The sequence below is a fragment of the Nannobrachium achirus genome (assembly GCF_963921795.1).
Source record: "Nannobrachium achirus genome assembly, chromosome: 18".
Classification (NCBI taxonomy): domain Eukaryota; kingdom Metazoa; phylum Chordata; class Actinopteri; order Myctophiformes; family Myctophidae; genus Nannobrachium; species Nannobrachium achirus.
This window is the reverse complement of record NC_137825.1, coordinates 20,422,239-20,566,417: the sequence shown is the minus strand read 5'-3', so window position 1 is coordinate 20,566,417 and position 144,179 is coordinate 20,422,239. Positions and strand designations below refer to the sequence as shown.

The window sequence follows — 144,179 nt, the reverse complement described above, 5'->3', positions numbered from 1 at the left end:
GTGAGCTTGTATATCTGCTATTTTTCAATAGTTAAAGCACAAAATGTGAGTGAATCCTTGTAACCCAGGGCCCAGAATTTGGTGCGACACCCCCGGTGGACTTGCTCTCTCACATGGGTGGCAGAGGCCAGATAAGAACTGGTTTTCCAGTGCTTACCCTTTTACATTAGGGGGGTCGGGAGTTCAAACCCCACACTTCAACTCTTCAGGGCTGCTCTTTGAACTCCTGACCCGCTGATGGAGAGGCCCTCCGCACACAGTAGCTGCATTTACAAATGCATGCTGACTCCACGCCAGCAAAGCAGATTCTAGAGGGGTGTGATAACATCTCCCTTTAGGAGGAGCTGTTCAGCCGGCCCTTTGTATTTATGGGCAAGTCTCATGCTTCCCCCAACCATAAATCATGTTAATTGGTTTACTGATAAAATGTCTGTCAGGGCCCATTCACATTGTGCTTTGGCACCCCCGTTACTGTTTAATCTTAAGCCTGCAATAGTTCATCTGTTTAACTGACTGGAGGTGAGGAGGAGTGTAAAAAGAGAATTCTCCGTCGCAGTCAGCACATTGCACGGTGTGATGCAAATGTTAGCCATTGCTTGGTTGACTTGAATAATAAATGATGCGATTTTTGGTTATAAAGAGGACCCGGTGACAATCCACTGACTCAGAAGGTTGAATTAGTAATCTTTCTTTTCAGTCTTTTGCTAGACAGTTACACATTAGCAGACTTTTCTGGGTCACACAATTTTTTGCAGTGAAAAGCCGTTTTTTCACAACTGTGTAATAACTAGTCTTCTGTGTTTAGAAAGGTTACTCTATCATTAGGACAAAGATGACAACACCTATTATACACACATTCAACTTCTGCAGGGAGGTGGTGACAAATAGAAATTGGCTGAAAAGATTGTTTTCTCCCAGGATAAACCATAGCCTGGGTTAAGACTTCTCAGTAAATTGTATTGACTTTCTGGCAAGGACATTGAAGCCCACAGGTCTAAACTGTCTCTCATCAACAGATAGACCACACACAGCCTTTCATTTACCTGTCAAATTAAGGAGTGACTCTGCTGCAGGCCATATGGCAAGACACTAGGAATTGTACTTTTCTATTTTCTCTGTTACTTATCTACTGTATTAAATGCAGGCACGGCATATTTACAACCAGCTATGCAGTTTTGAACAACACAGCCACTAATAGATAGAAGCTATTCACACTAAAGTTAGTTTCCGGCGGTCCCATGCACATACCCTTAAGGAGCTTAGGCAAAGCAAAGGAATTTGTCTGTCAGTGAGTTTCAAATGATTAATGGTATAAAAGGATCCAGAAAAAAGGTCAAATTCAGAGTTGGAGATGGAGCGGCTACACAGGCTAATTAAGACAAGCGTGATTAATAACCCCAAGCTGCCACTGTGTTCTGTAAACAAGATGCAGCCAGATGGGGATGCATATTTCGCACATGACTATTGTACATTTCTTTACTAGAAGTGGGGGTGGGCGCGCAATTACTCAAACAAAATCAAATAGGCCTAATAGTAGTTTTATTAAAACACTGTAAGAGTCTGTGATATACGATGAAAGGGCGTAAGGCACTCAGCAAACTTTCCCATTACCTCACTGAGACAGCAGCATCCATTTGAGAGATACGAATACAGCCCTGAGTAGCAAGCACACTGCGGGAATAGGAAAGTTTGAATCAATAGTTCCTAATCTGAATTCTCTTTGCAACGAGGGCAGAGACCACATCAGTGCAGTGTAACATCTACATTATTGAGAACTTCATAAACATCAGTGGGCGATGGCCTTGTTCGAAAGGGAGAAGTCTCCCACTGTTCTTCGATCTGCTGCAAGTCCTACACCAACACCTCCCCTCTCTCTCTCCCTCTCTCTCCCTCTCTCTCTCTCAAGTGCTGTGACTGACAGTACAGAGGGATCAGGTCCAGTTTGCAGGGAAAGCAGGGAGACAGGTGTCAAAATGGTCCAGCAAGCAAATCTAACCCTCCCTAATGGACCCTGTTGTTCCTCTACAATCCAATGTCTAGTCCGCCACACTCATTCTGAATGAAAAACAATTAGGCTGGTTTGAAGTTGAGCATGCACTAACTCACCTGTCTCTTCTGATAAGTGTAGCAACTGAACAAGAGTTGAGGGGAGGTGGGGGGGGCTCAAGAGAGACAGAGAGTGAGACACAGAGAGAGAGAGAGAGAGAGAAATAGAGAGAGAGAGAGAGAGAGAGAGAGAGAGAGAGAGAGAGAGAGAGAGAGAGAGAGAGAGAGAGAGAGAGAGAGATATGGGTGTAGGGTTGACTATGCATCAGATGTAAGGGAAATAATTGGGGTGCCACTGGCTTCACCCGAGTGTAAATGGGACTACTAGCTACTTTGTCAAGCAAACAAGTTAACGACAAAAAGAGAACATTATTTTACTTTACTAATCATTATTATTTGTAATGAAAACCAGAGTTGAGCTAGCAACCGGCTAACATGCCAATATCAATATCCGAGATGGCTTACCATCTCTTCAAAAGGCAGCAGTATACCAAGGGGGGGCTGTGCCGGCCGGGGCGAGGATATGTGGGCTTCAAATGAAACCGGGACAGACAAGGCACCACACAGTCATGTATTGAAATAATAGCTGACAAAGATCCTCAGCATTTGTGTCAGTATAATGCTCAGTGGCACCAAAAGCAGCGCCACTACCAAACCCTCCCGTTTAATTCGCGGTGATGGGCCTGGGACTCTCCGCCGGGCCGAGGAGGCCCACTGATGCGGTCGGCAGTCGGCCCTAATGCGCTGGCTTGAAGGGAGATGAGCAAGAGGGAGCGGTCTCAGCCAATGGGCGCTTGCTGAAGTAAGACCACAGTGACAGTTAGCAGCTGTGTGAACTTTCATTCTCACTCAGCAGGAGTCAGCGCTAAGTAGGGACATTTGAGGGGTTTGACAGAGGGGTGTCGCAATGCTGTGACGAAATGGCAACTACGTGCAGGCCTCTCTAGTTGCGGCTAGAACTTCCTCACCAACTGACCACGAGCATTAGTGAAGATGACCTCATTATTTCTTCATCTCGCCATTCATATCTTTGGTTCAGAAGCTTCAAAGTTTCATGAAAATACATTTAATAAATATAATCCGTTATCACTATTTAACTTTTATGGCAGCTCGGGTGCCCTCTGGCCAACTGGTAGAGGCGCATACCACATAGGCATTGATGCCTGACGGCGTCGCTGGTTTGATTCCCGATCCGGGCGACCTTTGCCGCATGTCACTCCCCATCTCTCCCCCCATTTCCTGTCAGTCTACTGTCCTATCAAATAAAGGCATAAAAGCCCAAAACAAATCTTAAAAAAAAACTTTTGTAGCAGCTCGACAAAGTTATATGTAGCCTAATCAAACTCCAAATGATAATTGGACATGAAAGGACAGCACTTAAACCAAAAAAACGATGCTCTCACTAGAAAGTCAAAGAACTTTAGTGCTGCCTCTGCCTTTACTTAAGTACAGTGCCTCATTGATCCCCTCCCCCGGTGCTTATCATATTAGAAAGCTGTAACAAATTGCAAATCACTGCACTTTAATGTGCGTAACCCTACAGGAAACGGGGGAAAAAAAGATTTGAATTAAAAAAAAAACGTCCGCAGCTCCCTGCATGGGATGACTTCACTTTCAGGGTCAGTAGACTTTCCAAAGTAACAAGCTGAGCATATGCCGCAGTGGTTCCCCTTATGTCCCAAGAAAGACCCAATTAATTCATCAATCTGCACTCCTCTGTCACTGCCTAGTGCATTTTAGCCCCTTGCCAGCAGAGCTCCATCCATTACCGGGCCAGGTTGTTCAGCACTCGCCCCGCCAGCCTGCCAAACAGCCAGCCAGGATGGCTGCTGGGTAATTACACATCGCCTTGACAACGCACATGATTGTTTTCCTAGCAGTATATTACTTCATTAGTACTTCCCAATATGCCATATTTTTTAAATGTCACTTTTCGCCCAGACTCCATCCAATCCACACTCGTCTGTATATCATAACAATCATTAATAACTGTCAGTCGCCAGCATCAGTTCAACACTGCGGCTGCCTCATTAGCATGGCCCAGCATTTGTTCTGTGGAGAGGCTGATTATTTTCTACAACAGGCCAGGCCAATTACTTTAGTGAAATGGTATCACATAAATCAAAACTTAACAAGGTGGCAAATTTGAAGTTATCTGATTCCAAGAGACACCGTAACTAATATGTCACTGTCACAAGTGCTCTCTGCAGGTATGCCTCAGCCATACCAAATATATCATCCCCCAGGATCTCTGTGGCTTTCTCTGGGAAAATTACCATATTCAGGAAAGTGTCGGTGCAAGTGGTATGAAAATGTAAATGGCATAGCTCAAACAGGCTCACTTCGGAGCGGCGAGTGGGGTGAAATGGATGGGAAGAGACTGATCCGACTGTAATGTCTTATCAGGCCAGCGTGGGCAATATAACATGTCTCTGCCTCCTCCAAGAACTGAGACCTTTGCTTTTACTCTTTACATGATGATGCTCATCCATCACGCCGAGACAGCTACATCAAACCAACAACAAACATGCAAACCCAGCAGTCTAAAATATGCTGACGCCACGCACACAGACACATAAATACAGAGTACTTTAGCTTTGACCTGACTGGATTTTTTTTTCTTTTTCTTTCTCTGTTTAAACTAGATTTTCCATCTACTGGGAATTCCCACAACCCAGAACGTGTGATAAAGTACACTTGTGTCAGTTAGCCAGTCACATGAGAGGAATTGCAGAAGTCCCACAAATGGGTTTCTGTTTGGTTGCCCTTGTTTCTTCCCTTTCTCCTCGCACGGAAGCTATGAACGATGAGCGTTTTATTTCATTTTTACTCGCAGCTAGTTAAGAGAGGGATTACCTTCGACTAAAAACGTTCCCCTCATCCTGACATTATTTGTTCCGTTTGTTTTCCCGCTGTCCCATCCGGGCCCGTTGCTCATTTTTAAGCGAGGTTTCCGAGCAGATGGATGCGGACTCAAAGTTTCTGATGTTTAGCAGAAGTTATGGAGGGTTATCTTTGGCTGTATATCTCTGCTCTGGCAGCGCTCCCCTGGTGATGAAGGATTAACCACCGCAGCTGTCTCTTCCCCCGGATGATGCAGTGCACTGCTCCCCGACACGACAGCATCACTTAATCTTAATGTCCGCTCCTCCAGAGCGGCCGCACAGGACAAAGCCAATCAGCATCACATGCCACGGGAATGGACCTACAGCTTGGCCCTGGAGTTTCTCACCCTTGCAGGCCTATTCATCAACTTCAGCCACACCAATCCCCGAGTTCACTTCTCGCAAACCACAGCTGAGCCGGCCAGTGATGTATAGGACAGGGGGGCCTGGCGCGCGCGCGAGAACACTTATCAGATTGCACATTATGCACAGCTTTGTGTAGCTGAGGGGAGGGGGGAGAAGTAATGAATGCACTCAGCCTTCCTTCAGCTCAGACCACCTATTCGCTGTGTTTAAAGAGATATCTGCTCAATAGTGCTCGGGCATTAAGGATGGGCTAGATCTGGAATAATGATCACTGTTCATTTAGATAAATTGCACTCAGGGAATCCATTTGTAAAGATCTGAATTCAGCTAGAAGCAGAGGAGGATACTTCATTTGTTCAGCATCCTCACAGTGAACACATTACCCCTGTGTAAGTGCTTTCAGGGCTATGCATGGGAAAGGTATATGGGCCATAATCCCATACAGGCGGCTGTCTTTATGATATGAAAACACACACAAAGGCCCTGCACCAGACACATGTTTCTGATTTACTTGAAAGGGAAAATGCACTTCTATTCTCGTCACATGATGTAAGACATACAATACTATTAAAAAGTCGTATGTAAATCAAACCAATGGGCTGCGTGAGGCGATGCACGTGAAGCGAGGCAGAGGTAAAACATTCAAAATGGAACATTGAGAAGAAATATTTATCTAATATCAAACGACTGAGCTTACGTTAAAGCCGAAATGAATAGCGCCATACCTAATCCAACTGGCAGGTTAAAGAACGCAGATCAAAGAGGCTATAATGTAAAAGAACTAGGGTATAGCTGGGGTGCATTCTGACCCAATGTAATAGACTCACCAACATGACGCCATAGCCGTCCCACAGCAACGCAAGCACCTCGCTAACACCCGCCATCAACCCCATTCTGAAACCGATAATAAAGAGATGACAGTTTTATGATACCATAATTAACAGCGCTCTAGGATGAAATTAAATCAATATGCCCATCTAATATCATTTTCTCTAGTTATGCAAATCAAACATTCAAAGCCCTGGAAAAGTGATATGAATTGCTTTCACATTTCAGTTCACACATATTATCATATCAGACCTCTTGGGTTTGATGACATGGAGGATGGGGCGAAGAGAGCGGGAGAGACTTAACGATGCAAGGACTCTGGTGAGGAGGCGAGAGTGGGTCGACTGCTGATTAGCTAGTACCACCCAGTGCACGCAGAGCAAAGCCCCAGACAACCTGATCATAATGTGCAAATTGAATCCTTAAGGCTAATTTAGGAGACTTTGTCTTGCGACCCTTTGACGAGTGCTGTGCGTATAGATGAGCCTTTACAATAAGACTATCCCCGTCCATTGTAATAATACATCTAACCATGAAAAAAAGAGTTATAGACAATTCTGTGTGGACGCTTAGAGTCCCACAATGTACCGGAAATAACAAGGCTGTTTTCCAGCATAATAGGATAAATTATTATGACTTTTAATTCCCCCAAAACACACGATAGCAACCCTTTTTAGCGTCCCTCTATTTCTGCAGCGGGAGTTGAAGTGAGAGTATTAGGCTTCTCCCTTTATGTATATGAGACAAAAGGGAGGCTGTGTGTGATGGCTGGGCCCAGACATGGCGAGTTGGAGGGGGGGGGGGGGGGGGTTGAGCTTAATGGCTGTGATTAATGACAACAGGCCAAAGGAGAGCCGGGACACGGACGCTACATATATCATCCCTTCTCATCAGTCTATGCACCTCCCTGGCCTCAGCCTGCAAACCAGCACACTACAGTACAGGGGAGGGGTGGGGGCTCATCTGCTAGCAGTCAGCATAGCACTGAGAAGCCTCCCTTAGCATTCTTTATGGGCCTCCTGGATGATAGGTGAGCGAGGAAATGGCATATAGAATAAGATATAATGAATAAAGGGGAGATCGCCATGTGCGATCACTCACGTTTTTCATGAACTGAATACTTCCCATACTTAAGTCACATTTGCAAGGCCTAATCTTCCGTACAGTGAGAGAGATGAGTTATTGGCTATTTATGAATAGAAGTAATGATGAATGGGGCCGCATTTATCTGCATAAGTAACTCCGGAGGGCTGGCATGGGATGTTCAGGCACCCGCAATAAACACAGTTTGCACCAAGGGGCGACTCTTTTATTTATGAGTCCTGTAAATATTATGTGGCTATCATCAGTTCTTCCCACTGCCTTAAAAAGAAGACATGTAAGTAGGTCCAGTACACATAAAGAGAGATTAAAGTTTAGACTCTAAACTGTTCTTAGGCTCACAACCGTCACGGGTAAACAACTCCTAACAGAAGTTTAGTTATGACCAATTAATGCACAAAATTCATCGGAGAATAACAACATTCTCCGGGGACTGCCATTTTAATTGGGAGGTGCTGGGTTGTTCATCCTAGTTAACACATCGGCCTTAATGAAAACAGAGCAAATTAATGCCTGATTAAAGGAATGGACAGATTTAGTCATTAACCAACCAGACTTCCACGTGAATGCATGAAAATAACCTATTCGGAATGTGATTAGTCTTCATGTCGTGAACATTGTCACCCTTCTCCCTAGAGGACAAGACCAGCCCCCATCTGACCTCTGCCTCTCCCTGCCCTTAGAGCTGCCGACAGAGCCACGGTAGCAGCTTTATGTTGCAAATTTATAATAAGGTGGTTCTTTTACAGCAAAGCTCTACGTCAACTTTACACCCTGCGCAGCCAAACAGCTTTTGTCAATTAAATCTTAACTGGCACTTTTTATTTTTGCATCCCAGCTATCTCTCACGACAGTCCGAATGGCAAATAACACCAGAGGAATTAACAGCCAGGAAACAATCAATACCTGACAGACTGACCATTAGGAAGGAAACCGTAAATCTCCCCCAGCGGCCTGACTCTTTGTTACCTGGTATTGCATAATCAGGTTGGGTTACTCATGTCTAATGCGTCATTTATGTACTCCATCTTACGATGGTGCCGCATGTTAATATGGTATAGACTCACAACGCGTCGCCGTCGCATCGCAAGCTTGTAGATCAGATATTTTTGGCGAGCGACACATGACGTACCTTATAAATAATTCTGCTCAATCCTCTGTACATTTGAGAAGATTGAAACTATCGCCAAAGAGAGAATAATGTGTTAGAAATAAGCAACCAGGTCTATGAAAACAAGCCCAAAAGAAGAGACTATAGTATAGTTGTATAGCGTTGTGAGCTTGTAGCTTGTAGGAAAGAAATGCAGGGTGTGCCCTGCAGCATCGCCACTATCACCTATGAACAGCATGGGTCTGACTAGCTCTGGTCCATAGCGTTAGTGGAGTTCTCCCTAACGCTATGTTCCTCTACCTCCGTATTCCTTGGCAAAACCGGAACACCCCGCCGTCTGGTCCAAAAATAACAACAACTGTTTCGCCCCTCATCAAACCAAAGGTATCAGTGGACAGTTGAAAGCTTACTCTACTTAGTGGACGAGGTCTGAGCCCCCCACCACACGATTAAAATACATTTCTAGGGCAAAATGAAAAATATTCCACCGGATGGAGACGCTCTTCCAGGTTTTTACGAAACAGCGCTTCCAACGTCGCAGAGTTGAATAACACCCAGTGAGACAATGCTCAGTGTAATTCGGTCCTCTGACCTGCGCGGCAGTAGTGAGTTGGCACCTTGATGGCGACGACAAATAGTGAAAAACGAGAAGAAATGGAGTCTCCATCCGGTAGAATATTTTTCATTTTGCCCTAGAAATGTATTTTAATCGTGTGGTGGGGGGCTCAACCCGCGTCCACTAAGTAGAGTAAGCTTTCAACTGTCCACTGATACCTTTGGTTTGATGAGGGGCGAAACAGTTTTTGTTATTTTCGGACCAGACGGCGGGGTTTTCCGGTTTTGCCAAGGAATACGGATGTAGAGGAACATAGCGTTAGGGAGAACTCCACTAACGCTATGGACCAGAGCTAGGGTCTGACAGATACTGACACGCACGGACGCAAGTCTGGGGTCTCACAGGCAGCACACGGTTGGTTCTACAGACAGGGATCTCCATATATGGGTATAAAAGGGATTGTATGTATGATGTCAGACGTCATAGACGTGACTTTCACATAACGAGTAACCAAGTAAGCATGTCTGGGGTCTCACAGCACACGATTGACTCTACAGACTCCAACTTTAGCACAATGATAGCTTAGATTTTTGTCCATGTTCTTATCTGCTTCCCCTGCTGTTACTGTACTTGCACAATGTACAGTTGTATGAAACAACATGTTTTTGTAGAATCGCCGATCCAACCAATATGCCAATATCTCCATATACATGGATCTCCATATATGGGTATTAGGGATCTCCATATATACTGTATGGTCCGATATACAGTATATTAATAATGAATTCCGTCCTGCGCTACCTCGCTCTTTAGGGCAAGGTCGCTTTTCGCCCTTAGGCGTCTTACTGGTATATATCAGTGGTTCTTAAAGTGGGGTCCAGGGACCCCCAGGGGTCCTTGAGGGAGTTCCAGGGGGTCAGCACCAAATGGAACCTTATATGGGTCTGTAACTCAGATTTGATTTTACAATATAAATTGGGGTCCCAGAGATAGAAATGCCATTAAATGGGGTTTCGTAGCCTAATGCATGTCAAACTGGGAGTCCTTGAAATTAAAATGGTTGAATCACTGCTATAGACGTAAAAATCCTCTTACTGGGGTCCCTGGTATATCTTTTCAAATGGGGGCTAATAAGTGTCCGTTTGGGGGTCCTTGACATGAAAAAGTTTGAGAACCACTGATATATATCATACACCTTATGTACTGTATATTTTACATTGTTCATAGCCTCATATTTACATATTTTTGTTTTTCTTTCTCCATTTCTTACCTCTCTTCTTGAACTGCAAATGATGGGAGCTTGTCTTGTAGGTCTCTACGACAGCGATATTCACCCACGTTCTTTTATACCTGCAAACCATGACAATAAAGTTTAGTTTGTTAGTGCTACGTAAGAAAAAGTAGGATAAGTGCTACAAATTAGTAGCTAACTACAGTAGGATAGCAAGTAGACATGAAACCTAATATATAAATAATATGTAATGTCATTCTACAACTTTGGGTAGCCTGCATGTATGACTGTTACATTTTTTCTGAATGTCTTCACTTAACTTAATGCTTAATATGCCACATAGTCATAGTAGAGGCTATATTTTGTAGCCTGAAAAGGTTGAGAACTACCGTAGTAGGCTATAGGCCTATGTGTATTGTATCTGCTGCTATCACCATGCACCTTATCGGTGGTTCTCAAAGTGGGGTCCGGGGACCCCCAGGGGTCCTTGAGGGAGTTCCAGGGGGTCCCACCAAATGGACCCTTATGGGTCTGTAACTCAGAGTGTACAAATGGAACTAAAAGGACATTTGTTCCATTTTTACACTCTCAGAGTTAAATGAACATTGATTTTACAATATAAATTGGGGTCCCAGATATAGAAATGCCATTAAATGGGGGTTTGTAGCCTATAAATTATAATGCATGTCAAACTGGAGGTCCTTGAAATTAAAATGGTTGTCCTTGGCATATCTTTTCAAATGGGGGTCCGCGGGCTAATAAGTTTGTCCATTTGGCAGTCCTTGACATTAAAAAGTCTGAGAACCAATGATATATATCATAGGCTACCTTATGTACTATATAGGCCTATTTTACATTGCCTGATAATGGCATATTTTTCTATTTTTCTTTCTCCATTTCTTACCTCTCTTCTTGGAACTGCAACTGACAATGCGCAGCTTGTAGGTCCACAAAGATATTCACCCACGTTTTTTTCTTCTTTTCATACCTGTAAACCCATGACAATAATGTTTAGTTGAGTACAGTGCTAAACACAAGTAGGCTAATTGCTACAAAGTAGCTAACTACTGTAGGATAGCAAGTAGACATGAAACTTTGTAGCCAGCATATGACAGACTGCATTTTTGCTGAGTGTTTTCACTTAACTTACTTAATGCTTAAGCCACATACTGTAGTCATAGTAGAGGCAACATTTTCGGTTTTGTTGTTGTTGTTGTTGTTGTTGTTGTTGCTAGCCTAATTTAGGTTGTCCAAGCATGCTAACACAAGTCTCAGATCTAGCTATGCTAAAATTAGAAATGAAATAATTCGTTTTTCAATAATGTTGCTTGTTTGGAATCACAGACAATAAAAAAATATTGACATTGCAGGCAATTTAATACCTTAATGTTGTGTTAGTTCTACTCTACTACACACGTGGACAAACAGCAATCACCTCAAATAACATGCTGGACTGCAACTCTTTGTTAAGGTGATTTCAAAATAAAAGCACCTCGAAAAAAAATATAGCAGTTAGCCTACTGAGAAGATGATTAAGCTAAAGAGTAAAGACAAAGAGGCATGTTTTAGTTTTTAGTTTTTTTCAACAGTAAACAAACCACGTACAGTAGGCCTATACAGTAAGTGTATAGAGGGCATCTGCACATTTCTAAAGTGACAATTTAAGGACTTTTAATACCCTTTAAGTAGCTCTAAAATAAAGACATTCATTGTTCAAATTGTCAAATATTAGTGGCAGAAATTGTGAAAATAGCAGATCTACATGCTCACAACGCCTCGCAACACGAGGCATTGTGAGCATGTAGATCTGCTATTTAGTACCGTGATAATAGAACCGTGTTAAACAAAATGTAATGCCTCAAGTCTTAGAACTCCAAGAGCTCCTAAGGGTGGGGGGTGACGGGGTCCCCAGTTCAAATATGATTATTTTGGGGGTCCCCAGTTCAAATATGTTTATGTTGGGGGTCACGGCCTGAAAAGGTTGATAACCTGGTTTAATAGACAGAACCACACAAGCAGGCCTTTAGGAGTTTGAAGAGCTGAGTAGACTGTGGCAGATGATGGCAGTTGAGTCCTGACCGATGGTCGATGGAGAGGCATAAATATTATCAAAATTATCAATTATCATTTATCATCTGAACAACTCAGAATGTCATCTAAGAAAATGTGTTCATTGTTTAGTTATGTTTTTCTTTTTTTTTTACAGATCAAACCCTAATCATACATGACAATGGCACTAAAATACAGTTATAAATATGTCTAACTGACTATCTTTATTTCTATTTGTTCTTCTCTCAACAGTCAACATTCCATTCAGAGGCCCAAGCCCACATCAGATCCACGATACATGACCAAGATGTTTTTTGAATCCTTATTTTTAATGCGTGTACCATAAAGGTAATTAACCATAACTCTGAACATCCATCTTTCAAGAACCGTTGATGTTGGCAACACACAGACCCACATTTTTCTTCGTTTCTTTCTTTTTGGTTATTTCTGCATGCTAAATTATGTTGCAACAACAAGGCATCCTTTGTCTTCCCAACCGTTTTCACTTATTTTCCATGGGTGCTGCTGCATATAATTAATATCTCACCAGTGCCGGGGGTTGTCATTTTTCAAATGGTTTCCCTGGAAATGTTCTACACCTCTTAATGGCCCTGCTAATGCTGTAGCTGTCATGTTTTGGACAGCTGCACTTTTACAAGACAAACTCAGCTGTGCCACGGGTGTCTCTACGGACTTCCTCACTCGACGGCTTAGAGGCTTGTGCTGCCAGCTGGTGATGGCACACATAACATTTGATTAATCTTTACCTTGTGCCCGTGACTGGCGAGTCACCTTCCAACGGTGTCCCCAGAGTGCATAATATTTTTCCTCTTTTCTGATGGATGACGGATCAGCCAAATGGCCCCCAAAACAAATGAAACCATATGACTATTTACAGGTGGCCTCCAAGGTCCCGAGGCATCGAGGTGAGGAGAATTTGGTCAGCAGCCAAGAGAATGTATTTGGCTTTGGCTGGCATCTCAGGGGTAAAGTGCTCTGACACAATTAATACGGTGGTGTATATGTATATTATTGCGCTGCTGTATAATTTCCTTCCCTTTCATAATTGTTTGAACAGTTTTACATTTCTGTTCATATATGATATACTTAAAGTGTCGACATTGACATATACCGGTAGACATCAGCTTTGTAGAAATAAACCAAGCAAAACTAATTTACAACATTATTATGGATAAATAAGTCCAATCCATTTACTGCCCACGTTTAGCTGTAGGCCTACTGTGTACTGTTTCTGATGGTGAAGAATACTCAGTCAATCAATTGCATTAAAGACTGTCTTGAGTTCATCGAAGCTAGTAAACAAAGAACTTAATGAGAAACCCTCTTTTATAAGGGCACTCTGTTTAGATCCTATAATAACAGCTCACAGCTCACATACAAAACACTTTCAAGAAAGCTAGCACTATTGTAGAGTAGACATAATAGACAAAGAATGGCTAAACGTAACTTTACTCACTTTAAATTGTCACTTAGAATTTTGCATACATCCAATGCATACTTTTAAAACAGTTTGATATGCATTAGGTCACTGTTTCCCAAACAGTGGGTCGGGACCCACTTGTGAGACCGATTTCCTACAATTAGGGACGCTCATTTCATACAATTTTAACTCTGGGATTCTACACTGTACAATGCTGAGTGTTAATTTAACTGAGAGAGTGTACAAATGGAACCAGATGGATCAATGAGGGTCCATTTGGTCCCATTTGTTCACCCTCTGAGTTACAGACACACAAGGGACTATTTAGTTCCTATGAATCATTTAGCTGGGGTCCCCCTGGAACACCATGAAGGACCCCTGGGGGTCCCGGGCCCCATGTTGAGAGCCTGTGATTTAAAAGGTTAAAGAAAAAGAGAAATATGTCTTCATGACACGTTCACAAGTTCACAGACATATTGTAAGTAACTCTGCTCACAACTTATGTCAGCACATTTGTGACAAAAATGGAATGATTCATGGCTATAATTTCTATAATGTCCTTTCTCAGCCAACTAGTTTCCACAGCCCCGCTCTGTGAATTAGTACTAATTGAAGCATGTTCTGTATATATCCCACTAAGAACGATTGGCCTAAATTCCTCCACCACCAAATAATATAACAAACGATCTACTGACGTTAAGATGGTATGACAGCCCTGAGAAAGTAAATCACCGCAATCTGAGATATAATCTCTAAGGAAGCCCAAGCGATGCTATTTTCTTCATTCCAAACACTATCTCTCTGTTTTTCTTCCTTCCCTGAAAGCAGATATTGTTGAGATGGTTATCGTAATTCATGGGAGTTCAACTGGAGTTCAGGACTGCTGTTTGCATTACACAACAAACATTTTGAGATGCGTGTTGTTTTCAAATCACAAAATGCAGCGCAGGGTAAATTATTGCTAAGATGTTTGGTTTAGTATAGAGGATGTATGGACAACGACTATATATAATGTCATTTTAAAGAGAAAAATATACAAGCACATCTAATAAAGACTTACACCAGTCAACACAACTGGTGGCAATTTACTGGTGGCTCCAGAAGATCAAGAAATATTAAATTAGAGAGCAGACACAAATATCTGAAAGGTAACAATATAGTATATTATATTATATTATTAGAGTATAGTACCGGTATATGTTAGTACAATGTAGCTTTAAACCCTGTATACTTCATTGACCATGTCACCCAGGGGTCTATACTTGATCCCTTCCTCTTTTACCTCTCCAAAAAATATAGACACAGGTAGCATACCAGTTTCCGGTTCTGTATCATTTTCCCATTTCGTTTGACTGGTTTCGGCTGCATATTTGAACCGGAAACATTATGAAGGCGTCATATCCAGTTCAAATCTGCTGCAGAGAGGTTTAGGTGTTTGCTTTCAAAATATCCCTTTCGACAGCTATAGGAGTAGGAGAGTAAGCATAGCGCCATGTTTAAGCCTATGTTGGTTTACAACTCCATCTTTGTTTGAAGCCACAGCGTGATGGTGGCCCTTCAACCCCCATTTTCTAGGAGCTTAGACCTCGTTGTTTGATGACGGCTTATCCCCCAGCTGACATATTATCATTGGACAGGCCTCTGGCTGTGCCAAAAGAACAAGCTACGCTAAGGATTAGCCTGCAGACTTGTGCTAATGCAGTCAAACTGTCAGAGAGATCAAAGCCGCTCACTCCAGATTAAGACCAATTAAAGCAGGTGGCCCTACACAAATTAATAGCCGGAGCACTCACCTGTTTAAAGGGAGAGACATGGGAAGTGTCTTGGTTCATTCGATATGAAGTGCTGAAGGTGAAAATGCCTGGCTCACTTTCATTTCTTCTGATAACGCTGCCATTGCGTCTGTCACTCGGTTATCTATTCTAAGATGCTCACATACTGTAGTTCACACTAGTCAGACAACAAACAGTAGCAATCAGATTGTTATCGTTTGTCATACATTGCAACGTTGTGTATGACTATATTGGTATAATGTAGACACCCCCAAGTGAATCCCAAGTATCACAAATGTACTGTTAAACCCAAATGATGGAAAAGCTAACATACTACCATTATGTTATTGCTGTCTTTATTGCAGCAATTTAATATAAATGTCACTTTGCTTAGAGGCAACCTTCCCTTTATTAGCCTTTGATGTAGCTTTTACAGGGTAGCACTTTCTGTTAAATAATGTTCATACCCTGTAGAGTTTTGAAAGCTTGCCAAATCCATTATATTTTAGGCTACATTGAGCACATCTCATTCCCTCTTTAACATTTACTCCAAAGTGTAGAGTTATTAGGGCCATATCTCGTGGTCAGACCCAATTTGTGTCGGCACTAGAAAAAGACACTGACAGAGAAAGGAAGTCTTGTTGAGTCTCAGAGCCGAAGGGGTTAATGGTCTCAGTTATTACAGTAATGCGAATGTCTCTGACTGAGGCATCTGAACCACAGCTGGTCAGATAGACTGCAGGTCATGTGAGGGCCAACGGAGGCTCTGCTGATCAAGGCCTTAGCTCACGACAGGGGGATGAATGATGACTGCAGAGTAAATGCCAAAACTATAAATTTCATCCCACGCTGACCCAAAGCTCCTCTAAAGTTTATTTACATTTTCACATAGCATCCACCCTTGAACGTTGATGTCAAAGTATTTCAAGGCAGGATGAATTAGTGACCCGTTGCATGCTCCTCTAAAACACACATTGCTGGGAAAGTTCATTTTGCTGTGACATGTCCGTTGTGTGCGCGCCCTGCCGAAGAGTAGACTGAAAGGATCTTTCATTAACTTGTCTTTTCGCGTTACTCGCCCCGAATCCGGCTTTCGACTTGATCCAGCAAAGCTGAGTAGAACCGGGTGCAGTGTCAAGCGGCTCTTGAAATACAGCCTGGGCCCATAAATTATGACACTAATGAGTGAATGTCTGTAAAAAGAAATGAAAGGGGAGGGGAAAAAAATGTGCTGCACCCTGACACATTTTTATATGTGGAAAATAAATAAATAAGCTCAACACCCTGTGGTTAACTTTCCAATGGACTTTGCAGAGTGCCCCCGTTTGATGTGGACGCATAGAGTCAACCGTGTTTGGACAGTCGTGGGGCGGAGCTGCCAGGCTTTTAACTGCTCCAGAGAACATAGACCACCACAGAGCTGCACACAGGGTTCCCTCTATCCCGAGGCGGGACACATTCTATCACCTGAGAGAATGAGAGAGCGCCACAGTGGGACTGCTTCCTGCAGAGGCCCAGAGTCTACTTTAGCAAAGCTCCTAAAATGGCGGCTCTGTTCAAACATTCAGACGCTACGAGGAGGCTTTCCAAAAGTGGTTCTCTAAAAAAAGAAAAACACTTCTACCGTCTACAGTAAAAGTTAGGAAGACGTGAATATTTACGTCTTTTATTCAAAACATCTAATTTCTCAATACCAATAAGTCCGCGGTGGGTTAAAGCCGTCCAAGCCCAGGACAGCAGGTGTTATGAAATAAAAATGATTTCAACAGAGATCTGTCAAAGTTGGAAAATATATACTGTAATATATTTTGCAAGGGATGGAAAGAAATCATCACTCCCCATTTTGTGGTGTGGGAGGGGATGCACGGACTCATTTGAAAGGGGGAACATGCTTAAGTTATTACTGCAGGAAGGCAATCTGTCAAAGGCGGACGGTTTTGGCATGGCGCATACCGCTGCTGAGATCAGAGAGTCAGATTCTGCTTGCAATTACTGCTGAAGGACCTTGGATGCAGGCGGCCGGCCATTAATTCTGTGTCTGGCCCTGGACACTCTGACATGTCGGAATTCTCACTGTCCTCGATGCCACAGCACTGGGGAAATGGGTCTGCACTGGCCAAAACCCTCACCACCAATGTAATTGATACCATCATTAATGTAATTAGTTTCACCAAGTCAGCAGTTTATTATGACTTACTTTGTGCCTTGCTGCATGGGGGAATTTATAAGGGAAGGCGGCGAACACTGAAATTTGTGTCCTGACTGGAATTTTTATGTACTGGGGTACCAGCACATTAAAAAAAAAGAAATCTATATATTGAAATGCAGCTTAATTAGTAACAGTAACTGTAGCCGAGGATGAAAAATGTTTAGCTCCAGCTACTGCAGTGGCCAGCAATGCACTTTAAAGAATTATGGGGTTTCTCAGTGTATCCTGTATCCTTTCAATTGATATCTATCAAAAGAAGGCTCTTGTAGCCCCCATTCTCTCTTTGTCCCCGTCACAAAGACATGTTGTTTACTGTACAAAGGTTGTGGCTTCATCCAAGTAATAGCAACTCGGTAGCGCTGAAAAGGATCACCCTTCAAAGGAAGGGAAACATCATCGTGTGTTGCCACGCCCACCTGCACAAACACCTACACATGACTTTGATCAGCTCATTTAACTGTTTAATGTGGTATGGCGTTTTATCCTCACCTTAAGCATCTTAAAGCAGCGTGTTATGAGCAGAGTCATTTGCGTGTCATCAAAATGCCTTAAAGATTATTTAACCTTCTGACGGTTTAGACACGAATAAAGAAAGTAATCCTTCCAGAAGAAGGTATAAAATATCAGGATGGCATTCCGACCTATATAGCAATAAATTGCTTAGCATCAAACGTTTAAAGCTTCTTAGACCTAAGTTTGTTAGACACATAGCAACGGTGAGAAGTTAACCATCGGTGGCAAAATGTGCAAACTCAAATACTTAATGAGTCCATGTTGAAAATGTGGAATATGCTAGCAATTGAAAAGGCACTTGACATGCCATAAACTGTGGCAATAAACATTCTGTGTTGCATCCAAATATTCTGCACAGAGGCTCATGTTATGCCCCGGCATCTGTGTCCGATGCGAATAACTAGCATGACTCCCGTGCAGATGGTCACAGGATGCGACCATCTCATATCGCCTGTTCCCATCAATCTACCAGTAAATAGCTCCTTTGACACCCTGTGCTTGCTTTCTTGTCCTGGGAGTCTCACATGACCAACGGCCATCTCGAAAATACCACAAAGAAGTGCAAACCAGTTGAAGGGCCCTTTTTCTTCCTGCCCCCGCCGTTCGTTGCAAAACATCACACCACAAATACCTCCCAACCAGAACTTTTGACCCATTTCTGGCAGGCTGTGAGTCATGAGTTCGTCCTCTTGATATCGTTCCTTTGAAATCTTAATGTCCACCTGCCCTTCTGCCTGGCCCCTGCTCAGCAGCTAAATCAGATTTATAACTACTGTCAAAGGCGGGGATGACAGACAAATTAATCTTCCCTTCATGAGTTTACATCTTGGGCAGCTGGACTGCTGATCTGGCCCCCTAACAAGCGCAGGGGTCTCAGCGAGCTGTCTTTTAAAGTTGATGTGTTCATGGCTGGAGATGAATGGCTCTGTCATAGGAATCTATTTATACAGCAGTTATAAGACAGTGCCACCAGATCCAGGACATTGCGCTTCCATGAGGCCAGCGCCAGTATCTGTGCCCTGTGCCGGATTTATACTCGGTTGCACGCCATGTCGCGCACCGAAAATAGCAGATCTACAAGCTCGCAACACGTTGCAACGCAACACTCTCTGAGCTTGTAGATTCGCTATTTTTCGGTGAGCGACACACAACCAAGTATAAATCATTAGAGAAAGTCTGCCTCTGACAGTTCTCATGCTGTGGTGTAGCGGCCATTCAGCATACGACATGTCACTTACTGTATGATAAAACATTCCCTGAGAAAGAGGGGGGAAACATAACATGATCTCCTCATTCATCACTGTTGGGCGTTGTACACACACACACGCACACGCAAGCACGCACGCACACGCACACACACACACACACACACACACACGCACATGCACACATGCACTCACAAACACACACAAACCTCTACTATTACAATGTGTTCTAAAAAGATAGTCTACACACAAGATGAACTTGTGGGCATCAAACTCATTGTGAAGCGCGCCAGTGGAGAAGAAGACCACCATGACGGCAGTATTGAAGCGTGTCGTTGTCGGACCACCCCCACTCCACCCCCACCACCTACCACACCGCCCTATTCCCCATCACATGCATCCTCGCCACCACCACCACCACCCTCCACTGCCTGCTCAACAAAAGATGCTTTGAGTGCACACTGCTCTTCATGCTCACAGAGAGAGAGAACAGCGCCACTCAAGAGGAGAGGCGCTCAACACATGATGAAAAGATGCATGTCATGAAAGAGACGACGGACAATTATGTACGGGCCAGAGTTTCAATTGACATTATTCATGTTTTTAAATATAGCTTTTTTGTGAGGTATGTTCAAGATCAGGGGTATTCAACGTTTTCAATCCATGGACCCCTTAGTTGAGAGAGAGATGAAGCAAGGACCCCCCACTACCTGTTAATAGATTCCATATACTGTAGTTTAATCTTTTGACAGTACAATGACAGCACAATCATCAGTGTATTTTGGATTCCTGAGCCGTCAATACTTAATAAACTTGACCTTTACATTGTCTGTTCTTTTCCCCCTCTACACCAAAGCACTTTGCCAAAAATAGCCGATCTACAAGCTCACAGCGCCTCGCAGCGCGAAGTGTTGGGAGCTTGTAGATCTGCTATTTTTGGCTAAAGTTCTCAGAATATGGACGCTAGGGTTCAAGTGGTTAATATAAAAAAGGAGAAAAAAAGTTTATATTGCAGATTTGGAGGACCCCCTGTAGTAACTCTGAGGACCTCCTAGGGTTCCCGGACCCCCTGTTGAAGACCCCTGTTCAAGATCATTGCAAAACATCTTATGGTGCTACGCATTTGTAATAAATTTACACAGTGATAATGTAAAATGAACAGTAGCACCCACTGTTCCTAATACTTAGGTAAATGCAGAGGACAGATTTCGTGACAAATACAAAAACACTGGTGTCATTTGAATGATGACAGTCTCCATTGGTGACAGTGAGTTTCAAGGTGTACACCTCTTTATAGTCATCGGCCCAAGAATCCTCCATAGGGCTTTAAAACTTCAAACAGTGCCTCATGAAAAAGTCAGGAGGTGTCAGACATGTGTTTCCCCACCGCACCCAGGGGCGTCACAAGGGGGGGAAAAGTGGGAATGAGTTACTTACTAGGGCCCAAGGTGGAGGGGCCTGGAATTATTTTATACTTTAGCTATTGAAAAATAGCATATCTACAAGCTCACAGCGCGGCACCAAGTGCCATGCTGCGAGCTTGTAGATCTGCTATTTGTGAAAAGTCGTGAAAATGTGTGCAAATCTTCGAATATATGTATTTTTTAAGCAAACATTTGTAACTATATATTTTGAGATGGGGGTCCGTGGGCCAAATAAATATAATTTTGGGGGTCCTTCACATGAAAAGGTTTGAGCACCACTGACATAGAAATATATTTCTTCAAAAAACCTTAGAAGGATTTGAAATATTCAGAAAAAATAGCAGATCTCGCAGCGCGCTGTGAGCTTGAATATCTGCTATTTTTCAATAGTTAAAGCACAAAATAAAGCATAATAATGCGTTCCCAGTCTAAATGGTTTAAACCCCCTCCCCCTATGAAGAACATTCATGGGGGGCCCGCAGTGAATCCTCGTACCCAGGGCCCAGAATTTGGTGCGACACCCCTGACTGTCGGCAAACACAAAAGGCCAGAATTGATTTTGTGTGAAGCAGGATGGGGCTCCTCCTTCAGGGAGCACCTGCCTGAAGCCAGATGTATAGTTCATCGTACGTACACGCCAGTGTCGTGAGCCAAAAATAGCCTCACAATGTGTCGCGGATCTGACACGTTGTGAGCTTATAGATCTGTTATTTTCAGCATAAATATAGGCATAACCCCTGCTTGTGGCTGTGATACAGTGATAATATAACATACTATAAGCTGTCAGAAACGGAAAGACAGACAAGACAGTGAGAACAGCAAAATATTGACTGGACAACTATGGTTTTCTTATTGTCTTTGCATGCGTAGAAAATGATGAAAATGAGTAGAAAATAAAGTGGATGTCCCGCCTTAAGAGTCCAGTAAGGAGCCCGCCTGGGGAACCAGAGCCCCTCGTTGTCCCAGGTTTGATTCCAGGCCAGGGTAGCAATGTCAATGTGTGTCCATCAGCAAGACTCTTAAGCCTGTATCATAGTCGGGTCCGCGGTGGAAGGCTTTACACCGCGGTGTAGTCTTTTCGAGTCTTTTTGAGTCATGAAACTACAACGTTACATCATTCCTCACGGTGGAGAGCTTTCCACCGTGAGTCCCAACACATCTCTCTGTTTTTACTATCAGACAGACAGGCTCTACACCCCGTTCACTGATTGGTCAATCTAGACTAGTCAGTCACGGTGAATAGGACTCCACCGTGGCGTACTATGATGGCCTGCACTTATTTTCTGAGGTGGAAAGCTTTCCACCTCAAATTTGCGGTGGATAGGTCTCCACCGTAGACTCTGATACGGGCTTTAAAACCTAATTGTCTCCACCAGCCGAAGGCTGAGGGAGAGTATGTTTTCCCCTCCGTCCGTCCGTCCGTCCGTCCGTGCGTCCGTCCGTGCGTCCGTCCGTCCGTCCGTCCGTCCGTTTGTCCGTTACCAGCTAATCTCCGGCGCCGTTGGCCCGGTCGCTGCCAAACTGTGCACACACACTCCCTCGACACCAATTCAGAACCTCTGCCCCAAATATTTCACATGGGCCTGTTCTAGCGCCACCAGGAGGCCGACTTTTGCAAAACTAACTTTTGCCAGTACTCCTACAGATTTTGTCCAAAAATCACGTAAATCAGTAGACAGTATCTCTACAGTCATGTGATCGACATGGATGTGTCAGATTTTCCATATTCCATCCTGATTGGCTAAAACTGGCTTTCAAAGTTTGCAGGATTGGTCAGTTTTGAATAAAATGCCTGAAATCCTGAACGCAGTGTGCGATTTTGGTGAAATTGTGCATGCACATTCCCAATAGGCAGAGGAATATATGCCACTTAAGAAAAATCAAATCAGCCTCATGGTGGCGCTATAACAGGCCGATTCATGTTTTCACCTATAACTCCACCGATTAGTGTCAAACTTTGTATGCGCACTCCTTAGAGGCCAAGGTAAAACCTTTTCCCTGCATTTTTTACATCAGCCTTTTATAGCGCCATCAGGAGGCCGACTTATGTAAAACACATTACATGCCTGACCTGGTGGAGACCTGTGCTCGTAAGAGCACTGCTTCTAGTTGCTCATGCGCTCCTTGTGGGCAGCAAATCAGCTGGGTTAGGCTGAAGGTACTGAATTTCCCTCGCGGGAGGAAATAGGTATCTAAGTCCTGCTGGAAATTGAATTACTCTAAGCCAGAAATGAGAGTTCAAAAATACATCTTAAAATATATTTTCGTGACCGGAAATGATGAACAGATGACAGCTTCCTGTCTCTAGGTGGAGTTATAGACTCTCGTTCAAAGTTAGTGGAAGAGTTTGTTTTATGGCTTGAGAGACTGAGGAGTTGAAATTGTTGAGCAAAGTTAACCTCACTCTTAACTCTATGAAGATGATCCTCATGTATGAGCTAATAAAGTATGGTTTATGGAAGAATCACAACACAGATTACCTGAGGTACGGCCATTGGCCTGCAGCTGAACAGGCTTTAAAGTTAGTCCAGCTGTATGTTTCAAAAACACAGTGCACGAGGTCAAACAGGAGTCAACTGAGATAAAGGTCTGAGGTAGCCATCTTGTAGCCTGATCCAGTTACGATCCCAGTTAAATTAAACATTCTTTCCTAGTTGTGTTCATGTGCTTATTTTGCTTTGTAAAAGAGCACAGATAGTGCTTCTTATTTTCATGCCTAGATCGCCACGTCTAGTATACTAGCAGTTGACTTATTGATGGGGTTCAAATATTGATTGCAATACAGCCATTCTATTATCAAGGAAAGCATTACGTACTCATGCAATTATAAAACATAGTGCTGGCTAAAGAGACTGTATATAGAACGAATGGTGGGTATTATTTCCATCCCAATTTAGGTGTTAAAAAGAGAGAGCTTGCCAGGTATGACTATGTTCCTCACCTGAAGCCAACACCACAAATCTAATCTTTGTGTCAGTAATTCACACCTTAATAATTGGGGAAACACCCACGTCATAAACACATGACAAAATAAAATCTGAAAATAATAAAACACAAATTCAAAACAACATAATGAGGAACTAATATTTAATTACGCGTTTATTCGCTGGGCCACAATTTACTCAACATAATAAAGAGACTGTTAAAACATAGCTTAATGGACCTGTGCTGTTTCCAGACTTAAAGCTACGGGAGTTAACGTCGGTTAATGGATTCTACAGGCTTCCATTTTCCATGTAATTGGAAATGTGTCAATTCTGTCAATAATTCCCCCTGAGAATGCTGTGATATTTGTGTAAATGACTTATTAAACCACCCATGAAGCAAAAAGGACAGCACATGAAAAGAAATACAAAATGTCAGGAAAATGAGTGGCCGTAAACACGTCTTAGAACAGGGAGGTTTTAAGAGACATATTGTACGCTGTAATGCTGTATGAGACTTTACTTCCTGTTTTCTTTTGTTGAACAGCGGGGCACTTCAGCCACTGGCTTGGTGTCAAACATCCTTTCTAATGGACAGCAACAAAGCTGACAGGCACTAAATCACTGCGAGTATAGAAACCCATTAGTCCGGGAATACGCAATAAAAAGAGGTAATGGTCCCATAAAGCCAGCAACACCACGCCAGACATTCTGATTCTATGTATTAAGGGTTGGGTAGAAGCTTTGTTTGACTGAGAATAAGGAAACTGCATTTTCCATCACTTGCACTGTTGTTGTTGTGTGTTTCTGGGCCTGTGATCAATGCACAGTAGCCTGTTGCCTTGAGAGATTATTTAATTACACTGTAATCTAGCTGAGTGAATGTAATGAGGGAACATTGTGATTATGACGTGTTTCTATTTCTATTCAGCTACGTGTTACAGATGGCCCATTGATATAGTGACTGAATATTTGTCATGAATGCCAGATGTGCTGGACATGGTATATGACCGACAATCTAGACTGGGGTTTGCAACCAATAAAAGTTAAACAATCTAAACCTAAGCTATTTACATGACCTGTTCTCAACACAACAACAGGAGAGCAGGCCTTGAGAATGGAATTGGACGAGAACTACGATAAGATTTATTGCTGCAAAGTGGAGGCAACAAATGTGCTGAATCACAAGAATTAAAGCTCACGCCATGGCTCCCTATGGAAAATAAATCTAATTTGCCTGAAAGAACATTAATCTCTCTGAATCTATGCCAAATGGTTGTAAGCTATTCAAAAAGGGATGACAAATGTCTGAAGGATTCGAGCCGAGGTGATCACATGACCAAATCAAACCTATTCCCTCTCAAAGGATTAGCAGTCTTATCAAAATCACTTCAACAGGCTTCTTCTCCATAGTTACAGCATATAGTGCAGCAGCTGGAACTTGCCTGAAGACAATGACAAGCTACTCTGTCTGTTGTCACTTCCCATTTCCAGGCAGACCGCTATCTTCTACTGGCTTCTGCCAATAATAGCTCATCAAAACAACACAACACTTCTTGGCACCAAAATAAAGGCAGCGGTCCACGTCTGTGCCACTCAGTTGTCAATTAAGAGTCCCCTCAACACCAGCACTTGTGACTTAAAAGAAACAGTCAGGAATGTGATGAATGTGAGCCGACAGTTGGGTAGGTTACAAGCTGCATTGCAGAGCCATAATGCGCTTCGGATGCGGATAACAACTGACACTGCTGGCAGGTCGTATGAGGTTTTGATTTCAGTTGTCACTCCTGTCAGGACGCTTCTACTTTGTCTTTTAGTTCTCCCTCTCTCTCTGTCTCTCTGTCTGTACTTCCTCCATCATAATCAGAATACCTAATTGGCTCGTCTGGCGACATTGCTAACATCCATTTAAATGCAAAACCAATGGATCTCTTTCATCATCAGTATGGACATTATAAGAGAACCTCTGCTTTATCAAATACAATATCAGATGGTCAAATATATCTGTAGAGATTATCACCTAGGCAATCATCACTGGTATAGTAATGAGGACAACGATGATTGCGGGGACGATTGTTTATCCCATACCCTTATTTATTCAGAAAGACAATGAGATAATAAAATTTGATCAACCCCTTAAGTTAATGAGATAACATAATGTCAACAGGGAACTGCCCAGGCAAACAAATGGTACTAGCACCTCTGCTGCCAGCCAGTCCGGAGAGAGACATGGGTGAAAATATGGCAGGTGCTGCTGACTGCCTCGCCATTGCATAGCCATTCTGACTGAACTGTCGTAGGCCTCGCAGGTCAAGGTTTCCCGCTCTGTATTGGTTCCTTTATGACAGAATAAACTTGGGTCTCCTCGGCTGAGACTTTTACCACAACATAAGGTATGCAGCAACCGCATTTCGCGTTTGACACGGGTGAGTTCATTCAGCAGTTAAGTTGCTTTTGGTAGTTCACTTTGCAGTGGTACTTTAGTTTGTGTTGACTGGTCAACTGACATATCAGACCTTGACATATCAGGGTTTATGTCTTTAGCTTAAAGGCTGATTGGTTAGCTGCTGGTATACCACCTGACCAATCGAGCTTATCACTCTCTTGGTCCTTTCATCAACACATCATCCAGGGAAAATAAAGGCTGGGTAAATGATTTAAAAATATATATAACCACAAGAAGCTTCAGAAATACATTCTTTCACAGCGTTTCACAGTATGGAACAATAGTAGACAAATGCATGTCTTCATCATAAGCCAAATTCAAACAAACAACAACCACAACCATCAAGCTACTAGGTGTGATTAGTAAGAAGGGATATACAGCCGCAAGTGGCCAAGTCTGTCTTCCTGAATGCCGTGCATGCTTGTCTCCAGCTGACTACGTGACAGTAATTCCTGACTGAAACGCTCCTCCTGTATACCCCTAATCCTCACTGTGAAATGTGACAAGATCATTCTTTAGGGCTACTTTAGCCTGAATAATCTGCCCATCACCGGCGCTCATCCCGACCTGCATAGGCCCTGCACAGTCATAACATGCTACCTGTGTACATTTTCACCCTGGCTTAGCTCCATAAATTAAATCTAGTTGATACCTGAATGAAGGATCAGCAAACCGTACAATGTACGTACTTACGTACGTACATACATATGGTATGTGCTAAATATTGATTTTATACTTTATACTAGTAGAATCAATTCAAAAAGGGGCTGTGTATATTGTATGTACTCATTCTATAGGGTAACATAGGCGATAAGCCAACAGTACATCTTAAAATATATCAGGAAAGCTAGTCTAGTCAGGTCTGGATCAAAAAGACAGGACTGCCTTCAAACCATATGCCATGCTTTGATGTCATTAAAAGAGGAATTGATTCCATTTCCTTATTTCCTAAGGCTATTAGACAAGGAGATGGGTCTTAAAGCAGATTTGTGAAGTTTCCACAAAGTTCTGAGGCCAGTAATATGGCAGCTGTCACGTTGAATCGTGGCGGCTGTGATAGCCATTGGTTCCGGTGCTAACAGGGAGGGAAGGTGAAGTTAACTCCACACAGCAGCATGACTACATCACGCCAAGATCCTCACCCACCTGGCGGAGAGTGGACGACAGCATAATCTCCATAGACTTTACTCCCTAGCAGCTTTAACTAATTGAGGAGACAAAGTGCAAAAGAGCCTTCACTGACACGATCTTGGCTGCAACTCAACTTTTCTACTGCCTGATTTATGCTCCGTCGTACAAAAGTGTTCATGCGCACCTCGCTGACAATAGCAGATCGACAAGCTCGCAACATGTAGCATACGCAAAGCATTGTGAGCTTGTAGATCTGCTATTGTCGGCATGTGGCACTGTTATATGACAAAGTATAAATCAGGCTTTACTCTTCCTGTCAGGCTGCTCTTCACTAGTCTGACTTCCGGCAAGATCGTGTAAGTATTTCATGTCAAGTTGAAGTTAAGGGGTTTCTTTTTTTAAATGACATCAATGCAGCAGTATTTGGAAGAGAGGCATAAATACCTAAGGTGCAGTCAAGGGGAATGGGGTATGACTTCTAAGTATCTGAAATGTCCTGTCCTAAGCACACAATATCTGTAATACTTCCTGACACATTCTCTGAACCTCTTCTACTGTGACAGCTTCAGTGGGGCTGTTTTCCTCTCCGGGCGCAGAAGAAAGCGGCCTGGTTTCTTGTCAGTTCGGCTGAAAGGCATCTCTCAACTCAGAGTCTAATTTCCTCCACTTAGAGACACAGTCCACATGCAAGGTGCATTACCATGCTATCAAGGCTATTGGAGCAATTTCAAGCTGTCAGTCAGTCACATAGATATTTCAGAGGGACTTAACGTCTAACTGTGCCCTGGAAAAAGCAATTGTATAGAGCCACGGAGAGCACAATCTGAATCCTATTCACTCACACCACCATGTACTAGTAAAAGTATAAGTATCCTGTTTTACTGGATGTGTAATGACCCATGGTGTGATGGCATTCATATGAAATCATGTGTGTATTGCCAAGTGAAACATTATCTCAATAATTAATCACAAAGAAGTCATACAACAATGTTGAGTGTTAAGAATGTCAGTATAAACAAGAGCAGCACTAACCTGTTCTACATACAGCTGCACATCGCAATACACACAGTTATATCATAAAAGCACATGACCAAGAACATGTGATGTTTTTATGTTTTAGTTTTTTACCTCAGATCAACATACAATTCTCCCCCATACACACTAGTTACTTAGGGTCTGTTCATTTCCTGATAAGCGCGCCACTCTAGCTGACACAACGGGTCACATTAACAATTATTAATGTGACAAGCCTCAGTGCAAAGCAAATCAATTAAACGGACAATCACTGTAGTCTGGATTGGAATAGCTGGGCTGTTTTCATGTGACAAGGAGACTCCATGGTTTTAGGCCTCTATATGCTGGGACCTGACAGGTCACGAAAGAGATATGGAACAATAGAAGCTTTTAACCATCATCTCCCCTTTTCACCTGTCAGATCAACTTGGCCTGTCTCCCCGCTGAGCTGGCACACCCTGTGCTGCCGGGAAGGTGAATTTTCATGTCAAGTCTGGGGTGGTGGTGGTGGTGGTGGTGGTGGGGCGGGGAGCTTACTCCATTTGCTCTACACTACAGTACAATGCCACATTGCCACATTAGCCATCGGACCATTTCTTTAAGCCCGGCATGCAGTGGCAGCATGTTTAGGGCTTCTACTAATCACTTATACCAGTGGTTCTCAACCTTTTCAGGCTGCGACCCCCAAAATAATCATATTTTAATTGGGGACCCACCACCCTGATGAGCACTAAGAGTTGAGGTATTACATTTTGTATAACAATGTTCTATTGTGAAAATAACAGATCTACATGCTCACATGAGCATGTAGATCGGCTATTTTCACAATTTCTGCCTCTAATATTTGATAATTTGGCCAATGTTTAATTTGTCATTTTAGAGGTATTAAAAAGTCCTTAAATTGACACTTTAGAAATGTGCAGATACCCTCTATAGTATACACTTATACTGTATGTTGGTTTGTTTACTGTTGAGTGAGAAAACAATGTTTCATATTTAGCTAAACATCTGGGGACCCCTTAAAAAAATTTGGGGGCCGACCCACAGGTTGAGAACCACTGCCTTATACACTTAAACTGGGCACCAACTACTAGGAGCATGTCAATAGGTGAACACAACAATGCGTTGCAACCCGCTGTGAGCTTGTAGATCGGCTATTTTTGGCCAAGAGTTATGGTGTTGAGGGGGAAAAGGGAGGGGTCCAAGTATAGACATAGTGCAGGACCCGATCAACAAACTTTATTAGATTAGTGAAACACTCAACTATAAATTACCTGGGTAGATATTTAACCATAACGGCCATTTACTGTAGATGTTAAAGAAGACCTTCAGAAGACATGAGGAAGATTTCAGGAAAATACAAATATGCATTTCCAAATTTGATGCAATGTGAAAATTGTATAACACTAGTATGGGAGTATTATATTATTCTGTGCATGTTTGTATTATCTACGATGCAAGCAAAGCAATGCATCAAGTTAACTATTAGACTGTAAAACTGAATTACATGTGGCACTCCTTTGCCTGTACACTGTAAGGTCATGTACAATGCATGAATATAGCCATAATAATAGCAGCACCTGCCATTGTAAGTTTGATCACAATATTATAAATTTTTAATGAATGAATATGTTCCAAATAATCTCAATAGTGTTGCTGTCGGGCAGAAACTCTTATCTCCATGTACTATTTACGTTATTTTCAATCAATGCCCTACTTACAAGAGTGTCACACAAAAGCAGTGAAAATATCATCTACAAGCTCACTTGTAGCAAGTTTTTAAAGCAAGCTTTTTTTGCTATTTAAAAATAAATAGTTAAAATTAAACCTTTTGACATAATATGAGGTTTCCACCTGACAGAGACTTATATTATATAAATATAATATAAGTCAAAGAAGGATAGCCTAGCCTGCCAGCTCAATCAAAGTCTATGCCCACAACACTATATAATCATCATCATCATCATCATCATCAATACAAATAATAATATAATAAATGTCTACAAACTGTTTACAGCCTTATTGCTGTGTAGGTCCATTGTATTTTGTAAAAGAAAGATCTATGCAAAAACTAAGCATGATAGGCTACAAGTTTGGGAATTACTTATACCATTTGTTGCTAAAAACAACAAAATTAATTAATTAAAAAATGTAGGCTATTCACATTAAAAATGTGCAGTGTGAATTAGGCCTAGCTGGAAAATAGGTTATAGTCTAGCAGAGAATGACAAAGTAAGTTGTAGTCAGACAGCCACTATGCCTAGGCCACAAACATGGTGAAATATGTCATTTATGTAGTAAGAGGACTTGCATGTTGTAAATAATTATATTTGCGCGGAATGGGTGATTCATAAACATGTCACCGGGGGGTGAAATATTGATATTTCTAACTTTCTGTTTAAACGTAATGAATTATGGCAACGAAAAAATGTGCACCCATTTAAGGATAATGCGCAGTATTTGGTGTCTGGTGCAATGGGCCATCCATCACGTGGACAATAAAGGAGTTTTTGCCTGACGTTAGAGAATTTATGGCCGCCCTTCTCTGCCCTAATAACTCACACACTGTGTCACCGGCTGACAGCCGTTGCCGAAAACAGCACCACTGTTATCAATCAAAAAAACAGTTGCATATGTTTAACTTTTGCCTGATCAGCAAGACATTTATAGGCTATTGAGTAAGAGGATAAGTGGGCGCATTTGATTGTGTTTGTGCGGGGAAAGTGATGATTAACAACGGCAGGCAAAAGTGGCTGACTCCTCCTGTGACACATAGGTTAGGAGACATTTTTTGAGGAAAAATACTGACCCCCTAGAAAAAGATATAGCCCAGAGTGGCTGGCAGCCTATATTCTCCACCACAATCAATTCTCCCGTTTTGCACTGGCTTCCCTTTACAGTAGCTGACCCGAATCTGACTGCAGAGAGAGAGAGAGAGGAGCCTTGACAGCTGACAGATAACTGGCACGCAGAACAGAACCGACAGATGACAGGGAGTGTGATTGAGAGGGGAACGGGCCTAGTTATTCAAAATGTGGAACATGCACGATTATAGCCGAGCCCCAGTCCTCATGATAGCCTGTGAGAACCCGAATGACCCCATCATCGCTTTATTATTTGTTGTTTGGTGTGTCGAAACAGTGAGTTTAGGCTACGTAGCCTATATAACGATGAATCTTTGAATCCAAAGGTTAAGTTATTAGCTACTCACATTAAGGGCACGTCTTGGCAAAAACATATTCAATAACAGCCTAAGGGTCCATTTGGTATTGGCATTATGTAGGCCTCTATACACTCTCGGAGTTAGATTTAACAACTGTCTTACTGAGGCTTTAACTGTGTATGTTATAAATGAGTGTCAATAACCACCTCTCAACTAGGGCTATCATAAACCAGCACGCATGCGTAAAGGCTCAACTAATGCATAAACGCGCACGTAAAAACAGATAAGTTAACGCGCTCAGAGTGGGTGAAACATTACATACGCCCGTCCGTCTGAGTGCATGAGGAGGGGGGCAAGTAACGTCACATTCCCTTGACCCTCCAATCACCTCGGGGTCTCATTTGATTGGAAGGCGGCAAAGGCTTTAATCTCAGGACTAATTCAGATGCTGCTGAAGGGAGTGTGTGTTTTTTTCTGCTTCTCCCCCCTGCCTGCCGGCGCGCAGTATTACCGAGGACGCGCTCGGACCCGCTGCCACACTGCACAGCGACACTGACGATGAAGCCACAGTACGGTCCCAGCTGCTGCGGATGTTGTTGCTGCTGCTGCTGCTGCTGAGACCCATGCATCGCCGAATCTTTCTTTTTAAGGATTTATTAACCAAAGCTTAAAATCTGCTTCCACTGCCTGATAATAAGAAAAGGAGAGGATTGAGGAGGAAAAGGGTGGCTTTATTTCTGTGTGATGCGTTGGCTCTTGGTTTCTCTTTCTTTTCTTTTCTTTTCTTCTTTAAAAATAATTTACTGAAGATCGCATGTGTTTTTCTACGAGATCAGTGAGAATTGGGTCATGATCACATCGCCCGCGGTCTCTTCTGTACTGAGAAATAGCAGCAGCACGACTCGAGTGTGGGAGAGCAGCGCTTCTGTGGCCGGGGAGAGCAGCAGGGACGCGTCGGCGAAAATCAACAAGCTATTCGTTCACTCCGTTTCTCCCTCGGACCCTTCGCGGCAGGCGAACCGTCTTCCCATCAAGGTTTTGAAAATGCTCACGGCACGGGCAGGACACATGTTACACCCGGAGTACCTTCAGCCTCTGCCGTCAACACCTATCAGTCCTATTGAGGTAAAGAAGCGCTTCTAAAAAATGTGCTTGGCTAGAGAGAGAGTGACTTCGGGAAAATGTATAGGCTACTGTATCAGTTTAAAATGTCCTATGAAACAAATGAAAAATGTGCTTTAATACTGTAACTGTGTAGCCTAATGGCATTTGTTCTGTAGAGCAGCCGATGATTAGCCTAGTGTTGTTTCGCATCTCGTCATGAGACAAGTTTATGCGCAGTGCGTTAAAAGCCTGTGCGTAACGCAAAAATAATACAAATGTGTAGTGTGGATATAAGCAATAATGAATATTCAATTAGACCATATGATGTACGTTCTCAACTAAAACAAAACGACCCAAGCGCTTCAATACATGTTATTAATTGTAATGTTGCTTTATATTTTAACAGCTGGATGCCAAGAAAAGTCCTCTGGCTCTTTTGGCCCAGACGTGCTCGCAGATCGGGAAACCAGACCCGCCGTCCTCCTCCAAGCTGTCATCTGTCACCTCAAATGGATCTAGTGACAAGGAGACGAAATCTGGACCCCTGAAAATGAGTGATATCGGAGCCGAAGACAAATCGAGCTTCAAACCCTACTCCAAATCGTCGGAGAAGAACAAGGACTCGTCCGGCCAAGGCGGCGGTGGAGGAGATAAAACTAGTTTCCGAGTGCCTAGCGCCACCTGCCAGCCGTTCACGCCAAGGACAGGCAGCCCCAGCTCGTGCACCTCCGTGTCCCCGTCGCCGCTATCAGAGGGCAAACAGGGAGACAAGGAGGACAACAAGAAGGACTCCGACAGCAATAATAAAAACAATACGACGACGGAGAGCAACGGCAGCCATAGGATAAGTGGGATTAACTCCGACGGGAACCACCAGCACCAGGAGAACTCATCTGGAGGCAAGACGGTCACGTCAGACTCGGTGTGTGTGACCTCCTCCTCCTCCGTGCTGGGGTCCGGGCTGGTGGCGCCCGTGTCCCCCTATAAACCCGGACACACGGTTTTCCCCTTGCCCCCCGCCGGGATGTCCTACCCGGGCAGTCTGGCGGGCGCGTACGCCGGCTATCACCAACACTTTCTCTCCCCGGGGATGACTTTGGACCCCAGCAAGTCGAGCAGCCAGCTTCTGAGTGCACATCAGTTCGCCAGCTCGCTGGGATGCAGTAAGGCCGGCTCGAGTCCCCTGGCCGGGTCGCCGCCGACTCTAATGTCCGCCAGCCTGTGTCGAGACCCGTACTGTCTGAGCTACCACTGCGCCAGTCACCTGTCGGGCGCGTCCAGCGCCAACTGCGCCTCGCACGACTCCGCGGCCGCCGCCGCGGCCGCCAACGCTTTAAAGTCTGGATACATGATGTACCCGTCGCACTCCTTACACGGCGTGCACCCCTCTTCTTTTGGCGGGCACCCGCTGTACCCGTACGGCTTTATGCTCCCCAACGACCCGCTGCCGCACATTTGTAACTGGGTGTCAGCGAACGGACCTTGTGACAAGCGTTTTTCTTCCTCCGAGGAACTCCTCGGTCACTTACGGACTCACACGGCGTTCGCCGGGACGGAGAAGTTGATCTCGGGATACCCGGGGTCGTCGTCGCTGGCGAACGCCGCCGCGGCCGCCGCCATGGCGTGTCACATGCACATGCCCCACAACGGAGGCCCGGGGAGCCCCGGCGCGCTGGCCCTCCGGTCCCCGCACCACCCGCTCGGACTGAGCGGCCGCTATCACCCCTATTCAAAGAGCCCCCTGCCCACCGGGGCGCCGGTGCCCGTGCCCCCCGCATCAGGAGCCTATTATTCTCCCTATGCCCTGTATGGACAAAGACTCACTACAGCATCGGCGCTGGGATATCAGTAGCTAAAGAGACAAATAATTATACGAACGTTTATAAAGGAGATTTAGGCCTAATGAGTTTTATATTGTACTACTTCATGCAGGGCGGGATCCATGTGGGCTCAATGTATTTATTTGCGATAGCTCCAAGCGTGACAATAATAAAAATAATTCTAATATAATTTGCAAAGGCCTCGATGTGCATTATTTTATATGGAGGAGGTAACTTGAGTTTTGTGTACCAATATTATGCCTGCTGTGATTTTAAAGGCCTTGATTTTTTCTTTCAGATGTTTAGGCCTATGGGACAGTCATTTAGGCTATTTCAGGGCTGGGCTTGAATGCCAAATTGAATGCTAAAGTTTCACACCAATTTTAAATTAAGAGTGTTGCAAATGCTGCTTTAAATGTAGGCCTAGGTTACTGATTACTACAGGTTTTAGCTGGGTTGTCCATAAGAAAGTTGTGATAAGGAAAATCAATATAGGCCTGCTATATTGACACCTGCATCTTCCAAAATTATTGCATTGCCCACATCATATAGCCATTTCGGGACAAGAAAAAATGCTTTTCATAAAGTTATTATTTGCGTTTGTTCATATAGGCTGCTAACATTTCACATTATTTTATTATGAGCTAGAAATGTAAATAGCTACAAATCCAGAATGCCTGAGTCATCAATTAGGACAGGTAGGCTACTAGGCAAATAATTAGTATGCAAAAATGTCCAGTTATGAAAACACCTCTTTGTAATGGAGAAATAGAATATTATAGGCTAGCCTAGGGCTAGTCTATGCCCCTTTTCCTCTATTTAATTTATTTTTGAATGTGTTTTGTTGTTCGGCTGTGCTATAAACACCTTTGTGGGGATTAAATTAGACCTATTCTTGGCAAGGAAAAGATGGCATGCAGGACTGTAGGCCTATATACCAGATATCTCAAGCAAATAAGTGATGCTGGATTTTATTTTATTATTGTTTTTATTCAAGCACAGTAGACATGCAGTGTAAACTTCTGTGGGCTATATTGCAGTATAAGTGTACTAATGCAAAGTCTATCAAAACTGCCCATTATGGCTATATACAGTATCAGCCTAAAGCTAAATTGAGCTAAAATGCCATACAAAACATTAATGTGTTATTTTATAAAGGAAGACCTACAGTATGTGTGTGTGTGTGTGTGTGTGTGTGTGTGTGTGTGTGTGTGTGTGTGTGTGTGTGTGTGTGTGTGTGTGTGTGTGTGTGTGTGTGTGTGTGTGTGTGTGTGTGTGTGTTGCCTCTACCTCCACTGCTTCCAGGGGCCTGTATAGTGCACAGCAAAGCCGTATAGGCCATAATAGCCCATATCAAAGTCTATTCAAAGTGTGTTTAATTCTCTCAACCATGATGTTATCAACAAAGACAAATGGGCAACTGATATAAATGGTATGCATGCTAAATAATGATTAACACTGACATTATGTGGGACATTTCCACAGCTTGCGTGATTGCTGTAATGATGCTGCAAAGCAAAAGCCATGAAATAATGCAATGCTCAACTATTTAATCAGCCCCTTAAACAAATCAACTAAATCAAGGCAACAGCGTTCATTACACATTCATGGCAAATCAATAAAATCAAGATCATTAATGTCATATTCTTAAAATGTAGGACCTACTCCTTTTTCTTGTAGATTAGAGCCCTATGTAGCACAGCAAAGTGATATATGGTAATAATAAGCTCCCATTTCACTATTTCAGCCATGAAGCCAGTCCATTTACATGTGATGCTTATTTTTTTCTTTTCTTATTTCTTTAATACAAACTGCACATTCGTGAGATGTGAATAAACTGGTATAACAACCTAGCACATTATTTCAAACACCTTATACACATATTAATGTGTAATTAAAAATAGCCCTATACATTGTATGGGGCGTGTATCACTTCCTATAATAATAACTGTTATGGGAGTTAGTCGTATATGGGTTTGTTTAATACAGCAGGTATAGCCTAGACTTGTGGCCAGTGCACAACAGATGATCATGTTAAGTTATATAAAGAGAAAACTCCAACACAGTCTAATATACATTATAGTTAATCTACTATGAACTTATGCCAATTGTTACATTATGGACATGGACTATATGTATTGCAATTCTGCTTATTGCATTGCTTCAGCCAGTGGACTCAATGACCTCATACAGGCAATATATTATGTAGTTTATAGCCCATCAATCTCACAGGAGTTAACAGATCTCTTTTCCACATGCTCAAATGTAAAATACTGGAGGGACAACAAGAGAGATTGAACTGCTTTGTGACTCCATGCTGAATCGACAGGACTGCCACCTGTTCTGCTTTGAACTTCAGCACGAGGAAGATTTCTGGCCTTTCAAACCAAAGGAGCACATCAGTGCAGCATGACTGGTCATGGACAAATGTTGACATTAAGAATGCTGTGTGTGTGTGTGTGTGTGTGTGTGTGTGTGTGTGTGTGTGTGTGTGTGTGTGTGTGTGTGTGTGTGTGTGTGTGTGTGTGTGTGTGTGTGTGTGTGTGTTCGCGCGTGCATGCGTGCGTGCGTGCATGCGTGTGTGTGTGTGTGTGTGCGCGTGCGTACTGCGGCATGCCCATCACTTGTGCACAGCTGCACAACATGTGTTGCACACTCACTGTCTGGGAGGTGCTATTGTTGTAGACACCGGACATCACTGAGCTGAACCCTGACGCTATTCTTTTTAGACCTTGGGACGCCTTAAAATGGCCACTGAGATGTTCAGCACACAAATGTGCTTTTCCACGAGGCCATGCACTTCCGCCATGTGCTCACAGTGTACGTTTCTGACCAACACGTGTCACATAGTTTCTGTATACAAGTTGTTGTACATGTTATAGTTTTATAATGGATTTAACACAATTTTGTCAGATATATTAACGATCCAATCAAGAGATTTCCAGTTCTTACATAAACTTCTGGTGGATTTGAATAAACCCTCCACAATGCTTATGACTCTAAGCCAGCCAGTCAGTCTGATCGCTGTTTACGGAGCCGAAGAAAAATAGATGACCTTTTGCATGTTCAATCAACTGCGAAGCGTGTCTTCCATCATCCAGAGAAAATGCCGTTTATTTTTGCAGGAGAATGGCTTTGCTTCTCCAAACAAGCCCCGTATTTATCATCACTCCATCATTTCCTCCCACTGACAAGCAAAGTAAACCGTACGAGTACAAACTTAAAGCTGCTTTTTACATCTCTTGGTTCTGAGCCACTGACCTTTTGGAACATGTGTTCTTCTGTTGAATTGAAAGTAGAGGTTAGTGATACTATGGTTAGGCCTGGAGGGTTTGGGGTTTGGTATATACTGTGCATCGCTTAACCCTGACAAATTATCCTGAAACAAGCCTGGTCTCTTAACCACAGTGAGCTTATCTTTTTATTCCACACCGTGAGGTCTGAGTACATATAGTGTTATAGAAATAAGCAGTTTACTGTGTCAACACGTGTGTGTGTGTGTGTGTGTGTGTGTGTGTGTGTGTGTGTGTGTGTGTGTGTGCGTGTGTGCGTGTGTGCGTGCGTGCGTGTGCGTGTGTGTGCATGTGCACTGCATATAGTATTATGAATATACAGTATATAGCCGATGCATTTACAAATAAGCAGGTACAGTATGTCTTCTTGATGTATACTCGAGCTAGAGGGAAATAGAGAGTGGGGGAATTTTCCCTTGAAGAAAGTCTGTCAACACGGAAAGCTAAGGAAAGAGCAACAGTGAGCCGAACAGTGGGCCCTTGTCTGTCAGCACTCAACGTGCCCTATAATTTACACACCACTGACAGGGGCCATTTTGAAGTCCGTCATAGGGAGCAAACTTTTTGTCTCCAAACGTCTTGCTCACAGCGAGCTGACTACTGGTAGGGGCCGGGTGATTAATGACTTATGGCCTTATTGTGTAGAGGTGGCTAATTAACTACAGACTGGAGCGAAGACGCACTATGAAAACCTCCTCTGATAACCCACACACTTTTTTCCTCCCGCACAGACTTGGCATGTGGAAGCTCTTACTGACAAATTCGCAAGAAGCAGACCAAAGTTGAGTAAGATGAATGGTCTCCAAGAACAGTAAACAGCCTCTAATTTAACAGTATTTAAATGTATGACACACTGGCATTGTGCTCCGTAGCTGTTCGTGCTCTCCGGTTGGAAAGAACAGCCAAAAGTTCCCCCTGCTGTTGGTTTAAAATTAGGCTTGGCATATTCATGTAGGGAGTTTCTGGGTACCGGGACTGGCAAGCATGTGTTCTTTTCCTCTCTGAGCTTTCAGCAGCTCTTTCAGTCTGTTTTTATCTGAGACAATCAGTTTCTTTAGCATACGAGTCAGAACTACTTTAGCTTACTGAAACAGGCTATCCATGTGGAAAAACAAAACACCGGCACTGATGGCAGTCATATAGACACAATAAAGATACTTTTTCGAATGAACAGTGGCAACAAAACCCAGACAGAAAACAACATGACCCGATAGACAAACAACAACAAACCGAACTGGAGATGGAAGCCATAAGCTCTTGCCTGACGAGATATTCTGAAACAATCACATAGACTTTATCACCCTCTTCCTATAATTAGGTTTGTTAACATATTGCCATGTTTGCAGTCATGTCAAGAGGGTAACTTAATCACGTTACCATCGAACTTGTGTGCTTCGCCAGTTCGCCCCAACGTGACAGTTTTAGTGTCAGAATTATAGCCTTGACCTATGAGAGGAAATTAGCTGTGGACAGAACTTGGTGACTTTCCTCCCTGGCTGAAAATATTTACCAGGCCAGTGACAATGATGGAAAATCGCAGGGAACAAAAACCTTCCTGCGATAATGTAGCAAATGAGAAATGCTGCTCGGACCCAAAGTGCTACAACATGCATAATGCCAGCTGGCAGACCATTACAGGTGATGGACATTTCACTTACCTAAGTCAAATATAACAGACTGCTGTTCATTAATATACGGGCGAGCCCGCAGAATCAAGCCTGCCATCTGGTGAAATCGACAGAGTAATCTACGGCTCGTGATTAGGTCTGAGGAGCAGAACTTCTCTTTAATCTTTTTCAGCCTTCAAAAAAATTTCCATCTGCGCCCATGTGGCACGTCATTTTTCTTCAAGACAAATGGACTATTTTCTCACGATCCAAAATTAGATCAGCAGAAAACAATCAATCTTGTCAAGAGGTCTGGGAGAAGAATTGAGATTCGGATTTCATTTCTCTCCCTCTCATTTCTAGTGTCAAACCTCAACCTCTCCCTCTCCTTACCTGGCTGGCACAGTGACTATTCAGCCCCATGATGCTCTCTGCTAAGCACCATCACATGATGTACAGGGCCCTGGACTAACAATGAATATGAAAATGTGACCACATACAGTATAGTGATTTGTCCCTCAGTGCTATAATAAAGACCCCCTCAACCTGCGCGCGCACACACACACACACACACACACACGCACGCACACGCACACACACACACACACACACACACACACACACACACACACACACACACACACACACACACACACACACACACACACACAGGGCATTCCACAACAGATGGTGACCTGTGTGTGTGTCTGTGACACCAGCGCCAAAATCTACACTCAGGCCAAAAAGAAAACTAGAAAAAAAGGGAAAAGGAGAGAGAATAAGAAAAAAGTATTTCAAGTCATCCAGACTGCAAATTAGTGAGATGACACAATTGTCAGGTGCCAGCCTATACAGTGACAGTCCCCCCCCCCCCCCCCCCCCCATTACAGGAGCAGCGATGCTTTCACCGGTGCGACAAAAGGGAAATGGCTCTGTGGTGTTTTTTCCTGTTTTTTTTTCTTCTTTTTTTTCTTTCATAGGAGACCTGTCTGTCAGCTGGCTCTCAAGTCATAACAAATCACCAGCACTCAGCTGAGCCTGAACATTCAGGGCGTCAGGGAGGAAGACGGATGACCCGCGGGCCTTTGAAGTGCTCTGGCAGTTCAGATGGTTCAGCGCCGCTGACAGAGAAATATACACAACAGAGCAACCAATAATGAGGACATTAAACATTCCAGCCACCTGACAGGCTGACAAAAACAGCCTGGCCCCGCATCAATCATGCTCCCGAGACGTAACCTTGACAATTAGTCCCCTCTGATACTCCCGGTAACCCTGGAGCCCCCGCACTACAGTGTGATCAGGGGCGTCACAAGGCGGGGGGAGTGTGACTGAGTTACTAGGGCCCAAGGTGGAGGGGTACTTTAGCTATAATTGAAAAATAGCAGATCTACAAGCTCACAGCGCGTCATCGAGTGCCGCGCTGCCAGCTTGTAGATCTGCTATCTAAAATGAAAAAGTATATTCAAATCTTTGAATATACTGTATGTATTTTTTAAGCGAACATTTGTAACTAACATTTTGCTTCTGGGGGGGGGGGGGGGGGGGGTCCCTGGAAATAAATATTTTGAGATGGGGGTCCGTGGTCAAATACATATCATTTTGGGTGTCCTTGACATGAAAAGGTTTGAGCACCACTGACATAGAAACATAGGGTTTTCAAAAAATCCTAAAAGGATTTGAAATATTCAAAGACTTTTTCACGAATTTTCACGATTTTTCAAAAATAGCAGATCTACAAGCTCGGCTGTGAGCTTGTATATATGCTATTTTTCAATAGTTAAAGCACAACATAATGCCTTCCCAGTCCAAATGGGTTAAACCCCCTCCCCCTATGAAGAACATTCATGGGGGGCCCCGCAGTTGAATCCTTGTACCCAGGGCCCAGAATTTGGTGTGACACCCCTGACTCCACTTAAAGACTGCAAGGGGTGGAAGAAAAAAAGAAACACCCAAAAGAGCTTAATCTAATTCCTTAATTCTGATTGATATGGATATGCTACTGACAGACACAGTAATATATTGGCTCAGCATGGGTGATGGATAAGATAATTTGGCAAGCTCTTTGCAAAATAATGGGTCTCCCCGGATCTGTCTGCAAACAGAAGGATCCATATACTGCTATACTAGCTTGATTGCTTACTCGTCTGCCTTTGTAGATGGTATAAAAATATATCCACCATATGTTTACGGTACAACCTGCAAAAATATGCGTATTAACGATGCCTCAAAGGCACTTGGAAGCCACATAAATACTTCCAGTGGAGCCAACACTCATGTTTGAGTATAACTAAAGGGCTCGATCAACATAAACAACATGAGTAGTTCCTGAACGTGCCTCTAACAAGGTTTATATGTGCCTTACATATGTATCAGTAAAAGCATGCGCTAAATGTCAAGTCTGCTATTAAAGACTCTCGTAAAATTGTGCTTTTCATAAATTCAACATCACTAATGATCCCAAGAAATGAACCCAACCTCCATTTTTTTCCCTGTACACAAACTGCTCATTAAAAGTACCCTCCCACTACAGTTTTTTGTTGCATAAAATAAAGCAGTGCCCAGTCTCTACACAGTAAAATCCTTCTTAATTTAACTCAGAGAGTGTGCAAATGGAACCAAATGGCTCCTTAGGCCTACTTGTCTGTAACTCAGAGACCCTCTCCGGTCCATTAGGCTCCATTTGTACACTCTCTGAGTTAAATTATCACAGAGGATTTTACTGTGTACATCATTGCAAGGTTCAGATCTGACGCAGTTGACCCCGGAAAACTGCAAGGGGCCAATGTTGTCAGCGCTCTATTCACTCCCAACTACCATATGACAAATGAGCCATGTGAAATGACATTTCCCTTTTGCCTTCACACCTGTAGAGAAAAAAGAAAAGCACATGACAGATGGATGGATGGCGTAGGATAAACCTTAAAACCTACTGTATCTCCCGCTCATTTGGTGAAGTAGTAAGTAAAGTAAGCTGGTCCCTGCCAAAACCACACAAAAAAAGGGCTATACCTGAGACTGAGCCACATAGTTTGGAGCCCGGAGGATGATGAATGTCTTTCCTAACCCTTTGGGACTGCAGACTAAATGAGGACGGAGCTAATTGCCGTGCGAAATGCTTTGGCATGAATGGAAAGAAAACGCAGGCGAGCTCTCGCCAAAAAAAAAAGAAGAAGAAAAAAAAAAGTGCGGGCCCAGTTGCCGCTCTGAACTCTGAGTTGGCTTTTGCCTGCGAGAGTTCACTCGGCGTCCATAAATCACGCACCGCTTACAGGCGTAACTGCTCTTAGTCATCAACATGCAATAGTCTGAGTGACAGATCCCATCCTGACTACATTAACCCCCCTAGTTCAAACGAAACGAGGCTCCCTTTTTTTTTTTATTTAACTCTCCTACCATCATGAACCTCACAGGAAATGAAAACCAGATGGCTTAAGATTACTGTGTATAACATAAAACTGCGCTTGCATGGGAGAAAGACACACACAAGTAAAAAAAAAAGAAGAAGAAGAAAAAAAGAATATACACTGCCGAAGGGAGTGACAGGGGTCAATTTGAGGTATCCTGGGCGTTTAATATGATTTAAGTGCTAGTTCCAATATGGCTTTATCCAGAGGCTATGATCAGCAGCACATTACTCAAATCCAACTGACAAGAACTGAAAAGTCAATCCACCCAACAGCCCACAGGTGAGCACAAGCTCCAACTTATTGACTTGTTCTTTGCTATATACAATCATGGTCGGCCAGTCTAAAATTAGATTGAATTGCATTCGTTTTATCTGCAAGCTCACAGCCATTTGCACCAGGATGTGTTGTGAGCTTGTAGAACTGCTATTTTAGCATTTAGCATTTCCGTTTTCCCACATTATTAAAAAATAATTTCGAAATTGTGTGTGTAAATGTTTTAAATTCTTCATCTATAATGGTGAAAACACAGGGATGCCAGGTTTACTCAAACTATAAAAATAGGTATAAGGTGGCATCCAATACTAAGTAAAATAAGTGAGTAGCAGATACCATAAGTATTGCAGACCAAACATAGCATGTGTTGGGTCATGCAATGTTTGCTTTTCTTTGCAAAAAAAAAAAAAAAAGATTTATCCGTAATCACAAATATTACAATTATTTAATGGGAAAATTTGTTTTCTTCACAATGTTTTTTTTTTCTGTAGAAGTTCTTCAACCTCCAAAAATGTCCTCTGGGAATTTAAAGTTTTCAGCTTTGGGTTCTGTGCATACCTAACATTACTTCTCCTTTGTCTTTTGTAGCTGTGGTCAGATTTTTCCTTTTGTTCACTGACCTCTGGTATGTTGAGGGATACATTCCTGGCTTATGGACTTGATGTCCAACCCTTGCGTAACAAATAAACTCAAGTCTATACTAATACAGACATAATAATTATATTTTTCATAATTTCCATTCAAAAGGAGTATTAGCTAAAAAATGACTACTAAAAATAGCAGATCTCTAGCTCACAACGGGTTGCAATGTGCTGTGAGCTTGTACGTCATCTACATTTTATAACGGCCAAGTCTGATACATTTTCCCAAACTAGTCATTATTAGCTATATTCTTGGTATGACAATTATGTCAAATGGAATGATTGTGACCTTGAACTCAACTGTCTCCACTGAGACAGTTGAGAAAGAGAGAGAGAGGAAACGCAGAGAGAGAGTAGAGACTAGAGGAGTGACATGCAGATAATGGTCGGGAATCAAACCAGAATCGCTGTCACATACGGTGTAGTATTGACTTAACCACTTGGGTATCGTGTCACCCTTGCCCTTTGTCACCACAAACGTAATCATCTCTTCAGGGAAGCCTATTAATAATATTACCAAATCTTTAATGAAAATCTGCCCTACCATGTTGGAGTTTAACTGTGACTGTGACCTTTGACCTTTTCAAACGAGATTTCTGATTAGGCCTATTCCAACCAGGTTTCACAAAAATGCGACCATCTATTCTCAACATATTGTGTTCACAGTCAAACTCACATACGGACAGACAGGGACCATGACAATATACAAGCTCATGCAATGTGTTTTGAGCTTGTAGATCTGTTATTTTCACTATTCATTACACAACTAATTATATAGGCTTAAAGTAGTAGTTCACCCCCAAAATGACTTTTTTCTATTGATTACTCACGCCATGGAGACTTGAGTTCAATAATGTTTTTTTTCCCTAAGACAATAATTTTGGGGTGAACCTACTCCTTTAAGTGCCGTATGGAACATCCCAGAAGGGATGTTAGATATCTGGAATAAGCACAAGAACACAGGAGCTGCAACTTTAAACAAGCTAATCTAGTCCATAATAAGGCTAGCACAAAACAACAGTGTTTTCAACAGACAAATAAACTTCAAAGACAGAAAAGAAAGGAAAAAAAAACATGTCGTAGAATACAATTGTTTTTATATTTATTTTTATCAACTAGCTCTACATTCCACACACTTCCCCAATATATTTCTGCCAAATCATCAAAAGAAAAACTGAAGCAGGCCAATGAAAAAAAAAAAGTCCACCAGCCCCCCCATGCTAACCTATTTGTGTTTTATGTAAGAAATGCTGTCGGAGACTCGTTTAAATCCAACAGTATGGATGGACTCACTGGAACACAATCTGTTTCTGATGTTCTCTGGCACCAGCTGAAAACACCTGCCCCATTCTCACAGCTAATATACGAACTGGTAAGTGCCTCAACAGATGTTGTGGGGTCAGCGGGGAGCCCCAGGCCTACGCACACATGACTGGCTGCTTTTAGAGCTTGCCATATTTGCCGAAGCAAATCAAGAGCCAATGACATGATCTGTCACTTCCCTCAATAAATCACGCTTTACAAACCGGGTATATTTCTGAGCTGAGTGTGCGCCACTTGCATAGCAACAACTCTGCCATTTTGTGGACGTCTATAAATCGTTATGTCGGTATGATCAGGTGGCCTTATATGAAGTTGTCTATAAACAGTGTATGTTGCTGGCCCGCTAGGCTACCAACCAATGCCGTTAATCTGTTATTGGCTTCAACTTGATGATAGTCACAGGTGCTGAATTATTATTACTAGCCCTTACCCGTTCAAAGATATGAGCTCCAAAATGATGTGCAGTGTGTGGGTTATGGGATGTGCACTGTGCATACAGTATATGAGGGATGGAAAGTAACTTTAACTGGTGCTTGCATGATAATATGTAGGAGCATCAATGTAAGAAATACCCGTTTCGTTTAATGGCTACCCCCCCCCCCCCCACCCGCCTGCGCACACACCCGCCTGCCTGCACACACACACACACACACACACACACACACACACACACACACACACACACACACACACACACACACACACACACACACACACACACACACACACACACACACACACAGAGCTGGTTAAACATTTTGCCTCAAGCTAGATGCAGAATAGATGTGCCTCATGCTAGATGCAGAATAGATAGTAGATACACCATGAAAATGCTAATATACAGCATACGATTTGTGAAAGTGACAAACGGGCTTCACAGTTGTGTCAGGTGTGTTCATATGCTAATGGTGATGCGATTTCAGATCAATTGCTCCAGCCACTGAGGAGAAACGCTGTTTCAGACAGACAGACACTCAGACAGACATTCGCAAAATTATAGTATAGACTAGCCCTTACCCGTTCAAAGATATGAGCTCCGAAATGATGTGCAGTGTGTGGATTATGGGATGTGCACTGTGCACACAGTATATGAGGGATGGAAAGTAACTTTAACTGGTGCTTGCATGCTAATATGTAGGAGCATCAATGTAAGAAATACCCGTTCCATTTAACGGCTACAGAGATACTGTGTACCGATCTGCATGATTTTGGACAACATCTGTAACAGGGCCAGAACCACCCCCCCCCGCCCGCCCGCCCGCCTGCCCGCCTGCACACACACACACTCCCCCCCCCCCCCCGTGTGTGTGTGTGTGTGTGGGTTTGTGTGTGATTGTGCATGGCCTGAACAACAGCGCCCCTCCCTTAACATGTGTGGTCACAAAAGGTACTGTAGGCTAAATAGATATAGATACACCATAAAAATGCAATTATACAGCATACGATTTGTGAAAGTGACAAACGGGCTTCACAGTTATGTCAGGTGTGTTCATATGCTGATGGTGATGCGATTTCAGATCAATTGCTCCAGCCACTGAGGAGAAACGCGGTTTCAGACAGACACTCAGACAGACAGACAGACATTCGGAAAATTATATGTTAGATTGTGTAATCACCTGGATTCTATAACCCAGGATACCTGCACAAGAATCCAAACGTCTACTGTTCTTCCAAAGCTCTCTGTCCATGGGGGATATTAGGCTTCTGGGATTCAGGCAGGGCTACTGTGCTACATTCACAGTTCATTGACCTCTGCCCCACTGGGGAATTCGATCCAGAAGAGCCCCCGATGTCTCTACCTGGATTTGAACCCAAGTCTCCCACATGGGAAGCCAAACATCTGCCACTCATACAAAATGGTATCCCCCCCCTGGCCAAGATATTAGGCTTCTGGGCTTCAGGCACACAGTAAAATCCTCAGTATGCATTTCATTCAGAGAGTGTACAATTTGTAACCGGGTATTTTAAAGTGCTACTCGCGGCTACATTTACTGTAGATGGAACATGCTATGTTTTTTAGGAAATAAAATCCAATCACTAAGGGACTTTTTGGGGAGCAACCTTCTGATGCTTGCATGTCTTTTGCATTGCTGATAGGCAGTGCTGTGTTCTACCTGTAACGCACGTACAGGTATACGGCGTCTGCTGTCGGAAATAGAAATATGAATAGCGTCTGCCCTCGTGAACCTTTCAAAGTAGCGTATTTGATAGGCATTATGCACTGGCGTCTGCCCTGGCCACACGAATAGCCGTGGATCATAGATTATAGTATGCCCTCAAAAAAAGTCTAGAACACACCACTGCTGATAGGTGAGCGAATGCCTGTTCTGAGCGTGTCTGAGTTGGCAAATGTTAGTGTGCTTGCAACCTAATGAACCTAATGTTCCTACCTACCTACTGTACCTACCTACCTACCTATAATGTATGCTTCAAGCAGGCATATTTCAATTCCATCCAGCCAAAGGTAGGACATTGTATAGCCAATGAAAACTATAGGGGCGGGGTTTGTGAAATCTTCTGGTGCTAAAGGCATATACATGCCTATCAGACTCAATCTGCTACTTTATGTTTGCTTTGCTTTGCTTTGTTTTGCTTCACTGATAGAGATCAAAGCCCAGGCTAGGGGCCTTGGTGTCAGCGCAAGACATGTATGACATCTTCCATTCACGCCGTGTCTTCCCCTCACGTCTCACACGCACTCACTCATCACTTCCCACAACAAAGAAAGATGCCCCAAGTTATCATCCATCAAACCGAGCCTTTCATGGCCCATCAAAAGACAATGACCTGCCAAAACTGTGTTTGTAACATGATGTGAAAGCAAATACTCCAGACAGAGATTAAACAGTCTGAAAGGAAAGGGCAAGAAGATATATGGGTAATTGGCAAGAATTGGTGATTATTATTTGTGAAGGGAAGTATAGCTCTACCTATAGGTCCCCGCCCCTCCTGCGATTTCATACAATTCAAATTAATTTCACTTTGAAGATTTTACTCATGCTACTCATAACCTGTGATTAATTCCTATTCAAACTGTCAAATTGCTTCAGTCATTTGTCAATAGGAAACTACATACCGAGAAACAAAAACAGGCACTCGGCAGAATTCAACATTAGTCCAAAACAAGAGGCGTTTGAGGGTTTGGAGTGCTACTGGCTCTGAGTGTACAGTAAGTAGGTCTACTCCATCTTTGTGTACAATGTAGGACATGCGTTATAAACCATCAATGGTCACACCAATACATCACCTCCCATGGCTTACTCCTCTCAAGTCAACCATCACACACTGTGGGCATGGCAATGCTGCGTATAGATTTAGCTGAAGCACTCGTTTGAGGGGCGAGTGAAACGGGATCCCACCATGATTATACTGCATCCCGTCTGCTGCTGATTTATTGTGACAGAACGAAACTCCCTGCAGAACCATGTCGTCAGGTGCTATGACTTGTGCTCCGTGCCATATGCAATAGGGTTCTGGGTTTCAGTCACGACCTTCTGGAGGAGTCCCCTGAGAGGCTGGTGAGAACACTCTAAACCCTCATTACTAAATATACAGCCACATTACTGCTAATGTGAGACGGAAGCAGACCATTCACATTCAACTTTGAGAGACCGAACATCTGCGAATTACGTTAATTCCATGCGTTTAGTAGTGTGCATACTGGATGTGCGTGCAACCCCTGCACCATGTCACGCCATTATCAGGCCACAAAACAATTAAAGGCATTGAAAAGCTGAAATAGTTGTGCATCAGTAAAATACATTTTAAGGAACTATTGCTTTCTGTGAATACCAGAAGAGTCGCCGGAAAGAAACTCGCCTGGGCTGATGGTTTATGCCTTTTGATTGATTGATTGAGTTATTTATTACAAGTTTTGGATAGGAAAAGGTACAGTTTCATGACAGTACAGATCACTGATACAACGTCAACTAAAAAGAAACTCGGGTAAGGCAAGGCTTATTTATTATTTTCCATTGAGATACTTAATATCCTTATATAACTCTGTAAACTATTCCTAAACGGTTAAACCTAACCTTATTCCTAACCTTAACCTCAGTAAAACGGTACCAAAACCTAACCCTATTCCTAATCTTAAAACCTCAGAAAGATATACGTAATCCTAAAGTTATTTCTAACCTTATTCTCAGTAAAACAAATACAAGAATACAAATCTCGGCAAGTTTCTTTGAAGCATTTCCCTTTGTGTCTATTCCAGTGAAAACCTGGATCCCCGGTATCACATAATTAATCAGGGAGTTGAGCTCTGAGTGTAGACATCATTTGTCATCAGTGATTCACCGGTCAGTCTCTCGTCAGGTCAGGTACAAGGAGGTTGCTGACAGAAATGCCGTAACCACTTAAACCCTATATTGTTGAGTGGAGTCCCCCAGGGCTCTGTATTTAGCCCTCATTGTTTCCCTCTACGACAAATCGCTTTCTCGGGAACTAGACGATCTTCAAGCTCATAATGCATGTTGTGATGTGAACTTATAGATCTGCTAAATCTGCCAGAACTCCCACCCGCGTAAAACCGATGCATTTTTTGACAGTGCTATATCAATAGCTATCTATCCCCCCAACCCTAAATCCTGGAATTTCAGCTTGGTTCTCAGGACCCTTGTCAACTCCCAGAGGTGCAGACGCTCAGCTGTCAGCAGGGGTGTTGCACCAAATTCTGGGCCCTGGGTACAAGGATTCACTGCGGGCCCCCCATGAATGTTCTTCATAGGGGGAGGGGGTTTAACCCATTTAGACTGGGAACGCATTATTAAGCATTATCTTGTGCTTTAACTATTGAAAAATAGCAGATATACAAGCTCACAGCCTGGCACCGAGCTTGTAGATCTGCTATTTTTGAAAAATCGTGAAAATTGGGCAAGTCTTGAATATTTCAAATCCTTTATATGGTTTTTTGAAAAACCTATGTTTCTATGTATTTGGCCGTGGACCCCCATCTAAAAATATTTAGTTCCAGGGACCCCTCAGAAGCAACATTTGAGTTACAAATGTTCGCTTAAAAAATATTCAAAGATTTGCACAAATTTTCACGACTTTTCAAAAATAGCAGATCTACGAGCTCGCAGCGCGGCACTGTGTATATCTGCTATTTTTCAATAGCTAAAATATAAAATAATTAAGGTCCCCCCCACCTTGGGCACTAGTAACCCAGTCCCACTTTCCCCCCCTTGTGACGCCCCTGGCTGTCAGACCCACTTCTGGAGGCAAGACAGTGTTCCTGATTCATGTGATCCTATTCCTCTCCCATGCAGTACAACGGAACATCTTAATCATTGCTTATCACCCTGCTTGTCTCACAACGCATGATGTTATGCACCACTACTGTGAGCTGTTTCAGAGGGATTGGATGCTATAGTCACCAACTTCATTGTTATGATGCCATCGTTGCGATTACCTCTCTGTATCAAGAGAGGGAGACAATGGACATAAAACTTAAGGATTGTAGCTTTAACCTGCATATCGTCACTGTCTGGCCAAAACCTCCTAACTCCATTTTTGAGGTTTTTGATTTTTTTTTTGCATAAATCAGGGCTATTGAACACCCTTTACATCTATGTGTTGGTTAAAATAATATTGAACCAATGGAAAGTAGTAAAAAGTGCTTTGGACAAAACCTCCTAACTCCACACTTTCTGCCAAACCAGCTAACTCCACCCGTCTGGCCAACTCTTTTTTTTTTCACAAATCTGTGCTATTGAACACCCTTTACGTCTGTGTGTTGGTTAAAATAATATTGAACCAATGAAAAGTAGAAAAAAGTGCTTCGGTCAAAACCTCTAACTCGAAAATGAACATTTTGGAGTTAGGAGGTTTCGGCCCGACAGCAGAGATATTTTGTTATTCTGATTCTCGGTTGCACTTTAGTCACATTTCACAAATAGGACATAACAGGAAATACAAATCTAGTTGTATTAAATACCTTCTCCTCTTATCTCTCTAATAATAATATATGTCTTTGCTTCATATAGATAAATAAACAACATTATTTGCAGTGGTATGTTGTGAACTCAGCAGTTTGAAAATGAAGGAAGACATTATTGAGAATAAATGGTTTATCAGGGAGACGGCATAAATGACTAAATAAAACTATTAAGCAGGCAGCCGCTGGTAGCCAACAAGATTAATCATAGACATTCCAGCTTCACGGTTGGATTTATTTTCTCTTTTATTTCTCCTTTAATGACTAGCCGTGAACACCAGTCTTAATATATAACCCGTGTCCTGAGATTACCAGTGACTAATGAACTTTCAAAATGGCCGTTATCTACATTAATGTCTTTGTATTTGAAAAGTCAATACTGTCTGAGAGTGGTTGAGAAAGAAATATTCTTGTGTGTGCAACTCTTCCAATCCGAGGTTAGAGGTATCTATTATCAGCCTTCCAATTAAAAATGCTTTTTGGAATTACTCCTTGCTGAACATAAAGGTATACAAGCATTTTATGTTAGTAGGGTGTGTCTTTACAATTGAATTAATGAATTTCCTGCACTGTTGATATTACTCATCTAGCTAAGTGCCAGGTTTTGCTATTGCCATTAATCACCCTGATCCACTTAACTTTCATCAGTATATTTATTATCCCACCAACTACATCTGAATTATTAAAAGCTTAACAATGTAGGCTCTGAGAATGTGTTGTCGCCTATTTTCTCTGCAGAGGATCAATGTTCTACATTAGTGGGATAAATTAAGTAATACTTTAGCCGGGCGTGTTGCTGTTTTCAGTGTGCTTCTCTTTTTTTTCTTTTCTCCGAAGGATGTATATTCTTGGTGGAGGGCTCCCAGAGGCCCCGCCGGAGCAGAGATATAGCTCATTTTAATGAAAGAGTCCGACTTAGTAATGACCGCTGTGATTCATATATTCGTAAAGGAAATCAATCCCACATCAGCTATAAGAGCGGAAACGGGATCTTTCAGAGACTTAAATCTTAGCATTAGGTAATATACACTGAACTGTATATTGCATTAAACCCGAATCGTGTCATTGACATTCAAAATAAGATGGATGGGGTTCATTATTGAGCTGAAAACGGCTATGCTCAGATGCAGACAAAACACCGACTCCAGTAAATGGCTCTTACAGAGAATGTAAAAGGCATGCCTCAGGCGTTGCTTTGTCACTATTCAGACCGGACTGTTGTTCTCCCCATCTGTGATTTAGTACGGCGGAGCATCGCTAGATAGCACCCAGGAGAGGACTTGATTTTCATGTTTGCCAGTCCTCTTTTATACCTGCCCATAGTGGCCATAAATAAACTTTTATGCCTCCCGGAGAAATTATTAAAGGAGCGGTTTATCCAAGACTTGCATGGACCCGGATGGCAATATTCTTGATTAATGACAGAGGCAAAGTTTAGAAGATGCCCAAGAGAGTTTTCCGAATCTCATCTATTTGGCATTTGAACACAATTCCTGTTGGAGTGTGTTTACGTGGCATTTGGGTGTGTCCTTTGTTACGGTGGTGTGCTAATGAGAGAGAGCTTCGATGCAGGCCATGGCCCTCACTAGGGCATTCACCAAGTATTCGAATATTCGAATATCAAAGTCACTATTCGACGTTGTTCACTGAAGTCGAATATTCGCTTTTTTTTCTTTTTTTATTGTTTTCTCTTTAAAAAATTATAGTTTATAAAGCTTGGCTACTAGATAGGAGGTCATAAGAATGAGTTGTCAATGCCCCTGGTGGATGAATTTGTTAATGCTCTATACCAGGGGTTCTCAAACCTTTTTAGGCCGTGACCCCCAAAATAAACATATTTGAACTGGGACCCCCACTCTGACAAGCCTTACATTATGTAACAAAATCATGTTGCTTGCAAAACTGGAAGGTTGGACCCTGGATTTAAAACGAGCTGTTATTTTAAGGACAGACTCAGGAACTTCTTCCCTTTGTTCCTCTGTTACAAGCTTGCTGTGTGTTTGGTTTTTAATACATTAATAAAGTTGTATCCCATCTCCAATGTTGCAACTAAGTGTGGTCAGTGAACCTAAATATCATAAAGCTATAATGGAAACAAATATAATAACTAAAATGTAATTATCAAATAGTATAACTGATTGAGATTACCTTCAACCAGTTAGTAATTAATGCTAATGTTTGTATAGGTGAAAATCAGAGCTTTCTATTGGAGAGTCACGTCATCTCCTTTCACTTCATGGGGCCATTACATGGTCTTCTACATACACATCTATTGGCGAATAGTGACAAAGCGCTGAACCGGAAGTTTACGGAAAGCATTGTGATCTATGGGGGAAAAAGTGAAATTTCTTGCATACATAAACCACGTGACCGGCACTGTTTCTGACCCTGCATTGGCAGAACCCTCTGTACAAGGCTCTGGGTGAAATTAGCAAAGCCACAATATTTTGGCTGTTCTTTCTCAAAAGCTTTTGCCTTCAGTTTGAAATGTTTATATTTGAATGAAGAACACAGATATAGAGTGAATAACGGATATAAATTGTCAGTGCTGTTAACACCTTGCCACCTGCTTAACCCCCTCTTGCGCTGGACTGTCACTTATTCTGTGGGGTCTGGACTGTAGGATGAAATGAATCCCCGAAATAAAACCCAGTCGAGCTATACATAGAAAGGAAAGTGCCCCTTTGCGTCTTACTGGGATTGATATATGGTTGTAGCGTGACAAAGTGGCCTCCGGTTTAAGCCCTTGGACATGCCCAAATACCTCACACACAGTCATGTCTAAACTAGCAGCCTCTCATTTATTGAGTTTCACGGGAAGCTGAGTCAGTGAAGTGACGTTTACAGACTCACAAGAAACTCTACCTATCCAAACCATGCTAAATTGTACTTGCAATTTATTTATTCTTAAGACGGTTCATCAGCCAGTTCTGCCTAGTGTGTCACCACCTTATTCATATATCATTTAAGACACCATGAGATGCCTGGATTCAAGGAAAGCTATTTTTACGCCGTGGATTTCAAATCCATAACAACTGTCATCACTGTAAACCGAGGCCATGCTCGGTGAAATTACACTGTTATTTATCGTAGGAGCAAAAAACCCACAGAGTAACGATGTCATCCCCGATACGAGTCGGCACAAATCTGCACAAATCCTGTAATAAGGACATCTTACACTCCAGTGTAGGATGTCTGGAGTGTTAACAACGTAATCACAAAGTTTCTGTGTCAGAGTAAAATAAACAGTGGATGAATTCAGTATTGCCCTGGTGAATGATGTTTCAGCGTTACCCCATGCAGTCTGTCCTGCCAAGATGATGTGACGAGGGTATTGACAGGGGTGTCGCACCAAATTCTGGGCCCTGGGTACAAGGATTCACTGCGGGCCCCCATGAATGTTCTTCATAGGGGGAGGGGAATTAACCCATTTAGACTGGGAACGCATTATTTAAAAAAATAGCAGATATACAAGTTCACAACACGGCACCGAGTGCCGCGCTGCGAGCTTGTAGATCTGCTATTTTTGAAGTCCTTGAATATTTCAAATCCTTCTAAGGTTTTGAAAACCTATGTTTCTATGTCAGTGTGCTCAAGCTTTTTCATGTGAAGGACCCCCAAAATGATATGTATTTGGCCACGGACCCCCATCTCAAAATATTTAGTTCCAGGGATCACCCCAAAAGAAAAATTGTTGAGTTACGAATTTTCAAAAATAGCAGATCTGCTATTTTTCAATAGCTAAAGTATAAAATAATTAAGGCCCCTCCATCTGGGGCCCTAGTAACTCAGTCAGTCCCACTCCCCCCCCCCCCCCCCCCCCCCTTATGACGCCCCTGTCAGTGTTACCCAGTCTGTCCTGCCAAGATGATGTGACGGAGGTATTGACACATACTAGGAGTGCCCCTCAAGCTCCCTGGGTGATGTGCAATAGAAGGTGACATTGGTGCTCTGGGCCAAATGAACAACATTGAGCAGACTGAATAAATGCCCTTCATCCTCATCCAGATAGATATACAGTAATGTAACATTTAGAGTCATATTACAGAGCCTTATGCTTTCCCGGGTCAATAAACGAGATGATTGGCTGGCAGTGGCATGTGTAGTTAGCAGGACATTGTTACTCTTGACATTTATCGTAGCTGCAGGGTGGTGAACTTGAAGCTAAACTGCAACCGAATCGTTAAAATGTGAGCCACGGCAGCCTCACTGTCTCTCAGAGGAATCGACGACACAAGTGTTTTCATGTAGAAATGAGTACTAACTTATACGCTAAACTAAACACATCTCTGCTTAACCAATAGTCTCGCTTTTAGCCAGATATCAGAGATCTTCGCCTACTGACAGGCCTGGTGACATTTAAATTCACTGTCTAAAACTGGAAACACTGAAAAACTGGAAGTTAAAAAAAGAAAAGGAGAAAAAAAGCATAGCATAATAACCAATGCTATTCATAATGGAACATATCATCTGTTTTTGAATCTTCTCTGGGCTTGAATTTGTTGAATTGAATTTAGAAGGTTATCAGATTTCTGATCGTGCCAGCCTACTTAACCACTTGCCTGCATACAAGCCCTATATACACTTTGCGACGAGTTGTGAGCAAATGGTTGTGAGCATTACAGAGCATAAGGCTCTTCATATGGCTCTCGCTATTTTAAAAACATTTTGGAAAAATGCTGAACATTGTTGCCTATAATGACATGCCCAGAATAGCAACACCAGAATGAAATAAGTTAAACTGGGACATGATGGCCACTTGAACAAGCAGATCATTTAGCTGTATCTGATATGAACACAGTCACAGATAAATGTCTTTCCAAGAATAAGGTCAAATGTTTTCTCAAAAGGTACAAATGATTCCTATTTTGATTCAATTAATTCAGCACTGCAACCGTATTATGCCTGATGCGCCAACTTTGCATCAAAGAATGACATGTTAATTGAGCTCTGTCTATAATCTACTTATAGACATGTAATTGGATGGATGTATGGATTCTCAAAATATAAATAACTGACATGTATTTTCTATGGAACAATTTCTTCATGGTGATTAAAAGCAGACTCTTAGCTTTACTGTGATGGCAAAACTAGACGTTTGTCTGACATGGAGAAGGCACGACTGTCTCTATTGCTCCGAGGCTCTGGTATTCTTCTATCAGTAAGACACCAATCTGACTAACCATCTTCAAATAAAAGGGAACGCCCTCTCTGTTTGTTCCTCTATCTGATAGCTATCAGAGTCTGTCTCGAGAGATTAGTAAGACACTGACGAAAACTGCTCCAAATACTTACACGTAAATGATCAGATAATTTATTCTGAATGTATATTCTGTAGCTGAATCAAACAACTCAAACTCATTTTCCGCTACAAGCTCAAAGAAAATAGGATGCTCAATAAAAACAGGTCTCTGGCCCTCTCTGTTAAAAAAGAAGGAAAAAAAATCAATAGCTAGAGGACAAAGAACCTATAGTCATCACTTAATTCTCTTATCACTGTGATTTAGGGGACAGGGAGGATGTTAAATAACTGTAAATCCTTATCTTTGACTTTGTGGGTGGTTTATGGCAGTTTCAACAGCAGTTCAGAGACAGAATGTCCATACCTTCAGCAGGATACACGATTTATAGCTTTATTACTCATTGTCTAAAAGAGCAGAGAAACATATAATTGAAAGGACAAGATAGCAGCTAGCCACTGGAAAGGCTGGGAGGCGCGGGGGTCGGCCGTTGGAGGGGAGAGGGTATGGTATGATCATTGCTAGAGACATATCATAGTGACAGTTTTATGGCTTAAGAAGCTGGCCCTCCGTTTTTGGGATCCTCTTTATGAAATGAGCAAGATCCAATTTTCTGATTCATCTGCAAGCGGTCCAGTTAGGGTTTTAGTATTCCTAGGCTATAGCGTGCACAGTATACCTGCAGGAGCCCAGAGGTCACTGAGAGGACTATAGGAGGGTTGAAGTCATGGGTTTGTGCTGCTCACACACTGACACGGGTCTGCTCATATTTTTCGCCCTCAGTGACAAGAGGCCTATTGTTCCCACTGATAAGCCTTCGATGTGCACAGTAATGGGAATTAAGCAGAGCATAAGTCACAGAGAAATTGGGTGACAGGCAGATCAATAGATAGTGGTGAACCCTAGGGGACCATTAGTGGAGAGGACCCCTTTGTTTGTCAGATGGTGGAGAAAGTAAAGAGGCTGCTTGGGTCAGAATTAATTGCGTAAACTAAAGACACAGCAAGCTCGTAACACAGAGGAACAAAGGGAAGAAGATCCCGAGTCTATCCTTATAGACTTTTCAAAATAACAGCTAAATCCAGGGTTCCACCTTCCTTACATGCTGTAATACCAATAAATAGGTGATCAACATGAGAATACATTTTCTAAACTAGTAATAATCTTGTGTTTAATCTGTCTTCTTGTGTACAGAGGGGATTATGTACAGTGTGTGGCATATGCTTTGCTGGACTGTGGGGAAAAGGCTATTCCGCCATTAGAAAAGCCCTCAGTCCTACACTGGAGCTGGAGAATGGAAATGCATTAGCCCTAATCTTTACGGTGTTCAAAATGATTAGCTAGAGCATGTGACAAGTCCAATAAAACAGATTACCCATTAAGTTCTTAAGGCAAACGCATATTGTGGCCATCACTGTGAGACTTTCGCACTTAAATGCACAGATAATTTGTTGTTGCGTTGCATTATTCCTACCCCATAACCAGACTCCAGCTGAGTGAGCAATGTGCCAATGATAAAGAAAGATATTAATTAGTATATTATGATGGCGGCACATGCATTTTCACAATTAATAAATTCCAACCCATCGGCTTGTGATTTAATTATGAATTATGTAAAAGGTTGCCATGAATCATTTAGGCTTATGCATTTTATTAGCTAAATGGGAAAATAGAATGTAGGCATATCACGATGATGATGATTTAACCTCTCAAGTGATGACAGCAGAAGTAAGAGAATATTTAGTGCCCAGATCACAACTGCATCCAAAGCCTCCTGCTAATGGCAAAACACATTTCAGAGACACATTAATAATTGACAAAGGAGCATGTCTAATGGCTGTAACAATGTCAGGTTTACCTATAGGTCAATATTTAGAGGCAATGTTAAGGTTCTAGTAATATATTATTAAAAGATTAACACCAAGACATATGCATTATGTATACTGTAGGCCTATATAAACCATAACAGTGTTGGTATAGCTTCCTACAGAATACACCTGCGGCACTGTCGCTCCACCAGTTGAGGAAGTGCTTAGGAACCTTCGATCTTGTGCTCTTTTCAACTATCAGAGGGCACGAGAAATGATCTGGCAACCAGTGTTTTTGACAGGCACATGTTTAATGTTAGAGCGTGAAAGATGGATGCAGGATAGACACATAATGGTTGGACTTGCACAATGGCTACCTTGGTATATGGGCCAATTTCTTTTTTTTTCTCCGCTGCACTGAAATGTGTATTAGAGTACAGAGCTATCTACATCAATTCCACCCACCCCACCCACCCCCACGCTCTCTTCTTGTCAAGTTGATATAGTGCCGGGAACAAGGAGTATATTTAGTTTGAAGAGGACTGTCAAATCAAACTGTCAGGCTGCACTTTTTGATGGAGTCGTATCGCTCGCTCATCTGTCAATCAAGGAGAAAGGCTGCTGCCAAAGTCAAATTCAAGAGTTGAGAGGAGCAGAGTTACACGACAAGTCAACGTTTCACAGTCTGGGGAAAGCAGAGCTGTCTGAAGGACGCCATTAAACCACCCCCACCCCACCAAAAAAAAAGAATTTGAGCATTTCGTGCTCCACTGTACACAGTATTGTGTGTGTTGGGAGAAACAAATGGCCGCCAAATGCTCAAAACCCCATGAATGCATGGTTTTCATTCTGCCAAACACTTTGCCATTGTTAAATCCTAAATGAACTATAAAAAAATGAAAACATATACCATGTGACAGATAATAAAACATCACAGGTAGTGTGTAATCAGAGGTGTGAAACAGAATATTGGCTCATCACGTCGCAAACACTACGGGTCTGCTCATTCCAGAATACATTAATCATACTGGCATACCATAAAACACCGTTCTTATCATGTGGCAATGCCTCGGATAGGCCCATAAAATGTAATCATCAAAAACACTGCCAGGCAGTAGAGCCGGCAACACTGCACCGACATATCAGACAATTCCCAACACAAGGTGTGTGTATCTCTGCAGGACTCTGTGCACCCCCCCACCCAGGGGCGTCACAAGGGGTAGGAAAGTGGGACTGAGTTACTAGGGCCCAAGGTGGTGGAGGGGCCGTAATTATTACATACTTTAGCTATTGAAAAATAGCAGATATACAAGCTCACAGCGTGGCACCGAGTGCCGCGCTGCGAGCTTGTAGATCTGCTATTTTTGAAAAGTCGTGAAAATGTGTGCAAATCTTTGAATATATGTATTTTTTAAGCGAACATTTATAACTAAAATTTTGCTTCTGGGGGGTCCCTGGAACTAAATATTTCGAGATGGGGGTCCGTGGCCAAATACATGCCATTTTGGGGGTCCTTCACATGAAAAGGTTTGAGCTCCACTGACATCGAAACATAGGTTTTAAAAAAAAAAAAACCTTAGAAGGATTTGAAATATTCAAGGATTTTCATGATTTTTCAAAAATAGCAGATCTACAAGCTCGCAGCGCGGCACTCGGTGCCGCGCTGTGAGCTTGTATATCTGCTATTTTTCAATAGTTAAAGCACAGGGGCCCCACAGTGAATCCTTGTACCCAGGGCCCAGAATTTGGTGCGACACCCCTAACTCCACCACTTTTTCCCCCCCTCTCTTTTTGTTAGTTATGGTGTTTACTCACACAAGAGGGGTGCCCCCAAGGCGAGCTCCACACCTCACTGGCCCAGTTGTGAGTTTCCCAGTCCCCTGGAGAAAATACTCTATCCTCCCCTGCTGTCCAGAGTCTGTCGGTAACCGGCAGCTGCAGGCAAGCAGCCAACGCTGCCCTGGGAACCGGAGCCCACAGCGCGTGTATACAGCCAGCAAGCTATTCATCAGATTGAGCGGGGGATGAATAGCGGTAATGCAGACAACAGCACTGCTCCAAGACATGCCAAGGTGGGTCTCTATAGGGGTGAAAGCCACCCTATGTGTGCTGTCACTGTTCAACAGGGACCTGTAGTATGTAGTACCAACTGTGGGCCTGTATGTGGCACTGGGGCAGAGATTATCATAATGGTTGACCTGTCATTGAAAGGCATTAAATTGAGCTATTTATATTCATTGTTTTGTATGACTTGGTTGTTTAAAAAAAAACTTAAAAGGCCCAAGTTAAAAGGTGAAAAGGTCACATTAAGATCAGAGTATGACAACTATTTAGAACAGTATTTCCAAAACATTGGGTCACACCCAGTTTTATACCTTTTCTAAAAAATATATATATATTTTTTTTCCCTACAAATAGTGATCTACATCTACAAGTCACATCTTGATTCATGAGCCGGGACATCAATTTGAGAGTGTTTTTCATTTACAATTTTGTCTGCTTTTTTTTTTTTTTTTGCCTTTTTTGCCTTCATAGCAACCTTGTTTCAAGGGTTCTTATGTTGTGCATTAACAAACCTGATGACGGCAACTGACAAATACTCATTACACGGAGCAACCACAGAATGAGGTAACACATTAAACGCAAGCTTTATACTCAACATCTGCTCGTCGTACCCTCTTGGATGGCACGTCGCTGACCTCCCTGAAGTCAATCATCTACACACCACTTGTCTCTGACTTCATGGTTCATTATGTGAGCTACTCTTGACCTCCCACTCATGTGTCTGAGGATGAAAGAGATCGACAGTCCCTTATGACTGGACTAACAGCAGACAAGGTGTACGTCTGGGGCAAATTAATGCACAGGAAAATACTCAGTGTACATTTTTTTACTGAGTGTAAAAAGAAATTACCTCTAAGGGTCCATTTAGGGTTCAACATGAAGGTTTTTGCGACCGTGAGGTTGCAAGTTACTATGAAAACCTCCACCATCTGTCTGTCTGTCTGTCTGTCTGTCTGTCTGTCTGACCCTACATCTGTCCGTCACGTCACGTCACGTCACACTTTTGGCCCTACTCTTATCTCTGGCACCGTTGCCCCTATCCATGCCAATCTTTGCACATGCACACACTCCTTGGTTGGCAAACCACAACCTCCAGCCCTGATTTCTCACATGGCCCTCTTCTAGTGCCACCATGAGGCGGATTTTTGCAAAACAAATTTTTTGGACATTGCTCCTACAGATTTTGCCCTAAAATCACGCAAAGCGGTACACAGTATCTCTATAAAGTCATGTCATCAACATGGATCTGTCCCATTTCCCATATTCCCTCCTGATTGGCTAGGATTGCCTTCTAAAGTTTGTGTATGCGACCTGGCGGTCGCTTATCTCACGATTAGAGTGTCTTACTGGTACTGTGTAGCGGGTGTGGTGTGGTATGTGAACACACACACACGCACACGCACACACACACACACACACACACACACACACACACACACACACACACACACACACACACACACACACACACACACACACACACACACACACACACAGAGCCTGGTAACATTTGTAAACAAAGAGGAGAGTGTGGCTCTATCTGGCATCAGTAGACAAGCCAGTTTTCAGTTTCATTGCCATGACAACACTGCCCCTCTCTGGATGAAAGGCAGTATTACAGCTGTTCACATCCATTCTACACATGGATGGGTTTGTTTGATTGAAGAATGTATTAGAAGTTTGCAATAGGAGAAAGTACAGTTTCATGACAGCACAAATCACAGGTATCATACTGTGTAGATTTAGATGGTAGATTTAATAGATAGTCTCAATTTCAAATTGGCAACATGGAGGGTAAAGATTAAGAACATAATATTGTCTATCTGCTCTATAATTAATTTGGTGGGGGCTAAATAAATAGTTTTTGGTCTGACAGCAGTGATTCAAATGTGACTATCTTGACTTGAAAATACACAGTTTATGCAAGCTTTTCTGATCTTAAAAAAGAAGAAGGAAAAAAAACATTGTTGGATTACACATGCACCAACGAATTCCTGGTATGAAGATCAACATTTAGCCTAACTTAAACTATAGTGCATTTACTCACTTAAGTACAATTGTGAGGCGTTTGTTTCCAATTTCTACTCTATTGGTTACCATGGTAACCATCTCATCTCAGAGCCAAATATTGTACTTTTACTCCACTACAATTTGAACACTTTACTAGTTTTATACATTTTGGGGCATTTGAAAATAGCAGATCTGCTATTTTCAAAAGAAGCTTATGCATTTGAAAACTTCAAATGGGACATTGTGCACAAAGATAACTTTTACTTTTGGTACTTTAATAAGTACCAAAATATTGGTATCAAAATGATACCAATACTTTTTATACTTTTACTCAAGTAACCTACATTTTTAATTTCCAGACTTTTGTAACGGATATTTCCACATTGCAGTATTGATATTTTTTTACGTAAGTCAAACATGTGAGTAGGCTACTTTTTCAACCATGCACTGCCCACATGATAATCACATCCATAGCCATTTTTGGCCAGAAGGACGCAATCGAGGCAGAAGCAACAAGTCAAGTAGGTTTACAGCTTATAGGCCTACAGGCAATCTGAATTTCTTCCATAACGCTAAGGTAGACAAGTTCGTGCACATTGTCATTATTATTTGGTCAAATATACAATTTATGAATTGTCTAAGTGTATTTGTAATAGGGATATACTATTAAAAAATACGCCTTTTCCTTATTTGTTTCCCAAGTTGTTTGACCTTAGTTCTTTTGAACTTTATTATGAACGTGCATAATACTGATTAATACATTTATTGCATTTGCGATTCAATATTATTATAGTATCATAATTTACCGTTTTTTCCTTCATTTTTTGTTGTATCATGGTTGCAGTCACATGATGATTGCACTAAGACGCTTTTGAACCCGCGAGTTTATAATATAAGCGCAATACAATTCGGACTGCTTCGAAATTACATGTACCACGAGACAGCTTCGAAAATACTTCCAACATTACGGTAGCGTCATGCTCCGACCTCAAACCAAACAAGGAAATAATTGCAACAATGTAACAAGGTTAACAAGTCAAGTACTTGCCGTGTCAATAAAGCCACGAGTAGTTGTCAACTTGTCATAATGTCTTTTCATAATATTTCAAAAGAGGCATTGGTTGGATCCGCCACACTAGGAGCTATATTTGTCGCTGGTTATTACATTGGTAAGGTACATTAATTAGTCAACACTATATTTAACCGTCTCTAGTAATTTTGGCAAGTATTTTAACTTCTAAACAATCTATGTTCAACCGAAACTAAGGTTGAAGGACAAGACCTTTGTAACTGATTTGGAAATTAAGTAGTAAGGGAGCCACTGCAAGTGAGTGATGGAGATCGGATGCAAGTAGTGCTGAATTTGGATTTACTGAATTGAAACGTCAATGACATTTGACATTTCGAGATAGGCTACACGTTTTTTTCCAGCTATCTAGGTCTATTAAAGTATTAGTATTTCATGGGTAATTTTTCAGTAGATTTATTTGGTAAATACATGTCCCCAATTCACATTAGATCCAACGGAAATGTAACTGCAACTTGATTATCAGGTAATAACTGGGGTATTACCTGATTGTAAGGCAATCATCAGAGTAACAACAGACTGAAAACACACACACACACACACACACACACACACACACACACACACACACACACACACACACACACACACACACACACACACACACACACACACACACACACACACACACACACACACACACACACACACACACACACACACACACACACTGGTATTATTAGACCACCAATATGTAGTAGTGTTTTTCCCCTAAACTATATGTGAAAGAGTTGACTGAACCAAACCTTGATATAATCAATTCTGTATTTACATTATAAAATCAGCTGAAATACTACAGATGACTCTTTACAGAATTGGGAATGTTGTTAAAAGTGTGTGTGTGTGTGTGTGTGTGTGTGTGTGTGTGTGTGTGTGTGTGTGTGTGTGTGTGTGTGTGTGTGTGTGTGTGTGTGTGTGTAGGCTATACATATACATACATACAAACATATACAGTATATAAAAACAAAGACTGGCTTTCCTACTCGGTTGAGGCGGGCCATAAGGTGTTGTGCGACGGACTGTAGCAGGTGAACATATTATTGATCACGCTCCCAAAACCACCCATATAATAGCCAGTGGTGGAAAGTACATTTACTCAAGTACTGTACTTAAGTACTATATACAGTATATAATTTGTGTGCAATAATCAAACAGACTTCACAGGTGCCACCATGTCTACCATGCTACTATATTAACATTATCCATTATAATTATTAAACCACTTACAGGCGGCAGCCGCTTGAAACTGTTAACAATAAACCTAGCCTAACCTCACCCTCCCCCTGACCCTCCTATTGTAAATAACTGTTATGTTAGGGTTTTTTTTCTGTTATTTTGTTTATATATCTACTGCATAGTACTGGGTTCTATCCATCTGTCATTCAATGTAATATGAGTTAAAGAGAAGGATTTCAATGGAAATAAACTTTGCCTTATTAACCGAGTTGCCTTTTAGTTGACCTTGTATCAGTGAACTGTACTGTCATGAAACTCAACCTTTTCATATGCAAAACTTCTAATAAATACTTCAATCAGTCAATCAATCAATCAATTGTATCCTCTTCCAGGGAAAAGGAAATCCAAGCATTCCAGTATGAACATATTCAAGAGTCATTCCGGGGGTAAAGACAATCCACTCTTGCAGTATGTCCTTAATCATTCCATGAGAGAACATCCTGCCCTGAAAAAGCTCAAACTGGTAAGTCCTGTAATCTTATACCCATCATAATTTAATACATTTAGATCTCTTCTCATTCTTCAAGTGTGTGTGTGTGTGTGTGTGTGTGTGTGTGTGTGTGTGTGTGTGTGTGTGTGTGTGTGTGTGTGTGTGTATATGTGTGTGTGTGTGTGTGTGTGTGTGTGTGTGTGTGTGTGTGTGTGTGTGTGTGTGTGTGTGTGTGTGTGTGTGTGTGTGTGTGTGTGTGTGTGTGTCTTTTAAATTTATTGTGAAACTAATACAATCTGTCTTCCTTTGTGTCTTTCAGAGGACAATGGAAGATTCCTGGAATTTCATTATGGTTGCCTGCGAGCAGTCACAGTTCATGGCTAATCTGGCTAGACTAATACAAGCCAAGAAAGCAATAGAGATTGGTAATTATGATAAGCATCTAGTTATAGCAGATATACTGTATGTTGTTGGTTACTTGTCTTGTTCACAGGTTTTAAGCTTACCTGGCCTACTAGTTTCTTTTAGTGCTAACTTGTTTGGGCCGATTCATACTCGAATACCCGAATTTATTTTGGTTCGGCTCTGTCCAAACTACAATGACATCATTGGGGGGGGGGGGGGGGGGGGGACAGCCGTCATTAATTCGGCTGTTCGGTGCCACCAAGATTTTGTGACTGCCCGAACCAAAATAATTCTGCTCTAAAAGTGGAGTATGCATCTACCCTTATTCTTTGCAATTTACAGTCATGCGTTGACTAGTTACTTTAAAAAAGTACGTAACGTAACCCTGCAAGGCCCAGCGTAGGTTCATGCCATTTACTCTCGCACTCAGATAGTAGTCGCTCTGGATAAAAGAATCTGCTTTTTTGTTAGCCTAAATTGCTTACATCGTAATTGTTTACGCTTATGATTAGACTTTCCTCTACCTGGGGCGGCAGTGGCTGGGTTAGTGTCGAAGCGAAGGTCCATGAGCAAAAAACATTTAACCACTAACTGCTCCCGTTGAGCAGGTTGGTGCCTTGCATGGTTTCCTCTGCCATCGGTGTGTGACTGTGTGTGAATGGCTGAATGTAGCACAATGTAAAGCGCACTGGATAAAGGGGCTATATAATGCACCACTTACCATTTACCAGTTTGACCTAGTAGGAAATCATACTGGAAAATGTTTGATGGTATGTCTAACTCAAAGTAAAAATCTTTATTCTGCTCCATTCTTCACCATCCATATTAGACCTCATCTGGTGACCATTATGGCTTGTGTTGTTTGCAGGCGTTTACACGGGTTACAATACTCTGAATGTGGCACTTGCTCTGCCGGAGGATGGAGTTATGGTGGCCTGTGATGTCAATGAAAACTACACCAACATTGGCAAACCGTTCTGGAAAGAGGTACAGTTGTATGTTTGCTATTGCTATTACTGTTTTGTTTTGTGGTTTCTTCTTAATAAACATACACAGTAATAGAGTGTTAATTTAACTCAGAAAATGTACAAAATGTAACCAAACAGACCCTTATTAACCTTTGTACACACTGATATACAAATGGATAAATTAACACTGACTGTGCAATAAGTAGTAATGGGTGTTACTTCTGCTGTATTATTCCCATTTGCTGATCAGTGCAGTGGAGTTTCATGCAACCCAGGTAACAGGCATGGCTCTATTTAAAACTAGTCTGCACTCTACACTTTGCATTTTATTTACAGACCTGATTTAAAGTGTGTCATGATGATGGTCTGAGGAACAAAACATCCACACCTTCACCTTTTCACGTTCACTTTTTTCAGTTTGTATATAAATCATTTTTTTTTGCTATTTTTTTGCCTCAAAAAATGTTTGCCGTTGTTGCGAGCCTTTTCTGTTCTGGACTGATGTGCCCTTTCCCACTGGGCGCGATAACGACAAAAACATATCGTTTTCAATTTAAGTGGATGGCAGCATCCACACCATAACGTATAACATTTCGTTATCATTATCTTTATCGTGTCCAGTGGAATGAAGCTTTATGATGGCCTCTCACACCTGCTGGATCTACAGTATCTTTGGGCTACAAAAAAAATTATAAAACTTACCAGCTTGGTCTAATGGTGGCACCAAAGATATTAAAAATATATTTTTTTTCTTTTTCTTCTGAAAACTGAGTTCAAGCTTGACATTTAAAGCTTCAGTGAGTGAGTTTTAATCAATACCATCTGTCTTCAACTTCTCAGCTAGCTTGTCCACAAACACATAGGCATCTGGGTAATTGCTCATATCCTGATAAAGGCCTATAAAGTCAAGTATTATGATTGTGAAATACTAATTAAGAAATAATAATTGATACATTTTGTTTGCAACAGAGCTGTTACAAGTGCAACATCTAGTGGCTGAATGTTATCTATTGGATCTTTATAGAATGGGAACACTAGTACGCTACACATCATTTTATATCAACTCTCATGTCAACAGAGGGTACTTTTTTCACTCCTGTGGCCATTCATCTTAGCATCATGTTCACTATGGAAAACTGCTTATTTTAATGGTGTTACTCTTCTGTTGGTTTACAGGCGGGTGTTGACCATAAAATCGACCTACGCATACAACCAGCGTTGCAAACTCTAGGTACAGTATGAATGGGTTTTCTGAACTCACTTGTTTACAGTACATGTGCATTATGGATTGGGGTTGATATTTATCCTAAGACATATCGTCGTTGTCGGGTGGAAACCTCGTATCTCCAAGTTTCAAATTTGTACGTTCTTTCGCAAAGTAAAGCCCTACTTCATCGTACAAGGCCGTCGCACAAAAGTAGTGAAAACAGCAGATCTACAAGCACACAACGCCTCGCACCGCGAGGCGTTGTGTGTTGGCTGTTTGTTGGCTGTGTGTTGGCTGTTTGTTGGCTGTGTTGGCTGTTTTTAGTTTGAATCATTGTTTTTAGTTTGAATCATTTTTAAAATGAAAAACGAACGGTTTTGGACATACAAGGTTTTTACCCGACAACGACGATATGTTAGAGGATCTCTAGACATAGTATTCAATATACTAGTAAGACGCCTAAGGGCGACAAGCGACCTCACCCTAAAGGGCGAGGTCGCGCCATGTCTTGGCCATCTGGCCAGTGATGTACGTATATCAGACCAGTTACCCATATGGAGATTCATGTACTGTATATGGAGATATGCTGTGAGACCCCAAACATGCTTACTCAGTTATTCTTTATAAATGACGTCTATGACATCTGACATCATACACACAATCCCTTTTATGCCCATATATAGAGATCCCTGTCTGTAGAACCAGACAAACAGATATGGGCTGTCTTCCTCCATATATGGGCATTCCCATATGAAGTCCTGTTAGATATGGGCTTAATATTGATGACATCAGAGATCTCCATATATTGGCACAAAAGGGATTCTGTTAGTGTGGTTCCCCTGACATCACAGTGATGTCAGAGCGTCAAAAACACAGAGACCGTAAATAAAAGCGTACACGGACAGACGGCCGGCCGGATGGAGACATGATGTGCCATTTCTCATACTAAACTGCGACCTTCAGTCGCAAAAATTAAAACAAGCCTGTGTGTGTGTGTGTGTGTGTGTGTGTGTGTGTGTGTGTGTGTGTGTGTGTGTGTGTGTGTGTGTGTGTGTGTGACAGAAAGATCATTTGGAGGTCTATAACAATTTGAGGGTCTATGACGTTAAAAGGTTTGAAAATCCTACCTTCATGCAAGGGTGGTCTTCATAAAGCCAAGGAAACCCAAGTGCTGAGTTGGTCTCGGAACAACTCCGTACCCTTAAAGGAAAAGAAAGTCCCTATTAATAGATTTTCACTCATCTCAATAATCGATAAATCTGGATGTTCATTCAGCATCCATTAGATACTGTATGCATACCATGAACAAGGCAGCGCGGCCACTACATGTGGGGGTTATCCTAGTTTTTAAGTAATTTCAAAATAGCCGTCAGGTCAGAATAAAGGCGTTTTAACTTTTTTCACCAGAAAAGTGGCTTGGGTTGTTTGTTTCCCCTGTTATACTGTATGCAATTTCATACCTTCCACTTCTCATAATTCTGTCCATTCTGAAGCTCAATAATATTGGCATCAGGCTCTATGTAGGCCTAAATTACATGTTTTGCTCTTATAGCTTCCTTCTCAAATACATTTTGTTTAAAAAAAAGGAAAAAGACATCGGTGAGTGAGACAAAGGATGAGTCAACTGAGGAAAGAGAATCCTCACACTAAGATCTGTGCAAACCTTTGGTCAGAGGCCTTCTTCAAGGCATACACAGCCTGTATAATCTGCTTGATCAACCCTAATAATAATGCAGAACACCTGTGATCTTTGTCAATCATGTGACCAAAACATGAATTACAACAGATTTTATCCCTGTTTTGTCCCTTTTTCTTGTCTGTTTTAAGGTGGTAATTACCAAAGATCTTGTATGCATGTTTGACTCATTTCTCATTGTCCTTCCATTGTTTTCAGATGAGCTCATAGCAGCTGGGGAGGCTGGAACATTTGACTTTGTCTTCATTGATGCTGACAAAGCAAATTATGATAACTACTATGAAAAGTCTCTGCAGCTGCTGAGGAAAGGAGGCATCATTGCCATTGATAATGTAAGTACTTCAACAACTACCAAAGGATGTTATATTTAACTTACTCACACATAAAACGCCCCATCATTCAGCGTACATGATCACTTCGCTTTATGATTATCCTCTTTCTTGGTCGTGTCCTGTAGGTGCTGTGGAGTGGGAAGGTAGTGAACCCAGCACCTGATGATGTGGACACGCTGGCCATAGACAAGCTCAACAAAAAGCTTCACCGCGATGTTCGAATCAACCTCAGCATGCTCACCGTGGGAGATGGCCTTACACTAGCGTTCAAACTGTAGATGAGATGCGATAAACTCATTGCTTTATGCTGGAGCTCAGCTGGTCAGACACCATAGTGTTAATCTTTCTTATGCTGATGTCTTGTTTTTGTACTGGTAGACTAGGTTTGATTTGACCTGAGCTTTAAACCAATTTCAGTGACGAGTGAAGCAGTTTTAGTTTTTCTTCTCCCATTAGCCAACTTTAATACTAGGAAGTAGAATTAATATCCATCATAATAGCTCCTTTATTGTTTTCATTATCTACCAAAGTCACAAGACTGAAACTACGAGACAATCAACTGAAATGTTAATGTTTACAAAGTTTATGAAATGTATATGGAGTTAAAACTGGTTGTATTGGATGTATTCATAGTAAATGGGGATGTATTCATAGTAAATGGAAAAAGTCCAGGTTAAAAATAAGTTACTTAGAGTGCCCAGAGCACATTATGTGCCCCTTGTCCTCCATTTCACTTTTTTTGTTGATCTTTTGTAATCTTGTTGTAAATGAGTCACCATCACCATCAATGATTTCATAGTGAATCTTAAATTCATTTTAGCTTGAACTGGGTTTCGGTCTCCAACTCCCCATCAAATCTTGCATATCTGTCTAAAATAAAACAAATGCAAAAACAACATTTGAAACAGAGTTACTTGTGAAATGTTAATTTTATATCATCCACCACCACACTCATATATTAAACTGCACAATAAGCCTTTTCCTCAAACATCACAAAGACAATGCTAAAGGTGATTTATTTCAAGTCTTTATTGCAAAGGTAGACTTGCATACAAGGTCCTGGCCCCTGAATAGTATTCCGGTCTAAATTTAAACAGCTATGGGAAGGGGAAGTGGAGGATTCACTCAAGATGTTCTAGTGAGGGAAAGAAAATCCATTTGGCATTTCTTGCAACTTCAGGATATTTCATAACTCAGAAGCAGTAACTCATGACAGCAGAGGTCTGAAAGTAACCACACAGCGTGGTTACTAAGATAGAAAATAAATAAATATATAGATCCACCAAATAAATAGTTTGGTGTGTACTTTCATAAGCATATTTTGTAGGAGCATTTGACAGGCAAAGCATCGCTGACAAAATAAAAGTGTGCAAATTAAACACGAGGGGAAAAAAGGGTATAAATACAGATATATGCTATTGTGCAAAATAACAGCGTCCTATGACACGATCACACTTGAAATAAAGACATTCTTGGAACAAGACTTGGGTCTGTCAGACTGAAGTTGCTAAAGTTAAACTTACAGGCATCTCTCCCAAAGTAGTGTATATTTTACAGCAGATGGTGAAAGGGGTACTGCCTGACTGACATGATGCTAGATCTGGAAAGAAACAATCAAGTACAACCGAAAGGAAAGAGCAGTAGCAAAGTGTCTGTCTAACAGCACTTTTAGAGCTGAAATATAATGTGGTTTTGGTATCATCTCTTTGAGAGATCCTTTCCTGGCCATGATGTAGGAAACACACGCCAGATTATGTGGACATTCCTCACGCTATTCTCACGCCTCCAACTCGAGCCCCAGGCCTAGTTTGTGACCACCGGCGTTGATGCTCTTTCCATCCACTAGCGCAGATAGAGTTACTTTCATACCTGTAAGAAATGTACATACAAATTAGACCAAAGTATTCTCCACACTCTTTGGAAGTTGGTTGGTTGGCATTGCATCATAAAGAAGAAATGGTTCTTACCAGGCCGCAGAGTCTGGGTGTAGCCAATTCCCACCAAGCTGGCGTTATTCACTTTAGCCTGGAATAATGCATCAGTACAATCAATGAAAGAAAGAAATATCATTGCAAATTTTGTGGTTTTAATTATTCAATCACATGATCCAAAACCATTATTTTGACCATTAGCAGAAGACCCAGAAATACACAGTAAATCCTTAGTGTTAATTAAAAGTATATAAATGGAACCACATGGACCCTTACAGATGTGTAACTCGTCTTGAGAGTATACAAATGGAACCAAATTGACCCAAAGGGGTCCATTTTCTGCACTCTCAAGAGTTAAATGAACACGTTGTACACATACCGAAATGGAGGCATTGGAGTCTAGCTGGTACTTGGCAGCGATGCCAAAGCGGGTGCTGTTGCTGCCTGCTGTCCAGGCCAGGTTCACAGCCGTCTCCAGATCGTCATTCACCTTCTGGTAGATGGATCCACCAACCTCTGAACCATCATTACTGGAACATAGGATAAAATAAGAAGACATTTAAGCATTCTCAAACTCTATAAATACATAGAATTAATCATATCAATAACGTTCTTTAAATGAAAGTGAGCAATTAAATTTGGACCAAGATCAAGGAACTCTATAGCTAGAAAGAGTGCACTCTTCAGTAGGCTGCAGACCGATAGAGACAGTCATATTCACAGTGTCACTGTCCTTAAAAAACTATAACAAATACTATGAGAAATAACAATGATGTGGGCCACGCTTTATCAACATGACCAATCATGATAAATTGTGCGGGCCGTCTTGAGATTGCTGGCCCAAACCTCCGCAACAGGTCTTCAAATTGCTCCTTGCTTCTGTTTCTATAGCGTGAGGCAGCTTGATGTCCTGGACATGATGCTAGTATGTCTCAGGAGGCACTGGGTCCCATTTTTCAAGTCTTTGGTATGACCTAGCCGGGGATCAAACCCCAACCTCCCAGTCTCAGGGCGGACACTCTAATCACAAGGCCACTGAGCTGGTCAAGGCTCAGCAAGCTCCTTGCTTAGCCTGAAGTAAGGGCGGATTCACACTGCAATCCGATTGATTCAAATTGTTTCTGAAAACAGTTGCTTGGTCCCCGCTAACCAGCATTCACATTGGCCAAAATTCTTCTGTGCCCTAGAGTACACTTCATCGAACTGTAATTGTATTTGTGTGCCTCCCGGGGGCGCTTGTTGACTATGGGGCTTTGGGAGATATAAAATGTCATGTCACAGAAGAAGAGTATCTTGTCAGACTTTAGAGCGAATATTAAAGTTTTAAAGTGTTCCTGACGTTATCTTGAGTTGTAACAATAACAAAACAACAATATACAACCAAGGCAGTGTGTGCTGACTGTCTTTGAAACATCACAATGTAACGTCGTCTCTAATCATCATTTAACAGTAATGTCACTGGTCATCCCTGGTATCTTAATAGTGACGTCGCGGACCAATCCTTGTTATTTTCATCCTAGCAAAAGCTTCACCGCTTTGTTTATGGAACGGTACCTTCACATTGCAGCGCACCGTCATCAAGGACGCATCATGCGGAACTCTAGACTACCTCCGGAGGTGGTCTCGGGGCCGGTGTTTCTGAGGACAGTACGCAAGCTTCACACTATCAAGACATCTGCCTCGAGAACGCACCCTAAAAATGTGAATCCGCCCTAAAAGAGCTTCACCCAGACAGAGTTCCAGGATGAGGTTGTTAAATGGCCCAGCTACTGCTGTCGAGGGTGGAGCTCGGATGTTTGACTACCATCATGAATGATGTTATGCAAACAAAATGCTGGTTGCGCTCTAGGCAGCCCTTTTTCTTCATAACAGGCGAGCAGGTTGAACAAGCCCCTCAGCTCCGATACTTTCACAGTCACCATTTTTATTGGGTAGATTAAAGTTAAGGGGGTCACCATAATCAATAGGTTACTTCCTTTGCGGGAGCATGAATGTACACAGCAGATTTCATGGCAATCTGCCCATTACTTTACATTACGAGAAAATAGTTGCACAAACAAACAGATCTACACACAGGATCCTCTGATTGACATTATATTAAAGCTTGGGTTCAGTATTTATACTTACAGTAGAGCTTGGCAATTAACTGAAAATACTTTATATTGAAACGAACATTTAGTAACGAAACGAACATTTAGTAACGATAACAGACTTTTCTTCCTCATGTACTGTCGGTTCATTGAAAAATCATCAAGAACTCCAGGGGGGGGGGGGGGGCATCTTTTATATTTCTTATAAATCAACATGAAATGTATTCTTTAATATTTCTTATAAATCAACATGAAATGTATTTTTTATTATCGACTAAATCGATTAGTCTACTCTACTCAAGTGGATAATCACCACTTGACAGTTTTATTATACTTCATTATAGGGCATAGCAGTGGGTGTGGTTTGTTGGTGTAAAACATTTATTTATATCAAAGCCTAGAATCAAGCCATTTTGTTTACAGAAAAAACGATTTTACGGTCATGATTCACCATGATGCTGGATGGCTTGATTCTGAAAATAGTAAAATTAGAAGAACTACAAGCTCACGTTACAAATGGACACGTGAGATAGTAAATCTGCTATTCCCCCCCAACCCCCCCAAAAAAAGTTAATTGTAACTGAGGCAAAAGTTTGAAATAACCATGGTATTGATTTGAAGTCACATCGCCCCTGGCCCAAAGCACTCATCCTGCTCAGGTCAGGCATTTACACTTACACATTAGTGAGCAGCTGGAAGTCTCCAGTCCTGTAGCCAACTGCAATGTTGCTCTGGGTCATTTTAGATTTGGCCGTATCAAAGGTCATCTGGTATCCAGCTAACCAGCCCTCATAGCCGGCCACCACCGCTCCGTGGATTGTAGGGCCGGCGAAATCGAAGTCTACATCAGCGCCCGCGTTTAAGTATTCGCGCTTATAGGCAGTCTTAACTTTGCCGCTCTTCTTGCTGTGAGATGAATAAAATGAAAATGACAAAGAATTACGAAGATTTAGGTAAATCACACAAAAATAAATATAGCAAAATGATTAATTTCAGCTAACAGACTTACTACAACATACCCTGTGTTTGGTGAAAATGTAGTTTCAAATGTAAGTTTCAGTCCCTTGGTAATCTAAAAAAGGAAGAGAGTAGAGAGATTTAGCACAACTAGTTTAACCACTAAACCAATTAACCCAAATTAACCCATTATAATCAGGAAAACATCCGTGTCATTTTAGCTGTTAGCGTTGGCTAGTAGCACATATACAAGCCCACAGTGCGTCACTTCGTACAGTGATGCGAGCTTGTTGATCTATTTTTGAACATTCTTGAAATGTTTTTGAAAGTGTGAGAACTACTGATTTAGAAGGCATTTGTTGTATCAGCCTCAGATCTAATTGGGTTAACCACTTAACCAATACAAACACAAAATGTTTCTACATTATTTAGAAAATGGCCTATCTACACGCTCACAAAGCGTCAACATGCATTGTACATTGGGTATTTTCTAATTTCTTCACTTTAAGGCTATAATGACATTAACCCATTTAGGCCTGAACACATTATGACGCAATATTTTATGCTTTAACTCATTGAGTGCCAGCGCCCTCTAGGGGCCATAGAATGCCAGCGCATCTCTCATAGGCGAGCGCTTTAGCTTCCAGGACCTCACCTTCCAGGACCTCACGTGTGCACGTTCATGCACGTCATGGAAATGTCCCGGATGATAATGCTAACAGAATGGCTATTCCCATTTTGTCATCTAAAAGATCATTTTTGGGCGATTTCGCCGTAAATAAACCTCGCTCCGCTTCCCTAAAGACACAATCCAGAGATATAAGCCTTCAAAGATGTGGTCTTTCATTGGATTAGGCGGAGATTGGCGATTGCGTTCGCAAATGACGGCCGGCCGGGAGGTTGCTAGCTTTCGGCTAGTAGCTAGAAAAATCAGGCCAGGCTTCAGAAGGCCTCTTATCATTTTATTCATTTAATTAAAAAAAGCCGGACTACTTCGGGATCGGCACACTCGTGTACTCATCGGAAGCGGCGCCGAACATCTGGTGAACATTGGGGAGCTCAAAAATGTATTTTAAACCATTTTTAATGGAATATATCGTCGGACAGAGTAGAATGGCTAGCTGGCTAGCGGCTAGCGAGCCAGGACCACCCACGACTCTACAAGCAGCTCGGGGTAAGTGAATTAATAAAAAAGAAATTGTATTGGATTGAAATAAAGCCGAACTAGTTCGGGATCGGCACAGAATGAGTTAAATATAGAAAAATAGCAGATATACGCGAGCTTGTAGATCTGCTATTTTTGAAAAATCGTGAAAATTAGAATTTTGACCCGATTCTATAAGTGTCTTTTGAATCCTTCTAAGATTTTTGGAAAAAACCTATGTTTCTATGTCAGCAATCTGGCCAGCCATCGTCAAAGAAAAGGTCCTTTTCACTTAACTGGAGCTCACTTAGTCTGTTCTTGAGAGACTACTATGTCAGTGGTGCGCAAACCTTTTCATGTGAAGGACCCCCAAAATGATATTTATTTGACCACGGACCCCCCATCTCAAAATATTTCGTTCCAGGGACCACCCGGAAGCAAACTTTGAGTTACAAACGTTCGCTTTGAAAATGCATATATTCAAAGATTTGCACACATTTTCCTGACTTTTTTCAAAAATAGCAGATCTACAAGCTCGCAGCGCGGCACTCGGTGCCGCGCTGTGAGCTTGTATATCTGCTATTTTTCACTGGTTAAAGCATTCAATAATTCTAGGCCCTAAATGGGTTAACAAAATTGCAAGGCCAGGATTCAAGTGGTTGATTGTTGACAAGAACAGTGGCACACTCATGTTCTCACCTGGTCTTCAACACAGAGCTCTGTTCCAAGTGTATTGTCCGTGGTCCACTTCTCTGTGAATAACAGCCCATATTCAGCCCACTTGTACTTGGTTTCCAGAGTGCCATTGACCTTGCTGGTGTCAGTGTTGGACGAGCCAGAGGTTTTAAATTCCTAAAATTGAATTGAAGAGGGTTAGGATTACAGAGTATTTTACTTTCGTTCGGTGTCAAATTAATGTACCATTCTATTCTATTCTTTGCTATTCTAGCATTATGTTGTCAATCAGAGTATAAGATGTGTTATGCAAACTTTCAAAATAAACACAAAACTAATAGATATGATACGAATGAAGCCAAAACAGCAAAACGTGCTGGTAGCTTGAATTATGACTTTATTAGGACAGTTGGTTTCAATACCAAAACGCTTGCCCCAAAAACCCGGGGCAATTCCGGCAACCTCGGAATGGTCGCCACCTGGCATTTCTAAACTAACCTCAGTAAATAATACAAGAATACAAGAACCGGTGTGGGCGAGAGGTCCGTATTTCTGAAGGGGATGTTTCTAAGTGGGGGTGTTTCTGAATGGAGGTCTGCCCCCAAAATGGTTGTGAATGCGTTTAAGGCGAGCATTCCGGTTACCATTATTTTTGCTGTTCAGCAGAGGGTGTCGTGTATGAATACATGCATATTTGCGTATAATAATAACTAAACTCACCACACCACTTATAGATTTGGTCTTTACATCAAGTTTCACAAGTCCAAAACCTGCAAGGACATTCACAGAGAGTAAACAATTAGGCTATCATCTGACATTACGGTCAAAATATGTTCTTATCAACATTGACTGCATTATCTTTTTCATTTTTCTTACCATATCCTTTGTTGAATATGTCCTTGGTAGATTTCCCAAGGTCAGCATATGATGGTGGGACTGCCATTGTTCCTGTGAAAAAAAATAAAAAATAAAAAAGTTGAAAACACTTGGAAGTCTATTTAAAGACTGGTGGAATTGAAGGGTGTATCTGCATGGTGTTTACAAGAGATGTACTCATCATTTTTCAAGTAATCCATTCGGCAACAAATAATGTATATATAAATAAACAAAACGACTAATCAACTAACAGTCTTTATCAAATAAGACCAAACCGACCAATGAATCAATAAATCGACTATGAAGGAGGCAGGAGGGTACAGGTGAAATTTGGTTAATATGGTAATCAACACAACACATAGTCATGTTAGAGCTTGTCCACGTACAGCTAAGTACATTTACTTAAAGGGATATTCCACTTTCATAAAAACTTTTGGTAATTTTATTGTCTAATCAGGCTTTTATGAACACCCTGAACAGTTTTTAATTTGCTTCATTCAATATTTAGATATTTGATGTAAATGTTACCTGGCCCTCCAGGCTCAGGGCCTCTCCCCACACACACCCATTGTAACTTCAAACTTCATTTTAACCATGATAGATTCATTAAAAACACCCATTATTTTTTCTGGTGACTCATATTACCCTCCTAATACGTGAGCAGACCGTGTTTTTTCAATAACTTTTTTCATTTATTTTTTATAAAATATTATTGTATTTAATTTTTTCTATTTTCCCAAAGAATTATTAAAAATAAAAGAAAAAAGTTATTGAAAAAACAGGGTCTGCTCACGTATTAGGAGGTAAAATGAGTCACCAGAAAAAATAATGGATGTTTTTAATGAATCTATCATGGTTAAAATGGAGTTTGAAGTTACAATGGGTGTGTATGTGGAGAGGCCCTGAGCCTGGAGGGCCAGATAACATTTACATCAAATATCTAAATATTGAATGAAGCAAATTAAAAACTGTTCAGGGTGTTCATAAATGCCTGATTAGACAATAAAATGACCAAAGGTTTTTTTGAAAGTGGAATATCCCTTTAAGTACTGTACTTAAAGGAGTAGTTCACCCCCAAAATGACTTTTTTTCTATTGATTAGTCACGCCATGGAGATTAGAGTTCAATAATATTTTTTGTTTTTTGTCGCATTCCTAAGACAAAAATGTGATAACAATAAATTTACCCCCATTCGTTCCGGATGGGGACCCATTTCGAAACGGGTCCCCATCCGGAATCAATGGGGGTAAATTTATTCAAATCAAATTTTTGTCTTAGGAATGTGACAAAAACCAAAAACTATTATTGAACTCTACTCTCCATGGCATGAGTAATCAATAGAAAAAAAGTCATTTTGGGGGTGAACTACTCCTTTAACATTTTGAGGTATTTGTACTTTACTTGAGTATTTCCAATTTTCAATACTTTTACTTCTACTCCACTATATCTCAGAGGCAAATATTATACTCCACTACATTTATTTGAACACTTAGTTACTAGTTACTTTGTAGGTTTTGATTATTATCACAAAACATACATTATAATATCTACTTCAGCGACTGATTGAGAGCTTGTAGATCTGCCATTTTCGAAAGATTTTTTTATACATCTTTTAAAACATGAAATGGGACATTATTATGCATAATGAGTACTTTTACTTTAGGTACTTTAAGTACATTTTGAAGCCATTACTTTTGTTATTTTACTCAAGTACCATTTTAAACACAGGCCTTTTACTTAAACAGAGTATTTTATTTCTATATTGCAGTATTGATATTTTTACTAAAAACATTTGAGTACTTTTTCCACCACTGAACATATTCACATAACCACCGTCAACTGACCGCAGCCAGTCAGTCAGCGTTATAATGTTGTTGACATGTTAGCTAATAAGATAACGTTAAGGGTGCCACTGCCATGGCATTGGTCCGACATCTCATTGTTCCGACGTGCATGTAGGACTACTGAGATGTCGCTCGTCGGACTTATGGGCAGTCGGTTCCCAGCTAATAGGCTGGCTAGCACTGCTCGTTTTAAGCTTCTTCTACCGATGGCACACAACAAGAACATTGTGGCGCCCTTCGCGTGCAGTCACATTTAGCAGCAACGCACCCCCAGGCCCAGGCAAATAGTTTTGGACGGTACTTACCGAGTTATAACCTCGTCTTTTAACGCAGAGGAGCGTATTGTGAAGTCAAAGTGAACGCACAGCTGGAGGGCGATGTGAAGGATACACCAGAGTAAACACCGCGTCGTTCTGACCTCCACGGCCCAGGACCACGGATTAAAGTAGTCCGTTTCCATGCCCGTTTAAAATAACATACTGGATGTGCGTTTATCGTGCGTTTTAATTGGGTTTTTAAAATATGGGTTCCGTTGGTACAAATAACATGTGTAATTGATATCGATCCCGAGGTTACGCATTTTTATAGCTTCAAAATGTCGTGCATTTCACACCGGGCAATCGGGCGCCCATCCGTGTCACCATGGTAACTCTTACGCCAGGCCTAAACACATTTGTGTGCGTGTGTCACAGAGTACCGGTAATGGTGTGTGTGTGTGTGTGTGTGTGTGTGTGTGTGTGTGTGTGTGTGTGTGTGTGTGTGTGTGTGTGTGTGTGTGTGTGTGTGTGTGTGTGTGTGTGTGTGTGTGTGTGTGTGTGTAGGGGCCTGGGGGCAGTATATTTCACTGGCTTTAACTTGATACATGTTATTATAAACGCTTTATTAACACACTGGTTCCCAAACACTGGGTCGGGACCCATTTGTGGGTCACAGACCATTTTTTATGGGGCACGGCTTGAGTAAAAATGTATTTTCCTACATAAAAAAGAAGAAAAAAATCCACTCGTTTTGGTCCTGGGCAAACTTCTTATCTCCTTTGGGTCTCGACCTGAAAAGTTTGGAAACCACTAAAAACATATAAAAAAAAAAAGACTGGTACCCATTTATGTTTGATTTCAACCTTTTTTTTTAATGTTGGAAAAAGTGAGACAATTAGTAATGTGGCTAATATGCAAGACTAAGAGACACACTATCGTGTCACAGTCGGTCACAAGGGGTGGATGTTTTTGTATAATTTAATAAAATTGCAAACATGCCATTAGAGTAAATCAATAACACCATCAGTAACTTCATCCTGACATATACCTGCAATTAAAAACAAGGAAGAGCAAACATAGTCAGCAGCATTTTCTTTAGCATTTGGGTGGACATGATGGAAGTCATCACTCAGAAAATTCATACCTGTTAAAAAACAAAAAACAAAAAGATTTTCCCCATGTTGAAATGCAAAGTAGGTACCATATTTGGCGGTTTTAGTAAATCTGACTACATTTACTGAGGCTAATCTGTCATCAGTTTAAACTTAAAAAAAGCACATTGTGTTTCAAAGAAATCCATAGTTATGAGCAACTGTAAACATCTTCCTGTCCATGTGCATGTTGCGATAACTTTGTATATGAAATATAAAAATACCTATCAACGTTACAAAATAAAATAAATTAATACAATTGTATAACAACATGTTCATACACATACATTATGCATGTGTACATAACAAATAACACAGAAATATAAATGGTAAATGAACTGCATTTATAGAACGCCTGTCTAGTCGACGACTACTGAAGACCATTCAATGCGCTTTACAATGTACGTCACATTCACCCATTCAGACACGTTCACATACACACAGACAGTGAAGTCAGCCCTGCTCATTGGGAGCAGTTAGGGGTGCAGTGTCTTGCTCAAAGACAACACAACATGGGAGGAGCCAAGGATCAAACCCGGTTCCAAGACGGCCGCTCTACCTCCTGAGCCACTGCCGCCGCCATTGAGTCTTCTATTGCCGAGATTGATATCGTCACAGTCGGGCAGAAACCTTGTATCTCCCAAGTTTCACATTTGTAAATCTTTTTGCAAAGTAAAGCACTGCTTCGTCATATGGCCATCGCACAAAAGTAGTGAAAACAGCCGATCTACAAGCACACAACGCCTCGCGGTGAGAGGCGTTGTGTGCTTGTAGATCGGCCGTTTTCACTAGTTTAAATCATTTTAAAAATGATAAATACAAAACAAACCGTTTTGGACATACAAGGTTTCCACCCGACAACGACGATATACTGATATGTTCTAATTGGACTAAAGTCGTTTACAATTTAAAAAAAAACACCACCACAGCTACCCAATACTGAACAAAGTTAGTGGAATACGAATATTTACTAAGCAGACAAACTTGGTATAACATTTCAGTTGGCCTAATTGGCAAAAGGAATGATATTTTAAGACAATAGTACCTCTGTCATTCCATATTTTTGGCTGATTCTCATATTCTCATGGTCATGCCTGGTCTTAGTTAGGTAGAAAAAGCAGGACAACCTAGCAATACAAACAAATAAAATAAAGGTCTGCTGTTTAGCTTGTAATGAGCCATTAATGACTCATTAAGTATTTAGTGACACTGTCAAAAAGTATGTTAAGATGTTGTATGGAATACAGTCATCTTTGCACTGCTTAATGTTGTACAATATTAAACGTGTAATATTGCTATCAGAAGTCAGCAACAATATAAAGTAAATCATTTGTATATGCATTGCTTTTTCTGTGGTCCACGGTAGATCGATTTGGTGATGAATTATAAAAGGGGAAAAAATCAAATAAAAGTGTGTCGTTATGTGCACCTATCCAAACTTTAACAATCCAAAACAATATTTTCATTACTAAACTGTAGAATAGGACTTGGTAAGATAACGCCTGAGAATTTTGCTCTTGTGGTTTCCCTAAACCAGATTAACCAGCAAATCGACAGGGCCTGAAGATTGCAGTAGCTCCTCTAACACTGTACATTAACAATGGGAAAGTTTTCCTTAGTTTATTCCCTTTTCTTGGGAGGGGGGGGGGGGGGGGATTCCACTGCATTCCATTCACTTTTCAAGTGAGGCAACAAGAACTGATGAGGTTTCTAAAAAAACAAGAGGTTTGTTGGGTTTTTCGTTTATTTCCCCTCGATATACCGACAGGGGAAGGGCACAAGCAGCGTTAAGTCCCGGAACGTGAGGAGTTATGGCTCTGTGTACCCACTAAGACCATGGCACTGATAGGATCACATAAGTCGTCTTCGCTACTCTGGAAGTCGCATTAACGAAGACATCACATACCACCACGGTTGGCAACTTGTGTAGTGTGTAGTCGGAACAGCACAGGCGCTGCAGTGTCTGTCTGTGAATGTTGTGCCTCTACCCCATCAGCCTCCTGATCACGGCAGGTCTGGAGAAGGGCCAGCAGTACTCGTTGGGGACAGGCCCGTTGACGTTGCACTCAAAGAAGGAGAACATGGGGAACCAGATGCGGGCCCGGCGACTCTGCTGGTAGGCCCGGGTGTTGGCCAGGGTGTGGTAGTACAGGAAGAGCCTGGTTGTGATGTAGAAGGCGATGAAGACGTCGATGGAGTAGTGTTCGTGGGCGGCCAGGATGAAAAAGATGCCGAACAGGTTCAGGACCCAAGACAAGGTGTGAATGAAGTGCCAGTTCCTTGGAGTGTCTGTTGAAAAGGGGAACACATGTTAGAATTCTGGAACTGGTGTTTGGACACGCATTTAAAATGAAAACCCCCTGTCCCATTGCAAAAACAATACACAACAAAGCACCTTATTGTGCTTATTTTTGTTGTAGTACTGATATAGGACACTGGGTGGCAGCAAATGTACAATATTTGCGGTACAAAATGTACACAACTTTTTGCTTGATAAAATAAAATAGCATTCTAAATACGGGGGTGCATATAATAGTATAGACCACTCACACTCTGTGACGAAAAAGTTGAGCATGGTTATGACCACAGTGTGACCACTAAACATGTAGTCACCGCACGTGTGAACTCCCGTCAGGGTCATTCCAAAGCCACTCCATATGGCCAACGCTCGGTGCAGTTTGGCCCACATGTCGCCATACATCTGGAGTTGAGAGAAGAGGGAAATGACAATAGGAAGGGGAGGATAATCGTTATTATACTTTATCGTGATAAAGAATTACGTAATAAAATAATAGTATTGCAGAGATTTTAATTTATCGTGACCTTTTCCTCTGTCATACAATAGGATGAATAGCTTGTTGAGCTGCAAATTCAGTACCACTTAAACCCTCTACTTGATAAAACAGACCGTTAAAGAGTGCATTTGGTACTCTTATTTCACTTTACACAACAATTCGCCAAAAATAGCCAATCTACAAGCTCATAACGCATTGCTTTGCAATGTGTTGTGAGATAGATCGTCTATTTTTGGCAAACGTTACCCCCAGAATAGGGATTCTGGGCATTCACTTTAACAAAAGTGGCATTTAAAGTTTTAAGCATATTTCGATTATCACAATATCGCTAATGGCAATCACTTTTGACACAATAATTGTGACATGTCATTGTCATTGTCATATCGTCTCATCCCTAAATGACAATGCTGTTGACACTTTTACGAATCCATGAAATTCCAGACGTCCATCTGATTTGAGAGTCATTGGCGGTTGAAGGGATTAGGGAAAGCCAACTAGAGATGTTACCGATCAATCGGCAATGGATCGGATCGGGCCGATCAAAGCATGATCGGCGATAATCGGTGGTTTAGATCAAAAGGTAAATTCACCGATCCGATCGGATCGGTGCATCTGATCAACCAGCCGTTCAGTATGCCCACTTGAGGCCATTTTGGGGTATTGATTTCCACAGTGCTGAAGGAATAATTAGTTACTGCTATGATAATAAATACATCGTAATGCTGGTAAATAACTATAAGGCAAATATATAAATGAATTCATGAGTGAATGAATGAAATAAAGTTAAAACATTAACATTTAGAAAATATAAATAATAACTTGATCGGATCGGTGATTAATCGGGATCGGGTGATCAAACTTTTGTGATCGGTGCTCGGTGATCGGTTCCAAAAAACCTGATCGGACCATCCCTAAAGCCAACGGTACCTTTCCTGAGCACTGCAGATGCTGTCCCGGGACAGACAGTGAGGTGACGAACATGGTGATGCAACGCAGCATGAACACCGTTCCCATGAGGCTGCACAGGCGCCGCAACAGAATCGACCTGCAAGTGACCCGTAAAACCTCAGTTTTATTATCTTAAACACTTTCTTGTACAACAAACTGTGAAAAACGCTACAAGCTCACAACACATCGCACCGTGAGTTTGCAGATCTGCTTTTTTTAAATTAATGACATGTCAGAAATAGGGATGTCAGGTTGAAAGTAGTTAAAGGGGAAAACCACCCATTTTCAATATTGAACTATGTCATTAATATATCTTAGAGGAGTTAAAAATCAATAAAAAGTTACCCCCTTTCTGTGCTGCCTAGAACTGGAGGATTGATTTTGGGGTTTGTATTGCAAATCACCCAATGATGACATCACACCGGTGTACTTTGCAATACAAGCCCCAAAATCAAACCTCCAGTTCTAGGCAACACAGAAGGGGGGGGGGGGGGGGACTCCTCTAAGGTATATTAATGACATAGTTCAATATTGAAAATGGGTGGTTTTCCCCTTTAATTGACATCATACACATCTAGCAGCTTAATCCTTTCCGGTGGGAAGTGATACGGTGAAGTGAAATGGAAAAACATAAACGCCTGGTGATTTATAATGGTTTTGGCAGTGATGTTACTCCACCTGTGTTTATGCAGCAGCAGAACCAGCAGCCAGATATTGCAGAGAATCACTCCACATGCCTCGGCCATGGCAAAGGCCCACGGTATTCTAGGCACACTGTTAACAGAAATAAGTGGTTTAAATCCGTTGATGGTAGATGACAAATGGTCTGCATTTCTTTTGCATTTTATCCAAAGCGCTTTACAATGTGCGTTACATTCACCCATTCACACACCGACAACAGAGGCAACCATGCAAGGTACCACCCTCATCGGGAGCAGTTAGGGGTTCAGTGTCTTGCTCAAGGACACTTCGACACAAAGCCAGGAGGAGGAGCCGGGGACTGAACCCTCTGAGCCACAGCCGCCACATTGGCAAACTACTGTAAGAAGACTTGGCAACCAACTGATTAGTTAATGAGCAAACAATAGTTAAAAAAGGTCAAACAAACTTTAAATAGCCTACCAAACTAAATCTCTACATTTTAAAAGAACCCCTTTGGAACGCCACAGAGAACAGTGTATCCAGTGCCACTATCATTTTATGGGCAAATATCCAATTAGGAGTTATCACACAATTCATGCATAATCTACAACCCAAGCTATTTACCTCAATTTAAGAAATAATCTGTCAGCCTTTATGAACTACCACTACCACTTGAAGTGGGAGATACCCTGGACAATGTGACGTGAAATGACATCTTGCTAAAAGCTATCTGGCATTTTCTTGCTATCAGCAACCCAATTTCATCAATACTGGCCATAAACAAGTCACAGCTGTAACTCAAACTAGGCCAGTCAAAAAGAACAATACAAGAACAGACGCTAGGATTATAGAAAGTATAATTCAATTTGAGATTTGTGTCAAATATAAAGTGATACAAATCAAATGTATTATTATTATAATGATGGTATGACATATTATTAAAAATGCAACGCAACTGTTTGTTGCTCCACTATGAAAACATTTCATTGTTCCATTTGAGAGCTTACTCCTGTTATCATGAAATACAATGTTTGTGTTCTTTACATTTTAGAGGACTTGCCAGAGCAGGCCAAGGGCCGATGCATATTCCACTTTTAGAGACAAATTTATTTAACTAGAATATGACATCATTCAGACTTCAGAGGTTCGGGTACCGTCATTAATTCGGCTGTTCGGTGCCAGCAAGATTTTGTGACTCCCCGAACCGAAATAAATTTGTCTCTAAAAGTGGAGCATGCATCGGCCCCAAGTGTCTTCACACCAAACGTGATAACCCACCTGTCTAAGAAAATATCTGGTAGGGGCGGGTAAGTGCGCATGTCAGGCACCCTCTCATGGACAATGACCATGACAAAGGACGTGAACCCAAAGACGAACACCACATAGATAGAGCTGAGCACAGTTTTCCAGCACTCCGGGTCCAGGCGCCTCGTCTGCTGTTTATATTTTCCATTGGTGTACTGGTGATACTCCTCCCCGACCGGCGCCGTGTCGGCGTTGTCACAGTCTCTGCCCTGTTCTCCATTGCACAGCCAGTCCAAACTACCTCCAGCGCCCGTGGGGCTCTGCCCGTCAAAGGGCAGGCCCAGCTCCTCCAGCACGTCAATGTTCTGCTTCTGGAGTTTGCGGACCGACATCATGATGCGCTTAATGTCGCCCAGAACCTTGAGCTCTAGGGGTGGCGAGCGGAGGTCATACTCGCTGAGGGTCAGTAGGCTGGTGCCGTCCAGGCGATGTCTGTTACACAGCAGGTCCACGTAGTCGCAGAAACCCTCGTCTTTCAGCCACTTTGCCACATGCTTGGTGGTCCACCGGCGGACATTCAGCTGGTCCATTTCCCTCCACACACACTGTAAAAGAATAACAATTTAAGAAATCATTCCACGTAAGTAAGTGCCTGACTGCTTATCAAATGTTTGGAATCATCCGTCATGTCATGTCAGTTTCACTGATTTGCTGACAAGCGTGCAGGAGAAGGCTAGAGGGAAGTAAGCTCTTTTTAGTCACATTATTTCCAATGAATCAGCAATACTGGATACAGTGTGATTGGAGCAAGTCAGCAACATAGACAGAAAAGATACATTCTTACACAGAAGAAGTCAAGAAGACAAGTGCTGACCAGTGCAGTCAGGCTGAGGATTAGGAAACACACATTGGGAAATGGAATCTGTGCAAGGGTTGTTATGTTGACACGATGAACACCACACCCGTCTATTCACCATTGACACCAATAATGTTGTAGGCGAGAGAGCAGAGACAGTGCTGGGATGCCAAGTTGCCAACCCATTACATAAATACCGGTAGGCTCTTAGTGGACTTATTGGTCTAGCAGCCCCTTGACCCAAATCCTATTACTCACCTGAACTTCATCCAAGCAGCTCAACCTCAACCTGGGGTCAACGAACCTAGGGTGGCATATCGATATGAAACCTACATGGTCGATAATATGTCAACATGCAGTGTGTCTCTAGTCTATCTATCTATATGTTATAAGGACATCATTATCACCACAGATTAAACCACACCTTTATATTTTAAATAACATTCCATTTGAAAGTCATCAGTCAGGCAGGCGTGCTTGAGTGAGTCAGTGTTCTAGTACAGTAAAGCCTTGTCATGCCAAGCACCGGAAACTGTCCATCCATTAGTTACTGTGTAAAAGCATGTTACTGTCGGGATGTAACTATATTGTATTACAGGCTAACAAGCTGAACAGCAGTAGCAGGCCATGTTTTTAGTCTATAATGACACATTGGGTGTATGGTTCTCAAAGTGGGGTCCGGGGACCCCCAGGGGGCCCCCAGCTAAATAGTTAGGAACCAAATGGACCCTTATGGGTATGTAACTCAGAGTGTACAAATGGAACCAAATTAATGATATGGGCCCTGGCCTATTAGGGCGGACTGAGATGAGATCATGAGACTCCCACCGACCAAAACAAAACATCCCCCATCTATCTCACCACTGTCACCAGGCAGTCCTTGAGGGGGTTCCAGATGGTCCCCAGCTAAATGAATGATGGAGAGTTGGTGTCCAAATGGACCCTTATAGATCTTTAACTCTTGTGTAAAATCAAACCAAATGGACCCGTTAAGGTTTCATTTTTACACTCTCAAGAGTTACATTATTGTTTAGCATCTACATTACTTAATTTACCAGACTACACAATTAGATAATGTAGAATAATTGTCTTTTGATCAACGTTGGCCTCTCCTATGGTACTACCAACATCAATACAGCATGGAATCGTGGACAAAATCCTTGTCTGAGATGCTAAATCTCATCAAACGGTGGTCCGTGGCTCAAATGCCGAATAAACAACGGTCCTTGGACGTGGAAAGGGGTTGAAATCCACTGTGACTAAAGGCTAATTTAGCATGCTAACGACGCTATTGCTATCTATTGGCGCTGTTGAATAAGGTGGACTCACCCCTATCACCGCAGTTCAGATGTAACAGGAGCTGATGATGCAAGCAAACCAAAGCCTAGCTGTTGTTTCAGTTCGCTAGCTGTATGGCATCTCACTGCACGGCTCTGGTGATGAAATCCTATTGAAATGTGTTGGAATGATTAGTGGAGATTTGATGGAATTGGAAATCATTTCGCCTTTGCCTCCTCTCTGGTTAGCATTGGCATTACTGTGTTGACAACACACCGCCGTAATACCCCGAAGTGATGCGCACAACGGTATTCATCAGCCTGGTCCACTCTAACCTCGCCTCACTAGGTCCACTCACTGGCAGTGGTGGGGAAAAGTACTCACATCACATCATGTTTGTTTTACTTGAGTAACTAAAAGTATCGATACTGCAATGTAGAAATAGGTAAGTAAAGGTCCAGTAATGACAAAAGTATAGCCTACAAAAGTATTGGCACCAAAATGTACTTTAAAGTACCAAAAGTAAAATACTCATTATAGCAGAATATATGTCCCATTTCAAGTTTTCAAATGTGCATAAATCTTTTGAAAATAGCAGATCTACAAGCTCACAATGCGTCACATTGCGACTCATTGTGAGCTTGTAGATCGGCTATTTTCAAATGGCCTAAATGTATAGGATTTAAGTGGATAATGTTATGTATGTTTTGTAATAAAAAAACTAATTCTACAAAAAGGTTTTCAAATAAATGTAGTGGAGTAAAAGTACAATATTTGGATCCGAGATGTAGTGGAGTAGAAGTAAAAGCACTTTGAAGTAGTAAGTAGTTACTAAGTACAGTACTTGAGTAGGCTGCGCGTGTCATTACCACTTTATTTACACTACTGTTCAGCTAATCCACTGGTATAGTTGTCAGTAGTTGGGATACAGTGACGTCTAGTGGCCAGAAGGATGTACTACAGCATCTGTGCAAAGTGCAAACTGTTTAGCAGGGAATGTGTAGATTTTTTCCCCAAACAAAAATGAAATGAGCTCTACAATGTTACTCATCTGTCTGTAACTACGGTATTATACAGAATGTGTTCATGAATATGATGAAATGTTATCAAAATTGTGCGAAATAAAAACGTTGTGTCTCTGGGTCACTCTTTTAAATTTAGAGTGGGCTAAGGACACCTGTCCTTGTCACTATACCAACATGGTTGCAGTGAAGCCCCACAGGTCTTTGTAAATGGTGGCTAGAGGAAGCTCACAAGACTCAAATAGGTCGTTTTAATGGTATCAAAGTGTTCTGCGGGGTACTGTGAGAGTGGTCAGTCACCATGAGTCTCCAGAAAAAGAATATCTCCCCAGACTCTCCCTCTGTCAAGGACTTGGAGAAAGTTTTGTATGGTGGCAAAAGATTTGGCAATCCTGTGGATGAAGTTTGGCCTAGGGTTGTCCCGATACCACTTTTTGGCTGACCGAGTACAAGTACGAGTACTTCATTTTGAGTACTCGCCGATACCGAGTACCGATACGAGTACAATTAATAATACAAAATGTGTTTAAATTACGTTTTTTTTTTTTTTTTTTTATATCAGATGTTCCTCATTTTCTGGCTGTATATAACACATTAATTGCATTGCTTTCCCAGAACGTGGCACCACTGCCACACTTTTTACTTTTTTTTTCAGGTTTAGCCCATGGAAATTCCTGTACTGTGCATGATCTTCTAGATCTGCTATGCTCAAACATTTTGTATTTTTACTTTTGATACTTTAAGAGAGAGAGAGAGAAAGGCGAAGTGGCGGAAATCACAGGGTACTCGGGCGCTTTGTGAGCAGTATCGGATGAGTACCGATACCGCAAAATAGGCCGGTATCGGGGCGAGTACCGATACCACGAGTACCGATACCGCATCCCTAGTTTGGCCTAACCTATTCATTGGAGACATGTAAGTTTTGAAATCAGTCTGTTCTTTAAAAAAAAACAGCTTATAAAACTGGCAAAGCATCTGTGTCATTTCAGATATTTGTGTTGACTATTTTGTGTAACCACTGGTTTAAAGAAGGTTAAAGTTAATTCAAGTTCTCTTTGGGGTGCTGACAGCTCTTTGGTTTTGGGCCATTTGTGTTTCAACAACAGACACAGATAATAGGTTTCCAGGTCCTGGAAGGTGTCATTCTGCTCAACCAGGCTGTTTCCTGTACATACAAACAGGTCAGTTGCCAATGATCGCTACGTCTTATGGAAGCTGGGGATCACTCATGTTCTGAACGCTGCCCATGGGAGGATGCACTGTCAGGGCAGTCATGCCTTCTACGGATCCACCGTGGACTACCATGGGGTGCCCGCTGACGACTCGCCATCTTTTGACCTCTCACGTTATTTCTTCCCCTCTGCCGAGTATATAAACAATGCACTTGACACGCCTGGAGGTAAATAGCCCTAACCCATTGTGTTGATGTTGTTATTATTATTAGTAGTAGACCTATTTATTATTATTATATTATTACTACTAGTAGTTCTACTATTAGAACTAGTAGTTCTGTTATTACACTAATAATAATTATTATTATTATTAGTGTGGTTGCCCGACAGGACAACACACTGTAGTCCTGGGTAAACTTTATTTCTACCACTTTTTGTGGTCACATGTTCAGATACTGGATTCTGATTGGCTTAAAACAGTGGTAAATCAGCCAACAACCTTGAGTTGGCTCATGGACCCCGCCCACTGTGGTGTTGCAGTTGATTGTAACTAAATAACCTTGCAAGTTACAACTGTGTTTTCTTTCATTTATATGGTAGAAGTTGTAGAAAATTTGAGGGTTGTGGGTTGTTACCACTGCTGAAACAGTGGTAAATCAAATCAGCCAACAACCCACTCCCTCTCATGGTAAATGGCTTACTTTTACCACTAGATAAACCTTTGTAGTCGATGTAATCCTGGGGAAACATGGGGAAACTTTATTGTCACCACTAGATAAACTTCTTTGTGAATCAGATGCCATTGGTAATTGATGGAAATCAGATGCAATTGGAAACTGAAGGAAAAACATTTGAGGAGTGGTGCTAACTCGAGTATTGGTCGAGCTTCACATGACAGTTAACTTGCTGTAGAATATAGTCACGGCAACCACACTATATATAACTTTCTAGTTATTATATTATGTGGTTTGGTTCATACAGTATATCGTTGTTGTCGGGTGGAAACCTCGTATCTCCGAGTTTCAAATTTGTATGTTCTCTCGCAAAGTAAAGCCCTGCTTCCACTCTCTATCAGAGTCCAGGGTGAAGAGCTATTCACTTCACCACGGTGTAGTTTTCTAGCTATCACCTAAAAATACATAACAAAGCCTAGGTGATAGCTAGGAAACTACAACGCGGTGAAGTGAATAGCTCTTCACCCTGGACTCTGATAGAGGCTTAAGGCCGCCACACAAAAAGTAGTGAAAACAGCAGGTCTACAAGCACACAACGCCTCGCGGCGCGAGGCGTTGTGTGCTTGTAGATCGGCTGTTTTCACTAGTTTAAATCATTTTTAAAATGAAAAATGCAAAACGAACGGCTTTGGACATGTAAGGTTTTCACCCGACAACGACGATATGATGGATATAATGATGAATTGATGCTTTAGCCTAGGCTTAATCTTGTCCAGCAGCTAGGATCATTGTCCACTGTGCTGTTGGGGTGAGCAGGTCTGCTTCCCTGGTCCTGGCATACCTAATGATCCACCATCATTACTCCCTCCTGGATGCCATCAAGAAGATCAAGGAACACAGGTGGATCTTTCCAAACAGAGGATTCCTGAAACAGCTTCTTGCTCTGGACATGAAATTAAGCACAATGTCTAAAGAAGAAGACACAAGCAAATGTTACCCATAAACTACACCAGGGGTCTTCAACGTTTTCAGGCCAGTGGCCCCTTAGTTGAGAGAGAGATGAAGCAGGGACCCCCACAACCTTTTGATAGATTCCATATAGTTTCATTCGTTTAATTTGTGTTTTCAAATATTTAACCACTTGAACCGCTAATACATAATAAACTGTTCTTTTTTCCCCTCTACACCAAACCTCTTTGCCGGAAATAGCCAATCTACAGGCTCACAACGCCTCACAGCGCGAAGGGTTGTGAGCTTGTAGATCTGCTATTTTGGACTCCGAATATGGACACTAGGGTTCAAGTGGTTAATATAAAAATGGAGATTTTTTTTCTTCTATCACACAAAGATTTGGAGGCCCCCCTGTAGTAACTCTGAGGGTCCTCAGAGTTACCCTAGGGGTCCCGGACCCCCTGTTGAAGACCCCTGAATTACACTATGTTAATGTATTCAATCTTATGAGAATGTCTTTCTGTTGGATGCAGCTGATAGCATAACCTTTTCTCTGCATCTCTGCAAGTGCTCAATTTTCCTTGAGCAGTCAGAGCAGAGAGAGAGCCAGCTACATGAGCAATTATATTCTGTTATATAAATGCACTATCACAGAACACTGTCAGTGATCCAGTACAAGCAGTGCACTTTAACATTTTGTCCATAATTGCATCCAATTATCAGTGCTTATCCGATGATTCATCTGTTTGAGGTTTATTACTAAATTAGAGTCCCAGAGTGCTGTGAAAAACCCCAGGCCCAGGCTGTGTGTTGTGTTGTGTGTGCCCCCCTGCATGAGTAACGCTACACGCTAGGTTAAGCACTAAATTGGGTAACTGTCCGGTGACAGCAGATAAACACCTGCTCACTCGGATCACTCTGCACTGGAGTCGACAGCGGCTGCTTTATTCCAACAAACATTTGGACTATAGTAATTGATTTCAGTGGCGGATTTTGAATAAAAATGCCAACCAAGAGAGACAAGAGGAAAGAGTACCTAACTGTGAAGGACTTGCAAAAGGTTTTGGACTCGTGCCCACTACAGCTCAATCCAATTGACGAGGTCTGGCCCAATATATACATAGGGAATGTGTAAGTATTCATTTTCTCCTGGATTTATGCCTCCTACGGCATTTTGCATGTCAAGCACGTGAAAAATCCATGCATGCAAATGTTATTGAAATCAAACCTCAAAGCTCTTATTACATAATGGTTCTACTGTACCTTAGGCAATAGTTCTATTGTAGACAAAAGCATTGTTTTGACATGAAAAGAATATACTGCAACAACACAATCCCGGCATTCACAACAGAATTTTTTCTCTCTTTGTCTTGTTAGGGCAATAGCCCACAACAAGGCAGCCTTGCAGAACTTAGGTATCACTCATGTTTTAAACGCTGCTCACTCCAAGAAAGGCAGCATAGGGGACCAAAGGTTTTATGGCAACGACTTTGTTTATCTTGGCATTCCAGCAGATGACTCCACTCACTTTGACCTGGACGTATACTTCAAACCTGCCGCCGAGTTCATTCATAAAGCACTGAAATCACCTGATGGTAGGGACTCTTCAGACATCGTTCTTATAATGCAATGATATGTACATCATTTCAATTACTATACAGCTTTGTATCATCCACCGGACAATCCCAATTATCATGCAGTCCGGCAGTTATAAAGCAGTCTGACAGAGTCATCTGATGCAAAAATATGACCTTTTTCACTCCAATTTCCCGCACATCACTTTTATCCTTTATGTCACTATATGAATCTTAAATAAACCCCATTCATTCGACATCCTGGCATCCCCATACTGTCTTTTCAAAGTCACCTGTCATTACAGCACCCAGAACAACTTATAATGGCACGGTGTGACAGGAATACCTTATTTTCAGCCAGCAGTAATAATAAGGGTCTTACCTTGCAGAATGTAAGTCTATAATGTAACCATGGCTCCTTTCAGAGTTGCTTTCAAGCAGAGGACAGGACGGGGATTAATGTGACAGCCAGACCCAGTCTGCAAAGGGACCTTAAATGAACAAAGGCAATGAATTGTGGACTCTATTTTTAGCTCACAGAGGGGGAAAAGAAAGGCCACAGTTTTGAAGCGGGCAGTCATGTATGATATTAATAAGACGGGAGCTTTCCTCGCTAATCTGTCCTTCACGTCCCTCTCGTCTTCTCCCTTCTGCAGGAAAGGTTCTGGTGCACTGCATCGTGGGAATGAGCCGGTCATCTACCTTGGTGCTAGCGTACCTGATAATCTACCACCACATGCCCCTTAAGCGGGCCCTCCAGAAACTGGTCCAAAAGAGACCAATCTATCCCAATAAGAACTTCCTGGCATTGCTGTTGGACCTTGATCTTCAGTTGACGAGAAAAAAGAGAACGTGCTGTCTCCTCTAACGTCGGGGGGGCCATTCACACGTGTAAGAAAAGATGTCTTAGCAAACGTGTTGTGTAGCTGCCGAACAGGCACCACAAATCAAGAAGGCTGAACAATAGAGAATGATACTAAGGGACTATATGGCCTGCTGGAAGGCTGGCAGGCCCATCAAGAAGGCTGAACAATAGTGAATGATTCTAACTACAGTATATGGCAAGGGTCTTCAACGTTTTCAGGCCAAGGACCCCTTCGTTGAGAGAGAGATGAAGCAGGGACCCCCACAACCATTTCATAGATTCCATATAGTTTCATTGTTTGACAGCACAATCATCAGTGTATTTTGGATTATGTGTGTTTTCAGATATTTAACCACTTGAACCGTCAATACTTAATACACTTGACATTTCACTCTGTACTTGGTCTGCTCTTTTTCCCCTCTGTTTGGCTAAAGTTCTCAGAATTTGGACGCCAGGGTTCAAGTGGTTAATTTAAAAAAGGCGAAAACGGTTTCTTCCACAAAGATTTGGAGGACCACCTGTTGTAACTCTGAGGACCCCCTAGGGGTCCCGGACCCCCTGTTAAGACCTTATATGGTTTTTACTTAAAGTTATACCATGTAACCTTTTTTATAAAACAAATCTTAAAATGGTCCTAACTGTTAAATCGCTAAAGTTGTAGAACACCCACTCCGTTATTTTCAGCTCGGGGCCCGGTTTTCGCGGAAAAATTACGTCATCATACACTACCGGCCAATCACAGCGAGGGTTATACACTGCCGGCCAATCACAGCGCATCTTGAAGTGGGGTCGCTATCACAATAGAGCGGCCATATTTGTAGGCGCCCTTGTGTCTCTATACTCGGGTGAAGGAGTCTGTTTCTCCGGAATGCCTGAACGCACAGGAACCAGGGACCCCTCTAAAGATAGATCTCGGCGAGGTGGAGGCAGACGCGGGGGTGTGACCGTGGTTTGCTATAGAGCTACGGACCACTAGTTGAGCAACTTACACAGTATAGCTTTAAAGGACGACGTCACTCATTTTCAACCCATCTTCATACTCCCCTCAGGGGAGTCAGGGCGAGGTCGCACCAATTCTTAACCATCTGGCCAGTGGGTTTCTGAACTATCCACAGCCGCCCTCTGAGACACAGACCAAGTGGACAAAAATGTTATCATATTATAATGAGCATTAGTGAGGAACAATTATATGAAGATAGATTGAAAATGGCTGAAGTATTTGTGAGATGGCCTATTATTCAGCAACTTGTTACTGTGTTACAGCAAAATTGACCAAAGGAAATGCTCGACTATGCATTGCTTTATATATCTGTAGGTGGCACGTCCTTGGAAATGTAATGATAATGTGCAACGGAAACTAGAAATACTGTAGCACGGTTGTATGCCTCCGCCAACCAGTTGCAGTTTACATCCATGGCTGTCCAGACTGATATAATAGTACGTACTGTATGTGTGGAAGTCTTTGAAGGAATTTAATAAAATGTGTTAAGTGTATTGTTTGGCATCATGGCAAAGCTTCATTATTGAAGCACTGCATCCATGTTATGGATGCTGCTCAAAAGAAGCTATACATTCTATAATGTGGATGCTTCAGTTGAACCCAGCACCACAGAAGATGTATTCAATCACCACAGTAATAAGGAGGTCATCCAAGATTAGTGTCACCAATTCAGCAATTGACCAATTGTGAAATACGGTCATAATCTCCCCTTCTGTTCCGGAGTTATGGTATTAATGTTTTAGATGATGTGAAAGAAATCATGTCCAAGAGTCCAAGTGGAGTTTTGAGTCAGATTCCACGAAATACTGTATCAAAAAAATATATTTTTCCACAAAATTCCATGCAGACGTTGCTGAGATACCACATTCATGAGAATGGAATGTACAGGACGTGACCACCAATATGTTCACTTCATCATTTTGATCTCATTACACATTCAGGAGAAATGTTGTCATAGTTGGTGTATGTATTCATGTTTTATTTTAGGCCACATTGACCTTTGACCGCCAAATTAAAACCCGTTCATCCTGAGATATTGCATACACAGTCTGCACAGACGGACAGTCAAAGTTCACTGTCTGTCCTTCTGCGTTCCCTCACAAAAAAACAAAAAACGAATCAATACGCAGACCGAGTGAGATCAAGAAATTAGTTCACTGATGTCATTAATTAAGTGCACAAAAGTGGATTGCAGCATTTCTCCATGGAGAGCAATGAGTGTGTGCGGCAAGCACAGGAGCACAAGCACCTCTGATCTAATTCTCCTGCTTTTGAACAACCGGCGTGCCAGCCCACTCTATCTCTCCCTGTGCTGGTGGCTCAGATAACGGTTGAGGAATGCAGAGGATGATGCCAGGATTATTTTGAGCTGAGATTCAGATGTTAAAAATGGAAAAAAGGTTATGGGGTAGATTACCGAGGAGAGGGCTTGACAGCGCCGCTGTCAACCTGCACGTTGCTCTTTGCAAAGGGAGAGACCCTGACAGACACCGTTTCAGTCCAAGGCAAGTGTGTCTACTAACAATGTTATACTTAGCAGAGGTGTGGGAGATATAGGCCTACGCCTGCGTTGTGCAGTATTATATAGAGTAGGTATGTATAAAACACAATGTATGGATTTACATATTTCCTTCCTTCATTTGCAAGTTAAACATGTTTGTAAAAAAACAGGGTTTTTACACGAGTAGGCTATGTGTTTTGATTGTGCTGAAAATGCATGATGGATCATCCGCACTCTTCTTTTATTAATTTTGCTCCACAAATCTAGACGAGCCGCGCATCCCCAAGGCAAGAGAGGTAAGTGTAATACATAAACCCAGCAGGACAAGGCCTGGAGCAGGTGAAAAAAAAGGGGGAAAAAAGAGCCATTTTTATTTGCCCTCCATGTTAACCGTGGGCACTTTCCCATACGTAGCATCTTTAATTACACAGAAGTGGAGCAGGAAGGACAGGTTAGCCTAAGGGGGGTTGGGGGTGGGAGGGGGTATGAAAGCGGAGCTGCAGCTTCAACATGTGCACGGGGGAAATCAGTTGTGTGCCCTGACCGTGGGAGGGGAGGGTTGTACTTATAGATCAATGAAGAGAAAGAAGTGCCTCCAGGTACTCCAGGCACATGTGTTGCACTTGCACACACTAGACACACGTTGCCTTCACCTTTTAAGATTCATACTCACACATGCAAGAGAGCACTCGCACATGCCAAGTGCACATGTTCCTTTTTTATGTATTCGTTTAACAACTTCAGCCATATTTCAAAATTAAAAATAGCTGAAGATAGCTGAATCAAAAGCTCTCAGCGTGTTGCAATGCAGTGCACCGTGAGCTTATATACTGTATAATATGCAATTTCTATTTGAAAAAATTTGGGGAAATGTTTGACCTACAATGGCATGTCCCAAATAGGGACAGCAGCCTAATCTCGGTTTCTTAGTGAATACATATGTTCTTGATATGCACAGGCCCGTCCAGTATACAGCAAGTGCATGACCTCTCCCTTGTGTGTCTGTGCGCGCGCGTGCACGTAAGTGTGTGTGTGTTCAGTGCAAAGCCATTCAGGGCGATACAGAGACAGAGACGGATAAAGCCATCAAGATGTTTGAGTGCAGCGCCATATGCCAGAGTAGCTTTTACAAAAGGTCACTGAAACAGATTTTGTCTCAGTGACTCATCTCTATGGACATGACAATAAGTCTCAAAACCCCACTCCCGAGAAGCACATCATAGAACCATTTATACTTCGTCGTACGTCAGTGTCATATGCTGAAAATAGCAGATCTACAAGCTTGTAGATTAGAAATTTTCAGTGTTGGACACTGTTGTACGAGGGAGCATAACATGTACAGTAAGTGTTGGTACGCCAGCGGAACGAGAACAGGCAGACGAGCTGCCTTCGGTTTCTTTACTATGACAGTGCACACAACATTTGTATGATCTCAGCCCGGAGCAGAATCACACAGCTGCCTAAATGGATGCAAATGTATACAATATGCATACCAATGATCACCGATGCCAGTGTATCAATTTAAAATGCACAGGTTGGGCTTGCCTGGAGGAAATGAAAAGCTGAAGTTTATAGGCACTGAATAGCAATCTACTTTATCTCAGGAAAGAGGGAGGTTTACCAAGCATTACTGTATTGGAGCAGCTCAAAGAGAACCACAACACACCCCCTTTAACCAACCAAAAAGAGAGAACATAAATGATGCTCAGACAATGAGGCAAAGCACAACGCAAATATTATGTAATTACTAAGGCATAATCTTATGTGTTGCCATTATTCTGTTTGTACAGTGCATATTTTCATTTATGTAAGGAATCAGATGTAATTTTGTGCACTATTGATGATGGACAAATCTCTGTCCCTGCAAACGATGCTGGTTCAAAAATCACAGTTGAATTCTCTGACAATGGCACTTCAGCATCCCCCTAACATGCGGCCATTGCGGTGCCTCTCTGTGCCAGGTCAAGCCAGATGCTGGGACGTCCAGACATGCCCAGAGGTAGCAGCTGTTTGGCCAGCCCTGCGGGGGCAGGTGGCAGGTATGAGACGCCCTCGGCTTCAGAGCTTCAGAGGCTAATGTGGACAAAGCCTGGGACCAGTGGCCACCTGGATGAGGTCCAACCACGGATCTATATAGGAGACATGTGAGTAGAGCACTGTCAGAGCCGGTATGAGGACGTCACATCCAGTGGTGTGTTCTACTGTGCTACTGCTATGCAATATACATAGTGACCTGCAGAACATTTTCGCAGCCAAGCGTTGCCATTCAAAAAAGTGTATCTGATACGCTACCGCGGTTTTCCCAATGAACCTAAGCGCAACGGTGGGGGCCAGTGGTGGGCAAGGAGATAGGGAGCGCTTCGCTGTGTTCACTTGGACCGCGTAGAGTTGCCGAAAGTCGGGGGGACGAAGATTTACTATTATGTCCATAACGGCACATAAATCGTTAACGGCGCCTCCGTCGTCATCACGTTTGCAGCCCCCCGTGCCCCCATCGTTGTGCTCAGGGTCATTGGGAAAACCGCATTCGCATCTAATACGCATCTGATACACAGGAGGAGGGGTTGGGGCAGCAAGAATGTGGACTTCAGCCTGGTCTGAGGTGAAGATGTGTGGCTATTGTCTTTATTAAGATGATAAAGGCAGCTAGTGAAGGAATTCACACATCAAACAACAGATCTGCCACACTTCATAGTATTTAAACTTCATTCGGTGACCACCATAAGTGAATGTCACCATAAGATTCTGAACCGACGTTCCTGTTTGTCATAATCTGTGGAAACGGGAATACCTTTATGCCATTGTGCTGACAGACAATGCTCTCCCATTAGGTATGCAGCCAAAGACAAGAGGACACTCCTGGCTCACCACATCACCCATGTTCTGAACGCTGCAGATGGCAAGTTCAATGTCAACACCGGGGCAACCTTCTACAGAGACACAAATATCACTTATCATGGAGTGGAGGCTTTTGACATGTCGAGCTTCAATATGAGTCCCTTCTTCTACCCGGCAGCCAATTTCATCAAGAATGCCTTGAGCTCGCCCACAGGCAAGGAGGTTTCACCTTCTTTCATGTTTTTTTTTACCTTCTTTTTTATAATGAACTTTGTGAAGACGTTATTCCTGATAATTTCAGCTAACATTTGTCAGTCAATTCCCATTACAGCAGCCCTCGTTGTATAGTAACAGTCGTTAAAATGCAAATCAAACTCAAAACACAGCCTAATATCAAGCTAATATCTTTCCTCCATGGTAATCTCCCCCATAAGCCGAGACCTTGGACAGGAAAATTGGTTTTAAATGGATTGCCCCGGTAATTTGTAAGCAACACTTTCATTGGACATGGAAATTACACAATTATGTTTGTGGCCCATGCCACTGCTGTTATGCAAAGTGCAGGCGGTATCAGACATGACAGTAATAAGATGAGGCCGCCTCCTTCACATGCTGGTTGATCGGGGGCTCCAGTGTGTGGCGGGGCCTACAATAATCCCCAGTAGAAATACACAGCCACCAAGACAGTTCAATTACGCGCTCCTGTGGGCCCTAATCCTCGGCCATGATAAGGAACCAGGGATTACCATGTGTTGAAACATTTATTGCAACATTGTTGCAAACTTTTTAGGCAGCAGTTGAAAGTACACCACTCTGTGATGTGAATGGCCTTTAATCCACAAAGGAGTAAGAAATTAGACAGTTGGGGGGATGGGGGCAGGGAGGAGAGAAAGAAAAAGAACAACAATAGTCGGAATTGGTTGTTCCTTAACCTGGAAACTGGCAGAAAACGAGACATGGAGCCACTGGGGATTGTTTGAGCTCTGAGCAGAGGCATAAGGGAAGACACGGAATAGAACAAAAATGTGTTGTTTGTTTGTCTTGGTTTGCCAGGTAAAGTGTTGGTGCACTGTGCGATGGGAATGAGCCGTTCGTCCACCTTGGTGCTGGCCTACCTGGTGATCCATGAGAACATGACCCTCGGGGAGGCTATCAAAGCCGTCAGCGCCAACAGAAACATTTCCCCCAACCAGGGATTCCTGGAGCAACTACGAGAGCTCGACAAAAACCTCCACTACCAGGGATGATGACAGAGGTCTAGAGCCATGTTTATATGGATGTAACTTACCACAGATAGGCTATATGACTGTGATTATGGCTCTGACTTTTGATTACCATATCATCCACCTAATGCTAACTATTTGCTAGCTACATACTGTATAATGAAGATCATCATCAAGAATGCAAAGATTTGTTGCGACCGTACTGTAGGTTGCAGATTAGTATGTAAACGGTCACAGCTTGTCCGTATGTATGTATGTATCTCTGTCACGCCGACACTGTGGTTCTATGGGTTTGTCGCTCTGATGTCACTGTGATGTCAGGGGAACCACTCTTAACAGAATCGGTTTGCCGCTCTGGCTTCACTGTGATGTCACACTTACATAATCCCTTTTATGCCCATACATGGAGTTCACTGATGTCATCAATATTAAGCCCAAATCTAACAGGACTTCATGTGGGAATGCCCATATATGGAGGCCACATCGGCCACATACCACACTAACAGAATCCATATATGGCCAAGCCAGATGGCCAAGACAGCCCATGTCTGTATGGCTGGTTCTACAGACAGCGATCTCCATGTATGGGCATAAAAGGGTATGATGTCAGATGTCATAGACGTCATAGGACTTTCACATAACGAACAACTGAGTGAGCATGTTTGGGCTATCACAGCATATCTCCATATACAGTACATGGAACTCCATATATGGGTACCAGGGGTCTCCATATATGGGTAACCGGTCCGATGTACATCACTGGCCAGATGGCCAAGAATTGGCACGACCTCGCCCTTTATGGCGAGGTTACATGTCGCCCTGAGGCATCTTACTAGTATATACTAATTTGTAGTATGTTATTGCAATGTATTTTTTCCATTAAACCTTTGAGGACCTTTGTGAATTGATTAAAACAATTAATTTTACAAATGATGCATCTATTCTCGTACTTGATTAATTCTACCGCTCTATTTACATGCTTTGAAAGGACTCCACAAATGAGAGAGCAGTAATTATAAATCATTCTGTAGAATGGTGCGATGTAATTATAACATCTATTAGACACAGAGGTGCAGTTCTGTGGTGCAACTTGTCACAACAACACATGGCTTCTGTCAGATTCACAGGAGGGCAAAAAATAGCCTGTATGCTCCTCCTGCTCAGGTCCAGACATACTCAGCTGTCCCTCTCCAACACGCAGGGAAATGCCAACCATGTACAACAGTGGTATTTACTAAGTCAGGAGTGAATCAGAGCAAGCTCACCCAATAAGGATATAATTTTACTGCAGTTCCCTTCTAATGCCTCCAGACTAACTACAAGTAAAACAAACCAAAGTGGAGGAAATGGATGAATAATAAAATTAATTACAAACACAGTGAATCAAGCTCTCTCTACGTGAGTACTCTGGTTATTCTGCCTTAGCACAGTGTGGAGATAATGATTTGCTGCCTACTGCAACAAGACAAGGAGTTGTCTCTCTGAAGGAATCAAGTATGAGCCAAGGGGAGGAGACAGACTACCAGACACCGCCCACCTTTGATCAGCTCATCCTTCTGCTGATACAGAACAGACGACCCACAGGTGCCGTCAATGAGGTTTGGCCCCATCTCTACATTGGCGATGTGTAAGTGGCACTCACTTCTGGATTGAATAATAACGTGACGATCTGAATGAGCGCAAAGACGATTCACATTGATTAACATGATAGATCTAGAACAGACGTCTTTAGCAGGGGGTCCGGAACTCCTAGGGGGTCCTCAGAGTTACTACAGGGGGCCTCCAAATCTTTTCTTAGAAAAAGAAAAATCTCCTTTTTTATATTAACCACTTGAACCCTAGTGTCCATATTCTGAGTACTTTAGCCAAAAATAGCTGATCTACAAGCTCACAATGCCTCGCGCTGCGAGGCATTGTGAGCTTGTAAATCGGCAATTTTTGGCAAAGAGGTTTGGTGTAGAGGGGAAAAAAAAGAGAGGTTTATTATGTATTGACGGTTCAAGTGGTTAAATATCTGAAAACACAAATCTGAAAACGGTTAAACTATATGGAATCTATGAAAAGGTTGTGGGGGTCCCTGCTTCATCTCTCTCTCAACTAAGGGGTCCTTGGCCTTTCTAGAATCATTATTTTTGTATCCCCACATTAGCAATGAGACAATGTTATTTAGGCTTGCCACAGTCACATTCATTAGCCTGTATAATTTATTTAACCCGAAATCGCATGTCCATCTCTGTGTCTTTTGCAGGGCTACGGCTCGGGATAAATCCCTTTTAGTGAGTTTGGGAGTAACCCATGTACTGAATGCTGCAGACGGGCCAGAGCACATTGACACCGGGCCACATTTCTATGCAGACACTGACATACTTTATCACGGTGTGGCGGCACCAGACCGCAGAGACTTTGACTTGAGCCCATTCTTCACACCAGCTGCTGATTTCATTCACAATGCTCTGGTGCAAAAAGGTATGAAGCCGCTTGAACAACAAACTGGGTGTCGGCCCTGGCAATTCTGGTGCCTTTTTGCCATCATGCAACGATGCCACAATGTTGGGCCAATACGTTTTGGATGAAACACCAGAGTGGTACAGACTAGGGCATTAACGAAAAAAGTCGACAAATCGACTGAGTCCACTTCATTACACAAGTCGACTCCCACCAGAGAAAGATGAAAGTCGAAGTTCATTATTTTTGCTCCATGTGTGCGTCTGTACAGCATTCAACCAGTAGGATTGCTTATTGTCAAGAACGGAATGATCCAATATTACAGTGCTACATTACATTTCGTATAACATGGTTCTATTGTGAAAATAGCAGATCTACATGCTCACAACGCCTCGTGATGCGAGGCGTTGTGAGCATGTAGATCGGCTATTTTCACAATTTCTGCCTCTATATATTTGACAATTTGGACAATGTTTAATTTGTCATTTTAGAGGTATTAAAAAGTCCTTAAATTGGCACTGTGAAAGTGGAAATGTGAAGATACTTAAACTTTATGTTGGTTTGTTTACAGTTGAGTGAGAAAACAATGCTGCACATTAAGTTAATCATCTGGGGACCCCCCAAAATAATTGGGGGGTCGTGTGCGATGATGACGCCATCAAACGATAAAGTCGAGTCGACTTGCAAAAATCACAAGTCGTTAATGCCCTAGAACAAACATAAAACTTCTAAAAATCCAGACAGTTGACGCACTGTTTGTCTCTGTCCCCTGCAGGTAAGGTACTGGTCCACTGTGCCAAGGGAATCAGCCGCTCTGGTACTCTTGTGCTGGCTTTCCTCATGATTAAACAAGGACTGACCCTTGCTGAGGCTATCAAGGTCGTTCGCAGGCACAGAAATATCCTCCCAAATTCTGGATTTCTGAAACAGCTCTGTGACTTGGACCAATCTTTGGCACTGGAGAGCCAAAAGTGATATTATGCAAAAGTGACGTGACTGTGATCTAGAGCAGTGGTTCTCAACCTGTGGGTCGGGACCGTCTATTTTCACAATAGAACCATGTTATACAAAATGTAATTCCTCAACTCTTAGTGCTCGTTGGGGTGGGGTGGGGTGGGGGGGGGGGGTTGTCTCCAGTTAAAATATGATTATTCCGGGGCCTGAAAAGGTTGAGAACCACTGATCTAGAGAGACTGTATAATACACAATCAACAGCCCATTAAATGTCCAAATGTTGTTTGTGTGTTTGTGTGAGCCCTACCAGAAACGATGCACACTAGACAGTACGCCTCTAACCTTGAACGACACACATGCAGTATATACTGTATCTATAAATAAACAATGCCCCACTTGGCACTTACTTATTCACTCCTAATACCGTCTACTCTGAACCATTGGAGTCTAGTATTAAAACTGTGATGTCTTGTCTTTTAAGAGAGGCATATGGTATGAGATGACAGGAATATGCCAGGGTGGTTCAGAGCATGTATACAGATTCAGGTCAGACTTTGAGAAGAGAGATGAAACGTTGAAGCCATCTTAATCAGAAATGCTTTCCAGAGTACGCATGCACACGCACACGCACACGCACACGCACACACACACACACACACACACACACACACACACACACACACACACACACACACACACACACACACACACACACACGGCGAGAGAGAGAGAGAGATGCTGTCAAAATAAAAGGAATTGGATATCATAGGTCTAATGATTTCACTGTCAGAATGAATGATGGCAGAGCATGAAGATATGAGGGGAAAAATAAAGGATTTTGATGGTGTGAAAACTCCGTCTGACATGTTACCAGCTTCATCCAGTCATTCAGCAATACAGTTATCATCACACTCACTCACTTTGGGGGCTTGCATTTAGATCAGCGAATGGACCGTGCATATCAGATGACAGAATCAAAAGGCAAGTGCCGTCTTGTGCAAAAAAACCTCATCTGTCTAACAGTCTGACACATTTCACTGTCCCTCTTTACCCCCGAGAGCCCCATAAGAAAACGCAGAGCATCCTCAAAGAACCATTGTGAGGCGGTGGCTTTCTCACAGCACGGTGCACAGTTTTCTCCTTCAGCGGCGAGATATTATGCAGAAAAGGCTGCAAGAAACTGACACAATTTCAAAGAATCACTCATATGGCTGCATGAGCAGAGGCTTGCCATGCCCTGTTCACTCCAGTGAATATGGGCATCCTCTGGCAAACTGCAAAGTCTGGATAAGCACAGCTTCCTGCCAGTGCCAGCAGCAGAGATTAACCATTTTAGGCCTAGAATTATTGAATGCTTTATCTATTGAAAAATAGCAGATATACAAGCTCACAGTCTGCAAGTCTTTGAATATATCTATTTAAAAGCAAACATTTGTAACTCAAATATTTGCTTCTGGGGGATCCCTGGAACAACATATTTTGAGATGGGAGTCCGCGGCCAAATACCTGTAATTTTGAGGGTCCTTGACAAGAAAAGTTTTGAGAACCACTGATTTAGAGGAAGGATTTTAGAAGTCGGGTCAAAAATCGGGTCAAAGATATTCAAAGACTTGCACACATTTTCACGATTTTTCAAAAATAGCAGATATACAAGCTCGCAGCGCGGCACCGAGTGCCGCGCTGCGAGCTTGTATATCTGCTATTTTTCAATAGTTTAAAGCATAAAATAACGGTTAAAGCGGTTAAAATCTAACGCAACTCGGGCGAATGTTCCCGGTCTTTGAGGATTAAAGTTGTGTGTGTTTAGAATAGTTGACGGCAGGGACTGGGTGGAAGGTTTCCCTACAGGCAACGAGCCTCGGCAGCCAAGGTCAGGGACCTGCCACATCACAGCCCTAAAAATATCCCCTCCATTTGATGCCCGTCACAGACCAGTTATACAATCTCTGCCCCAACCAACTCAAGCCTGCCTGAATTAACTTGGTCCGTGTTGTTTTTCCAAGGACGGCTTGACAACGTTGCTGTCAAAACTCAATATAAACAAATTCTCTTCTGCACCCCAGAAGGAAAATAATAAAGGTGAGTTGTACTTTGTGATGTAGCCTACTTGCAGTTTGAAAGAGAAAAGTTACAAACTTTAATCAATGTATGCCATTTTATATATATATATATATATATATATATATATATATATATATATATATATATATTTTATATATATATATAAAATATATATATATATATTATATATATATATAAAAGGAGGCAATGGGGGAAAAAAGGTTCTGTGGCAAATCAAATCAGCATTTTCTTTCGCCCCTCAAGATGATGCATCATGTGTGAAAGAAAGCTATTGTGAGGAAAAATGGCTTCTCGCAGTTCAAAGACTGGTGTGAAGATAAATGTGGCAAAGGCAGCAGAGTCACTGGCTCCTCGGGATGAATATGTCACACCTGGAGGCTATGAGCTGGAGAAAATTCTGAACCGTGGCAGCGTGGCATACACTCATGTCAATGAGGTCTGGCCTAACGTCTACATTGGAGATGAGTAAGTACAGTACATCTACACTACTAGCTTTTGCTATGTTTACAATTAGAGTCTATTGCACTATTCTGACATTTTTGAAGCCTTTAACTGCCTTAGTTTACCCAGTGAAAATACACATAATAGTCGATCTACAAGCTCACATGAGCATGTAGATCTCCTGTGTTAGTTCTGAAAATCTTTGCAATTGACGTGCGGGAAAAATACAACACCAGGTTGAAGGTGTTTAAAATGGTTTCGAAAACACTGCTGACATGGTTTAGTTTTGAAATGTGTGAGTTCTGGACAGGCGGGAACGGTAACGGACGTCTCAACCTATAGTACAATGCTTGGTTAAAAAAAATATTTAATGACGTGTTTCAATATTTGTAATGTTGGGATGCCCGATGGCCTACCGGTCCAGGCACATACCACATAAGCTCTGATGCCTGACACTGTGTCGCGGGTTCGAGTCCCAATCCCGACGACCTTTGCTGCATGTCACTCCCCATTTCCTGTCAGTCCTATCAATAAAGGCATAAAAGTACTCACCTATTGTTCTTTCGCAGACAGACTGCAAAAGATAAGTACAATCTGAAGAACCTTGGCGTGACCCACATCCTCAACGCGGCCGAGGGGACATGGAACAACGTGGAGACAGGAGCCGGCTACTACAGCGACATGGACATCGTCTACTACGGGTTGGTGGCTGAAGACGTCACCACCTTTGACCTCAGCCAGTACTTCTTCTCTGCCGCCCAGTTCATTGATGAAACCCTGAGCAACCCGCATAGTAAGACAATACACTCATTAACCACAAGACGTTGACGTGAATGAATCAAATTGAACCATGTTGTAGATCGTGGCCTCCAATGAGGCTCTCAGACGTCAGTCATCTACTGTAGGCCTATATGACATATCTATGATGGAGGTGACGACTCCAAATTTTGCCCCATTGACTTTCAAATGTTTCAAAAAGTGAAAAACCTACACAGAATGAAATTGGAGGTACTTTTGTCTGCTGGCAGTGTGCACAAGAAATTGATCCAAGATTAGCTCCAGACACCACATTCAGGCCAAATTTTGATTTCGTTTTAGTCAGTCTTTTGAATAAAATGTCTTTTAGTTTTAGTCATAATTTAGTCACCCGAACAGTTTTAGTTTTAGTCTATTTTTAGTCGACTAAATATCATAAATGTATTTTGGCAGGCCTTGATGGCATCGTAATGACTGATTTTACACTTGGTTGCGCGCTGAAAATAGCAGATCTACAAGCTCACAACGCGTCACAACTCTCTTCTCCACTAGTCCCTCCCTAATGTTTTAGTCTAGTTTTTATTTTGATGACAAAATTCTCAATATATTTAGTCTTAGTCATCATGGTTTAGTTTTTCAGTTTTCGTCAGTGAAAAAAAACAGTCGACAAACATTTTTCGTCATAGTTTTAGTCGATGAAATCAACACTGATTCAGGCACACAGACTTATAGAGGGCTAGCCTCCTGCAGAGCCATTTGGCTTTCTTTTTTAAAACTACATGTAATTTATGTGTTGACAGATAAACTGTTGGTGCACTGCGTGATGGGACGAAGTCGTTCTGCCACCATCTTTCTGGCCTACCTGATGATCCGCAAAGACATGACCGTGGTGGACGCCATAGACCATGTGAAAAGACGCCGGCGCATCATACCAAACTGGGGCTTTTTGAAACAGCTAAGAGCGCTAGACACTTTCCTCTTGGAGCAAAGGGAAGGCCGCACAGAGGGACATGAATGTGACACTGGGGTGAAGGATGACCAGGACAACGGCAGCTCACCCTGCGTCCCATAGGACGCATGTCTTTTGGATGGATTCCACACACTGTATGTTGTACATGTACATAGACAGGGGTGTCACACCAAATTCTGGGGCCTTTGGTACAAGGATTCACTCACATTTTGTGCTTTAACTATTGAAAAATAGCAGATATACAAGCTCACTGCGAGATTGTAAATCTGCAATTTTTTTCAAATCCTTTCAAATCCTTCTAAGGTTTTTTGAAAAACCTGTTTCTATGTGAAGGATCCCCAAAATGATATGTATTTGGTCACGGACCCCCATCTCAAAATATTTAGTTCCAGGGACTCCCCAGAAGCAACATTTTAGTTACAAATGTTCGCTTAAAAAATACATTATATTCAAGGATTTGCACACATTTTCACAACTTTTCAAAAATAGCAGATCTACAAGCTCGCTGTGCGGCACTCAGTGCCACGCTGTGAGCTTGTATATCTGCTATTATTCAATAGCTAAAGTATATGGATTCTACAGATACTGTACTGTACAGTATGTTGTACAGAGATGACAGAGACTAACAAGTAGTAATTTATTAGGCTTCAAAATATTTTCCCGTGGTCATAAAAGAGCAGGCGACATGACTATAGAATCAAAAGTCTTAACATTGTGAACCACTTGAATACTTCACCGTACGACGAATAGTGAAAATAGCCGTTCTACAAGCTCCACGCGTCGCATCCAGATGCGTTTTGAGCTTGTAGATCTGCTATTTTCGCCCATGACTTGCCCAAACTGTTTAAAGTGGTTTTAAATAGCAGCAGAGAACTATGGGGCATAAAGGCTGTCAGCATTACTTGCTGTATCATTTCAACTAGTCTCTTCTACACCGCATCTCATCTTGGACCAGGTGTAGGGATGGGATGATATGAAAATATCATATGACGATTACTGTGACGAAGAGATCGCGATTTACAATATTATCACGATAATAAAAATATCCCCAACATCCATTATCCTGGGGCGGAACTTTCGCGTTGTGACCTAGTAGATCGGCTATTTTTTGGGCAAAGAGATTTGGTAGAGAGTAAAAAAAAAGGACTATCAAGTACATTTTACCAATAGATGGTTTAAATGGTACTGGATATGCAGCTCGGCAAATAAAAAGTGAACTGATCCCAGTGCATGACGGAGGACGATTTCACGATAAATTAAATCTCCACCATACGATTAAAACTAGTGTTTTTTATCACGATAAACGATAACATCGCTTATCGTCCCATCCCTAACCAGGTGATGTTTTAAAATCATAAAAAAGCAGAATCATTTACATGGTCAATCATAATTTATTCTTATGCTAAAATGTACAGCATTTTAAGTGACTGACAAAAGGAGAAAAGTCATAAATACAAGAATGTCATTCTGTCCAATTGTTTGTGCACATAGCCAGGTATTTCCCCCCTGTGTTCCTACCAGCAACTCTGTACAGGTACAAAGGCTACAAAAAGAGCAATATAAACAATAACACAAGTACAAGTTGCGTTTTACATGCAATCCCATTAGCTTAGTTTGGTCTATTCACAGGCTCTACTCTTCTACACTTCGGTAAAATATAAATCCAACATTTTATAAAGATAGAAAACAAATCTACAGATGGAATGAAAATTTAACTTTTTAAAGGCATTATGTAAAATATCAACTTTGGACTAAACTTTTATATTTCTTTATTGTTATTCGTCGTTATACTCATTTAGTCATTTTTAAACTCCGCCACACTTCCAGACATTGAAATGTTTTAGATTTGTCAGGGTACAAACACTGAGATATGCTTTGTTTTGTATTTTTTGTTTGTTTTTAGTTTTTGACAGAAATCAGTCTGCTTTTATAAAACAGAAAGCTGCCTCGAGGAGATCTGTTACAAAAGACTTCAGAATTATACATACATAGCAATAAAACCTCTCAAACAGAACAGGAAAACAGAACTAAGTTTACAGGTTTTTTTTACATTATTAGAATTAACAAAATATAGTTTCATCTTTCTCCCAGTTTAAGGGAAACCTAATAAAAGGCCAGATATCTTTCAAATGGCTTGCTATTAAGCACAACACTTGTACAGTACTACTCAATGCACTGTCACTAACAGAGACTGAAGCATGCTAGGGTGTCACTTTACAAAATAAGTACAATAATTTAAATATACAAAGGCATGAGTATAGTACAAACTAATTGTCAGCACTGTTAGACAGATACACTGAACAGGTTCAAACAGCCACCGACTCCACTTGTAGCAGGCACATTAAATGGCTTCATTTGAGGCTGCTACACGACTGCAATACCACTTATGAGAGATCTCTACCTCCGAGCTCCCGACCCCCACCTGCTCTAAAGAGACATCAGAGAGACTAACACTAATTAAATAGATTTTCATCTTGACGATGTAAGGCTTCCCATTTGAAGGAACAAAGGAACAAAAAAAATACTTATACATAGCTTCAAAGTTTTACTCGTTGATGAAACTTTTTGCATTCTTGCCAAGTGCTGCTGGTTTTTAAGTAATAACAAAAACAAAACAAAAGACGTCAGCACAAAAAAAAAAGAAATTAAACAAAAAGGCCAAATCTGCACATTTAAAAAAACTAAAACAAAACAAACATAAAAAAAATAAATGCACGCAAAGTCGAAAGCAGCCCGGTGCAACAGAGTTATCGTCTGATAAAAGACCCTTTGAGGGACTGCTTGGACATGCCTGTGTTCATGTAGCCATGGTGACCAGCTGGAGTGTACACCATGTTGCCATGTGGCGGTGCCTGCATGGGCTGCTGGGGGTATGGCTGCGTTCCCATCATGCCCATCTGCATAGGGTACTGGGGCGACTGGTTCATGTAGGCATGGTTGCCATGGTAGCCACTGTTCATCATGGACTGGCTCATGCTGTAACTGTTCATGGCGTTGAGCGGCGGCATGTTCATGGAGTTGACGTTGTACGCCGGCGCCGGCATGATGTTCACGCCCATGTTCATGCGCGGCATGGCCGCCAGCGTCCTGGAGGGCGCCTGCATGGCCATGCTCTGCGGCGGCCGCGGGTACATCTGCTGCTGGTGGTGGGACAGCGGGGCCGACTTGGAGCGCATGGAGATGGCGTGGCTCTTGGACGCCATCTGAGTCTGGATGCGCTGCGAGGGCGGCATGCCCATGTTGCGCCCATGTTGCAGCATCATGGGGGGAGGCGAGCCCAGGTTGGGGGGAGGGGTCATGGTGGCCTGCACCTGGGGGTTGGGGACGCGGTGGGGCGATTGGGACAGGGACACCAGGCCCGAGTGCTGCGACGACAGCGTGGGGCTGTTTGCATACGACGTGATGGAGTGCGAGGCCGCGTGGTTGAAAGGCAGCGAGTGAGGGTGGTCCATGAGCGTGTTGGTGAGCTGCTGCAGCTTGGCCAGGCTGAAGGTGGCCGAGGGCTGCGGGTAGTGCCCGCCGCCGTAGTCCCCCTGGTGGTTCATCCTCTCGTAGATGGCCAGGTTGTGGTTGCCCGACTCCGAGATGTCCGCCAGCTGCATGGGGGCGGCGAAGTTGGTGGCCATGCCGCACTGTGCCAGGGTCTGCTGCTGCTGCTGTTGCTGCTGCTGCTGCTGCTGGACATGTTGTTGAGCGTGTTGATTGTGGTGGCTGTGCTGCTGCGCATGCTGATTGTGCTGGCTGAGCTGATTGTGCTGGAGGTGGTGATTGTGGTGGTGGCTGACGACGTTATGCTGGTTGTGGGGATTGTGTTGAGCGTGCGGACCGAGCTGATTGTGTGGACCGTGTTGATTGTGTTGGCTGTGATTGTGTGGGCCGTGCCTGGCGTGCGGGTTGTGTTGGCTGCGCTGGATGTGTTGGCTGTTGCTGGGCGGCCGCTCCACCACCACGCAGCCCTGCGGCGACTTCACGTTGCAGTGCTGCGGCGAGCTCAGGCTGTTCTGCTGGATCAGGCCACAGCCGCCCGGGTTGACGCTGGCCATTTGCTGGCCCACGGCGCAGCTGCTCTGGGCCAGGCCGCTGGGCGGGATGCTGCCGTAGGAGCAACTGTTCTGGGAGGCGCCCGCTCCGCATATGCTGCCGCCCAGCGTGGAGTCGTAGCTGCTGGGGTTCTCGTAGTTCTCCGTGGTGCTCTCGATGCTGCCCAGGTCGCTGAAGCCGCTGTCGACCACCTGCTGCGAGTGGTCCGACACCGACGGGACGTCCATCATGGGGCTGGTCTCCAGGTTGTGCAGCGAGGGCACAGAGATGGCGCCGTGGTCGGGGCTGATCTGGGTGTAGCCGCTCTCCAGGATGGAGACGGCCGGGCTGTTGACGGAGCGCACCGACTGGCTGGGGTGCGAGTGGGCGGAGGAGAGCGGGCTGCTGTGGTCCGACTGGGGACAGTCGTCCAAGGAGGTGAGCTGGGGACTGGGGGCCATGTGGGTGTAGGTCTGGAGGTTCCTGCACGCCTCCTGGGTCTCCACGCAGTCTTGGAACACGCTCTCGCGCTCAGTCTCCTGAGTGAGCGACTGGACAGCCTGCGCTGTTTCAGAGTCCACCTCGGGGCCGACCGGCAGGTCCTCTCTCAGCACGGGGCTGAGTGGCGGCCTCTCTAACGGCTCAGGGGGCAGGTGATCAGGAACAGGACTCGGGGAGCTCTCCTCCTCCTCCGACTCAGAATCCACAGGATGGTCAGAGTCTATGGCTGCTACTGATGCAACTGCTACTGCTGACGTTTCTGCTACTGGCATTTCCGTCATGGTGTCATGGATGCTCTCTGCTGTGGTGTCTGATAGCTCTTCACCATGGAGTGCGGTGGAATCCTGCGGACTCAGCTCAGAGTCGTTGTCTGCCTTTGGGTCTAAAAAAGGCGGGGTGCATTCAGGCGGCTCCTTGGAGGCAGGCTCCATCTCCGCCTCGCTCGGCTGCACCTCGGTCGGTTCTGCCGGTGCGACGAGGAGACTCTCGTCCTCATCGTCAGCATCCTGATCCTCGATGTGTGTACGGGACTCTTCGTCCTCATACTCCTCCTCCTCCTCCTCCATGTTTCCACGTGATGCTGTACTTTCTGCACTGCACTCCATGTCCTCTGACGGGAAGACCTGCTCCAGCTCACTTTCTGGCGGCTCATCCTCAGGCGGCTCTTCTTCAGGCGCCTCCGGGGACCCGCGTTCGTCCTCCTCACGGATCGGAGATGCTGCGGCAGGGGAGCATGCGAGCGAAAACACCGGGGAAGCGGCAGGGGAAGCGGCAAGGGAAGCGGCAAGGGAAGCGGCAGGGGAAGCGATGGGGGATTCCTCGGGGGAGCTCATCTTGTCCGAGGCGTTGTCGGCGGGACTCGGGGGCTCGGAGAGAAGCCTCTCCGGCTCTGCGTCTGGACTGGACGCCGGGTCGCAGCTGGGTTTGGCCTCTTCCTCCGCGATGACGTCGTCCCGCTCCGGCTCCTCCTTGGGCTCCTCGGTCTGGATGTGGTGCTGCTCGGCCTCCATGGGCGTTTCGGGGGGAGTGTACAAGTTGAGCTTGAAGCCCATTTTGCGCTCATTCTTTAGCCTCCATTTGGGAGGCCCCCGCTTCACTCCTTTGGGCCAGCCCTTCTTCCGTTTCATTAGTCGCGGTCTGCCGGGCCTCTTCGACAGCAAGTCCATTCCTAGAGTGGGAACATAAAAAGGTAATGCTTAGCTTTAACATTTGGAATAACGACCAAGCTGGATACGATTCTTAGAGTACGATTCCGAGACATTTCTAGAACAATATGACTGCCTAACGCAGTGGTTCTCAAAGTGGATTTCAGGGACTTTATGGGGGTCTAAATTGACTCTTACAAGTCTGTAACTTTGACAGCGTACAAATGGAACCAAATGGACCCTAACGGGTCCATTTGAATCCATTTGTACGCTGTCAAAGTTAAGGGGAGACCTTCAAATTTCAAAGCCTGAGAACCACTGGCCCAACGGAGTGGCACGTACCTGCATTCCAGTGGTCGAGATTGTCTTTCTGCATGTTCTTCTCCAGCCTCGGGCGACCTCTCCGGCGCTTCACCGGCATAACCGGCGACTTGTCTTCCTCCTCTTCCTCGTCTTCGTCCTCGCCCAACTCGCCCGCTCTGCAGGAGGTCCGCTCCAGCAGGGGCATCGGCCGCTCGTCCTCGGAGTTGTCGAAGGGCTCGTTTAGAACCTCCGTCGTCTCAGAGATGGTCTCCGTCGTCACGCTGCTGTTGATCCTTTTCCTCTTGCGCCCTCTCTTCTTGAGCACAATGGTTCTCTAGAAAAATAAAAAGGACAAAAAGAAAACAACAAGGCATGAGAGGATAAACAACGGCTGCAGAGCGGAAAAACCTCCATCAAAATCAATTTACTTTTATCGAAAACGAAGAGTGGGAACGAGGTCAACGTTCTCTGTGAGAACAGAGGGACTCCATTCAAGATTTTTTTTGGTGCTAAGATGTAGAATGGTAAAAAAGAAGAAAAAAGAAAAAGAACACCGAGCGCAAATGTTAGAGCGCTGCATTCCCACATACGAGTGAAGCCTGGTTTGGAAAACCACAAATGAGACATGGAGAGTCTAAACTAAAACCACAGTCCAACATTCTACATTCTCCAGAGTTTCCCCACTGACTGGCTGCCCCATTACAGACACCCACCGTTCACCTCATCCACTACTTTACAGAAAAGAGTGCATAATCAATGCCAAAACTATTGGGTTAAATAAACTGCAACAACAACTGTTGGCATCCCTCCCCCTAAATCCCCCATACCATTATTGGATGGAAGAAGAGCCTATCAAACCGATAAACGTGCAATATTATCTCCAGCACAAGGGGGCAGTGCCATATAGACAGAATGAATGAGAATGACAGCAGCACAGTGGAGGGCAGTAAATTAACCATGACCATTGACAACGGTACAAGGTTTAGCTCTGCCCAGCCTCCACACCACAGCAGTGAAAACACAATCTATTATCTACAGCTGCAGGCCCACAGGGAGCCTCCAAATGACACGGAAGAAGGGGGGGGAGAGGGGTACAAATTCATGAATATGTATCGGATCCTTCAATCTCGCCAAGTGCACAACATGTTAGCCAATGTTGGCAAAATGTCTAATAATGCAGATTCAATTCAAGTTTTCCTTCCGGTATGTATATCCTTTTATTCCTGACAGTCGATGATAACCTAATCCAGGGGTCTTCCAACGTTTTCAGGCCAAGGACCCCCACAACCTCTTCATAGATTCCATATAGTTTCATTGTTTGACCGCACAATCATCGTGTATTTTGGATTCGTGTCAATTTGTGTTTCCAGTTATTTAACCACTTGAACCGTCAATGCGCTGCGAGGCATTGTAAGCTTGTAGATCTGCTATTTTCGGCTAAAGTTTGCAGAATATGGACGCTAGGTTTCGAGTGGTTAATAGAAAAAAGGAGAAAAAAAGTTTCTATCTCTCAGAGATTTGGAGGACCCCCTGTAGTAACAGGCCCCCTGTTGAAGACCCCTGACCTAATCCAATTGGGGCAGCAGAACACCCAAATACTGACACACTGGCCAGGAAATGTGATTTCACGTCAGCAGCAAGCGCTCGCTCACCTTTCTCTTGGCCGCCAGCATGGCGTGGGCTTTTGTCAGAATGGGTGGCGAGCCATTAGAGGAGTCATCTTCTTCGCCGTCGTTGTCGTCGTCTTCATCCTCGCTGCCGTCCTCAGAGACCTGAGGACAGCCCCGGTCCCAGGAAGGCGCGGGGGCGCGCCGCTCGTACGTCCTGTAGGGCACTTTGCGATGGACCTTGGTGGGCGATGGATGTCTGCTGCCGTGAGTCATCGCGTAGCCTCCCTCCCGCTCCTCCTTCTCCCAACAACTGGCCTGCTCCTTCAGCCGCTCCGCCTGGTAATTAAACAGACAAGACGCATTATCTCTGGGAGAGGAGAGGCGCGCGCGCACACGGCGCCCGCCCGGGCATCCGCACTGCAACATGGCTTAATGGGAAAACGAGAGATTGGAATTAACATCATGACAAATGAATCACCACAGGTCCCCTCCTGATAATAAGAACACGCTCTTGATTGGGCGATCGCCGGGGCCGGGAGAAGGCAAACGTTTCCCCCCGTTAAGCAACCGTGGTACGATTGCATTTCATGGAATATTTAGTGCCATCAATTATGTAGTGAAACTGATTTGGGGCAATTTTGCACAACATTAAATGCCTACTGACAGCGAGGCCGCCGTGCCCATTACGAACAGCCTCTAGTTGAGCTCCCCAAACAGCCAATCAAACAATCACATCACAGCAACAGCATCGCTGGCTGTCGTTTACACGTCGTAATGACACTTGACACCCTAGCATAGAGTTTGTAGGCCAACTTTATATAAAGGTCCCGTGGGAATACGGTCAACGTTGTAAACAGGTCCCATGGGAATACAATCAAATTTGTGTTAAGTACCAATCGGGATACGCTCAACTTTAGCCCCTTTTCGACTGCAGCTTTAGCACCACACTACACAACACCGCACCACAAAATATTACACAAACCCTTTTAACTGTGAGTATAATACAATATAAACTTGTATTACAACTATCCTAATTATAATGCACTATAATGGATTATAACTTATTATAATACACTATAAAGTATTAATATATTACTATGATAATTATAATACACTATAATAGATTATAACAGTGATCATAACACAATAGAATCTATTATCATGTATTACAACTATATCCTGGTGGTCTAAATGAAAAGTCAGTGAGTGATCAGTTATTATGAAGTGTTTGGCCCTGTTTGGCCTAGCTCAGACCTACTCTGGATTACCCAGGTCCTTGTAATGGAAAACCTGGCACAAGTGGGCGGTGTGGAGTGGTGTGGTGTTGGGCCATGTCAGTGGAAAAGGGGCTTTTGTAAATAGGTCCCATGGGAATACAATCAACTTTGTATAGGTCCCATCAGGATACAGTCAACTTTGTATACAGGTCCCATGGGAATACGGTCAACATCAAGCACAGGGATCAAGTGGTTATTGGCAGCTCCTGATAACAGGGGTTGATGGGGGGTACATACATCCATCTCCGCCTCTCTCTCCTCTTCAGAGAGGACAGCGTTGGGTGTGGTCTCAGGAGTCCAGAGGAGGGCATCCGGGTCCACCTCGTTGACACGCGGCCTGGCCCTCAGCTTCTCCATGTGCCTCTGGATCAACCGGTCTCGCCTGATCACCACCACCCTGGAGGAGGAGGCGGAGGAGGTGGGGTGTCAATACACAGATACACACATCTGATCTACCACCAGGAGCAAGTGCAAGCACACAGGAAAAAACTGAACACTGCTCGCGAGGGTGGCACGTAGTTAACCTATTTAGACCTAAAATGATTTGATACTTTAACTATTGAAAAATAGAAGATATATTGATCTGCTATTTTTGAAAAATCATAATTTTTTGGCAAATCTTTGAATATAACTCATTTTAAGCAAACATTTGTAACTCAAATATTTGCTTCTGGGGGGTCCCTGGAGCAACATATTTTGAGATGTGGGTCCACAGCTAAATACATATAACTTTGGGGGTTCTTGACATGAAAGAGAAGACACTTATAGAATCGGGTCAAAATATTCAAAGACCTGCACAAATGTTCACGATTATTCCAAAATAGCAGATCTACAAGTTCGCCGCGCTGTGAGCTTGTAGATCTGCTATTTTGTAATAGTTAAAAGCATAAAATAAGGCGTTAATAATGCGTTACCGGTCTAAGGGGTTTAAATTCCACTGTCAAGAAAAGGCCCTCCTCTCCTCTTTGGGAGAGAGCAGGTGCTCCATGTCCTTGGGGTGCTTAACCTGACTTACTTCTGTCAATATTCAGCAGCATTAATGGATATGCTGTTAAAAATACCCGCTGGCCTGGATAAGTCAGACGGCACGTGGAGGCAGCCCAGCGAGCGCCGTGCTGGGAAGGAAGGGGGGCGGCGACTTTCAAGAACAAGAACTGACCTGCCATCCTGTCTGTCAATCATGCCGAGCTGCTGGAGGGTGGCGGCGATGTCGTGCGGACACATCCCCGTGGCCCTGCTTATTCCTTTCACGCTGATGTGTTTATCTGCGTGCTTATGAAGGTACTCCACGATGACACTTTTCCAATATGCCAGGTAGGATAAGCGACCCAGATCTGACAGCGGCTTCTCCGGGGAGCCGGCTTGTCCTTCTTGTCTGGTGAGAAGGTAACCTAAAAAAAAGGGGAAAAAAGAAAGGGTGAAAAGAAGAAAAGAAGAAAAAATGCTATTCAAAACAAAACAAATGCTTCACTCTAAGCCCCGAAGGCTGCTGCGTTATTCGAGATTGTGATTCAATTTTCCCCCCTTTTCCGCTATGAATTACATATTCGTATAAAGAGGTGACATGGTGGAAACCAGGCTGGGATCTTCAACAGGGGGGTCCGGGACCCCTAGGGGGTCCTCAGAGTTACTACAGGGGGGGGCCACCAAATATTTGTGATAGGATCATTCTTTTAAATTATCAACTTGAACCCTCGCATCGCTATTCTGAGGAGAACTTTAGCCAAAAATAGCAGATCTACAACGCTCTCAACGCCTCGCAGCGCGAGGCATTGAGAGCTTGTAGATCAGCTATTTTCGGCAAATAGGTTTGGTATGGAGGTAAAAAAGAGCAGACCAAGTACAGAGTGAAAGATCAAGTTAACTAAAAACATGAATCCAACATACTGATGACAGGAAAGAAGAAAAAATGCAATTCAAAACAAAACGCTTTACTCAAGCCCCCAAGGCTGCTGCGTTATTCGAGATTGTGATTCAATTTTCCCTCTTTTCCGCTATATTCATATAAAAGAGGTGACATGGTGGAAAACCACCCAGACTGGGAGCAGCTTGCTCCATTTTCACCTTCAAATTGTATAAAGGGAGGTGAGGCAATCACTTTCCCTGTCCTTCCAACCTCTGTCAGATGCGAAGATACACGCTGGCAAGGGCAACAAAAGAGGTTGAGTGTGTGTGCGTGCGCGTGTGTTTTGGGAGGGTTTAGGGAAACAAAGCTACAGAACAAAATGATGGTGAGAAGCAGCTGGATGTCACTGTTCACAAGAGGCTGTACTTAGGAGAGATAATGAAGGGGTGGCGGGGGGGCTAGGGGGGGAGAAACTAATAGTAAAAGGTATCTGGTGTAATTAGTTTTATAGCGGTCCTGTCAAGGGTCATCCATTATGGAGCAGCATGAAATTAATTAATGCCTTTTAATGTGCACCCGCCACCGAGTAAACCAAACAAGCAAATCTAATCACCAAACATTGAATGCGTAATATTTCAGTAATCATGACAATTCATTACCAGAGCCGCCGCGGAGAGAGGAGCCAATAATAACATAACACCAGCGCGATAAAATATTCAGACGTTTCTAGTCGCGAAATAAAGTTGTGTTTCATTACCTGATGTTTCACGCACGTATCACCACTACCTCATAAACAACAACACAAGAGCTGCACTGTGAATTACGATTTGAAAAGGAGGAACATCATGATTCCACAATGCCACCAACAGCATAATACTCTCCTGTTGTGGGCTACCTGAGACAGAAGTGTTCCCCTAATACAATCCAATAGAACAGAAAATCTTAATCTAAACAACTTCCAGCTCCAAAGCTACATTTTCCAATAAAGCCTTCGAAGAGCTCAGAACTCAGCTGTGTTCAATCTCCCTTAATCCCTGTCTTTGTTATCAGCACACTCTCAATATCGCAGATCCCCTCGCATCTCTGTCTCAATGGCTCCCAAAGTGAACAGGAAATCAAATGCTCCATTACAGCTCGCCCCCCTCGCTCTATTCTTTTTTTTATCTCTCTCTCTCGCTCGCTCTCACACAGCCTTGGCAAAGAGAAAACCCTTGAACTAATAAAAAGTGCTATGATAACAAAACTGGCCAAATCCACTGCCTAAACACAGAAACCCACTCAAGGCAGCGCTTGTTTTCATAAGTGACCACAGGGTCTTAAATATTACATGTGTTGCATTTTGCACGACTACAACACCGAAACCAAAACCAACCACAACGCCTCATCAGGATGCAGAGGGGAGGGGTCCTTTCAATAAAAGAACCCTCCAGGCTGCACCAAGGCCAATACTTATGGCCATCAAATACTAATGTATGCATAAAGAGCCTAATGCGTCTTCATTCCTAATCAAACTTGATTGCTTAAGCGCCGTACATAAATGCTCTTGATTTAGCTATTTCAAAGCCCTAACCGCATAAAAGCACCTTGCCACAAGGCATAAATTCACCCCTTAATCTGGAATTGGTTCTCAACAGCAGAGATCAAGCGGGGGGGAAAAGAAGGAATCAGTTTGGGTGTTCTTTTAAATGCATTAAGGAACTTACTGAAATCAATAAGGAACCTTCCAAATCCTTGCCTTTGGTACTGAGGCATGATCATTATGCACGAGACATTGTACTTCTGCTGGCAAAGCTTTTCCTGAGGGAAGGGAGAAACAGATGATCAAGTACGTCAGAGAGCTCTGCTGAAGCTGGCAATTTATTGCACCTGCCATTGTCCTTGTCTAAAGCACATACACACATAAGCACAAGCGAATGCACGCACACACTCATTTATAAATAACAATCCATTGTGAAAAGCATTCAAATCAGGGTCTCAAAAAAAAAAGAGAGAATTACAGCAAGGCTTTTCTGTATCACTATCAGCGTTTCAGAAATTATGAGTCGGGCATTTTCTTCATTTCCCATATAATCACTCTATAATTCTTACCTTGGAGAAGTAACCCACAAGATGACAGCCCTTCTCATCATTCTTTGTAAGTATGTAGAAGAGGAAAGGCTCCACATCATAATACAAGGTCTTGTGATCCAGGAAAAGCTTGGCTAACAGGCAGAGGTTTTGGCAGAAGAGCTTGCTGACATTTCCATCAACCTAAAACGCGGGGATGAGAAATCGCATAAGACGACATAGTTAAAAAATATATATATTTTCAACCCCCTCCTGGTACTGATTCAGTGGCCTCTCATGCAGCGTACGGTTAGTGCTTTATTGCCGTGAAGAGCAGCTAACCTCGAACACAGAGAGGTCATCCTTTCGGTAGATCTCGTCGGCCGGCGGGTGGAACCAGCCGCACTTCTTCGTGTGCCTCTGGAGGATGTTCTTGCTCCTCATGTACTTCAGACAGAACTCGCACAGATAAAGCTTTTGCAATCTGACAAGAGATGAGACAGAAATGTTTGAGTTCAGGCACGTGCACACAAGCTCACAACGCGTTGCAGCGCGACACGTTGTGAGCTTGGAGGTCTGCTATTTTCGATATTTCTACCAGAAGGCCCTTTTAGAAATGTCATCCCCTGCCTCTCTAACATTCTCTGCACGTCCCTGTTTGAGTTTTACCCACCCTCAACTCAGAAAAAAAGTTTCCCAAAACACAAACACAAACAAAAGTATTTCATAATCTGTCTTTAACTACTGTAATAACTCTTTACCTTGAATATTCTGGTGGGTAAGGGGAAGAATACCACGTCTGAATCTCGTATTTTCCAAACTCAATGATTGAAGGGTATCGCGCCAAGTCGCTGTTCAGAGATCCCGTTCTCTGCAAAAGAAGGATGGGACCAAAGCAAAAGGATCAACAAACATTCAGGCCAGCTTGATGGGCACACTCCTCATCAAGAGCCCCATGTGGCGTTCAAAAAGGCACTTCAATACCAGTGATGAACAGTGGTGTAAAGTAACCAAGTACATCAAGTACTGTATTACTTAAGTACAATGTTGAGGAAGTTTTACTTTCTTCAGTATTTCCAAATTTCAAAACTTTTATTCCACTACATAGCCAAATAATGTACTTACTCCACTATACTTACTCCACTAGTTATTTGACATCTTTAGGTACTTTGCAGATTTGATTATCATCACAAAACCTACATTAACCAGCCCTATATATATATATATACACACACATTATTTTTTACCATTTGAAAATAGCCGATCTACAAGCTCACAATGCGTCGCATCGCGATTGGCGGCGGCTTGTAGATGTGATATTTTCCAAAAATTATTTATATATAAACATTTTGAACTTGTGAAATGGGACAGTCTGCACAATGAGTACTTTAATTTAACATATTTTGATGCCAATACCTTTGCACCTGTACTCAAATACCTTTGGAATACCAGACTTTTACAGTATCTCTTCTCTACAATGAAATATTGATACTTTTACTTAACACATACTCTGCCCTGTAAAAATGGCTGCCAAAGTGCCAGGATGCCAATTTCACCCATAACAACAATAATAATAATAATAATAATGCACGCCCATGCACAGATCATGCACCACGTGAGTGCACATCGTTCACAGCTTTCAAACAAAAAAAATCCGCTTGGAAATCCGTTCAGACATTCATGAGATAGCAGCCATTATGTTTTCTTCAAATGTAAACAAACATGGCTGCCATGTTTGAAAGATGGGGTTGGTATGTAGACTAGTAGATAGAAGGAAGTAAAAAAAAAAATGCAAAAACGTCCAAAAACTCGGGAAACTCTGGCGTGGCGGCGTCAACAACAGGAATAACTCGGGAAACTCGTGATAGAGCAGTCCATCTATCCATCCATCTTCAACCGCTTATCCGGAATCGGGTCTCGGGGGTAACAGTTCCAACAGAGACCTCCAGATTTCCTTATCCTGAGCAACTTCCTCCACTCCCTCAGGGAGTATACAGAGGCGTTCCCAAGCCAGTTTGGAGATATAATCCCTCCATCTGGTCTTTGGTCTGCCACGGGGTCTCCTCCCAGTGGGACGCGCATCGAGGACCTTCCTAGGAAGGCGCTCGGGGGGCATCTGTACTAGATGCCCGAACCACCTAAGCTGACTCCTTTCCAAGTGTAGGAGCAGCGGTTCTACTCCAAGTCTCTCTCGGGTGACTGAACTTCTCACCCTATCTCTAAGGGAGATACCAGCCACCCGTCTGAGGAAACCCATTTCGGGCGCTTGCACCCGCGATCTTATACTTTCAGTCATGACCCACACTTCATGACCATAGGTGAGAGTAGGAACGAAGATTGCTCGGTAGACAGAGAGCTTTGCCTTTAATGAGTAAAAAAAAAAGAAAAAAAAAAAAAAAGAAAAGGTACATGTTCCATCACTGGTGATGAGATAACAGTAGGTGTGAGGGAAGCACATCTCCTCACCTGTGCAGAGAGCGCCAGGACACGCGTGAACGTCTTGACGTCCTCCTCCGTGACGTGATCCCTGGACATGGCCACCAAGCTCACCGGAGAGGCCTCCTGCTTGACGCGCAGCTCTCCCCCAAAGCCTGCCAACGGGCAACAACAACCGTAACGTCAAAATATAACACTAAAAACCAGGCGGCAGCAGCAGCATCATCAACAACAAGCATTCCTGTTTGAGCTCACTCTAGCTGAAGGAACCCCGCTTAACCCATTAAGACCAGGGAATTATTCTGTTTTTTAACTATTGAAAAATAGAAGATCTACAAGCTCGGTGCAGTGCTGCAAGCTTTTAGGTCTGCTATTTTTTGAAAAGTCGTGAAAATGTGTGCAAATCTTTGAATATATATATTTTTTAAGTGAACATTTTAACTAAAATATTTGCTTCTTGATACAGAACATTTTGAGACTAGGGGTCCCTGACATGAAAAGGTTTGAGAACCACTGACGTACCTTAGAACAGTGTTTCTCAAACTTTCAAATTTCAGGGTCCCTTAACTCTGACAGTGAACAAAATGGAACGAAAAGAACCCGAAAGGCCTCATTTGGTTCCATTTTGTACACTGTTAGAGTTACAGACTTGTATGGGTGCATTTAGACTACTTTGAGAAACACTGCCTGATTTAGAAGACATTTATAGAATCAGGTCAAAAATGTTCAAAGACTTGCACAAACGTTCAGTTTTTCAAAAGTAGCGGATCTACAAGCTCACAGCGAGGCACTCGGTGCTGCGCTGTGAGCTTGTAGATCCTCTTTTTTCCAAAAAAGAATGATTCAAGTAATAACGCGTTCCCGGTCTTAGCGGCTTAAATTAATTCTATGCTAATGTGGCGCATAAGACGGCGAGCATTGTTGCTGCCGAGTCGGTTTGAGGCCGCGTCTCGGAGGAATCTCATAATGTATCATCTTTGCATGTTTATGTGAAAATCCCTAATGCAATGAAGTGAAACTAAATCACTCTAATTGCATAACCGCTTCCATGTGCTTAGTCATCCACCAAGACAGTTTCCCATAAATTAAAAACAAGGTGTGCTGAGAGAGGGAAGCTGGTGTATAGACATGAGAAGCAGCTGATGTTTGGAAGGCAAGCAGTCATTTTAAATGAAATGCATCGACACTGCGACTTAATCACCCAAATAAAAATAAAAATAAAAGGAGGGGGAAAAAAAGCCATTACAAGTAGAAGTGGATGCATTATTAAAATATTTATGGAAATGTGCTACTTGACCTATATTGTTAGTGGTACCTATGCAACAGTATCGTTCAGACAGAATCGCTTTTTAACATGAACAACATTCATAACATTTTTTTTGTTTGACAGACTGTGAGTATCCTGTGAAGTCAGCCAAAATGAAAGGCGGGTTATTATTGGGTTTGCGGCTATAATCATGGAGGTCATCTGTGAGTCAGCCCTGGTGGGTGAATCACTGGGTTGCATGTGTCTTAATGACCGTTGGGGGGGGGGGGGAGGGGGTGACGCTGGAGTGGTGATGCTGTTTGTGAGAGAGAGGGTGGAATGGGTGGAGGAGTGCTGATGTGACTACAGTCGCTACTATAGGCAGGGAGATCACAATGGGCGTAGAACTGCAGCGGGTCAAGGACAGAGCAAGGAGCAGCATGAGGGTGGGGAGGGGGGGAGGGGGGGGGGGGATGGTTAGTGGGCCATGCACTATGACAAAAGCCGACGGGCAAGGAGGATGGAAGCCACGTGGATTCCGCAGCCAAGTAAAAAAAAAAACGCCAACGAAATATCGTTGTTAAGGAAGCTATAAATGAATTAAAAAAAAGGAGGTGGCATAAAGATTAGTAAGAAGAACTGTTAAAAAGGCTGAGGGTGCCCAACATGAGCTCCTCTCAAAAGAAAACATTAGCTCAGATCTGAGTGTAAGAACACAAAAAAAAAATTGCGATTGGCAAGCCTTGGGTTAAAATTAAAAAATAAAAGATTACAACTGTGGAGACGCAGGTTTTGGTTGGAGCTCGGAGCCTTGCTTACCATGATCGTGCTCGGGCTTAACTCGTCCGTCTGTCAAGAGTCCCTTTCCTGTCGAGGGGGCTGCCTTCTGAGGGCTCACTTTATACCTCAGCCTGCCTAGCGTCCTGTGCTTTCTAAGGAAGGGGTTACGTTTGTAATGGCTGGCCACCTTAAAGGGATGTCCTCTGGGTCGCCCCGGCCCGGGAGATGTCGAGTGAGACAGTAACCTATTTTTATTAATCTCTTTGCTTCCAAGGCGCTGGGGGCACGTTTTGGACATGCAGGACGACGAGTCCTGCTTGCGGTGCGCGCGCTTGGGCGGAGCGTAGCACGGCAGGCCCTTTTTCCGCGACTGTCCCTGAGTGGTGAATATGTGGGAGAGTCCATCAAAGAGTCCCTTTAGCTGGTTGCTATTGCAGAGACTACTCAGGGAGGGAACACTAGACTGGCTGGAAGAGCTCTGGGGGGAGTTAGCAGAAGTCGAGCCGTTGGACACCTGCGATGGGGGGCTAAGTCCCGGCAACGTGGGAGGGGGTGGAAGTGCACAGGGGGCAGGGATGGCGGCTAACGCCTGATCGGCTTCCGTAGCGGCGGCGACCGACGGCGGAGGACCCTTGGATTGTTTCGGCACGTCGTCGTCGCCGGAGCACGGCGGCCCGGTGGGCGACTCTAAGGAAACAGCTCGCGACCTACGGCCGACAGGGGAAGGGGTAAAGAATTTGGAAAGCCCATCGATTAGCCCTTTGGTTTTCTTGTTAACGGTGAGTGTAGCTGGGGTGGAGGAGGAGGTGGGCGTGAGGGGGGGAGTGGTGGTGGGGGTGGAGGTGGTGAGTTGGGCGGTGTCACCCGCCCAACAGAGGTCTGCAACAGCCAATCTGTCTCTGGCGTCCTTCACAGATGCAGCATGACCAGATGAAGGTGTGGAACAGACGGTAATCTTTTGACCCCTACCAGGTGACCCCCTTCCTCCAAGTGCTATCATGGAGCCGCCGTCGCCGCTTACAGACCTGTGGAGAGAAGGGGGGACACGATTAACTCTGTTCCATGAGAAGTATTGTCATCGTTGTCGGGTGGAAACCTTGTATGTCCAAAACCGTTCGCTTTGTATATACATTACATCATTTAAAAACATGATTTAAAATAGTGAAAATAGCCGATCTACAAGCACACAACGCCTCGCACCGCGAGGCGTTGTGTGCTTGTAGATCTGCTATTTTCACTAGCCTTGTGCGACAGTCTTGTATGATGAAGCAGGAAAAACACACACATTTGAAACTTGGAGATACAAGGTTTCTGCCAGACAGTGACGATATATATACACTGTATTTAAAATACAGAATGTGGAACAACTGATGGTCACCATACTGGGGAGGTTGTTCGTAATAAACATTCACTAGTTATTATCCTTTGCCGTAAAAAGCCACTTTATTCTTGGCGAGCTTACATTCTTTGTTTGAGCTTATTCCTGGGCCTTCCAATAGGCTTTGCATATCGTCGTTTGATTTCATCGGCCTTCTTGTGCAGCAATTTCTTCCCGTTCTCCTTTGGCCTGCAGACTTGGCAGACCCAGGTTCCTGGAGGGCGTCCAAAGTAACAGGAAGCGTTGGTTAGGCGGGTTCATCAATTCCGAGGACATATATTCATTTGAGACATTTCCTTCTATACCACAAGGCTGGCAAGAATACCTCCCACTCACATTCACAATGACAATCAATTACTCAGCACAAAAGGGAAAATCCATAAGAAAAACATTGGGTCAATTCACTGTCCACCGAAATAGACTTCGTGTCAGCTTGTTTCGAGCAAAGCTATGTGACTTGTATGAATTGCCTGCCAAATGTTCGACTACGCCGATTCTCACAACAGTAGTCCACTAGTGTAGGTTGTCAATTTGAAAATGATTTACAAAATGATATAATAGTTTCCCTTTGTTAAATGTATCAAAAGTCTAAATAATATTTTAGGAAGTCAATCAACTTAAAGAAATGTTTTGAACTAATATAGGTATAGTGTGGGAAATACGCTTGAAATGAAATAATGATCTACGAGTTCACAACTTACTGCACTGTGTTGTGAACTTGTAGATCAGCTATTTTTGGTCTAACACGGGCACACAACTAAATATAAATGCTGCTTTAAAGTAATGTGAAATACTATTACTATTCATCAAGTACAAATGAACATTATGTCTTCTGATATACTAAATATATATTGTATGTTGTCGGGAGGTGAGGTAGTCCTTGAGGATTGTTTGAAATACGCCAGTGGTCCAGAGCTCAGAAAAGGTTGAGAAGCAACTGTCCTGCTATGTGTGCAATCATTACAAGTCTAGCTGTGGGGCCTGTACTGTAATCCTGAGATAGCAAACCTCCCTAGGGACACTGGAATAATTTGATATGCATGCAAAGCTCCTAATAAGCCATTGCTGCCTCATTGTGCTGAGTGACAGCCCCAAAAGGCCTTCTATAAAGAGGAGGAGAGAAAAAAAAGGCTTTGAATTGACAGGAGGAGAGGGAAAACTCCGGAGCCAGACAGTGTAAACACCTCACCTTTTGGCATTCTTGAAAGTGGTGGGTCGCAGCATTCCATGTGAAAGCCCCGATCACACGAATCACAGAACAGCATCTCATCCTGAAAGGGAAGAGCGGGCAAAAGTGTTGGGAATGTCCCTGATGCATGCATACAACAACCTGTGTCAGTGAAGGTCTTCAGAGGGAAAAGAATAGGAAAAACACCCGATTGTACACAAGAGAACCTTTACAAATCTGAGGAATAACTCCTTCGGGACCAGGGGGGGCAGTTGTCCGGATTTAAAATGAAGCAAACACGGAACTGAAAGTTCCTATGATTGGCCGCTAGTTGCGCTGTTCTGGTACCAGAAGCAACATGTTGTCCATAGGATTTCATTAATTTCCCCCGAACTTTTACATTTGATTTTCTTAACTTAATAAACATTGTCATAAATACTTTGTTTCCTGTCGCTATTTTAAAGCCTCGTTTCAATCACCATGATATGCGTTTTGTGTAAATATGGTCCAATTCATGTTATAATAAAGCAGGGTAAGCTGTAGGAGGGGCTTGTGATCATAGGCTTGAGATGATTCTTCTTCGTGTGCTTTGTTTTCGGCAAGCTAAACACCACATTCTCCCAAGCATCCCTGCGGTTGCATGTGACCGTTGGCAGCCAATAGCATTCGAGATGGTACAATTTCTACCAATGAACGTTTACAAATGATCGTGGCATCCGTACAAGGACCAAAAAAAAGCTTCATTTTCGTAGCATAGAAACCAATGGCTTTCCACTGTCCATATATTTTACAGTTTATGTTCGGGATACACAACAGGGGTCTCTACCTCCAAGTCTCCAGCAGTCCATTTTTGTTTACATCAATACAGGGTTCCCACACATTTTTACCAATTAATTTCCAAAACTTTTCCAAAACTTTTGCAGAATATTTAACCCAATTTCCAGGACTATATAACAATAATTCAGCTCAATAACAAGTCACTTACTCCTACGCGCAATGCCCAAAGACAGGTAGTGTAATAGTGTATGCCAGTGGTTCTCAACCTTTTCAGGCTGTGACCCCCGAAATAATCATATTTTAACTGGGGACCCGGCACCCTGACGAGCACTAAGAGTTGAGGAATTTTGTATAACACATTTCTATTGTGAAAATAGCATGTAGATCGGCTATTTTCACAATTCCTGCCTCTAATATTTGACAATTTGGCCCATGTTTAATTTGATTTTCAGAGGTATTAACAAAATCAATAACCAAAGACAATGCATAGCAATTTTTTTCCAGGACCTTCCAGGACCCTTGATCAATTCCAAAACTTTTCCAGTACTGGAAAAATATTTTTCTAATTTCAAAATATTTCCAGGAATTTCATGACCGTGGGAACCCTGATCAATAAAATAAAAACACAACTTTTTAAAAGAACAACACAACATAATACTTACTGCATTTTTGCCCTGTATTCGGCAGGAGCTGCAGGTTTTGCATTCAATACACTGCCATCGTAATCTCTTCACATTTGAGGTGAGCTCAGAGGAGAACTTCAGACATGACGGATGCCCTTCAAGAGTAATTAAAAAGGCACATTAGCGACACACGTTTGTAGCATCTCTTAAGACAAGTGCCACAGTCACAGAGCAGGACAGACGACCTTCCCATTACGTTCGCACACCAAGGTTAAATATTAACATATTGCATCATCAACAACAGTAAGCCTGTGTGTGTGTCCGGGACCCTTTCTCTTTTTTTTTTTTGGTTCCACAAGCTGTGTCTAAAACACAGTATGATCAAACATCTGAGCGGCTAATTACAGATAATTTGATCTTAATGAGGCAGAAACAGTAGCGGCACTCAGTCTAATGGAAGCCGATCCATGAAAGTCATGTAAAAGCATCGCCTTCTCCTCTCACCCGGCTCCCTCTCATGGTTGTAAAACAGCTGTTTTACAGTGAGAGCACAATTTGTGTACACTATGCGGCGGTTAATGAAAACCACCTCAACGCTACTTAGTCAAATTTGAAGCTATAAAAATGTCACCGGGAGAACAATTCCTTACGGCATTTAAAAATAATTGTTCACAACACAAATGACTCCTTAGGAGAGGTAATTTTATGGAGGGGTTAGCAATTCTGTCTGGAACAAAAAGAACAGAGAGGGAAATGCCACAAATCTGCGGCAGCAAATGGCTGATCTTTGCTCCACTCTGGGTGGTAGGATCCGTAAGACCAATTGAATGAAAATGACGTGGGTGATTTTAACGTTCTAATAGCCACTTTAGGTAGCATCTGCCTTTCTTTAGCCAATCGCAGGTTGTGAGCAATTTGGGGGCCCCTCTCCGCTACTCAATTTCAACAATGTTCTTTGCATAAATCCCACAAGGAGAAGACTTTACACCAAGCACAAAATAATATGCATCAAGGATATGGCATCTGGCCCAGCACCACGGAGAGTTGCTACTTCTATTCCCGAGGTGCTGTGCCCACACTATGTTTAACCGTACGTTCACACATTCCTGTTTGACCTTGTACCGGTTTTAAGACCCGTTTTCCTGAGCCTTGCAAACATATTTCACAACCTTGTTCGGGGCTGGAGTACATTGTTATGTAGAGGGCTGGGCTCAGGAGGACTTCCCTGTCATTGTATCTAGTGCAGCCATACACTCCAAGGCAAACTTACCACTGCTCCCACAGTCTGCACAGGACAGCAGCTCCTCCGGACGTTTGTCCCGATTTGACTCTTTCGTTCCCAGACAGAAACTGCATATCGGGATGGGGTCGACTCGTAACTGGGCGGGAACACAAAACAAGAGAAGAAACTGTTTAGAACAGGGGTCTTCAACCGGGGGTCCGGGACCCGGGAGTTACTACAGGTGGTCCTTCAAATCTTTGTGTGATAGAAACTTTCTCTTCTTTTTTGTATTAACCACTTGAACCCTAACGTCCATATTCTGGCATATTCTAGGACTTTAGCCAAAAATAGGAGATCTACAAGCTCACAACGCCTTGAGATCTACAAGTTGTAGATCTCAAGGCGCTTGTAGATCGGCTATTTTCGGCAAAGAGGTTGGTGTAGAGGGGGAAAAAGAGCACACTAAGTACAGAGTGAAAGTTTATTAAGTATTGACGGTTCAAGTGGTTACATATCTGATAACACAAATTGACATGAATCCAATATACACTAATGATTGTGCTGTCTTTGATTGATTTATTGAAGACTTAGAAGTTTGTATAGGAAAAGGTACAGTTTCATGACGGTACAGTTCACTGGTACAAGGTCTACTAAAAGGAGATCCTAGAAAAGACTAAGCTTATTTCCACAGGAAACCATTAAGTATCTCATATAACATTGAATGACAGACGAATAGAACACAGTACTATGCAGTAGATATGTAAATAAAATAAAATGAAAGAACAAAAAAAAAGAAAACAGTTAAGTCTAAACAAACAGTAAGTATATACAAAGAAGGGGCAAGGGAGGGTAGGGCTGGGCTAGGTTTGTTTTTTTACCAGTTGCGAACGGCTGCTGCCTGTAAGTGGTTTTTCAGCAATTTTAAAGGATGCTAGGGATCCACACTCCTTTATGGCCTTCGGTAAGGCTTTCCACATTTTGGTGGTATAGCAGAAGAACGGGTTTGACGATGAAACTACAGTATATGGAATCTGGGGGTCCCCGTTTCATCTCTCTCTCAGCTAAGGGGTCCTTGGCCTGAAAACGTTGAAGACCCCTGGTTTAGAAAACTGTCGACGGACCTGGTCTGGTCTCGTACTGCCTACGAGCATGTTTGTTTTGGGCCACTGTGGTTTGGAGATCACTGCAGGCATGTTGGTGGTTAAGATATTGAAGCAGGAAGATGGCCCTAGGAACATACTGTAAGCCCAGTCAATGACAAGATGGTTTGACTTGGGAGTTCTCACACAGATTACAGATGAATAGTTAACATGCCTTGTCCATGGTGCGTACCAGATCCTCCCTCTATCCATTACATCTGAATGGGGAAGTGATCTTAGTAATCATACTTTAAGGACTTAATCCAATTCTTAAAGCTCAGACTGTAGTTTGAAAGGATTAACCAGCACGTAATCAAATTACCTCCATGGTAAAACATTTTCTCGCCGTCGATGCACGGATTCGCCCCATAGTAGACGCTTCGTATCTCGAAACCAGCATCCGTTTAAAAAGGTTTAAGAGTCAAGTTCAGAAGTAGTCAAAATATAAGCTCGGGGTTTAAAGAGGATTTCCCCATTGATCACTAAGAACTAAGAGAGGCAGGCTTTAGGAAGAAACAGTAGTCAAGAATGTGTACTGGGGTAATACACTAACATAATAACATCACTGTCGGGCAGAAACTGTCGGGCAGAAACCTCACATCTCCAAGTTTCAAATTAGTACATTTTTTTCATCATTTCTTCATCATACAAGGCTGTTGCACAAAAGTAGTGAAAACAGCCGATCTACAAGACCACAACGCCTCGCGGGTGCGAGGCGTTGTGGTCTTGTAGATCGGCAGTTTTCACTAGTTTGAATCATTTTTAAAATGATAAATGCAAAACGAACGGTTTTGGACATACAAGGTTTTCACCCGACAACGACGATAATATACTAGCCCAGGCAATCTCCGACTGGAATCACCATGAGGCTGCATTTCGTCTTAAGCAAATGGCTTTCATATGAAGCACCTCTAAACCTAATAACATGCCTCTTGAGGAGCATCGAGCAGAACCGTCACCTCCTCCAACGCCAGGAGGTTCTTAACGGGAAATAACATTCACAGAGACTGCGAATGTGACCATAAATAACCCACCTCATCATTGGGTTTATGCACCGAGGCCTCATCAATTGACCGGGGGGCTTTGGAAAAGCCACTCGGGGGAAGCCCATAATTAGTCTCCGGCTCCTCTACACGGGCAGATCAACATCCTGACCGCAAACAAATGTTTGACCTCCCAATCTCCACTGGCCCTGACCGACCCCTGACCCCTAGATGCAATCAGAGAGATCCTTTGTTTTTACTCCGTCAGGCGGGTACATGACAAGGGGGACCATCCTTTCAACCTGTCATACCGTCCAAATCTCCCCACCGCAGAAAGCAATACAGCCAAGGATACAGCGGGAATTCGGTCACTGTTCCCGGCGGTTGTATCAATTGATTGAAACGGTGAGAGAACGCAGTTTACTGCCACATCAATGATTACTCTATTTTCCAACCTGCCAGGTCAATATTTGAGAGTGGGTAGAAGCATTAGGAGCTGCGCTGTAAAATGCAGAGTGTTCATTCAACTCGTAGTGTGTACAAATGGACCCTTCCGGGTCCATTCTGAACACACACGGAGTTAAACGAAACCCCTCAGGATTTCACTGTGTGATTAGTGCTCTTGCAGCCACGCACCGACATAAAGACATTGCCTAAATGCTGCTGTGATGATGGGACCTGTTGGAGTCAACAGTGCATCTCAAAGGGCAGGGGTGTCGCACCAAATTCTGGGCCCTGGGTACAAGGATTCACTGCATTATTTTGTGCTTTAAATATTGAAAAATGGCAGATATACAAGCTCACAGCACGGCACAGTGTGCCGTGCTGTGAGCTTGTAGATATACTACTTTTGAAAAATCTTGAAAATCTGTGAAAGTCCTTGAAGGTTTTTTTAAAAGCCTATGTTTCTATGTCAGTGGTGCTCAAACTTTTTCTTGTGAAGGACCCCCAAAATGATATGTATTTGGCCACGGACCCCCATCTCAAAATATTTAGTTCCAGGTACGACCCAGAAGCAACTTTCACAACTTTTCAAAAATAGCAGATCTACAAGCTCGCAGCGTGCTGTGAGCTTGTATATCTGCTATTTTTCAATAGTTAAAGCATAAAATAATTAAGGCCCCCCTCCACCTTGGGCCCTAGTAACTGTACTCAGTCCCACTCTCCCCTCCCTTGTGACGCCCCTGCAAAAGACGGCCTGTGATGTTGATATGGTTTCTGACAATGACAATCCCTGCTGCTAACTAACTACTATGGTGAATTTGGAACTTGAAACGGCAGCAAGACTTCTGATGTGAATGCACACAACAACAACCACGTGTTATTCAGGGTTGAATGCCTATCAAACTCCAGCTCACTTGCTCTCTCTCTCTCTCTCTCCCCTGATCTTTCTGTGAGTACATAAGCCAATCTGGAGTTCTTGCTCTAGATCATGGGTCTTCAACAGGGGGTCCTCAGAGTTACTACAGGGGGTCCTCCAAATCTTTTTGTGATAGAAACCTTTTTTGTCTCCTTTTTTATATTAACCACTTGAACCGTAGCGTCCATATTCGGAGAACCTTAGCCAAAAATGGCAGATCTACAAGCTCACAACGCCTCGCGCTGCGAGGCGTTGTGAGCTTGTAGATCGGCTATTTCCGGCAACAACATTTGGCGTAGAGGGGAAAAAGAGCAGACTAAGTAAAGAGTGAAATGTCAAGTTCATTACGTGTCGGTGTCATATTTCGGTGGTTCACCAGTTTCCGTATAACAGTGCAGAGGTAGAAGTGGAAGTGATGATGAATGGCGAAAAACAAGTTAAGGTGTGTTGTTAATGTCCGGAAGAAGAAGGTATTCACCATTGAATTTCACCGGCGACAGAGAGACAACAACAGCAGCCGACATGAACGAGTCAGCTCTGGCGATACATCAGCAGCTCTGCATGTGAGTTTCAAAATGAAAGTATTGACGGTTGAAGTGGTTAAATATCTGAAAACACAAATTGACATGAATCTAAAATACTGATGATTGTGCTGTCAAACGATATGCGAAACTATCTATGAAAAGGTTGTGGGGGTTACCTGCTTCATCTCTCTCAACTAAGGGGTCCTTGGCCTGAAAACGTTGAAGACCCCTGCTCTAGATTGCAAACACCTTTATTTAATTGCCGATATAATCCAAATCCAATTGCAACATTTGACATGAAAGACCAAGTTGGGATTGATTCAAATATTTCCAATGATGCTGCACTGATTCAGCAGAATAATACATGGACTCGCACTGTTATGGTTACAATAGGAGTCATTCTGCACTGTAGAGTTGTTCCATAACCACACCAAGCATTCACCAGGTTAGCATTCACCAGCATAGGCAGTTTAGCATTCACCAGGTTAGAATTCACCAGCGTCGGCAGGTTAGCATTTCACCAGGTTATCAGAAAATGCTGCCGATATACTGCCCAAAATGCTGGTATTGGTATTTTGACGTTCCAATGTAATTCATCACGTGATGATGATATGTCAATTACAGTCATCCATTATTTTGGATTTTGAATGCTTCAGTTGATGACTGTACTATTTACATTATCATTTTACTAACTTGTAGCTACACTTTAGCAATTATTTAATGGATTTTATTTATTTATACCTAGATCAGTGGTTCCCCTTTTTAATTTCAAGGACCCCCATAGAGGCCAAACCGCACCAATGCAACTCCTTGCACAGGGTTCCCACACATCTTTACCAATTAATTTCCAAAACTTTTCCAGAATTTTTAAACCGATTTCCAGGACTATATAACAATAATTCAGCTCAATAATGAGTCGTTTACTCCTATGCGCAATGCCCAAAGACAGGCAGTGTATCCCAGTGGTTCTCAACCTTTTCAGGCCGTGACCCCTGAAATAATCATATTTGAACTGGAGACCCTGGCACCCTGACGAGCACTAAGAGTTGAGGAAATTTGTATAACACGGTTTTATTGTGAAAATAGACGATCTACATGCACACAACGCCTCGCCTCGCAACGCGAGGCGTTGTGTGCATGTAGATCGGCTATTTTCACAATTTCTGCCTCTAATATTTGACAAATTGGCCAATGTTTAATTTGTCATTTCAGAGGTATTAACAAAATCAATAACCAAAGACAATGCATAGTTATTTTTGTCAGGACCTTCCAGGACCCTTGATCAATTCCAAAACTTTTCCAGTACTGGAAAAATATTTCAAAATGTTTCCAGGAATTTCATGACCGTGGGAACCCTGCTTGCAAGTGCAACATGCAACTACTCGCAACCATTATCCAGGAGTGTTGCACCAAATCCTGGGCCCTGGGTACAAGGATTCACTGCGGGCCCCCCATGGATGTTCTTCATAGGGGGAGGGGATTTAACCCATTTAGACTGGGAACACATTATTTTGTGCTTTAATTACTGAAAAATAGAAGATATACAAGCTCAGAGCTTTTAGATCTGCTATTTTTGAAAAATTGTGAAAAGTCTGAATATATCAAATCCTTCTCCTTCATGTCAAGGACCCCCAAAATGATATGTATTTGGCCACGGACCCTCCATCTCAAAATATTTAGTTCCAGGTGATTGATCGGTATCGGGTGATCAAAATCGGTGATCGGTTCCTAAAAACCTGATCGGACCATCTCTAATAATAGCTGATAATCATGTTTTAGAGGGAGAGAAAATCATGGCACCCCATCTTTAAAACATACATATATTCAAAGATTTGCACACATTTTCACGACTTTTGAAAAATAGCAGATCTACAAGCTCGCAACGCGGCACAGACGTGAACTTGTATAACTGCTATTTTTTGATAGCTAAAGTATAAAATAGTTAAGGCCCCTCCATCCACCTTGGGCCCTAGTAACTCAGTCCCACTTTTCCCCCTCTTGTGATGCCCCAATGGCAGTTGCACGGAGTTGCATTAGTGTGACATGGCCTTAACTCTCAGAGTTATGGGGGACCATAGGGTTCATTTGGTTCCATTTGTACAATCTCGGAGTTACAGACCTGTAAGGATCCATTTTGAACACCCTTGGATTCTTTTTAAATTACACACTGGTATCGGATCGGTACTCTGTATTGACCTATATGTAGGGCAGTCATGATTATGACATTTTACATGACGATTGTCACTCAAATAATAGCGATTAACGATTTAATTGTGTTTTTGTCATTGACAATTACATTTCTGTTTGGCTTGTAGGCTTTAAAATTACGCATGGCAAATATGACGCATAGCCTAAATATAGAAAGAAATTACATATTTGACAACTTTATACTTAAAAAATAACATTGATAGTGGAAATAGACGATGCACAAGCTCACATCACGATGCCTTGTGAGCTTGTAGATTTGCTACTTCCACTATTTTTGAAAATGTTTGAAAATATATGTAATTTCTTCAACACGGAAACAATTATGACAAAATAATTTAGATTATGTCAAATAAGTGTGATTAGACTATTATTGTGACTAGGGATGGGATGATATGAAAATTTCATATCATGATTATTGTGACCAAAGAAATCGCGATTTACGATATTAGCGCGATAATCAAAATATCCCAAACATCCATCATCCTGGGGCGGAACATTTGCCAAAAAATAGCAGATCTACAAGCTCACAACGTGTCGCAATACGACACGTTGTGAGCTTGTAGACCGGCTATTTTTTGGCAAAGAGATTTGGTAGAATGAAAAAAAGACTATCAAGTTAAAGTAAGTATATTATAAATAGCTTTTACGAATTATAGAGGGTTTAAAGGGTAAGGGATATGCAGCTCAGAAAATAAAAGGTGAATCAATCCCAGTGCATGACGGAGGACGATATCACAATAAATTAAATCTCCACGATACGATTATCGTGAGTGTTTCTTATCACGATAAACGATAATATCGCGTATCGTCCCATACCGGAATCGGTATTGGGAAGGGGAAATGGTATCGGCACATATCTTGTTCTGCAGGAGATGAAGGCGTTCAGCTGACTGCCAGACAGACTCTTGATATGGGACTTATTGACCCAAGGCACTGTGGGATTTCCTACTAGGAGACCTTCGTCACTGCGGATTGCCATCCATCAAGGTGTGTGCTTGTTAGGGATGAGACGATTTGAAAATGACATATCACGATTATTGTGACAAAAGAAATCGCGATTTACGATATTATCGCGATAATCAAAATCCATTATCCTGTGGCGGAACATTTGCCAAAAAAATAGCAGATCTACAAGCTCACAATGCGTCGCGACGCGCTGTGAGCTTGTAGATTGGGTATTTTCTTAAGACATTTGGTAGAGAGTGAAAAAAAAAAAGACTATCAAGTAAGTATATTATAAGTATGTTTTACCAATAGAGGGTTTAAATGGTACCGGGTATGCAGCTAGGCGTGATTTTCGTAGCGGCTATCTGGCAAGCCCCACCCTGGGAGCGTGTGATTGGCCTGCGGCAGTCCAAGGCACTACAGTCCCTTTGAGCCGCATTGTCGTTATGTCTACTTGTTATCTTTTCGACAACCCAACTCTACCCCTAACCCTCAACCTAACCTCCGTGGGGTGTAGCAAGAAAGACTGGCACGACCGGGATACGAAACCGGGGCACTTGGATTAGAATCCTAGAGACCAATCCACTAAGCCACGGAGGCAGGTGATGAAACCGGCATTCTGTCTGTATTAGTAGGGGAGGGGCCTCGCGAGGCTGCCACTCAAATGACGCCTGGCCAATCACAGCGCGTCTTTTCCGGGACTTGCCGCATTGCCGTTACCTTTAGATATCACGCTGCAGCTCGGCAAATAAAAAGTGAATTGATCCCAGTGCATGACGGAGGACAATTTCACGATAAGTTAAATCTCCACGATACAATTATCGTGAGTGTTTTTATCACAATAAACGATAATATAGCGTATCGTCCCATCCCTAGTCCCATCCCTAGTGCTTGCAACACATATTTATGTCATAATTAATATTTATGACAACAATGAACTGAACTCACCAGAGAGAGAGAGACTATTGCTGTGAGCCAACTCTACACCATGTACTAGTTAACAGATACAAAAGAACTAATGCTGTGCAGAGTTTGAACAGAAGCTGACATTGCTGCTAGCAAGTGCTGTGTGTGTGACTGTGCACAGTCTGCACACCGTAGGATTAAATGCCCACGGTTGATAGGCAAGATTTTTTATAATATAGGTCTAGATATGACAGTGATGTCTAATCCAAAAAATCCACAAGGGGATTTTTCTTCAGGAGGGAAATTACTCTGAACTGGTGATTAAACTGCTGGAAATTTTGATTTGAAAATGTTAAAAGTATTGATGGCACAGAGTAAAATCCTCAGTGTTATTTTAAATCAAAGAGAGTGAGAAAATTGTCCCAAATGGACCCATCTGTACACTCTCTGGGTTCAATTAACAGACTAGCACACCGTGGTATCTTTACCCCCTCCCCACCCCCAAAAAAAGTTACGTTTAGAACGGGTACACATTATTGCGTATCATTATTTTAGGCTTTAACTATTGAAAAATAGCAGATATACAAGCTCACAACACGGCACTGAGTGCCGCGCTGCGAGCTTGTAGATCTGCTATTTTTTTTAAATCGTGAAAATTAGAATTTTGACCCGATTCTATAAGTGTCTTTTGAATCCTTCTAAGATTTTTTTGAAAAACCCTATGTTTCTATGTCAGCAATCTGGCTAGCCATCGTCAAAGAAAAGGTCCTTTTCACTTAACTGGAGCTCAGTTAGTCTGTTCTTGAGAGACTACTATGTCAGTGGTTCTCAAACCTTTTCATGTGAGGGACCCCCAAACTGATATGTATTTGGCCATGGACAGCGCAGCACTCTGTGCCGCGCTGTGAGCTTGTATATCTGCTATTTTCAATAGTTAAAGCATTCAATAACTCTAGGTTAACAGACTAGTACACCGTGGTATCTTTATCCCCTCCCCACCCCCCAAAAAAGTTACGCTGGTTAAAGTGAAACAAACACAGCTGAGAGATGTAACTGATTTACTTAGCGGATTCCAAATGAAGGGCATTACAGGAAATTACACTGCCTCTGAAAGGAGCAGACTGTCCTGAGTGAGGGGGTGGGGTCCGGTTAGAACACTGCTGTTACCCAGAGAACGCATGAAGAGAGAGAGAGAGAGAGAGAGAGAGAGCAAGTGAGTGAGAGAGGGTGAGAGCAAGTGAGAGAGAGAGATGAAGTGGTTGCATAACACAGGCAAGGAAGGGGAAAAAAAACTCATTCCTTGCTTTGTTCCTGCCAGACTCTCTTCAGAATCTAATAAACTCTGTACCAAGACAGCACCGCCCCCCTCCTGCAAAGTACGTCTAATTCTCCTCCACACACACAAGTTTATGCTGTGAGAACTGCGTCAAGAAGACAACGAGACATCTCATCCTCCCGAAGGTCAACTCAACGGCAGACCTGAACTAGGCTTGGTGACGTCATCGAGCCCGAGACTAGTGCAAAAGAAAACCAAAACATTTGCCCCGAATGGAAACACCGGGGCCTCTGACTTCGATGCTGAGAACCATTTGCAGGACACTGCGTCTGCACACTAGCACTTCTCAGTTTCAGTGTTTGGTCCGACCGCAGGACACAGTCACAGTTGTGGCTGCAGTGTCAAGGTGTCATTTCCTGATTATTCACAGTGAAACCGGAGGGTTTGTCGAGTGACGGCTCTGTAAAGCTCTGTCTTGACGTTGTGCACACTCGCACCCACTGCGTTTCAGATGCATCATTTCCAAACACAAAAAAACTATTAGGCAATCACTCTTTTACCTCCACAGGCTTTAAGATGTAATCTGCAAAAGACTTAACAACCAAACAATCAAGTGTTTGCAGGTGATTTATACTAGTTATACACCAGTGTCACAAACCTAAAGTAGATAGATAGATGCCTTTATTATCCCAAGGGGGAGAATCTGTAATAAGTTGCAGATCTACAAGCTCACAGTCACAACACTTCGCAGCACAATGCATTGTGAGCTTGTATAGTCTTATACCAGGGGTCTTCAAAAGGGGGTCCTCTGAGTCACTACAGGGGGTCCTCCAAATCTTTGTGTGATAGAAACCTTTTTTTCTCCTTTTTTATATTAACCACTTGAACCCTAGAGTCCATATTCAGAGAACTTTAGCCAAAGATAGCAGATCTACAAGCTCACAACGCCTCGCAGGCGTTGTGAGCTTGTAGATCGGCTATTTTCGGCAAAGAGGTTTGGTGCAGAGGGGGAAAAGAGCAGACTAAGTACAGAGTAAAAGGTCAAGTTTATTAGCGGCTCAAGTGGTTACATATCTGAAAACACAAATTAACAAGAATCCAAAATACACTGATGATTGTGCTGTGACTGTCAAACGATTAAACTATATGGAATCTCTGAAAAGGTTGTGGGGGTCCCTGCTTCATCTCTCTCTCTCAACTAAGGGGTCCTTGGCCTGAAAACCTTGAAGACCCCTGTCATACGCCATTTTTGGTGCGCACCATGCCATGGTCTGACTCTGGACCCAAGTATAAAACAGGCACTACTTTCTCTCTATGGTACATTTTAAGGCCACAGGGGAAAGCTTCCTGGCCCACAACACTTCCCTGCACACTTAATAGTGCCTTCAAATTGTCAAGCAAAGTACAAAACTGCTGTCATTGTAGAGATGTTCTTCTGCAGTGTATATTACCGTTGAGTGCCGGTGATGGAGACACTATCTCTGCAAAGCGAAATGCTCTTTAAGTGCCAATGTCAGCAGAAAACAATGCAGATGAAAAGTTTGTCTTTACTGTAGGGCACTTTTTTCATTGCTCTCTCTCTCTTTCCCTCTGGCATCCGAGTCACAGGTCACAGCGTAAAGTGTGTGGTCTCAACTCACTTCCGCACCAGGCCTGGGTATTGGCAGGTTACAGTAATGATATGATGTGTGTATGCCAATAGACAGTGTCACAATGTACTGTGTATCCTGATACGGTATACGTTTGCTGATACAATGCAATGCATGATACAACCAAACTACAACAAGTTAAAGCCAAAAGAAATCTTCCCAATATGGGCTTTGAGTGAGGCAGGGGCTAGCTTTAGTTTCTCTAGCATCTCTCATGCATCTCATTAGACACTATATTTGGTTAAAGGTCACTTTTTGTTGTTGTTTGGCACTGCATTGATAAGTTGTACTATAAGCATTACCATTTGTGTTATGACGTGACACTTATGTAACATTGACAACAGTACTTTTCTTTTCATTCTTCTCTGTACTTGTAACCTTAACTGCTGTGCCGCCTCTGGGCGACTGATTTCCCACCTTGGGATAATAAAGGTATCTATATCTATCTACGGTATCTATCTATCTATCTATCTATCTATCTATCATGCCCTCTCTTCTTTCCTCTTATACTACTTAACTGCAGAGAGACTTACCAGTGTAGCGATATATATCGATGGAGGCCTTTACTGATATCCTGATAGTCGATATTCTGAACTAGCTTAAATGCTATAATAGACCGCTTGCAGATTCATGGGTCAATTTGTATATTCTCAGGATTAAGCTTGTCACTGCGTAGTAGGCATGCAGCCTAAACTGACTGCAACCCAATGAACCCATCCTCCCTCCACTTGACTTCCGGCCTATTCGGACTCATCAACACATGAAACAGTAGTGGAAAAACAGCTACAGTAAGATGATGGATGAGGAGATGGGGATATTATGAGGCTATGAGAATGCAGTGCCATCACCGACCATCTGGGTATGATGTAAGACAGGGGTCTTCAACAGGGGGTCCGGGACCCCTAGGGAGTCCTCAGAGTTACTACAGGGAGTACTCCAAATCTTTGTGTGATAGAAACTAGTTTTTCCCCCCCTTTATAGATTAACCACTTGAACCCTAGTGTCCATATTCTGAGAACTTTAGCCAAAAATAGCCGATCTACAAGCTCACAACGCCTCGCAGCGCGAGGCGTTGTGAGCTTGTAGATCGGCTATTTTTGGCAAAGAGCTTTGGCGAGGGAAAAGAGCAGACTAAGTACAGAGTGAAAGGTCAAGTTTATTAAGTATTGACTGCTCAAGTGGTTAAATATCTGAAAACCCACATTAACATGAATCCAAAATATACTGATGATTGTGCTGTCAAACAATGAAACTATATGGAATCTATGATAAGGTCGTGGGGGTCCCTGCTTCATCCCTCTCTCAACTAAGGTTTCCTTGGTCTGAAAACGTTGAAGACCCCTGATGTAAGAGCTAAATTGCCACCACGTGAAAGTGTGAAGTCTACCTGGTCTCTCTCGTGGGGTAGCAGCGTCACAGACGACAGAACCAACGGGGAAGCACTTGGACACCTAGAGAGACACCTTCCCTCCATACTTCCATGGTTGAGCTTGTACCGAGGGCCGTTCTTTAGCAGCCGGCCGTTGTTCACAGACCGCTTTGCGGCGAGCCGTAACCTCTGCCGAAAGGCAGGGTTCTCAACGACGTTTGAGAGGTCCGCCTGGTTCCTCAGGTACCTCTCAATGTTCTTCAGCGAGGAGCCATGGTTATCGTCCAGGCCCTCAATGGCCCTTTTCAGGATTTTATTCCAATCGATATGGCGCAGGTCGCTTGAACTCCACATAGATCCCTTTGATGGCACAGGCAGGTTTGCGGGCGGGAGCGATCCGACCCTCCCCGGATTTCCGGGGTCTTTGTACGACGCACTCCCCTTATTGGTAACTTTGAGAATAGAGCCATCGTGAACGCTTAATTCCAACTGCTCAAGAACGGTCCTCTTGTCCAGTCCGTGCGATGTGGACACGGCATGACAAATTCTCTCCTCCGAGGGCCTCTGCTTTTGCCTCTTGATCTTCTGTATTGCTTCGAGAATCCACTCCGTGTACAGAGGGTTTGCAAGTTTTACCATGGTTGAACAATTAGATTCACGAAAAAGTGATCCATACAGATTCTCCTTTTCTGTTGTTGAACAAGAGGTACATCCACATCTTCGACGAGGTCAAAAAGGTTATGTTCCAAACCCAGCGTCCCCAGGAGCCGTCTTCAATCCTGGCCAGGTCACCACCCGGAGCTTCACAACACCACTGGTAAAATCCACAACGATACGAGTCACCAAGTCACCCGGAGCATCATTTATTCAGGTTCCAAATTAACCTTAAAAAAAGAGAGAGAGAAAAAAACAACAAATTGGTCAAAGACATAAAACACATGTCCACATGTTTTCACTTAGCCAATGTTGTGCAAATCA

The 144,179-nt window shown here is 42.8% G+C and overlaps 10 protein-coding genes across 13 annotated transcripts; 7 read left to right on the top strand and 3 right to left on the bottom strand.

The window, feature by feature from the left end:
- Nucleotides 1–31,977: 31,977 nt before the first annotated feature.
- On the top strand, nt 31,978–34,411 carry LOC308303249 (zinc finger protein 503-like). The gene is made up of 2 exons (XM_080747577.1): nt 31,978–32,540; nt 32,926–34,411. The coding sequence occupies exons 1-2, from the start codon at nt 32,265–32,267 to the stop codon at nt 34,369–34,371; spliced, it is 1,722 nt and encodes a 573-aa protein (XP_080603703.1). The 5' UTR covers nt 31,978–32,264; the 3' UTR covers nt 34,372–34,411.
- Nucleotides 34,412–62,366: 27,955 nt separating this feature from the next.
- LOC308303637 (catechol O-methyltransferase domain-containing protein 1-like) lies at nt 62,367–70,216 on the top strand. 2 transcript variants are annotated; one of them, XM_080748071.1, is made up of 7 exons: nt 62,367–62,467; nt 64,602–64,732; nt 65,019–65,124; nt 65,973–66,091; nt 67,249–67,303; nt 69,174–69,307; nt 69,433–70,216. In XM_080748071.1, exons 1-7 carry the CDS (start codon nt 62,389–62,391, stop codon nt 69,583–69,585), a joined length of 777 nt encoding a protein of 258 aa, XP_080604197.1. In that variant the 5' UTR covers nt 62,367–62,388; the 3' UTR covers nt 69,586–70,216. The 2 variants fall into 2 exon arrangements, with proteins under 2 accessions (XP_080604197.1, XP_080604196.1); XM_080748070.1 differs by lacking the exon at nt 62,367–62,467 and adding an exon at nt 62,996–63,115.
- Nucleotides 70,217–70,258: 42 nt separating this feature from the next.
- Nucleotides 70,259–79,235, bottom strand: LOC308303636 (non-selective voltage-gated ion channel VDAC2-like). The gene is made up of 9 exons (XM_080748069.1): nt 79,130–79,235; nt 76,981–77,052; nt 76,825–76,874; nt 76,129–76,281; nt 74,348–74,400; nt 74,007–74,234; nt 71,618–71,768; nt 71,275–71,332; nt 70,259–71,176 (listed from the first exon to the last, which is right to left on the bottom strand). The coding sequence occupies exons 2-9, from the start codon at nt 77,045–77,047 to the stop codon at nt 71,085–71,087; spliced, it is 852 nt and encodes a 283-aa protein (XP_080604195.1). The 5' UTR covers nt 77,048–77,052; nt 79,130–79,235; the 3' UTR covers nt 70,259–71,084.
- A 1,838-nt stretch (nt 79,236–81,073) lies between these two features.
- samd8 (sterile alpha motif domain containing 8) lies at nt 81,074–88,231 on the bottom strand. Of its 2 annotated transcripts, XM_080748067.1 has the most exons (6): nt 88,048–88,231; nt 85,896–86,467; nt 84,654–84,749; nt 83,955–84,072; nt 82,783–82,933; nt 81,074–82,521 (listed from the first exon to the last, which is right to left on the bottom strand). In XM_080748067.1, exons 2-6 carry the CDS (start codon nt 86,450–86,452, stop codon nt 82,217–82,219), a joined length of 1,227 nt encoding a protein of 408 aa, XP_080604193.1. In that variant the 5' UTR covers nt 86,453–86,467; nt 88,048–88,231; the 3' UTR covers nt 81,074–82,216. The 2 variants fall into 2 exon arrangements, with proteins under 2 accessions (XP_080604193.1, XP_080604194.1); XM_080748068.1 differs by lacking the exon at nt 88,048–88,231 and having other exon boundaries at nt 85,896–86,746.
- A 1,088-nt stretch (nt 88,232–89,319) lies between these two features.
- LOC308302960 (dual specificity protein phosphatase 13A-like) lies at nt 89,320–91,867 on the top strand (the record flags this gene model as incomplete). The annotated part of the gene is made up of 4 exons (XM_080747279.1): nt 89,320–89,422; nt 89,906–89,933; nt 90,200–90,417; nt 91,644–91,867. The coding sequence occupies 4 exons, from the start codon at nt 89,320–89,322 to the stop codon at nt 91,865–91,867; spliced, it is 573 nt and encodes a 190-aa protein (XP_080603405.1).
- A 951-nt stretch (nt 91,868–92,818) lies between these two features.
- On the top strand, nt 92,819–94,257 carry LOC308303296 (dual specificity protein phosphatase 13A-like; the record flags this gene model as incomplete). The annotated part of the gene is made up of 3 exons (XM_080747635.1): nt 92,819–92,946; nt 93,193–93,410; nt 94,046–94,257. The coding sequence occupies 3 exons, from the start codon at nt 92,819–92,821 to the stop codon at nt 94,255–94,257; spliced, it is 558 nt and encodes a 185-aa protein (XP_080603761.1).
- Nucleotides 94,258–98,744: 4,487 nt separating this feature from the next.
- Nucleotides 98,745–100,840, top strand: LOC308303265 (dual specificity protein phosphatase 13B-like; the record flags this gene model as incomplete). Its single annotated transcript, XM_080747595.1, has 3 exons — nt 98,745–98,899; nt 99,587–99,807; nt 100,647–100,840. The coding sequence occupies 3 exons, from the start codon at nt 98,745–98,747 to the stop codon at nt 100,838–100,840; spliced, it is 570 nt and encodes a 189-aa protein (XP_080603721.1).
- A 1,472-nt stretch (nt 100,841–102,312) lies between these two features.
- On the top strand, nt 102,313–104,236 carry LOC308302959 (dual specificity phosphatase 29-like; the record flags this gene model as incomplete). The annotated part of the gene is made up of 3 exons (XM_080747278.1): nt 102,313–102,443; nt 103,065–103,282; nt 104,037–104,236. The coding sequence occupies 3 exons, from the start codon at nt 102,313–102,315 to the stop codon at nt 104,234–104,236; spliced, it is 549 nt and encodes a 182-aa protein (XP_080603404.1).
- A 2,344-nt stretch (nt 104,237–106,580) lies between these two features.
- dusp29 (dual specificity phosphatase 29) lies at nt 106,581–108,566 on the top strand (the record flags this gene model as incomplete). Its single annotated transcript, XM_080747276.1, has 3 exons — nt 106,581–106,762; nt 107,308–107,531; nt 108,295–108,566. The coding sequence occupies 3 exons, from the start codon at nt 106,581–106,583 to the stop codon at nt 108,564–108,566; spliced, it is 678 nt and encodes a 225-aa protein (XP_080603402.1).
- Nucleotides 108,567–109,997: 1,431 nt separating this feature from the next.
- On the bottom strand, nt 109,998–143,875 carry kat6b (K(lysine) acetyltransferase 6B). 2 transcript variants are annotated; one of them, XM_080748108.1, is made up of 16 exons: nt 143,220–143,875; nt 130,891–130,999; nt 129,660–129,775; nt 128,242–128,323; nt 127,137–127,266; nt 125,714–126,699; nt 123,679–123,803; nt 121,974–122,083; nt 121,555–121,696; nt 121,255–121,416; nt 120,870–120,963; nt 118,480–118,711; nt 117,558–117,717; nt 116,086–116,379; nt 114,473–114,767; nt 109,998–114,153 (listed from the first exon to the last, which is right to left on the bottom strand). In XM_080748108.1, exons 1-16 carry the CDS (start codon nt 143,838–143,840, stop codon nt 111,212–111,214), a joined length of 6,600 nt encoding a protein of 2,199 aa, XP_080604234.1. In that variant the 5' UTR covers nt 143,841–143,875; the 3' UTR covers nt 109,998–111,211. The 2 variants fall into 2 exon arrangements, with proteins under 2 accessions (XP_080604234.1, XP_080604235.1); XM_080748109.1 differs by having other exon boundaries at nt 126,644–126,699.
- Nucleotides 143,876–144,179: the final 304 nt, after the last annotated feature.

What these genes read in the sequence shown, in the direction of transcription:
- LOC308303636 (XM_080748069.1), bottom strand. Translation starts at nt 77,047, where the DNA reads ATGGCAGTCCCACCATCATATGCTGACCTTGGGAAATCTACCAAGGAC. An exon ending in CATATTCAACAAAGGATATG is followed by an intron (nt 76,875 to 76,980) that starts GTAAGAAAAATG and finishes ATGTCCTTGCAG; the next exon opens with GTTTTGGACTTGTGAAACTT. An exon ending in CCAAATCTATAAGTGGTGTG is followed by an intron (nt 76,282 to 76,824) that starts GTGAGTTTAGTT and finishes ATTCAATTTTAG; the next exon opens with GAATTTAAAACCTCTGGCTC.
- samd8 (XM_080748067.1), bottom strand. Translation starts at nt 86,452, where the DNA reads ATGGACCAGCTGAATGTCCGCCGGTGGACCACCAAGCATGTGGCAAAG. An exon ending in CTGCTGCTGCATAAACACAG is followed by an intron (nt 84,073 to 84,653) that starts GTGGAGTAACAT and finishes GGTCACTTGCAG; the next exon opens with GTCGATTCTGTTGCGGCGCC. An exon ending in ATCTGCAGTGCTCAGGAAAG is followed by an intron (nt 82,934 to 83,954) that starts GTACCGTTGGCT and finishes TCTCAACTCCAG; the next exon opens with ATGTATGGCGACATGTGGGC.
- LOC308303637 (XM_080748070.1), top strand. Translation starts at nt 63,034, where the DNA reads ATGTCTTTTCATAATATTTCAAAAGAGGCATTGGTTGGATCCGCCACA. An exon ending in GCAAACCGTTCTGGAAAGAG is followed by an intron (nt 66,092 to 67,248) that starts GTACAGTTGTAT and finishes GTTGGTTTACAG; the next exon opens with GCGGGTGTTGACCATAAAAT. An exon ending in ACCAGCGTTGCAAACTCTAG is followed by an intron (nt 67,304 to 69,173) that starts GTACAGTATGAA and finishes CATTGTTTTCAG; the next exon opens with ATGAGCTCATAGCAGCTGGG.
- LOC308303249 (XM_080747577.1), top strand. Translation starts at nt 32,265, where the DNA reads ATGATCACATCGCCCGCGGTCTCTTCTGTACTGAGAAATAGCAGCAGC. An exon ending in CACCTATCAGTCCTATTGAG is followed by an intron (nt 32,541 to 32,925) that starts GTAAAGAAGCGC and finishes ATATTTTAACAG; the next exon opens with CTGGATGCCAAGAAAAGTCC.
- kat6b (XM_080748108.1), bottom strand. Translation starts at nt 143,840, where the DNA reads ATGGTAAAACTTGCAAACCCTCTGTACACGGAGTGGATTCTCGAAGCA. An exon ending in ATGACCTCTCTGTGTTCGAG is followed by an intron (nt 121,417 to 121,554) that starts GTTAGCTGCTCT and finishes CCCGCGTTTTAG; the next exon opens with GTTGATGGAAATGTCAGCAA. An exon ending in AGAGAGAGGCGGAGATGGAT is followed by an intron (nt 116,380 to 117,557) that starts GTATGTACCCCC and finishes TTTAATTACCAG; the next exon opens with GCGGAGCGGCTGAAGGAGCA.